This window comes from Oncorhynchus mykiss, chromosome 4 (assembly GCF_057628025.1).
Source record: "Oncorhynchus mykiss isolate SJ-2025 chromosome 4, ASM5762802v1, whole genome shotgun sequence".
Taxonomy (NCBI): Eukaryota; Metazoa; Chordata; class Actinopteri; order Salmoniformes; family Salmonidae; genus Oncorhynchus; species Oncorhynchus mykiss.
In genome coordinates, this window is record NC_143025.1 from 71,981,368 (window position 1) to 72,100,000 (window position 118,633).

At 43.5% G+C, this 118,633-nt stretch overlaps 1 protein-coding gene across 2 annotated transcripts; it reads right to left on the reverse strand.

Annotated features, from left to right (window-relative positions):
* Positions 1–24,442: 24,442 nt before the first annotated feature.
* On the reverse strand, positions 24,443–82,385 carry LOC110522346 (potassium two pore domain channel subfamily K member 2b). Of its 2 annotated transcripts, none has more exons than XM_090232967.1 (7): positions 81,957–82,385; positions 76,751–77,070; positions 61,380–61,497; positions 50,127–50,287; positions 44,660–44,879; positions 44,274–44,413; positions 24,443–28,849 (listed from the first exon to the last, which is right to left on the reverse strand). In XM_090232967.1, coding segments are annotated over exons 1-7 (1,311 nt in total). In that variant the 5' UTR covers positions 81,958–82,385; the 3' UTR covers positions 24,443–28,498. The 2 variants fall into 2 exon arrangements, with proteins under 2 accessions (XP_090089093.1, XP_021456357.3); XM_021600682.3 differs by having other exon boundaries at positions 81,756–82,094.
* Positions 82,386–118,633: the final 36,248 nt, after the last annotated feature.

Consider the following 118,633-nt stretch of genomic DNA (forward strand, 5'->3'; position numbering starts at 1 on the left):
AATGCATGCGTTGCCATGTAATGGACAAATAACAGTTTCTAAAACTACATATCTAATTCTGGTAAGTGGTAGCCATGTTTTCTGCTATCCTCTTTATGTTTTCATTTTGACATATTTAAAATATATGTTTTATTTCAGAGGTCAGACTTTCTCCAGGTAACCCTTATTATAAATAACGTACACTCTGTAAGGTGAAGTGATCCGTAACCTAGAGAGCTCTGGGTTCTGTTTGTCAGGACAGAAGGTAGTTTCAGATATCCTCCTTCACTTCAGACAGACAGTCTGCCTCAGAAGGGCAAGGCTGACAGGGCTGAGGCCCTGACTTCCCAACTGTGGGCCCCTGGAGTAAAGTTTTCTGTGTATAATAATAATAATAACTCATTCAACTTTTATAGTGTTATTCATTACATAAAGAATCTCAAAGTGCTTTTAAGCATCTCAAAAATGTCAAGCAATTTAGAAAACAACACCAATATCATTCATGAGATGGAAGGTCATGTGGAGGGTCCGTAAAGTGTATGGCTCAAGTGGTCATCGGAGGGAGGTGGTTAAAGGGGGAGAGCAAGCAAAGATGGTCAGCTGGAGCAAGTCCAGGGGCAGGCAGCACAGTGTCATCAAGGTGTATCAGAGGCCTGATGAAGTTTGAGCTCAGCACTTGCAGTTCACGGACTCCCCAGTTGGTGTAGCTAGATACAGTAGCTACTGCTTCACTTCTACCAAAATGAAGAACCCACTTGGGCACAGATCAAATTCAAATAAAATGTTATTGGTCACGTGCGCTGAATACAACAGGTGTAGATTAACAGTGAAATGCTTACGTACGAGCCCATTCCCAACAATGCAGAGTTAAAAAATGTAAGACAAATATTTGCTAAGTAAAAAGGAAATAGTAACACAATAAAAGCAATAAGGGGTATACCAGTACCGAGTCAATGTGCAGGGGTACGAGGTAGTTGAGGTATTGAGGTAATACAGTACGTACATGTGGGTATTGGTAAAAGTGACTAGGCAATCAGGATATATAATAAAGAGAGTAGCAGCAGCGTATGTGAAGAGTGTGAAAGTATGTCTGTGTGAGTGTGTGTGGCGTCTATATGCATGTGTGTGCGTTTTTTGTGTGTGAGTGTATGTAGTGTCTGTGTGTGTATGTGTGTGTCACGACTTCCGCCGAAGTCGGCTCCCCTCCTTGTTCGGGCGGCGTTCGGCGGTCGACATCACCGGCCTTCTAGCCATCGCCGCGCCATTTTTCATTGTTCCATTTGTTTTGTCTTGTCTTGGTTTACATTCCCTAATCAACTGCATATATATATATTCCTCTGTTCCCCCCATGTCTTTGTGTGGGATTTTTTTGTTATGTGTTTTGTCTTGACGCGCCTAGCTGGTTTTTCCCCCGGGTACTATGTTTGTTGGACACTGTTGCGTCCGTCGGTTGTTTGCTTCTGCCGAATAAAGTGTGCGCCTGATCACAACTCTCTGCTCTCCTGCACCTGACTTCTACACCAGTAGCGCATACGCTGACAGTGTGTGTGCGTGCTGGAGTGTCAGTGTAGTATCTAGTGAGTGTGCGTAGAGCCAGTGCAAAACAATTAACATAAATACATTCATAAATAATAAAGGAGGCCAATGTAAATAGTCTGAGTGGCCATTTGATTAACTGTCCAGCAGTCTTATGGCTTGGTAGAAGCTGTTCAAGTGTCTTTGGCCCCCTACTTGGTCCCAGTGTAGCCTTGTAACTTAGTCCTCCCTATGATCTTCACACCTCAGCTGTCTTGCTTTCGAGCTTCTCTCCATCCTCAACCTCCAGACACTGGCTGGCATTCGAATCAAAACAATTGCCAGCCAGCTAACATTAGCAAGCTAGCCAAACAAACAACTTGCCAGCTTCAGTCTAAAAACTCTGTGGTAGATTTTGATTATATTAATTAGCTACATTAATTGTTCATTCTTTTTTATAAAAGTTTGTAGGGAAAAATGCCATAACAATTTATGAATTTTTACAAATATTTACAAAATGTACAGGATAGGTACAGTGGGGCAAAAAAAGTATTTAGTCAGCCACCAATTGTGCAAGTTCTCCCACTTAAAAAGATGAGAGCGGCCTGTAATTTTCATCATAGGTACACTTCAACTATGACAGACAAAAGGAGGAAAAAAATCCAGAAAATCACATTGTAGGATTTTTAATGAATTTATTTGCAAATTATGGTGGAAAATAAGTATTTGGTCACCTACAAACAAGCAAGATTTCTGGCTCTCACAGACCTGTAACTTCTTCTTTAAGAGGCTCCTCTGTCCTCCACTCGTTACCTGTATTAATGGCACCTGTTTGAACTTGTTATCAGTATAAAATACACCTGTCCACAACCTCAAACAGTCACACTCCAAACTCCACTATGGCCAAGACCAAAGAGCTGTCAAAGGACACCAGAAACAAAATTGTAGACCTGCACCAGGCTGGGAAGACTGAATCTGCAATAGGTAAGCAGCTTGGTTTGAAGAAATCAACTGTGGGAGCAATTATTAGGAAATGGAAGACATACAAGACCACTGATAATCTCCCTTGATCTGGGGCTCCATGCAAGATCTCACCCCGTGGGGTCAAAATGATCACAAGAAAAAAAATCCCAGACCCACACGGGGGGACCTAGTGAATGACCTGCAGAGAGCTGGGACCAAAGTAACACACTACGCCGCCAGGGACTCAAATCCTGCAGTGCCAGACGTGTCCCCCTGCTTAAGCCAGTACATGTCCAGGCCCGTCTGAAGTTTGCTAGAGAGCATTTGGATGATCCAGAAGAAGATTGGGAGAATGTCATATGGTCAGATGAAACCAAAATATAACTTTTTGGTAAAAACTCAACTTGTTGTGTTTGGAGGACAAAGAATGCTGAGTTGCATCCAAAGAACACCATACCTACTGTGAAGCATGGGAGTGGAAACATCATGCTTTGGGAATGTTTTTCTGCAAAGGGACCAGGACGACTGATCCGTGTAAAGGAAAGAATGAATGGGGCCATGTATCGTGAGATTTTGAGTGAAAACCTCCTTCCATCAGCAAGGGTATTGAAGATGAAACGTGGCTGGGTCTTTCAGCATGACAATGATCCCAAACACACCGCCCGGGCAACGAAGGAGTGGCTTCGTAAGAAGCATTTCAAGGTCCTGGAGTGGCCTAGCCAGTCTCCAGATCTCAACCCCATAGAAAATCTTTGGAGGGAGTTGAAAGTCCGTGTTGCCCAGCAACAGCCCCAAAACATCACTGCTCTAGAGGAGATCTGCATGGAGGAATGGGCCAAAATACCAGCAACAGTGTGTGAAAACCTTGTGAAGATTTACAGAAAACATTTGACCTCTGCCATTGCCAACACAGGGTATATAACAAAGTATTGAGATAAACTTTTGTTGTTGACCAAATACTTATTTTCCACCATAATTTGCAAATAAATTCATTAAAAATCCTACAATGTGATTTTCTGTATTTTTTTCCCCTCATTTTGTCTATCATAGTTGAAGTGTACCTATGATGAAAATTACAGGCCTCTCTCAACTTTTTAAGTAGGAGAACTTGCACAATTGGTGGCTGGCTAAATACTTTTTTGCCCCACTGTATGCTGCTGTTGCCCTCTTTCCATAAAGGCTAAGTCTGATTTACTCAGCTGTGAAGTGAATACTGATTCAGCTCTGTCCTCTGGCAGCTGCTATGCAAATCAGAACCAGAGGAAGGTTCAGTCAAATAAGTAAAAAAAGAAAAAAGGTCTATTTGAGTGTAAATCAGCACATAGAGTTGTCCCTAGCGTATCATTTGAGGTAGGATAATGGTGTGTGGAGACATAGATTTCTTTGGAATTCTGGTTGGAACCCTTAGGGAAGCCGTGTAAACGTTTTGTGAGCACCCACACTCTGTAAGGCAGTGCCATAAAAGCACTCACATAGGTCTACAACCCCCTAGATACATTTGTTTACAGATGAGTATGAAAAATATACCCAGTGGTACTCCCACACAACATCTGTACAACACCTCAGCAAATGCTTTCCGCCAATTGGGGTTCTTTCACAGTTACCAAAACACTCACTATTCACTAAAACAGTTTAACTCCTGAGACAGACACAATTCCATTTCATGGGCCCATAGCCATGGGAAATAGGGGTGCTGGGGTGCTGCATGAAATTATTTGGCCAAAATTAGTCTACAGTATATTATATTACTCCTGTCTGAACGTTAGAGAACATAATGTATAGCATAAAATACTACACCAGAGAGCCTAATTTAGCTACAGAGGATCAATAGCTTCTAAATAAATTGCTGTGGATTATGTTTATCACAAGCACTTACAGTTGGGAAGGCTGCAATTTGGGCAGCACGTGCACCAACTATAGAACAGCTTGTTGTGTTGTGGCCAGAGATATAATCTATTGAATTTTGGAACCTCTAACCCTTGCACTTTGACTGTTAAACTAATGGGTACACTAGCAATGGGTACACTAGTGATGGCTGCCAATCCTGACTTGAATGGGAAATGCCATCTATGGATTGTTTATATTTCTATGGTTGGTTGTGGCTGTTAGTCTGCCTTTCCCAAATTTCAAAATACAATCTTGAGGAAAACCTAGGCCTACTGTTTGGCAAGCAAATGCCTACTGCAGAAAAGAGGAGACTAGTCTGTCTGTAGAAGCTAACAATTTTGAGTGATTCTGAGTGAACAGCACTGATTTTCAAAGTAGCTTATCTTGAGATATTGGCACGAGTGCATCGGCCATCACCTGTGAGTAGCCTATACTTCCTATTCAACATTGGGTGAGTCAGTGTCACTGGAAGGTTTATTTTGTAGCCTACTGTAGCCTAGACTAAACTCAGAAAAAAACAAACGGCCCTTTTTCAGGACCCTGTCTTTCAAAGATAATTTGCAAAAATCCAAATAAAACTTCACAGATCTTAATTGTAAAAGATTTAAACACTGTTTCCCATGCTTGTTCAATGAACCATAAACAAATACTGAACATGCATCTGTGGAACGATCATTAAGACACTAACAGCTTACAGACGGTAGGCAATTAAGGTCACAGTTATGAAAACGTAGGACACTAAAGAGGCCTTTCTACTGAGGCCTTTCTACTGACTAAACACCAAAAGAAAGATCAAATCAAATCAAATGTATTTATATAGCCCTTCGTACATCAGCTGATATCTCAAAGTGATGTACAGAAACCCAGCCTAAAACCCCAAACAGCAAGCAATGCAGGTGTAGAAGCACGGTGGCTAGGAAAAACTACCTAGAAAGGCCAAAACCTAGGAAAAAACCTAGAGAGGAACCAGGCCATGTGGGGTGGCCAGTCCTCTTCTGGCTGTGCCGGGTGGAGATTATAACAGAACATGGCCAAATGTTCATAAATGACCAGCATGGTCAAATAATAATAATCACAGGTAGAACAGTTGAAACTGGAGCAGCAGCATGGCCAGGTGGACTGGGGACAGCAAGGAGTCATCATGCCAGGTAGTCCTGATGCATGGTCCTAGGGCTCAGGTCCTCCGAGAGAGAGAAAGAAAGAGAGAAAGAGAGAATTAGAGAGAGCATAATTAAATTCACACAGGACACCGGATAGGACAGAAGAAGTACTCCAGATATAACAAACTGACCCTAGCCCCCAGGCACATAAACTACTGCAGCATAAATACTGGAGGCTGAGACAGGAGGGGTCAGGAGACACTGTGGCCCCATCCAATGATACCCCCGGGCAGGGCCAAACAGGAAGGATATAACCCCACCCACTTTGCCAAAGCACAGCCCCCACACCACTAGAGGGATATATTCAACCACCAACTTACCATCCTGAGACAAGGCTGAGTATAGCCCACAAAGATCTCCGCCATGGCACAACCCAAGGGGTGGCGCCAACCCAGACAGGAAGATCACATCAGTGACTCAATCCACTCAAGTGACGCACCCCTCCTAGGGACGGCATGAAAGAGCACCAGTAAGCCAGTGACTCAGCCCCTGTAATAGGGTTAGAGGCAGAGAGTCCCAGTGGAAAGTGGGGAACCGGCCAGGCAGAGACAGCAAGGGCGGTTCGTTGCTCCAGAGCCTTTCCGTACTCCTGGGCCAGACTACACTCAATCATATGACCCACTGAAGAGATGAGTCTTCAGTAAAGACTTAAAGGTTGAGACCGAGTTTGCGTCTCTCACATGGGTAGGCAGACCATTCCATAAAAATGGAGCTCTATAGGAGAAAGCCCTGCCTCCAGCTGTTGGCTTAGAAATTCTAGGGACAATTAGGAGGCCTGCGTTTTGTGACCGTAGCGTACTTGTAGGTATGTACGGCAGGACCAAATCAGAGAGATAGGTAGGAGCAAGCCCATGTAATGCTTTGTAGGTTAGCAGTAAAACCTTGAAATCAGCCCTTGCCTTGACAGGAAGCCAGTGTAGGTAGGCTAGCACTGGAGTAATATGATAAAACAATTTGGGTTCTAGTCAGGATTCTAGCAGCTGTATTTAGCACTAACTGAAGTTTATTTAGTGCATTATCCGGGTAGCCGGAAAGTAGAGCATTGCAGTAGTCTAACCTAGAAGTAACAAAAGCATTTTTGGACAGAAAGTTTCTGATTTTTGCAATGTTACGTAGATGGAAAAAAGCTGTCCTTGAAACAATCTTGATATGTTCGTCAAAAGAGAGATCAGGGTCCAGAGTAACGCCGAGGTCCTTCACAGTTTTATTTGAGACGACTGTACAACCATTAAGATGAATTGTCAGATTCAACAGAAGATCTCTTTGTTTCTTGGGACCTAGAACAAGCATCTCTGTTTTGTCTGAGTTTAAAAGTAGATAGTTTGCAGCCATCCACTTCCTTATGTCTGAAACACAGGCTTCTAGTGAGGGTAATTTTGGGGCTTCACCATGTTTCATTGAAATGTACAGCTGTGTGTCATCCGCATAGCATTGAAAGTTAACATTATGTTTTCGAATTACATCCCCAAGAGGTAAAATATATAGTGAAAACAATAGTGGTCCTAAAACGGAACCTTGAGGAACACCGAAATTTACAGTTGATTTGTCAGAGGACAAACCATTCACAGAGACAAACTGATATCTTTCCGACAGATAAGATCTAAACCAGGCCAGAACTTGTCCGTGTAGACCAGTTTGGGTTTCCAATCTCTCCAAAAGAATGTGGTGATCGATGGTTTCAAAAGCAGTACTAAGGTCTAGGAGCACAAGGACAGATGTAGAGCCTTGGTCTGATGCCATTAACCAGTTGAGTCTATGGGGGCGCTATTTCATTATTGGATAAAAAAAGCACAATATTTTGTCACGAAAAGATGCTCGACTATGCATATAATTGACAGCTTTGGAAAGAAAACAGTCTGACGTTTCCAAAACTGCAAAGATATTATCTGTGAGTGCCACAGAACTCATGCTACAGGCGAAACCAAGATGAAACTTCAAACAGGAAATGAGCAGAATTTCTGAAGCTCTGTTTTCCAATGTCTCCTTATATGGCTGTGAATGCACCACGAACAAGCCTGCCCTTTCTGTCGTTTCTTCAAGATGTCTGCAGCATTGTGACGTATTTGTAGGCATATCATTGGAAGATTGGCCATAAGAGACTACATTTTCCAGGGGTCCGCCCGGTGTCCTTTGTCTAAATTGGTGCGTAATCTTCAGGTGCGGGCATTTTCTCCTGGGATTCAGGAGAGAAAGCACACTTCCACGAACGATATATCATCGAAAAGATATGTGAAAAACACCTTGAGGATTGGTTCTAAACAACGTTTGCCATGTTTCAGTCGATATTATGGAGTTAATTTGGAAAAAAGTTTGGCGTTTTGATGACTGGATTTTCGGGTTTTTTTGGTAGCCAAACGTGACGCACCAAACGGAGCGATTTCTCCTAAACAAATAATCTTTCAGGAAAAACTGAACATTTGCTATCTAACAGAGTCTCCTCATTGAAAACATCTGAAGTTCTTCAAAGGTAAATTATTTTATTTGAATGCTTTTCTGGTTTTTGTGAAAATGTTGCCTGCTGAATGCTAACGCTAACGCTAAATGCTGCGCTAGCTAGCTACTGTTACACAAATGATTGTTTTCCTATGGTTGAGAAGCATATTTTGAAAATCTGAGATGACAGTGTTGTTAACAAAAGGCTAAGCTTGAGAGCTAGCATATTTATTTCATTTAATTTGCGATTTTCATGAACAGTTAACGTTGTGTTATGGTAATGAGCTTGAGGCTGTATTCACGATCCCGGATCCGGGATGGCTAAGTGCTAGAGGTTAAACGGACCTTTACCACCTTCACAAGTGCAGTCTCGGTGCTATGATGGGGTCTAAAACCAGACTGAAGCATTTCGTATACATTGTTTGTCTTTAGGAAGGCAGTGAGTTTCTGCACAACAGCTTTTTCAAAAATGTTTGAGAGGAATGGAAGATTCGATATAGCCCGATAGTTTTTTGCCCAGGGTCCCTGCTCATCTGCGTGAACGTGCCTTAGGCAGGCTGCAAGGAGGCATGAGGACGGACTGCAGATGTGGCCAGGGCACTAAATTGCAATGTCCGTACTGTGAGACTCCTAAGACAGCGCTACAGGGAGACAGGACGAACAGATGATCGTCCTCACAGTGGCAGACCACGTGTAATAACACCTGCACAGGATCGGTACATCCGAACATCACGACTGTTGGACAGGTACAGAATGGCAACAACAACTGCCTGAGTTACACCAGGAACGCACAATCACCATCAGTGCTCAGACTGTCTGCAAAAAGCTGAAAGAGGCTGGACTGAGGGCTTGTAGGCCTGTTGTAAGGTAGGTCCTCACCAGACATCACCGGCAACAACGTCGCCTATGGGCACAAACTCACCATCGCTGGACCAGACAGGACTGCCAAAAAGTGTTCTTCACTGGCTAGTCACGGTTTTGTCTCACCAGGGGTGATGGTCGGATTCGTGTTTATCATCGAAGAAATGAGAGTTACACCGAGGCCTGTACTCTGGAGCGGGATCGATTTGGAGGTGGATGGTCCGTCATGGTCTGGGGCGGTGTGTCACAGCATCATTGGATGAGCATGTTGTCATTGCAGGCAATCTCAACGCTGTGCGTTACAGGGAAGACATCCTCCTCCCTCATTTGGTTCCCTTCCTGCAGGTTCATCCCGACATGACCCTCCAGCATGACAATGCCATCAGCCATACTGCTTGTTCTCTGCATGATTTTCTGCAAGTCAGGAATGTCATTGTTCTGCCATGGTCAGCGAAGAGCCCGGATCTCAATCCCATTGAGCATGTCTGGGACCTGTTGGATCGGAGGGTGAGGGCTAGGGCCATTCCCCCCAGAATTGTCCGGGAACTTACCGGTGTCTTAGTGGAGGAGTGGGGTAACATCTCACAGCAAGAACTGGCAAATCTGGTGCAGTCCATGAGGAGGAGATGCACTGTACTTAATGCAGCTGGTGGCCACACCATATACTGACTTTTACTTTTTATTTTGATCCTCCCTTTATTTAGGGACACATTATTCCATTTATGTTAGTCACATGTCTGTGGAACTTGGTGAGGTTATGTCTCAGTTGTTGGATCTTGTTATGTTCATACAAATATTTACACTTGTTAAGTTTGCTGAAAATAAATGCAGTTGACAGTGAGAGGACGTTTCTTTTTTTAATGAGTTTATATATAATATATATCAGGGTTGTGCAGGCACAGGTGGCAGGTAACCTAGCGGTTAAGAGCATTGGGCCAGTAACTGAAAGATCACTGGTTCAAGTCCCTGAGCCAGCAAGGTGGAACAATCTGTCGTTCTGCCCTTGAGTGAGGCAATTAACCCCCAACAACAACTGCTCACCAGGCGATGATGATGTGGATGTCGATTAAGGCAGCCTTCCCGCACCTCTTTGAGGTAGGTTTGGATTAAATGTGAAAACACATTGTGGTTGAAAGCATTCAGTTGTGCACTGGTTAGGTATCCCCTTTTCCGAATGTTTAGGAATCCATTTCATAAATTGTATTATAGGACATTACAGTTGGAACTTAAATTGGCCAAAGAAAATGTCTCAACAGAATGAAACAAAACACTTGAGAACTGTTTTAGACCTTCACAAAAGTTTTGAACAGACTATATTGCAGCCATTACCAAGAAAGGCTAGTGCCTACCATACCCAACCAATGACAGCAATACGCTAATGATAGTTATTTTACAACAGGCCTACTTATAACCAATGTTAATCTAAATATAGAGCACACAATTAAAAAGACAGATTGAACTGAATTTAGTCAACGAAAATGTTTCAAGAGAATGAAACAAAGCAAGTTTTGCATATATATAATAATAATAATGATAAAACAAATTATTATAAATACGAAGAAAAATAAAAAGCCCTCTGAACAGTCTCAATTCGTCAGGGCATGGACTCTACAAGGTGTCTTAGGTGTTCAACAGGGATGCTGGCCCATGTTGAATCCAATGCTTCCCACAGTTGTGTCAAGTTGGCTGGATGTCCTTTGGCTGGTGGACCATTCTTGATACACACGGAAAACGGTTGAACATGAAAAACCCAGCAGCATTGCAGTTCTTAACACAAACCGGTGCGCCTGGGACCTACTACCATACCCAGGTCAAAGGCACTTAAATATTTTGTCTTGCTCATTCACCCTCTGAATGGCACACATACACAATCAATGTCTCAATTGTCTCTTAAAAATCCTTCTTTAACCTGTCTCATCCCCTTCATCTACACTGATTGAAGTGTATTTTTACAAGGGACATCAATAAGGGATCTTAGCTTTCACCTGGATTCACCTGGTCAGTCACCTGCTCAATAGAAAGAGCAACTGTTCTTAATGTTTTTATACTCAGTGTAGATGCATTATTTATTATAAAGGACCCCCCCCCCCTCCTCCAGCACTTCCAACTCAAACATCATCCCGAGGCTATGCATAGGCCTAGTCTGTCTGCCTGTCTGCCTGTCTGCCTGTCTGCCTGTCTGTCTGTCTGTCTGTCTGTCTGTCTGTCTGTCTGTCTGTCTGTCTGTCTGTCTGTCTGTCTGTCAGGGGAATATAGCTTCCCCTCGCACGCCTGGTGCTGCAGATACAAAACATTACCCAAGCTCTCAGCCCTAATGAACTGTTTCTATAGCAACCACCATGCTGTCTCCTGCATCTCTCAGACACAGAGAATTGCTAAAAGGGTCGTTCCACCTCAAAAAAATCCACCATCCTCCCCCCTGAGTATTATTTCTTCATCCTATGTAATGCATACCCAGAGAATTGGTGATTCCCCCCATTCAGATAAATTAGTCACTGAAGTTGTCCCATCCTATATCCTGGCTGCCAGTTCCTGATCTTTGATAACATCATGTGAAGAGTTGCTTGAAGCGTGACAAGAATGATGGATGGAGGAATACAACAGTGCTGAGGCAGAGGGCTCGTAGAGAAGTTGACTGGTTACTATTTTTATCTTAGTGTGGTGAGCTTTCTGGCTCCCAGTTGCTGTGGCTCACCCAAGTGGGTGATTCACAGAGTGGAAGAGGAAAAGTCCAGTGGCTATATGACTCAGGCTGATTCCCAGACTTGCCCTCTACAAGGTCACCAGCAGACTCCATCGCCAACATTTACCATCCTCCGCTCAAGTCATGAACTGACCCTCTCCATCTGCAGAGGATGTAGCTTTCAAAGACTTGGCCTCTATTGGTTGACCTTCTGTCATGATATTCTGCTTGTTTGTTGTTTCGTTGTTGCAAGTTGGATGTTAAATACTATATTTGTTGAATATTATATAAATGCTATAAATTAAAATGGCCAACATGGCTGTGATCAATTAGCTTAATTTCTCAGAGATCTAATTATATTTCAATGAAATGATCTTGCAGGAATGCTAATCGTAACTGTTTTTAACAACAGAAATGATTTCAGAAACAATCTGAGATGGTGTGTGTCATGGCTTGCTGAAATGACATGGAACGACCCAAAAATGAAAAGTCACTTGTGGAAATTTTGGAGGAACAGAGCAGTTAATAAAGATGACATCAAAACACAAACAAGATACTGAATGAACCACATTAATTAACCATGTGGATATGCCCGGAAGACAGAGTTAATTAAACAATGGCTCCAGTATAGTGCTGTAATGTAGGGGCCACAATGCGGTCTAACATCTCATAACATGTATCTGATTCCTAAAATAACACCCTGACACCAGCCCATGTTTTATCTAGCCACCCAGTAGGTGGGCTTGGGCAGAGAGAAGGTCAGAGGACTATTCATCCTCTCAGCATGGGAGGGGACCCCACAGCCCCATGGACACCCTGTCACAGGCAACATAAAGGTCAAACAGTCAAACATACCACTTGTCCCCTGCAGCGGAAGAGTAGCCATGTTCAACGTTACAGTGCCTTCAGAAAGTATTCACACCCCTTGAATGTTTCCACATTTTGTTGGGTTACAGCTTGGATTTAAAATGTTACATTTAGATGTTTTGTCACCGGCCTGCACACAATACCCCATAATGTCAAAGTAAAATTATTTTAAAGTATTTTTAAAATATTTTAAATTAAAAATTCAAAGCTGAAATGTCTTGAGTGATAACTATTCAACCCGTTGGTTATGGCAAGCCTAAATAAGTTCAGAAGTAAACATTTTCTTAACAAGTCACATAATAAGCTGCATGGACTCAATAATAGCGTTGAACATGATTTTTGAATGACTACCTTATTTCGATACCTAACACATACAATTCACTGTAACGGTCCCTCCGTCGAGCAGTCATTTTCAAAAACAGGATCAACCACAAAGACCAGGGAGGTTTTCCAGTGCCTCATAAATATTTAGAAAAGCAGACATTGAATATCCCCTTGACCATGGTGAAGTTATTAAGTACACTTTGGCTGGTGTATCAATACACCAAGTCACTACAAATATACAGGCATCATTCCTAACTCAGTTGCCGGAAACGAAGGAAACCGCTCAGGGAATTCACCATGAAGCCAATGGTGACTTTAAAACAGTTACAGAGTTTAATGGCTGTGATAGGAGAAAACTGAGGATGGATCAACAACATTGTAGTTATGGAAGACTGTACAGAATAAAAATATTGCAAAACATGTATCTTGTTTGCAACAAGGCACTAAAGTAATACTGCAAAAAATGTATCAAGGCAATAACTGTTTTGTCTTGAATATAAAGTGTTATGTTTGGGGCATATCTAATAAAGCACATTACTGAGTACCACTCTTTCAAGCATAGTGGGGGCTGCATTATGTTATGGGTATGCTTGTACTCGTTAAGGACTGGGGAGTTTTTTAGGATATGAAAGAAACGGAATGGAGCTAAGCACAAGCAAAATCCTGGACAAAAACCTGGTTCAGTCTGCCTTCCACGAGACACTACTTTCCATAATTCACCTTTCAGCAGGACAATAACCTAAAACACAAGGCCACATCCACACTGGAATTGCTTACCAAGAAGACAGTGAATGTTCCTGAGTGGCCGAGTTACAGTTTGGACTTCAATCTACTTGAAAATCTATGTCAAGACCTGAAAATGGTTGTCTAGCAGAGATTAACAACCAATTTGACAGAACTTGAAGAATTTTGAAAATAATAATGGACAAATGTTGCACAATCCAGGTGTGGAAAGCTCTTAGAGACTTACCCAGAAAGACTCACAGCTCTAATTGCTGCCAAAGGTGCTTCTGCAAAGAATTGACTCAGGGTTGTGAATACTTACTTAAATTACATATTTCTGTATTTCATTTTCAATACATTTGCAGAAACTTCTGAAAACCTGTTTTCACTTTGTCATTATGGGGTGTTACGGATACAAGTATCCTGTGTGTGTATCCTGTGTGTGTGTTTCTTTTCTCTCCTTCTCCCCTCACTGGTGGGAAAAGGGGGAACCGAGACAAGTCGCCCATGGGCATACACTACCCGTAGGTAAACTTTGTTAAATACCCTAGTTAGAACTGGGAGGACCACCCACTGTATTTTTGGTTAGTTAGTTAGCTGTTGTTGAAATAGGCTAGTCTAGTTTAGGGGTGTTTTTGAATACTTATTGTTTGTTTCCTTGGGTCCAGCTCAGCCCCTTTTCCTGCTCCCCCCATTACCGTGTGTTTATTAATAAACCCTGAGTTTGACGGTAGATTTCAGTTGTCGTGGTTATTTCGTTCACACTTTTACTTTGTCACTATTATAAATTACATGAGTTATGTTACGGGTCTCATTACCATCCCCCCTAGACTGTCGGGCCAAAAGGGATTCGTAACAGGGGCATTATGTGTAGATGGGTGAAAAAAAAGATTGAATCCATTTTGAATTCAGGCTGTCACACAATAAAAGCAGTATGTCAAGCAGTATGAATACTTTCTGAAGGCACTGAGTGTACAAACAATTATGGACACCTTTCTAATATTGAGTTGCACCCCCCCTGTTTTGCCCTCAGAACAGCATCAATTCATTGGGGCATGAAGTCTACAAGGTGTGGAAAGCATTCCACAGGGATGCTGTCCCATGTTGACTCCAATGCTTCCCACAGTTGTGTCAAGTTGGCTGGATGTCCTTTGGGTGTGAAAAACCCAGCAGCGTTGCAGTTCTTGACATAAACCGGTGCACCTGGCACCTACTACCATACCTTGCTCAAAGGCATTTAAATCTTGTCTTGCCCCACCTTGCCCCGTCCTCTGAATGGTACACACACAATCCATGTCTCCGTTGTCGCAAGGCTTGAAAATCCTTCTTTAACCCGTCTCCCCCCATTCATCTACACTGATTGAAGTGGTTTTAACAAGTGACATCAATAACGGATCATAGCTTTCACCTGGATTCACCTGGTCAGTCTACTTCATGGAAAGAGCAGGTGTCCTTAATGTTTTGTACACACATTGTACATGTCTGAGAAAAATGTTGTTAACAAGTCCAAATGTGCCTTTTTGAAGAATGATGTGTTTTGTCCTGTTTCCAGAAAGCTGGTGTCACAGTGGTTGGTTGAATAGGGCTCTTTAAGGACACAGTAAATCGTTTTTTTAACCACACCACAAGTCTAATAACACATTTCCAAACCACTAGTTTTTATTGATCTTTAAAAAAGTGTGATGTACCTTGCTGCATCAGTTTTACTGTTCCTTTATTGCTGTGTTACTGTTGTTCTCAGCAGTTATTTATTAGATTTGCAGTTTCAAACTCTGGTCCGTGAGATAAAAATTAATCAAGCCTTGTTTTTCCCCTCCATTTGAGCTGCTGTGACCATTAACTGAATCTTGAGGCTATTGTCTGTAGAGGATGAAAGCAGGGTGACAGTCAGAGGTTTTCTCAGAATCAAAAATGTCTCTTCCTCTCGTTTCTTAGAACTTGGAATTTGGTGAAGAACCCTATTGTCTGAACCCTATTGTCTGAGCCCTATTGTCTGAGCCCTATTGTCTGAACCCTATTGTCTGAACCCTATTGTCTGAACCCTATTGTCTGAGCCCTATTGTCTGAGCCCTATTGTCTGAGCCCTATTGTCTGAACCCTATTGTCTGAACCCTATTGTCTGAACCCTATTGTCTGAGCATCAATGAAGTCACCCTGAAACAGTTTGAGTGGCCTAAAGCTACCTCACAAAGACCATTGATGAGAACATAAAACCTATACTCTCCATTTCACAAGATGCTCTGTTGCTTGTGCTATACATGCATTTTCCTAACGAGGCACTTTGGCAATAGCAAGTGTCACAGTGCTAGCATTTCTCATACATTGCCTCCTCTGGGTTTGGAAGCAGTGGCTGGGAAATGTTTTAAATTAATGAACAGCATCTAGCTTAGCAGAGGCTTGTCTCATGACTAAAGACTAAATCCAAGTGTACAATAATGAACAGAATAATAATGTTTTAAAAGACTCTCAGTGATGTAGAAATCAAATCAAACCTTCCCCCTCTATGCCCCCCCCCCCCCACACACACACATACACGCACAACCACACACACAGCTCTAGCATCTCTCAATCTAACACCAGCTTGTCTTGACTCGTCCTCAGATGATCCCTGTCTGACTGAGCCCGACACATCCTTTTCAGTCAGTACAAACGCATTAAGAACTCAGTCAATCACTCAACCCTTCAATCAGTCATTCAATCAAGTCTAGACAGGAAATAAAGGCTTGGTTCATGTGTGCGTGCGTGTGTGGATTGTCATGTAGTGAGGTATGTCAAGTATGTAGGTCATTGTAAAATACAGGTAACTGCCAAAAAGAATGGAAACACATGAGTAATTGAGGGTTCTGGCGGCTCTGTTATGGTGTGGGTGTATTTTCCTGGCATGGTTTAGGTCTACTCAACCCCTTAGAGGGCAAGGTAAACGACAGAAATACACAGCCATTCTGACTGATCACCGTATCTTGATAGTGGATGACAATGCCCACATCCACGGTGCACAAGTGGTCACTGAATGGTTTTTATGAGCATGAAAACGATGTAAACCATATGCCACGGCTGTCTCAGTGACCAGATCTCAACCCAGTTGATCACTTATGGGAGATTCTGGAGTGGCGCCTGAGACAGCGTTTTTCACCACCATCAGCAAAATACCAGATGATAGAATTTTTCTTGGAAGAACGTGTTATCCCTCCAAAAGAGTTTGAGAGACTTGTAGAATCTATGCATAGGATCATTGAAGCTGTTCTGGCGGCTTGTTGGTGTTTCTATTATTCTGAATGTTTTTGAAATGAAAGTATCCATTAAAATAACATCAAATTCACCACAAATGTCATGTATTGTCATGTTGTGTCTTGTTTCTGTCCTTTCCCTTCACCCTGTCTCCCTCTGCTGGTCGTTATTAGGTTACCTTTTCTCCCCCTCTTTCCCCCAGCTGTTCCTTGTCTCCTCCTAACTACCTCGTCACCCCTTTTCCCACCTGTTCCCTTTTTCCCTCTGATTAGTCCTCTATATCTCTCTCTGTTTTTGTTCCTGTCTTTGTCGGATTCTTGTTTGTGTTTTTCATGCCTGAACCAGACTATCGTCATGTTTGCTGCAACCTTGTCCTGTCCTGTCGGAATCTGCCGGTCCATCTGAGCCTACCTATGTTTTGTTATTAAAGAAGTTCTGTTTACGTTAATTCGCTTTTGGGTCCTCATTCACGCACCGTGACAGAAGAATCCGACCAAGAATGGACCCAGCGACTTCGGATCCTCTCCACTCAGCCGTCGAGATCCAGGGAGCGATGCTAGGCAGACACGAGCAGGAATTGTCTGCTGCTCGACATGCCGTTGAGACCCTGGCCACCCAAGTCTCCAACCTCACAGAACAGGTTCACCATCTCCGCCTCGATCCACCGGCCACTTCCAGGGCTTTCGAATCTCCGGAGCCCAGAATCAATAACCCGCCGTGTTACTCTGGGGAGCCCACTGAATGCCGCTCGTTCCTCACCCAGTGTGATATTGTGTTTTCTCTCCAGCCCAACACTTACTCCAGGAGCACTGCTCGTGTCGCCTACGTCACATCTCTCCTTACTGGACGGGCTCGTGAGTGGGGCACGGCAATCTGGGAGGCAAGGGCTGAGTGTACTAACCAGTATCAGGACTTTAAGGAGGAGATGATACGGGTTTTTGATCGATCTGTTTTTGGGGAGGAGGCTTCCAGGGTCCTGTCTTCCCTATGTCAAGGTAATCGATCCATAACAGACTACTCTATTGAGTTTCGCACTCTTGCTGCCTCCAGTGGCTGGAACGAGCCGGCTTTGCTCGCTCGTTTTCTGGAGGGTCTCCGCGCAGAGGTAAAGGATGAGATTCTCTCCCGGGAGGTTCCTTCCAGCGTGGATTCCTTGATTGAACTCGCTATTCGCATTGAGCGACGGGTTGATCTTCGTCACCGAGCTCGTGGAAAGGAGCTCGCGTTCTCCGTTGCCCCCCTCTCCGCATCACTACCATCTTCCTCTACCGGCTCGGGTGCTGAGCCTATGCAGCTGGGAGGTATCCGCATCTCGACTAAGGAGAGGGAACGGAGAATCACCAACCGCCTCTGTCTCTATTGCGGTTCTGCTGGTCATTTTGTCACTTCATGTCCAGTAAAAGCCAGAGCTCATCAGTAAGCGGAGGGCTACTGGTGAGCGCTACTACTCCTATCTCTCCTTCAAGATCCTGCACTACCTTGTCGGTCCATCTACGCTGGACCGGTTCGTCAGCTTCCTGCAGTGCCTTAATAGACTCTGGGGCGGAGGGCTGTTTTATGGACGAGACCTGGGCTCGGGAACATAACATTCCTCTCAGACAGTTAAGGGAGCCCACGGCCTTGTTCGCTTTGGATGGTAGTCCTCTCCCCAGGATTCAGCGTGAGACGCTACCTTTAACCCTCACTGTCTCTGGTAATCATAGCGAAACCATTTCTTTTTAAATTTTTCGTTCACCTTTTACACCTGTTGTTTTGGGCCATCCCTGGCTAGTTTGTCATAATCCTTCTATTAATTGGTCTAGTAATTCTATCCTCTCCTGGAACGTCTCTTGTCATGTGAAATGTTTAATGTCTGCTATCCCTCCTGTTTCCTCTGTCTCTTCTTCACAGGAGGAGCCTGGTGATTTGACAGGGGTGCCGGAGGAATATCACGATCTGCGCACGGTGTTCAGTCGGTCCAGGGCCACCTCTCTTCCTCCACACCGGTCGTATGATTGTAGTATTGATCTCCTTCCGGGAACCACTCCCCCCCGGGGTAGACTATACTCTCTGTCGACTCCCGAACGTAAGGCTCTCGAAGATTATTTGTCTGTAGCTCTTGACGCCGGTACCATAGTCCCCTCCTCCTCTCCCGCCGGAGCGGGGTTTTTTTTTGTCAAGAAGAAGGACGGGTCTCTGCGCCCCTGCATAGATTATCGAGGGCTGAATGACATAACAGTGAAGAATCGTTATCCGCTTCCTCTTATGTCTTCAGCCTTCGAGATCCTGCAGGGAGCCAGGTTTTTCACTAAGTTGGACCTTCGTAACACTTACCATCTCGTGCGCATCAGGGAGGGGGACGAGTGGAAGACGGCGTTTAACACTCCGTTAGGGCACTTTGAATACCGGGTTCTTCCTTTCGGCCTCGCTAACGCTCCAGCTGTCTTTCAGGCATTAGTCAATGATGTCCTGAGAGACATGCTGAACATCTTTGTTTTCGTTTACCTTGACGATATCCTGATTTTTTCACCGTCACTCCAGATTCATGTTCAGCACGTTCGACGTGTCCTCCAGCGCCTCTTAGAGAATTGTCTTTTTGTGAAGGCTGAGAAGTGCACTTTTCATGCCTCCTCCGTCACATTTCTCGGTTCTGTTATTTCCGCTGAAGGCATTAAGATGGATCCCGCTAAGGTCCAAGCTGTCATTGATTGGCCCGTCCCTAAGTCACGCGTCGAGCTGCAGCGCTTTCTCGGCTTCGCGAACTTCTATCGTCGTTTCATCCGTAATTTCGGTCAGGTGGCAGCTCCTCTCACAGCCCTTACTTCTGTCAAGACGTGCTTTAAGTGGTCCGTTTCCGCCCAGGGAGCTTTTGATCTCCTCAAGAATCGTTTTACATCCGCTCCTATCCTTGTTACACCTGACGTCTCTAGACAGTTCGTTGTCGAGGTTGACGCGTCAGAGGTGGGCGTGGGAGCCATTCTTTCTCAGCGCTCCCTCTCTGACGACAAGGTCCACCCATGCGCGTATTTTTCTCATCGCCTGTCGCCGTTGGAACATAACTATGATGTGGGAAACCGCGAACTGCTCGCCATCCGCTTAGCCCTAGGCGAATGGCGACAGTGGTTGGAGGGGGCGACCGTTCCTTTTGTCGTTTGGACTGACCATAGGAACCTTGAGTACATCCGTTCTGCCAAACGACTTAATGCGCGTCAGGCGCGTTGGGCGCTGTTTTTCGCTCGTTTCGAGTTCGTGATTTCTTATCGTCCGGGCTCTAAGAACACCAAGCCTGATGCTTTATCTCGTCTCTTCAGTTCTTCAGTAGCCTCCACTGACCCCGAGGGGATTCTCCCTGAGGGGCGTGTTGTCGGGTTGACTGTCTGGGGAATTGAGAGGCAGGTAAAGCAAGCACTCACTCACACTCCGTCGCCGCGCGCTTGTCCTAGGAACCTTCTTTTCGTTCCCGTTCCTACTCGTCTGGCCGTTCTTCAGTGGGCTCACTCTGCCAAGTTAGCCGGCCACCCTGGCGTTCGGGGTACGCTTGCTTCCATTCGCCAGCGTTTTTGGTGGCCCACCCGGGAGCATGACACGCGTCGTTTCGTGGCTGCTTGTTCGGTCTGCGCGCAGACTAAGTCCGGTAACTCCCCTCCTGCAGGCCGTCTCAGGCCGCTTCCCATTCCCTCTCGACCGTGGTCTCACATCGCCTTAGATTTTGTCACCGGACTGCCTTCGTCAGCGGGGAAGACTGTTATTCTTACGGTTGTCGACAGGTTCTCTAAGGCGGCTCATTTTATTCCCCTTGCTAAGCTTCCTTCTGCTAAAGAGACGGCACAAATCATCATCGAGAATGTTTTCAGAATTCATGGCCTTCCGTCAGACGTCGTTTCGGACAGAGGTCCGCAATTCACGTCTCAATTTTGGAGGGAGTTTTGCCGTTTGATTGGGGCTTCCGTCAGTCTCTCTTCCGGCTTTCACCCCCAGTCTAACGGTCAAGCAGAACGGGCCAATCAGACTATTGGTCGCATCTTACGCAGTCTTTCTTTTCGCAACCCTGCGTCTTGGTCAGAACAGCTCCCCTGGGCAGAATACGCCCACAACTCGCTTCCTTCGTCTGCGACCGGGCTATCTCCTTTTCAGAGTAGCCTCGGGTACCAGCCTCCGCTGTTCTCATCTCAGTTCGCCGAGTCCAGCGTCCCCTCCGCTCAGGCTTTTGTCCAACGTTGCGGGCGCACCTGGAAGAGGGTCAGGTCTGCACTTTGCCGTTATAGGGCGCAGACTGTGAGAGCTGCTAATAAGCGTAGAACTAAGAGTCCTAGATATTATCGCGGTCAGAGAGTTTGGCTCTCGACTCAGAACCTTCCCCTTAAGACCGCTTCCCGCAAGTTGACCCCGCGGTTCATTGGTCCGTTCCGTATTTCTCGGATCATTAATCCTGTCGCAGTGCGACTTCTTCTTCCGCGATATCTTCGTCGCGTCCACCCGGTCTTCCATGTCTCCTGTGTCAAGCCCGTTCTTCGCGCCCCCGCTCGTCTTCCCCCCCCCCCCCCATCCTTGTCGAGGGCGCACCCATCTACAGGGTCCGTAGGATTTTGGACATGCGTCCTCGGGGCCGTGGTCATCAGTACCTAGTAGATTGGGAGGGGTACGGTCCTGAGGAGAGGAGTTGGGTTCCCTCTCGGGACGTGCTGGACCGTGCGCTGATCGATGATTTCCTCCGTTGCCGCCAGGTTTCCTCCTCGAGTGCGCCAGGAGGCGCTCTGTGAGTGGGGGGGTACTGTCATGTATTGTCATGTTGTGTCTTGTTTCTGTCCTTTCCCTTCACCCTGTCTCCCTCTGCTGGTCGTTATTAGGTTACCTTTTCTCCCCCTCTTTCCCCCAGCTGTTCCTTGTCTCCTCCTAACTACCTCGTCACCCCTTTTCCCACCTGTTCCCTTTTTCCCTCTGATTAGTCCTCTATATCTCTCTCTGTTTTTGTTCCTGTCTTTGTCGGATTCTTGTTTGTGTTTTTCATGCCTGAACCAGACTATCGTCATGTTTGCTGCAACCTTGTCCTGTCCTGTCGGAATCTGCCGGTCCATCTGAGCCTACCTATGTTTTGTTATTAAAGAAGTTCTGTTTACGTTAATTCGCTTTTGGGTCCTCATTCACGCACCGTGACAACAAATACAATGTAGACATTGTTCATGTTGTAAATGACTATTATTGCTGGAAACGGCTGACTTTTTGAGGAATATCTAGCCTTCATTTCTCAGAACAAGAATAGACTGACGAGTTTCAGAAGAAAGTTCTTTGTTTCTGGCCATTTTGAGCCTGTAATCGAACCCACAAAAGCTGATGTCCAGACACACAACTAGTCTCATGAAGGCCAGTTTTATTGCTTCTTTAATCAGAACAACAGTTTTCAGCTGTGCTAACATAATTGCAAAATAGTTTTCTAACTATCAATTAGCCTTTTAAAATGATAAACTTGGATTAGCTAACACAACGTGCCATTGGAACACAGTGATGGTTGCTGATAATGGGCCTCTGTACGCCTATATAGGTATTCCAGCAGTTTCCATCTACAATAGTAATTTACAACATTAACAATGTCTACTCTATATTTCTGATAAATGTTATGTTATTTTAATGGACCAAAAATGTGCTTTTCTTTAAAAAACAATGACATTTGGACTTTTGAAAGGTAGTGTACATACAGTACATTCGGAAAGTATTCAGACCCCTTGACTTTTTCCACATTTTGTTACGTTACAGCCTTATTCTAAAATAGATTAAATTGTTTTTGTCCCCCACGTCAATCTACACACAATACCCCATGACAAGGCAAAAACAGTTTTCTATAAAACTGAAATATCACATTTACATAAGTGTTCAGACCCTTTACTCAGTACTTTGTTGAACCACCTTTGACAGTGATTACAGCCTTGAGTCTTCTTGGTTATGATGCTACAAGCTTGGCACACTTGTAATTGGGGAGTTTCTCCCATTCTTCTCTACAGATCCTCTTAAGCTCTGTCAGGTTGGATGGGGAGCGTTGCTGCACAGCTATTTTTAGGTCTCTCCAGAGATGTTCGATCGGGTTCAAGCCCAGGCTTTGGCTGAGCCACTCAAGGACATTCAGAAACTTGTCCCGTAGCCACTCCTGCTTTGTCTTGGCTGCTGTGTGCTTAGGGTCGTTGTCCTGTTGGAAAGTGAACCTTCGCCTCCGTTCTGAGATCCTGAGCGCTCTGAAGCAGGTTTTTATCAAGGATCTCTCTGTACTTTGCTCTGTTCATGTTTCCCTCAATCCTGACTAGTCTCCCAGTCCCTGCCACTGAAAAACATCCCCACAGCATGATGCTGCCACCACCATGTTTCCTCCAGACGTGACGCTTGGCATTCAGGCCAAAGAGTTCAATCTTGGTTTCGTCAGACCAGAGAATCTTGTTTCTCGTGGTCTGAGAGTCTTTAGGCAAACTCCAAGCGGGCTGTCATGTGCCTTTTACTGAGGAGCAGGCTTCCGTCTGGCCACTTTACCATAAAGGCCTGATTGGTGGAGTGCTGCAGAGATGGTTGTCCTTCTGGAAGGTTCTCCCATCTACACAGAGGAACTCTGGAGCTCTGTCAGAGACCATTGGGTTCTTGGTCACCTCCCTGACCAAGGCCAGGCAGCCAGCTCTAGGAAGTCTTGTTGTTTCTAAACTTCTTCCATTTAAGAATGATAGAGGCCACTGTGTTCTTTGGGACCTTCAAATGTTTTGGTACCTTTCCTGAGGTATGTGCCTTGACACAACCCTATCTCGGAGCTCTGACATGCGCTGTCAACTGTGGGACCTTATATAGCTTGGGTATGATTTGGAAAGTCACACGCCTATCAATTGAACTTACCACAGGTGAACTCCAATCAAGTTGTAGAAACATCTCAAGGATAATCAAAGGAAACAAGATGCACCTTAGATCGATTTCGAGTCTCATAGCAAATGGTCTGAATAGTTACATTATGTACAGTATATAAGGTATTTCAGTTTTTTTTTTTTATACATTTGTATACTGTACAGTAAGGCAGCTGAGGTTGAGCATCTGTGTCTGATTAGACCTGTCTCTGTGGACAAGGCCAGGGCGAACAAGTTTTCTGCTAATGCAATGTTCTGATGCAGTGATTGGATGATTAAGCTCTGTACACTGTACCTGTGAGGTCACATAGAACATGTTCTCCCACTTCACACACTTGTGATTCAGAAACCCAAACCTTTCATTAGATAATAATTTCATCATCTTACTGAGGATTGCCTTCCCCACTCACAATGATATCTGAGGGAGACTTAAGGCATCTAGCAGTTTGGTCAAAGCTACAGTAGGGTCTATGTTCTTCTGCATTTTGAGGCACAGACATTTTCAGAAAGGATTTATACAGAACAAAGGACAACCAGCTGGGGTTAGAATCACAAGCATGAGTTATTGCATTTGCAACTGACATTACTTAATGCCATCTAGCAATCTGCAATAACAACCTTTTATGTATTGTATGGTATCTGGTCAAGGTCTAGAGACTGAAAGCTAGGTACAGTATACTGTCAGTCTGTACATTTTATGTGGTCATATTGAGTTTTCTTTTCCTGTTAATTGCAATCTTCTGGCTCTGTGTTGCTTTCTGTACAGGAACAAAGCATTGACCTTGAGAGTACTTCATATACAAATACTTTAAGGTTGTTGTGGTCTGAAGAATTCACACACAGACGTTGACACATTTCATGATAAATGGAAAAATTGTCGTCCAAACCTCTTATTGGAAGCAAAGCACAGCTGGAAATATATATGCATTTACAAACACTGGAAGTAGTAAATAAATTAACATGCAACATGGTGTTATATACACATCCGTTTATTAGAAATAAATGAAAGAACTAACTGTTCTTTTCTCTTGATATACGTTGTAATCATCGAGACAACTTGAATGCTTCTGGGCACACACATCACAATGTTAGATCATGAGCATGTTTACATTCATAATGACTCTCAATATCCATTTCTATATAAAAGGCTAAGAAAAATTCAAAATGCTTGAGTCTGGACATTGATGCAAACCACAGACGTGATTATGACGTGTCTTTACCCTTGAAAAATGATGTGACACTACCAAGATCCTTCAGGGGGGGATGGAAAATGATTAGTGATGATCACATATACTACACGTATGCGCGCATGCATGCACGCGTGCACACACACACACACACACACACACACACACACACACACACACACACTCTCTGAGTCCACCTGTGGGCTGTAGATATGCTTATATAACGTGATGCGGTAGTTTTTCTCTGGTGGTGACAGGACTCCTTACAGTGCCTGTCCATCATACAACAGCCCGGGCAGAAGTCGTACGAGTGAACTCCCATGGGCCTCTGCTCTGAGCTGTGTGAGCATTCTCCCTCATTACCACACTGATAATGGACTGTCCCAATACTGATAAATAGCTTTCTACTGTATCCTTGTCTCCTTGTTCGTCATGATCACTTGATTTGATAGGATATGGCAGATTATAGCTATGGGGGAAACCTATGCAGTCATTTGACATCAGGGGTCATAAAGGAAAGCTAAGGAGACAAGGAAAATACACCATTTAAGAGTATTAGGACACTTCTTGACACTTCTTGGAAATAGGACAAACCTGTCATTGGATGTCTTTCTCCCCCAGTAACACACTTTTATACTGTACTGTACACATAAAATAGTGCCGTGATGGCAATGATGCCTGCTCAGATTTGTACTGCAAATAAACATTTGTTTCTCTAACATGCTCTCACAGTTTCACATCAGAATTAGATGTTCATCCATGTTACTCAAACGTCAACATTCAAAGTGTTTAAAGGTTACGTTTAGGCATTAACTCCGGAATCTTAAAGTTCGGCATTAACTCTGAATGGTTAAGGTAAGGGTTAAGGTTTCGGATAGGTTTACAATAAAAATCTACAAAACTACTTTCTATCTCTGGATTCTAATATGCAACCTTTGGCACTGGAAGCAGATGGATGAAAGAGATGTTTGTTTTTTAAGCCTATACCAAATCTCAAAAACAACTTTCTATTGCTGGATTCAAACATGCAACCGTTAGCACTAGAGGCAGCTGCATACACCCATCCGCCATCCCTGTCCACAATACCCTAGCAAAACCAAAAACTATTTGAAGGTTACAGCCCTCACTCTTGCCCCTAATGCTCGGTTTCCATGTCATCTCCCGAAATCTGCAGACATGGGCTCCCGAGTGGTGCAGCACTCTAAGGCGCTGCATCTCAGTGTTAGTAGGCGTCGCTATACACACCCTGGTTTGAATCCAGGCTGTATTACAACTGGCTGTGATTGGGAGTCCCATAGGGCGGTGCACAATTGGCCCAGCGTCATCTGGGTTTGGCTGGTGTAGGCTGTCATTGTAAATAAGAATTTGTTCTTAACTGACTTGCCTAGTTCAATAAAAGTTCAATAAAATAAATGGATGGATTTCAAATACTGATTTGTATTACAGGTGACCTGGCTGCTTTCTCACCATTCAAACATTCATACGTTCAGTTAACAACCATTACCCTGTTCAAAATGGAAAGTTAAATGTAAACCTGTTTCTTGATGAAAGGGGCATTTGTAAGACACTTTGTTCTGTATTGTATGATGCACATGAGAAGTACATGTGTGATGTTTTGGCAAGATATTAAATTAAAAACGTGATTGGAAATAAGAAAGCACAGAATAAAGAATACATTCAAGTAACAATCCAAGTCATTTTTTCATTGCGTCTCCCCTCATTTGAAGTAACAATCCAAGTCATGTTTTCATTGAGTCTCCCCTCAGCCTTATAACACATTGCATAACCAAGCCCATAACCATGCCAATAACCATGCCCATTACCCACACACCCAATCAAAATATACAGTGAATAAAATGCATAAAATGGGCCTGATTTGTATAAGAAAATACAATATATGTATGTCCCAAATATATTTCTATCCAACATGATGAATAGCCTGTCAGAGGAGAGAAGCCGGATTAAACCTTGAGGCTACCAAGCTATTTCCCTAATCTGCCTTCTACATCCACCACCCATTGAGAAGTATTCATCACCTAATCTGCCTTCTACATCCACCACCCATTGAAAAGTATTCATCACCTAATCTGCCTTCTACATCCACCACCCATTGAGAAGTATTCATCACCTAATCTGCCTTCTTCATCCACCACCCATTGAGAAGTATTCATCACTATGGAACTCCATGATATAAGCCCTGTCTTCCTCGAGCATTGCTTAGATAGCATACTGTTATTCACAGGTGGACACAGGAAGAGGTTTTTTTTATGATTAATATTCTGTTTAACCCCAGAAATAGTGTTGTGCAGACCAAGTGAGGGACTTAATGACGAAGCATTAGCCAAAACGTCTGTGTTTAACACCCCCTCTCCCGCCCCCTGCTGCATTAAAAAAACAACCAAAGATGGCAAAAGAAGAATCTTAGAGTCTTTGTACTATGTGTGCAGATCACTTCTGCCTTTGATGGACTTAACATTGAGATAAATACATATCTTACCTTACTATTTACACATGAATGGATGAGTTGTTGGGATACAGAGTTACTGAAGGCAACCATAGAGGTGAATGGTTGATATGCTTCTGTAGGACCATTTCTCTCTATGATAAATAGTGTCTACCTTTGTCTATGAGTGGGAGGAGAGGAGGAGGGATGAAGAGGAGAGGAACAGGAGGAGTAGGAGGAAGAGAGTGACATTCTATCAGTAATGCGCCTGAATGACAAAGTCACCATTGCAGGCAGGGGACAATGGGACAGTAACAGGGACAAAATGGTTGACACACACAGACAGACAGAGGTCAGAAATATCCCAGTCAGTCCAGCTCCAATCGGAAATATGCTTGTACTGTAAGTGTCTTCTGTTAAATCTCCACTTCAAAAGGTCAAAGTTCATATCCTTCCATGCACCTTCTCTTTGTTACTTGATGTGTTGCTGTGTTCTCTAAAAGACGCAGAAATAATGTACAAATATTCTCAAGAATTGCTTAAGTAAGAAGTAAGACTTGATAACGACCCAAATAGATAAGACTCAGTCCAACATGCACCGGCAATCCAAAACACTGTTCAAAGTGTTCTTCCATTATTTAAGGCACTAGGAATATTCCTTAGGTAAAAAGCTGCATGTCCATCTTGAAGGTAAAAAAAATGATCGAAACATTCTGCTTTAAAACTGTAAGCGGTGTCATTACTGAAAGCAAGGCATCAAATAAATGCTGCCCTAGTAGTCTGAATACATGAACCATACAAAAGTGTCAACTGAAACGAAAAAAGACACAATCTTGGAAATACATCAACTGCATGCTCCGTAAGTTTGGTGATGATTGTTGCCTCCTGGTGAGAACCTAACACTTGTTGGGTAAAAGGCCTTAGAGAAAGTTTCATCTTGGATGATACAGTGTTGGACAGTGAAGAACCTCTTCATCTGATGCAGACTTCAGAGCCTCTCTGTGTTTTCAGGTGGAGTGGGAGCATTAACTTGTGTAACTTGTGTCTCTCCACAAGCTCCATCAATTAGTGTGTGTGTGTGTGTGTATTTGTGTGTGATGATCGATCTACTGTAAGTGATGATCGACCAGTGTCTCTCTCCCTCACAGCACTCAATCGATTACTGCACAGCCTAGTGTGTGTATGCATCTCATCACCTTTGAGGAACATGTGTGTGTGCATGGGTGTATGTCTGAAAACTCACCTACAGTATGCCTGAGATCTCAGCTTGAAGTGTCTGTCTCTCCAACCAGCCTCTTAACCAATGAGCACAAGTGTGAGCATGAACACACAAGCGTGTGTGTGTGTGTTAGTCTCACTTAATGATCTCCACTGATGACCATAAATGTGTCTCATCACTAGAGGCTCTCTATGATGGCTACCTCAGCGTAGTCCGGACTGAGTCCGTTCAGGTAGAGTCCACTGCCATTGCGGGCCAGGGCTCCAGGGACAGGAGTGAGGGAGAGAGCCAGGTTGGGGTAGGCCTCCCTCTCATCCCCTGGCCCCAGGTTCACGGACAGCGTCCTCCTGCCCGGGGTCATCTCCTGGGTGATGGGGTTGAGGCCCAGCTCTGAGGACAGTCGACGCTTAATGGAGGCGGCACGCTCAAACTTGTTCGAGATGTCTACGCTCAGGCGACGCCGTGTCTCCTTGAACTCAGCCGACACGTTTGCCGTCCACTCTGCTGCATGGATCCGGAACTCCCCTACCTACAGAAAGAAAAAGAGAAAGAGATAGAGAGGGAGGAGACTTTCCCCCAGATTCATCAAGAATTCCTGATGTATTTGACCTATTCAAATACTCTTTATATACACAGTACCAGTCAAAAGTTTGGAAATACCTACTCATTCAAAGGTTTTTCTTAATTTTTACTATTTTCTAGAATGTAGAATAGTGAAAACATCAAAATTATGAAATGAAACATATGGAATCAGGTAGTAACCAAAAAAGTGTTAAACAAATCAAAATACATTTTACATTATTCAAAGTAGCCACCCCTTTCCTTGATGACAGCTTTGCACACTCTTGGCACTCTTTCTTTCACTCTGTGGTCCAACTCATCCCAAACTATCTCAATTGGGTTGAGGTCGGGTAATTGTGGAGGCCAGGTCATCTGATGCAGCACCCCATCACTCTCCTTCTTGGTCAAATAGCCCTTACACAGTGTGTTGGGTCATTATCCTGTTGAAAAACAAATGATAGTCCCACTAAACACAAACCAGATGGGATGGCGTATCACTGCAGAATGCTGTGGTAGCCATGCTGGTTAAGTGTACCTTGAATTCTAAATAAATCACCGACAGTGTCACCAGCAAAGCACCCACACACCATCACAACTCCTCCTTCATGCTTCACAGTGGGAACCACACATGTGGTCACAAAGACACAGAGTTTGGAACCAAAAATCTCAAATTTGGACTCATCAGATCAAAGGACAGATTTCCACCCGTCTAATGTCCTTTGTTCATGTTTCTTGGCCCAAGCAAGTCGCTTCTTATTATTGATGTCCTTTAGTAGTGGTTTCTTTGCAGGAATTCGACCATAAAGGCCTGATTCACTCAGTCTCCTTTGAACAATTAATGTTGAGATCTGTCTGTTACTTCAACTCTGTGAAGCATTTATTTGGGCTGCAATTTCTGAAGCTGGTAACTCTAAAGAACGTGTCTTCCTTTCCTGTGGCAGTCATCATGAGAGCCAGTTTAATCATAGCACTTGACGGTTGTTGTGACTGCACTTGAAGAAACTTTAAAAGTTCTTGACATTTTCTGGATATATTGACCTTCATGTCTTAAAGTAACGACGGACTGTCGTTTCTCTGCTTATTTGAGCTGTTCTTGCCGTAATATGTACTGGATCTTTTACCAAATAGGGCTATATTCTGTATACCACCCCTACCTTGTCACAACACAACTGATGGGCTCAAACGCATTAAGGAAAGAAATTCCACAAATTAGCAAGGCACACCTGTTAATTGAAATGCATTCCAGATGACTACCCCATAAAGCTGTTAGAGAGAATGCCAAGAGTGTGCAAAGCTGTTATCAAGGCAAAGAGTGGCTACTTTGAAGAATCGCAAATATAAAATATATTTTGATGGGATTAACACTTCTTTGGTCCTACATGATCCCTTATGTGTTATTTCATAATGTTGATGTCTTCACTATTAATCAACAATGTAGAAAATAGTAAAAATAAAGAAAAATCCTGGAATGAGTAGGTGTGTCCAAACTTTTGACTGGTACTGTATATATATATATATATATCACAGGAGGTTGGTGGCACCTTTTGTGGAGGACAGGCTTGAGGTAATGGCTGGAGCGGAATTAGTCAAATCAAATCAAATGTAATTATTTCACATGCGCCTAATACAACTGGTCGACCTTACAGTGAAATGCTTACTTACGAGCCCCTAACCAACAATGTAGTTTCAAAAAATACAGATAAGAATAAGAGATAAAAGTAACAAGTAATTAAAGAGCAGCAGTGAAATAACAACAGCGAGACTACATACAGGGGGGGTACCGATACACAGAGAATGTGCGGGGGCACCGGTTATGTGAGGTAGTATGTACATGTAGGTTGAGTTATTAAAGTGACTATGCAGAGATGACAACAGAGAGTAGCAGTGGTGTAAAGAGGGGGTGAGGGGGGGATGGGTAGCCATTTGACTAGATGTTCAGGAGTCTTGGCTTGGGGGTAGAAGCTGTTTAGAAGCATCTTGGACCTAGACATGACGCTCCGCTACCACTTGCTGTGCGGTAGCAGAGAGAACAGTCTATGACTAGGGTGGCTGGAGTCTTTGACTATTTGTAGGGCCTTCCTCTGACACCACCTGGTATAGAGGTCCTGGATGGCAGGAAACTTGGCTCCAGTGATGTACTGGGCTGTTCGCACTACCCTCTTGTCATGACGTTGGCCTGGGGGTAGGTTTATGACAGTCATAAATACCTCTTCCCCCCTTTTTCCTCTCTCTACCCTACTGATGTGACATTTGAGAACCCCTTGGTTAACATAGAGATTCTGGGAACATCAGAAGGTGAGGGGAAATTAACTATATTCTGGTAATCCGACCAATTGAACATATCCCTTCCTACAGTGCCTTGCGAATGTATTCGGCCCCCTTGAACTTTGCGACCTTTTGCCACATTTCAGGCTTCAAACATAAAGATATAAAACTATATTATTTTATGAAGAATCAACAACAAGTGGGACACAATCATGAAGTGGAACGACATTTATTGGATATTTCAAACTTTTTTAACAATTCAAAAACTGAAAAATTGGGCGTGCAAAATTATTCAGCCCCTTTACTTTCAGTGCAGCAAACTCTCTCCAGAAGTTCAGTGAGGATCTCTGAATGATCCAATGCTGACCTAAATGACTAATGATGATAAATACAATCCACCTGTGTGTAATCAAGTCTCCGTATAAATGCACCTGCACTGTGATAGTCTCAGAGGTCTGTTAAAAGCTCAGAGAGCATCATGAAGAACAAGGAACACACCAGGCAGGTCCAAGATACTGTTGTGAAGAAGTTTAAAGCCGGATTTGGATACAAAAAGATTTCCCAAGCTTTAAACATCCCAAGGAGCACTGTGCAAGCGATAATATTGAAATGGAAGGAGTATCAGACCACTGCAAATCTACCAAGACCTGGCCGTCCCTCTAAACTTTCAGCTCATACAAGGAGAAGACTGATCAGAGATGCAGCCAAGAGGCCCATGATCACTCTGGATGAACTGCAGAGATCTACAGCTGAGGTGGGAGACTCTGTCCATAGGACAACAATCAGTCGTATATTGCACAAATCTGGCCTTTATGGAAGAGTGGCAAGAAGAAAGCCATTTCTTAAAGATATCCATAAAAAGTGTTGTTTAAAGTTTGCCACAAGCCACCTGGGAGACACACCAAACATGTGGAAGAAGGTGCTCTGGTCAGATGAAACTAAAATTGAACTTTTTGGCAACAATGCAAAACGTTATGTTTGGCGTAAAAGCAACACAGCTGAACACACCATCCCCACTGTCAAACATGGTGGTGGCAGCATCATGGTTTGGGCCTGCTTTTCTTCAGCAGGGACAGGGAAGATGGTTAAAATTGATGGGAAGATGGATGGAGCCAAATACAGGACCATTCTGGAAGAAAACCTGATGGAGTCTGCAAAAGACCTGAGACTGGGACTGAGATTTGTCTTCCAACAAGACAATGATCCAAAACATAAAGCAAAATCTACAATGGAATGGTTCAAAAATAAACATATCCAGGTGTTAGAATGGCCAAGTCAAAGTCCAGACCTGAATCCAATCGAGAATCTGTGGAAAGAACTGAAAACTGCTGTTCACAAATGCTCTCCATCCAACCTCACTGAGCTCGAGCTGTTTTGCAAGGAGGAATGGGAAAAAATTTCAGTCTCTCGATGTGCAAAACTGATAGAGACATACCCCAAGCGACTTACAGCTGTAATCGCAGCAAAAGGTGGCGCTACAAAGTATTAACTTAAGGGGGCTGAATAATTTTGCACGCCCAATTTTTCAGTTTTTGATTTGTTAAAAAAGTTTGAAATATTCAATAAATTTCGTTCCACTTCATGATTGTGTCCCACTTATTGTTGATTCTTCACAAAAAAATACAGTTTTATATCTTTATGTTTGAAGCCTGAAATGTGGCAAAAGGTCGCAAAGTTCAAGGGGGCCGAATACTTTCGCCAGGCACTGTATATAAAGCCTTGACGACAATATAACCTCCTGTTCCAAGTACGTGAGGTCTGCAGCCTCTGCGTTAAAAGGACTAACATGTCAACTACAGAACTAAGCCAACCTCAGCGTGAGCTTTGGTTGCGAATGGTATGAACTTTGAACTCTTATTCACTACAGAAGTGATACCTCCTAGTCGTTGAGTTAGCAACAGCAGCTGCAAACGCGAGCTAGGAAAGAACAGACAGAGTATCCCGTCTACCACACAACAACATTACTACAACGTATCCAATTGACCACCAGAGACATTCTTCAAAGGACAAGGACTCGGTTTGGCAACACGGCCTTCCATCTACCACCAACCTACCGAAGCGCAACTCAGAGTAAATATTTATTGCATTTCCCTTTTCCAAATGGGCGGTAATTTAGAATGCATAAAATACTGTATTTATGAAAGCACAGCTTCTTCCTTTGGTCCTCAGTCTTCCCGCTCTTTCACTCAAACCCAGACCTTTTCTTTTGTGTAACCAGCTGTCATATCTGTTCCGCCCGCTAGGGACGTTTTCCCTTTATGACGTAATTTTTAATCAAGGTATGATTCATTATTTGTATATGTAATTCTGTGTGATTAGTTAGGTATTTAGTAAATAAATAATTAAACCCAATTTTGTATTGCTGATTCAAGTTGTTAGGCAGGGTTCGTGAAGAATGTACAACTTTCAGATGAGACTGAATTACGGTGACGATTAATATTGACTGCTATTGCCCGCAGCACATGTCGTGGTAATCCGTCTGGCCCTGCGGCCTTGTGAATGTTGACCTGTTTAATGGTCTTACTCACATTGACTGCGGAGAACGTGATAACACAGTCTTCCAGAACAGCTGGTGCTCTCATGCATGTGTTTAGCTCGTCTGGTATGCTCATGTCACTGGGGAGCTCTCGGCTGTGCTTCTCCTTGTAGTCTATAATGGGTTGCAAGCCCTGCCACATCCGACGAACGTCAGAGCCGGTGTAGTACGATTCGATCTTAGTCCTGTATTGACGCTTTGCCTGTTTGATGGTTCGTTGGAGGGCATAGTGGGATTTCTTCTGGGTTATCGATGCACTTATTGATGAAGCCAATGACTGATGTGGTGTACTCCTCAATGCCATCGGAGGAATCCCGGAACATATTCCAGTCTGTGCTAGCAAAACTGTCCTGTAGCTTAGCATCTGTTTCATCTGACCACATTTTTATTGATCTAGTCACTGGTGCTTCCTGCTTAAAAAAAAACAAAGGAATCAGGAGGACAGAGTTATGGTCAGATTTGCCAAATGGAGGGCGAGGGAGAGCGTATGCGTCTCTGTGTGTGGCGTGTAGGTGGTCCATTTTTCTTCTGGTTGCACATTTAACATGCTGATAGAAATGTAGTAAAACGGATTTAAGTTTCCCTGCATTAAAGTCCCCAGCTACTAGTATCGCCGCCTCTGGGCGAGCGGTTTCTTGTTTGCTTATGGCGAAATACAGCTCATTCAATGCTGTCTTAGCAATAGCTCAAGACTTCCTTTCGTGCACCGGCTGTTGTTTACAAAAATAGATAGACCGAAGCCCATTGTCTTACCAGACACCGCTGTTCTATCCTGCCGGTACATCGTATAACCAGCCAGTTGTATGTTGATCTTGTCGTCATTCAGCCACGACTCCATGAAGCATAAGATGTTACAGTTTTGAAAGTCTCGTTGGTAGTTTCATCTTCCCCGTAAACTCAGCGATTTTATTGTCCAAAGATTGCATGTTTGCTAGCAGAATAGAGGGAAGTGGGGGTTTATTTGATCGCCTGCGAATTCTCAGAAGACAGCCGGACCTTCGGCCACTCTTTCTCCGCCTCCTCTTCACACAGATCCCGGGGATCGGGGCCTGTTCCCGAGGAAGCAGCGTATTCTTCAAGTCGTGCTCGTCTGAGTCGTGAAAGGCAGAAGAGGATTCTGCTAGTCCGTGGTCAATAATCGCAGTCCTGAAGTTTTTTTCGCTCATAAGAGATGGTTGCGTCAACATTATGTACAAAAATAAGTTTAAAAAATAAGTTATAAACAACGCAAATATGCAAGTAAGTAAAACGTCTTAATCCTGAGCCATATTTGATACCGTTAGTGTAACTGTCATGTATTGTCATGTTGTGTCTTTCTGTCCTTTCCTTTCACCCTGTCTCCCTCTGCTGGTCGTATTAGGTTACCTTTTCTCCCCCGCTTTCCCCCAGCTGTTCCTTGTCTCCTCTTGACTACCTCGTCACCCCTTCTCCCACCTGTTCCCCTTTTCCCTCTGATTAGTCCCCTATATCTCTCTCTGTTTTTGTTCCTGTCCTTGTCGGATTCTTGTTTGTTGTGTTTCATGCCTGAGCCAGACTATCGTCATGTTTGCTGTAACCTTGTCCTGTCCTGTCGGAATCTGCCGGTCTATCTGAGCCTACCTATGTTTGGTTATTAAAGAAGCTCTGTTTAAGTTAGTTCGCTTTTGGGTCCTCATTCACTCACCGTAACAGAAGAATCCGACCAAGAATGGACCCAGCGACTTCGGATCCTCTCCACTCAGCCGTCGAGATCCAGGGAGCGATGCTAGGCAGACACGAGCAGGAATTGTCTGCTGCTCGACATGCCGTTGAGACCCTGGCCACCCAAGTCTCCAACCTCACAGAACAGGTTCACCATCTCCGCCTCGATCCACCGGCCACTTCCAGGGCTTTCGAATCTCCGGAGCCCAGAATCAATAACCCGCCGTGTTACTCTGGGGAGCCCACTGAATGCCGCTCGTTCCTCACCCAGTGTGATATTGTGTTTTCTCTCCAGCCCAACACTTACTCCAGGAGCACTGCTCGTGTCGCCTACGTCATATCTCTCCTTATTGGACGGGCTCGTGAGTGGGGCACGGCAATCTGGGAGGCAAGGGCTGAGTGTACTAACCAGTATCAGGACTTTAAGGAGGAGATGATACAGGTTTTTGATCGATCTGTTTTTGGGGAGGAGGCTTCCAGGGCCCTGTCTTCCCTATGTCAAGGTAATCGATCCATAACAGACTACTCTATTGAGTTTCGCACTCTTGCTGCCTCCAGTGGCTGGAACAAGCCGGCTTTGCTCGCTCGTTTTCTGGAGGGTCTCCGCGCAGAGGTAAAGGATGAGATTCTCTCCCGGGAGGTCCCTTCCAGCGTGGATTCCCTGATTGAACTCGCTATTCGCATTGAGCGACGGGTTGATCTTCGTCACCGAGCTCGTGGAAAGGAGCTCGCGTTCTCCGTTGCCCCCCTCTCCGCATCACTACCATCTTCCTCTGCCGGCTCGGGAGCTGAGCCTATGCAGCTGGGAGGTATCCGCATCTCGACTAAGGAGAGGGAACGGAGAATCACCAACCGCCTCTGTCTCTATTGCGGTTCTGCTGGTCATTTTGTCACTTCATGTCCAGTAAAAGCCAGAGCTCATCAGTAAGCGGAGGGCTACTGGTGAGCGCTACTACTCCTGTCTCTCCTTCAAGATCCTGCACTACCTTGTCGGTCCATCTATGCTGGACCGGTTCGTCAGCTTCCTGCAGTGCCTTAATAGACTCTGGGGCGGAGGGCTGTTTTATGGACGAGACCTGGGCTCGGGAACATGACATTCCTCTCAGACAGTTAAGGGAGTCCACGGCCTTGTTCTCCCTGGATGGTAGTCCTCTCCCCAGGATTCAGCGTGAGACGCTACCTTTAACCCTCACTGTTTCTGGTAATCATAGCGAAACCATTTCTTTTTTGATTTTTCGTTCACCTTTTACACCTGTTGTTTTGGGCCATCCCTGGCTAGTTTGTCATAATCCTTCCATTAATTGGTCTAGTAATTCTATCCTCTCCTGGAACGTCTCTTGTCATGTGAAATGTTTAATGTCTGCTATCCCTCCTGTTTCCTCTGTCTCTTCTTCACAGGAGGAGCCTGGTGATTTGACAGGGGTGCCGGAGGAATATCACGATCTGCGCACGGTGTTCAGTCGGTCCAGGGCCACCTCTCTTCCTCCACACCGGTCGTATGATTGTAGTATTGATCTCCTTCCGGGAACCACTCCCCCCCGGGGTAGGCTATACTCTCTGTCGGCTCCCGAACGTAAGGCTCTCGAGGATTATTTGTCTGTAGCTCTTGACGCCGGTACCATAGTCCCCTCCTCCTCTCCCGCCGGAGCGGGGTTTTTTTTTGTCAAGAAGAAGGATGGGTCTCTGCGCCCCTGCATAGATTATCGAGGGCTGAATGACATAACAGTTAAGAATCGTTATCCGCTTCCTCTTATGTCTTCAGCCTTCGAGATCCTACAGGGAGCCAGGTTTTTCACTAAGTTGGACCTTCGTAACGCTTACCATCTCGTGCGCATCAGGGAGGGGGACGAGTGGAAGACGGCGTTTAACACTCCGTTAGGGCACTTTGAATACCGGGTTCTTCCTTTCGGCCTCGCTAACGCTCCAGCTGTCTTTCAGGCATTAGTCAATGATGTCCTGAGAGACATGCTGAACATCTTTGTTTTCGTTTACCTTGACGATATCCTGATTTTTTCACCGTCACTCCAGATTCATCTTCAGCACGTTCGACGTGTCCTCCAGCGCCTTTTAGAGAATTGTCTTTTTGTGAAGGCTGAGAAGTGCACTTTTCATGCCTCCTCCGTCACATTTCTCGGTTCTGTTATTTCCGCTGAAGGCATTAAGATGGATCCCGCTAAGGTCCAAGCTGTCATTGATTGGCCCGCCCCTAAGTCACGCGTCGAGCTGCAGCGCTTTCTCGGCTTCGCGAACTTCTATCGTCGTTTCATCCGTAATTTCGGTCAGGTGGCAGCTCCTCTCACAGCCCTTACTTCTGTCAAGACGTGCTTTAAGTGGTCCGTTTCCGCCCAGGGAGCTTTTGATCTCCTCAAGAATCGTTTTACATCCGCTCCTATCCTTGTTACACCTGACGTCTCTAGACAGTTCGTTGTCGAGGTTGACGCGTCAGAGGTGGGCGTGGGAGCCATTCTTTCTCAGCGCTCCCTCTCTGACGACAAGGTCCACCCATGCGCGTATTTTTCTCATCGCCTGTCGCCGTCGGAACGTAACTATGATGTGGGAAACCGCGAACTGCTCGCCATCCGGTTAGCCCTAGGCGAATGGCGACAGTGGTTGGAGGGGGCGACCGTTCCTTTTGTCGTTTGGACTGACCATAGGAACCTTGAGTACATCCGTTCTGCCAAACGACTTAATGCGCGTCAGGCGCGTTGGGCGCTGTTTTTCGCTCGTTTCGAGTTCGTGATTTCTTATCGTCCGGGCTCTAAGAACACCAAGCCTGATGCTTTATCTCGTCTCTTCAGTTCTTCAGTAGCCTCCACTGACCCCGAGGGGATTCTCCCTGAGGGGCGTGTTGTCGGGTTGACTGTCTGGGGAATTGAGAGGCAGGTAAAGCAAGCGCTCACTCACACTCCGTCGCCGCGCGCTTGTCCTAGGAACCTTCTTTTCGTTCCCGTTCCTACTCGTCTGGCCGTTCTTCAGTGGGCTCACTCTGCCAAGTTAGCCGGCCACCCTGGCGTTCGGGGTACGCTTGCTTCCATTCGCCAGCGTGTTTGGTGGCCCACCCGGGAGCATGACACGCGTCGTTTCGTGGCTGCTTGTTCGGTCTGCGCGCAGACTAAGTCCGGTAACTCCCCTCCTGCCGGCCGTCTCAGGCCGCTTCCCATTCCCTCTCGACCGTGGTCTCACATCGCCTTAGATTTTGTCACCGGACTGCCTTCGTCAGCGGGGAAGACTGTTATTCTTACGGTTGTCGACAGGTTCTCTAAGGCGGCTCATTTTATTCCCCTTGCTAAGCTTCCTTCTGCTAAAGAGACGGCACAAATCATCATCGAGAATGTTTTCAGAATTCATGGCCTTCCGTCAGACGTCGTTTCGGACAGAGGTCCGCAATTCACGTCTCAATTTTGGAGGGAGTTTTGCCGTTTGATTGGGGCTTCCGTCAGTCTCTCTTCCGGCTTTCACCCCCAGTCTAACGGTCAAGCAGAACGGGCCAATCAGACTATTGGTCGCATCTTACGCAGTCTTTCTTTTCGCAACCCTGCGTCTTGGTCAGAACAGCTCCCCTGGGCAGAATACGCCCACAACTCGCTTCCTTCGTCTGCGACCGGGCTATCTCCTTTTCAGAGTAGCCTCGGGTACCAGCCTCCGCTGTTCTCATCTCAGTTCGCTGAGTCCAGCGTCCCCTCCGCTCAGGCTTTTGTCCAACGTTGCGAGCGCACCTGGAAGAGGGTCAGGTCTGCACTTTGCCGTTATAGGACGCAGACTGTGAGGGCTGCTAATAAGCGTAGAACTAAGAGTCCTAGATATTGTCGCGGTCAGAGAGTTTGGCTCTCCACTCAGAACCTTCCCCTTAAGACGGCTTCTCGCAAGTTGACCCCGCGGTTCATTGGTCCGTTCCGTATTTCTCGGGTCATTAATCCTGTCGCAGTTCGACTTCTTCTTCCGCGATACCTTCGTCGCGTCCACCCGGTCTTCCATGTCTCCTGTATTAAGCCCGTTCTTCGCGCCCCCGCTCGTCTCCCCCCCCCCCCCCCCCCCCCCATCCTTGTCGAGGGCGCACCCATCTACAGGGTCCGCAGGATTTTGGACATGCGTCCTCGGGGCCGTGGTCACCAGTACCTCGTTGATTGGGAGGGGTACGGTCCTGAGGAGAGGAGTTGGGTTCCCTCTCGGGACGTGCTGGACCGTGCGCTGATCGAGGATTTCCTCCGTTGCCGCCAGGTTTCCTCCTCGAGTGCGCCAGGAGGCGCTCGGTGAGTGGGGGGGTACTGTCATGTATTGTCATGTTGTGTCTTTCTGTCCTTTCCTTTCACCCTGTCTCCCTCTGCTGGTCGTATTAGGTTACCTTTTCTCCCCCGCTTTCCCCCAGCTGTTCCTTGTCTCCTCTTGACTACCTCGTCACCCCTTCTCCCACCTGTTCCCCTTTTCCCTCTGATTAGTCCCCTATATCTCTCTCTGTTTTTGTTCCTGTCCTTGTCGGATTCTTGTTTGTTGTGTTTCATGCCTGAGCCAGACTATCGTCATGTTTGCTGTAACCTTGTCCTGTCCTGTCGGAATCTGCCGGTCTATCTGAGCCTACCTATGTTTGGTTATTAAAGAAGCTCTGTTTAAGTTAGTTCGCTTTTGGGTCCTCATTCACTCACCGTAACAGTAACGGTATCAAATACATCAAACACATGGTTTGATGCCATTCCATTTGCTCTTGTTATGAGCCGTTCTCACCTCAGCAGCCTCCACTGATACATCCTTTTGACAAAAGGAACCGATGGCCTTTTCCCCTTTGAATGAAGTTTCTACCCAGAACTATCCATTCACTACACGAGAACGTTCTTTATAAGATGCAATGGGATGCAGGGCATTTTCATGGTTACAGAGAGGAAGAGAAAAGGAGAGTGGGGAAAAATGGAAGAAGGGGGGATGAAGTTATTGATTCTTTTCATAAAATATAGCATGCATACCTCTAGGGTATTTTCTTACACAATAAACTGAGATAAGCTGTCTTGGGCTACTAGATCGAAGACCCCCAAGCTAAGATTTGTGAGTCTGCATGTGTGCTCTTCTGCTTCCCTCCCCCTCTTCATCTTTTGTCCACATTTCCATTCCTCCCTCTCTTCCCACTCTTACCCTCTCATTTTCACTTCTCCGCCACACACTCTCTTGTTCTCTCACTGTCTCCCTCACTCTCAGTAATAGGTTTCTATGTAAAACTCAGGTCTGCATCATAGGGCTCACACTCACACTCCTAATGATGCACAATCCTAAGTATTCACACGGGAGTCACACGTATCTCTCCCTTTGTAATGGGATTAACTTTTAAATCAGATAATGAATGGAGATTAATATGGAGGAGGTTTGTGCCTGTCAGCGTTCATTTGTCTGTCTGTCTGTCTGTCTGTCTGTCTGTCTGTCTGTCTGTCTGTCTGTCTGTCTGTCTGTCTGTGTGTGTGTGTGTGTGAGAGAGCGGTAAGATGTCCCATGATTAATTTGCGATTGGAATTTAACTGTAAAAATCATCCTTTAAAAATACATGTTACAACTGAATTAATCAGGGAATTCCATCCACGTATAAATTGTAAACTAGGGGGTTGATGTAGAATTAAGCACACTGCTAGGGAGGAGGGTAGGTGGTTTCGGTATCCTTTATGCACTGAGTGTATTTCCATGGCATACAGGTGAATGCTATGATCCCTTATTGATGTCACCTGTTAAATCCACTTCAATTAGTGTAGATGAAGTAGAGGAGACAGGGTAAATAATTATTTTTAAGCAATTTAGACATGGATTGTGTGTGTGCCATACAGAGGTTGAACGGGCAAGACAAAAGACTGAAGTGACTTTGAACGGTGTATGGTTGTAGATGCCAGGTGCACTGGTTTGAGTGTGTCAAGAACTGCAATACTGCTGGGTTTTTCACACTCAACAGTTACCTGTGTGTATCAAGAATTGTCCACCACCCAAAGGACATCCAGCCAACTAGACACAACTGTGGGAAGGATTGGAGTCAATATGGGCCAGCATCCCTGTGGAATGCTTTCAACACCTTGTCGTCCAGGGGTAGGCAGCCCCATTTCATGTTTTTGTCCTGGAACACCAGGTGTGTTGAATTTAGGTAATCACTGATAAATGAACTCAGTTGGTCAGGTGTGGTCCCTAGTTGGACCAAAATCCTGCAGTATCTACGGCACTCAAGGAACAGGGTTACCTGCCACTGTGCCACTGTATAGTCCATGCCCTGATGAATTGAGGCTGTTTTGAGGGCATAAGGAGACGCAACACAATATTAGCAAGGCGTTCCTAATGTTTTGTACACTCAGTGTAAAATGGTTAAGAAGATATACTGTACATCTGATCGAAAAGGTTGGTTTATTTTGAAGTGATCCGTTTTAGGTCGTGGTCGAATACTCTAGCAAACACTTTGCCTCACCCTGTTTGGGATTTGATATATGGTCACAACATGTTGTGCTGTGATTGGGTGAATTCACAGCTCCATTCCAGCTAACCATTCTAGGGAGAGAAAACGTTTTTGTAATGTTCCCCTATTGTTTGAGAGTCCAATTTTCCGTTAGTATGGGGAACATTGTATGTTAGCAAAAACCTTTGGATGTTTTGGTGTTAAAGTTAGCAGAACATTGCCTTAATGTCAAGCAGAACTTCTCTATAACGTGGTTACAATGTTCTCAGAATATACAACATGAATGTTCTAGATGCGTTTTATGGGACGTTGCAAGAACATTCGTGTCCAGTTTTCTGAGGGTTAGGAGAATATTCCATCAATGTCCCACCAAACATACACAGAACATGGTTGCTATGTTATCAGAATGTAAGATAGTAATGTTTTATAAATGTTTCAATAACATTTTTATGTATCATTTATCATTTTATGTATCACCTGCCTGATGGTCCCAAAGAAATGTTCTCCACAAAACATTTTTCATCAGACCTTGTTGCTGTTACCCATGAAGGCCCTGATTGGTGAACCACTGATCCATTCACAACTATTTTTGTCTGTTGGCAAGGGATACTCATACTGCTTTTAACATAGTGTTTTCAACTTACATATTTGACGCACAGTGACCGTACGTACGTACATACCCCAACCAGAAGCCATGGATTACAGGCAACATCCACACTGAGCTAAAGGGTAGAGCTGCCGCATTCAAGGAGCGGGACTCTAACCCGGAAGCTTGTAAAAAATCTCACTATGCCCTCTGACAAACCAACAAACAGGCAAAGCGTCAATACAGGACTAAGATTGAATCGTACTACAATGGCTCCATTGCTCGTCGGATGTGGCAGGGCTTGCAAACTATTACAGATAACAACTATTACGGAGCTGCCCAGTGACACGTGCCCACCAGACGAGCTAAACTACTTCTATGCTTGCTTCGAGGCAAGTCTCACTGAATTATGCATGAGAGCATCAGCTGTTCCAGACGACTGTGTGATCACGCTATCCGTAGCTTATGTGAGTAAGACCTTTAAACAGGTCAACATTCACAAGGCCGCAGTGTCAGACGGATTACCAGGACGTGTACTCCGAGCATGCGCTGACCAACTGGCAAGTGTCTTGTACTCCATGTTCACTTATGACTGCATGGCCAGGCATGACTCCAACACCATCATCAAGTTTGCTGATGACACAACAGTGGCCTGATCACCAACAACGATGAGACGGCCTATAGGGAGGAGATCAGAGACCTGGCTGCGTGGTGCCAGGACAACAACCTCTCCCTCAACGTGATCAAGACAAAGGAGATAATTGTGGACTACAGGAAAAGGAGGACCGAGCACTCCCCCTTTCTCATCGACGGGGCTGCAGTGGAGCAGGTTGAGAGCTTCAAGTTCCTTGGTGTCCACATCAACAACAAACTATCATGGTCCAAACACACTAAGACAGTTGTGAAGAGGGCACGACAAAGCCTATTCCCCCTCATGAGACTAAAAATATTTGGCATGGGTCCCCAGATCCTCAAAAGTTCTACAGCTGCACCATCGAGAGCACTGGTTGCATCACTGCCTGATATGGCAACTGCTCTGCTTCCGACCGCAAGGCACTACAGAGGGTAGTGTGTACGACCCGGTACATCACTGAGGCCAAGCTTCCTGCCATCCAGGATCTCTACACCAGGCGGTGTCAGAGGAAGGCCCTAAAAATGATCTCCAGCCACCCTAGTCGTAGAGCGGTAACAGAGCGCCAAGTCTAGGTCCAAGATGCTTCTTAACAGCTTCTACTCCCAAGCCATAAGACTCCTGAACAGCTAATCAAAGGGCTACCCAGACCTCTCTTTTTTGCTGCTGCTACTCTACCTACATGTACATATTACCTCAATTACCTTGACTAACTGGTGCCCCTGCACATTGACTCTGTACCGGTTCCCCCTGTATACAGCCTCGCTATTGTTATTTTTACTGCTGCTCTTTAATTATTTGTTATTTTTATTTTCTATTTTTTACTTATCTATTTTTTTTACTTATCACTTTTTTTTCTTAACCAACAATGCTTTAAGAAGTTTTTAAGGGCTTGTAGGTAAGCATTTCACAGTAAGGTCTACACCTGTTGTATTCGGCGCATGTGACAAATACAATTTGATTTGATTAATATCTTGTGTTCTGAGAACATTTGACATAAAAAAAATGGTCTCTGGAAACATTCCTTGCACATCATGGAAACATGTCTGTGAAATGACCTAATGAGACTTAAGGAAATGTTCTCTAAAGTTCTGGGAACGTTTGTTCTTAGCTGTGATCTTCCCATCTTGGTTCCCTTCCACATTTCAACATGCAGTGATTACCAGTGTACCACAGACACTTATGGTATAGGATACCTACAGTATAGCTTCTGAAAATATCTATAGGAAGTATCTGTGACTGTGTATTGTGGTTTGGTGCAGTGATTTCCACACACATCACGTACCTCCTCCTTGGTTTTCTTGGAGATGACTCTGAACCAGTCTCCTATCATACTGAGCACGGCAGCAAAGTAGGCTAGACCAATCAGGATCCAGAACCACACCACAGGCTTGTAGTAGTCCAGATACTCTATCTCAGAACCACCTATTGGGAGGAGACAGACACATATTTAATAAAGACTACACAAGCCAGAGAGCAGAAAGAGAGCGAAGGAGAGAGAGGCTATGTCACACAGAGTATTGATTATTGTGAAGAAGGGTACAGCAATCCCATTTTGTCTCAGCAGATTAAGCACACGTGTGATTTCAAACAAACTCTTTCTAAGACACAGAAGGCGGGATAGCAGAGGAAGAACATACAACATAGTCAGAAAAGAGAGCTCTTAAATACCTTTTTCAAGACCTTTTTCACCGGCCACAAAGTCACCGAAGCCGATGGTGGTGAGGGTGATGACCACAAAGTAGATGGACTCCAGCGTGCTCCAGCCCTCTATGTGTTTAAAGATGACCGCCGGCAACGCCACGAAGAGGACACAGCCAAACAGGATGAAGATCACGGTGGAGATCACCCTGATCTTGGTCTGGCTCACTTTCCACTTTTGAGGGAGAGACTGGGAGGCAGGGTAGAACAAATGAATAAAGAGATGGATAAAGATATTAATAAAAACAATCCTCAAATGAATGATGCATTACATAATTAGGTAAGGAATTTAACATTTGAAAATCATTATAAAAACATCCAGGGCCTTTTTTAACAAACCAAATACAGTTCTTTAAATAGCCTGCCCCATATTTGCTAAATATGTTGAACATATTTTCAGTCCACATTGTTCTTATTGCATTGCTTCCGTATGGAAATACATTGTTAAACATGGGCTATAGCCTTCACGCTGATATAGGGGCTAGGCCTACTGTAATTATCAGTCTGGACATAGACATGCCAAATGTAGTCAACAGGCATGATTCAATTCACTAGGCTATTGATGAAAAAAGACAATGTATAATTCTTATCAAATTCTAAAAAAATGAAACAACTTGTTTTAAATAAGCTGTGTCTAAATACAGTAACAGGCAGTAACAGGCAGAAACAGGCAGTAACAGGCAGTAACAGGCAGTAACAGGCAGAAACAGGCAGTAACAGACAGAAACAGGCAGTAACAGGCAGTAACAGGCAGAAACAGGCAGTAACAGGCAGTAACAGGCAGTAACAGGCAGAAACAGGCAGTAACAGGCAGTAACAGGCAGTGACAGGCAGAAACAGGCAGTAACAGGCACCATAATTGCTTCCCATGGGCATATAATACAGACAAGGCAACTTAGACTATGGAGGGTTTTATGCACATCCCAACTTTTCAAAGGAGCTGCATGGACAAAAATAATGTCCAATATAAAGAAAGAGCGGGAATGTCTGTTCACTCGTGATATTTTAATAAAATATTGGTTATAGGCTATTGATTAGGCAAAATCAATGCCATAACCAATTGCGTTACCGCAAAGACCAGCTTTTGGTGAGTCTTAATATCACCAGTAGCACTGCTTGAAATTGGCACATGTATCTAAGGACACAGCTCACATTTTCCGCCCTTCCCACCTCAGCTCAAACGAGCTGATATAAGACGGTAAATTACCATCCCTGGTGCCAGGGTTGGAAAATAGCAAAGCTCTGGCTTTTACATGTCGAAATTTCCAAGGAGCGTGTATTTGACACTAGCACCGCCTTAACGCCAGCCGAAAATAGAGCCCTCAGTCTTTAACAAGGCCTTTCTCCAGTCACTTCACAATGACATGAGTCATTTCCTTGTGTTGGCCTTTTTCCTGGAATATATGTCCAGTGTTTTTTGAATGTCACACACTCAGTGGGTCGGCCTATGAGATTTACTCATGTTCTTACAGATCAAGTCATGCTATGCTCCATTGTATGCCATCAGGCTATACATTTTTATTTTATTTTTTAACCTTTATTTAAGTAGGCAAGTCAGCTAAGAACAAATTCTTATTTACAATGACGGCCTACCCCGGCCAAACCCGGACGATGCTGGGCCAATAGTGCGCCACCCTATGAGACTCCCAATCACGGCCAGATGTGATACAGCCTGGAATCGAACCAGGGACAGTAATGACACCTCTTGAACTGAGATGCAGTGGAACACTGTGGGCTTACATCAGTAGGCTACATCGCAACACAAACAGCACAATCGCCGGACAAAGTTTAATTCAAACCCATAGAAAGACAGGTGTAACAGGGGTATGACAGTCTGTAGCACTAGCAAAACTTCTTAATACACTGAAGTGTACACTCCACGATAGAGTCCTTGGCCTTGTCCTTCCCTAGACAGTGGGTTACACAAGAATGAGAACAGGGACACTGGGACTGAAACTTAAAGAAGGGTCATCCTCAGATCAGCTCATCAGTGATGTGTTCCGCTGTGTTTTTCAGCGCACAGCAGCTAGAGCCCAGAGAGAGAGAGAGGTCAGAGTCAGGACTGAATCCAGCCTCGGACCCTGACAATAAATATTGATACGGAGGGATTAATGATGATGAATAGACCAAATCCGTTTGCCAAGCATAATATATATTTCACAGCTCAGCCATTTTTAAAACCCCTCAAGAGTCGATTGACGTGCCCACGCGTCACATGTAATTCTAAAACATTGAATAGCTCCTGTGTTTTTATGAGACTTACTGTTTCTCAGGGGCAGCTGGTAGTTTAGCGGTTAAGAGTGTTGGGCCAGTAACTGGAAGATCGCTGGTTTGAATCCTAAGCCAACTAGGTGAAAAATCTGTTGATGTGCCCTTGAGCAGGGCACTTAACCCTAGTCGCTCTGGATAAGATCGTATGTCAAGTGTAAAAAATGACTTGCAGTGGCTGTAGCTCAATCCCCTCTTTCTGCCTATTCCATAACATTGGCTTGTGAAACAGGATCTGGACAAAGGAATTGTCTGTAAAACTTAAACCGTTTAAGCTAGCAACTCATACTACCCCATCTTCGAAGAGGAGACTCTCACAAACTCCCACACACTTTGGTACGTGGTACGCGTCCACATACTAATTTCAAAGATCTCTTCTCACAAAACTGACTGTCCAGTCACCAACATCGACAGGAAAGACTTCAAAAAACATTAGAACTCACTTGTTTGCCATTCGACACACACAAGCATTAGGGGAGTTGTTAGAAGGTGACCCAGTACCACACTGTAAAAACGTCACAAAAGTGAATAGGGTGTAAAAAGTGCCAAATCGTAAAACTTAAATTAATAGCCTGGGTGTTAATTTGCTTGAATCACTGAACAACACAGGCGCATATTAGAGACAGGCATCTATTTCCTTAATGCAAGCAGCTTTTGCTGATTTGCATTGTTAATTGTTTAATTATCTTCCAGCATTTTAATAAATGTCTTAATTTCCTGCACTAATATGTTATAATTTACACACTGTGTCATGCTTCTTTTGTCTTAGTATGCCTCTATTTTGGAGAAGAAAAAAAACGTTATTATTATAATTTTTCTCCACTTTGACTGTGCAATTTCGGTAGTTTTTACCTTTACCAGTAGAGGGCGATCAGACAATATCTGGAGGTCTGTACTCCCGAAGTTGTGGACTATTTTTGTGCTTATCAGCTAGCTGTAAGCAGCCAATGGCGAGCAGATTTTTGACTGAATTATGTAATGTAACAAATCAAACATTAAACTTCGTAAACAATTCATGGTAACCTCGTTAACAATTCATTTCGACTCAGCGTTTATGTGATGAAAGTCGTGCCATTGCCCTAGTCTCTATTTGAGACTGTTCAATTGAAGTTTCACGCTAACCAAAGTGACTTAATATTGGTCTACATGTTTTCTTATATCTCCTAGATATAGGACAGACACTTCAAAACCTTATTCCTTGTGATTTAGTTTTTGACTGTCTGTTTTTCCATTTATGAATGTGTTATTCAATGGGTTTCTATGGACCATAGCAGCAAAAGGCCATATTCAATAATTTATCAAATAATAAATAAATACATGTTTTTATACCTACAGGGGTCCTAGAATTCAAATAGCTAAATGACCCATGGTTAGCTTAGTAGTTATCGCGAACGAAGGGCTTAGACTCACAGTGGCTCTCCTGCTGGATGATGTAGTACCGTACAACTCTGTTGCTCCCTATGGGCAACACTAGCAGAGAAACACATCAATCAAAACTCATCTTACAGAGCCTTCAATTAAATAATTAAAGAGAGCGGTCTATTAGATGGCTACTGTAACTAATAAACAAAGAAGCTATAGGCCCAGCCCGGGGAAAATATAGACAAACACTACTGGTCAGTCAAAGTAATAGTTCCAACAAGGACAGAGAAATCATCAAACAGTCACTGTGGCTGTCTCAGTGAGTTCTGTGTTGGCTGGTGCCTCACTACGGTGTGTTTGATAGCCCAGGTTTACATGCCGCTCCTTGTGGCTGGTTTTGGATTGGTGCGGCTCACTGTACCTCGTTGTGAGTCGTTGTAGGTGGGCAGGGAGGGGAAGATGAATGACTCACTATAACACTGTGCTCTTGTTCCGTTTATAGAGTGTGTGTCTTCCTGGCTGAGAAATGGTCCTCTCTAATCACACGGTGTGTGTGTGTGTGTGCAGTGAACAGTAAGAGCAGAGTACCTTGGTGATAGGTCTCCTCCAGTGAGGGAAAGACTCTTCTTCCTGGCATTAATAATGGCTGTACATGTTTGCTACAGCAACACAGCCAAGCTCTTCTTTTGACTCTTGTAGTATTGCTGTTAATATTCAGTCCAGAGGAAGAGATACTACATGTATGGGGGGAAAAAATCCATATCCTCATGTGAGCTTGGTAACCACTCAAATAGTCTGTATTGTAAGCGTGGTCTCCAGAAGCCATTGTCATGGCAACCTAAATAATGCATTTTTCTTTTATCAGCTCAAGAACACGCAGCTCAGTGATGGACAGCAATGGTCAAACTACTTCTGCATTGAAAATCTCCTTATGTGTTGGAAATGAACTGAGGGGGTGTAGGAGCTGGTTAGGTAAAAACAAATACTCAACCACTAGTGTGTGTGTGTAGACAAAGAACTCTTATTTTCATGTCATCCAACAAATGTATATGCCTGGAATTTGCTAAAATGGCATTGGCACTTGGATTGGATCCAGTGCTATGGTCAGATGACATGTTAATATAACTCTTTGGCCACGCACACCAGTGGTGAGTTTGGCGTCGAAATAAGGATGCATAAGAAGAAAAGAACCCTATACCTACTGTAAAATAGGATGGTGGATCTTTGATGTTAAGGGGCTATTTTGCTTCCACTGGTCCTAAGGCCCTTGTTAAGGTCAACAGCGTCATAAACTTTATCCAATACCAGGATTTTTTTTACTAAAGCCTGGTTTCCTCTGCCAATAACATTTTGCAATGACCATCTCAGTCTCTGGACTGGAACCCCATTGAAAACCTGTGGTATGAATTGAAGAGTGCAGTCCATAAGAGCAGAAAAGGGATATCAAGGATCTGAAAAGATTCTGTATGGAGGAATGGTCAAGATCCCTTCCAATGTGTTCTCCAATCTCATAAAACATTTTAGAAAAAGGCTCAGTGCTGTTATTTGCGCAAGGTGAGGTATTGAAAGGTATTGAAAACAGGGTGCCAATCATTTTTACATATGCATCTTTTTGAGAGAAAAAATACTACAAAATCTCTTTCTCTGAGCAATTGCATTAGTATAAAATAATGTAATTTTCTAAAAATATTAAGCATACAATATAGCTCAGAATCTGTATTACTTGTTTTACACAATATTTTTTGCTCATCTATATTAAGGATGCCAATAATTTTGGACCTGACTGTATGAAACGTTTAAAACTCACCCCAACTATCTTCTCCACTCTGTTGATGCCTTTCCCAAAGATGGTCCCAAGCTGGTCTCCAACACCAGCCAACAGGAAGCCAAAGAGGGGGATTCCCAGGAGGGCATAGATGATACAGAAGATACGTCCCCCCTCCGTGTGGGGAGCGATGTTCCCAAAGCCTAGAGAGAGGAGCGATCATAAACCCACACCCACACACAAACACACAGGAAGAGGTTAACTAGACCAGGGGTTCCCAAACTCGGTCTCCCAATCTCTGTTTTTCTACAAAGGGACCAGGACGACTCATCCGTGTAAAGGAAAGAATGAATGGGGCCATGTATCGTGAGAATTTGAGTGAAAACCTCCTTCCATCAGCAAGGGCATTGAAGATGAAACGTGGCTGGGTCTTTCAGCATGACAATGATCCCAAACACACCGCCCGGGCAACGAAGGAGTGGCTTCGAATGAAGCATTTCAAGGTCCTGGAGTGGCCTAGCCAGTCTCCAGATCTCAACACCATAAAAAATCTTTGGAGGGAGTTGAAAGTCCGTGTTGCCCAGCAACAGCCCCAAAACATCACTGCTCTAGAGGAGATCTGCATGGAGGAATGGGCCAAAATACCAGCAACAGTGTGTGAAAACCTTGTGAAGATTTACAGAAAACGTTTGACCTCTGCCATTGCCAAAAAAAAAGGGTATATAACAAAGTATTGAGATAAACTTTTGTTATTGACCAAATACTTATTTTCCACCACAATTTGCAAATAAATTCATTAAAAATCCTACAATGTGATTTTCTGGATTTTTTTCTTCTCATTTTGTCTGTCATAGTTGAAGTGTACCTATGATGAAAATTACAGGCCTATCTCATCTTTTTAAGTGGGAGAACTTGCACAATTGGTGGCTGACTAAATACTCCCCCCCCCCCCCCCCCACTGTATATGAAGTATTCCAAGAAACAATTTAAATGAACTATTCAGATCTTGCCGTGTGACCTACTGAGGATTGAATTGAGTTTATTTCAGTTAATTGGTTTCCCTTAACCAAGAGGAGCTACTAATTAATATATTCTATATTTGCTGCTCAGCTGGGGTGAAATTCAGCATACACAGTGATTCTATAGGATAGACCTGAAGAAAAACGGATTAAAATACACACAGTGTACAAAATGCTCTGTGATCAGGTGAAGACTGATCAAGTGAATCCAGCTGAAAGCTATGATCTCTTATTGATGTCACTTGTTAAATCCCCTTCAATCAGTGTAGATATAAGGGAGACCAGTTAAATAATTATTTTAGAGACAATTGAGACGGATTGTGTTTGTGTGCCATTCAGAGGGTGAATGTGCCAGGCATTGGTTGGAGTGTTTCAAGAACTGCAACAATGCTGGGTTTTTCACACTCAACAGTTTCCTGTGTGTATCAAGAATGGTCCACAACCCAAAGGACAACCAGCCTACTTGACACAACTGTGGGAAGCATTGGAGTCAACATGGGCCTGCTTTCCTGCGGAACGCATCGGAACCTTGTGGAGTCCATGCCCTGACGAATTGAGGCTGTTCTGAGGGCAAAGGTGGGTGCAACTCAATAATAGGAAGGTGTTCCTAATGTTTTGTACACTCAGTGTAAATCTGTCAATTAAGATTCCATTAAAATACCCCTTTTAGGGGGACATCAGGTGATGACTAAACGACCGTCAGGAAAATATCTTGAAAGAATCATGAATAGCTAATAATCCACGCATGATTTTTGAGTGCCTTGACTTAAAAACATCCATGTTTTGACAATAACTCATTCAAGCAATTGCAACAGGAACTGTGTGATTTAGGATGTGAAGACAAAGCAGATCATGATCATGTCAACTGAAAGCTGCAGCATTAACCAGTCTGAGAGAATGAATGAGTAGAGGGAGTTCTACACTAACTGGCTTAGAGGGGTAGAAAGAGCCTAATCACAAGGATCAGCAAGCCAGTGCCACATCTATAATTCACACACACCCTCCACTCACCTCCAGGAGCTCACACTGCAGACCTGTGCATTACACACACACACACACACACACCTTTTTTCTCCCCAATTCAATGGTATCTAATTGTCTCACCGCTGCAACTCCTCAGCAGAGTCCGTACGGTCAAGAGCCATGCATCCTATGAAACACAACCCAACCAAGCTGCACTGCTTCATGACACAATGCCCACTTAACACGGAAGCCGGAAGCCACACCACTGTGTCAGAGGAAACACCATACACCTGGCGTGTCAGCGTGCACTGAGCCCAGCCCACCACAGAAGTCGCTGGTGCACAGTGGGACAAGGACATCCCTGCCGGCCAAACCCTCCCCTAACCCGGACAACACTGGGCCAATTGTGCACCACCCCATGGGTCTCCCGGGCGCGGCCGGATGCAACAAATCCTGGACTCGAACCCAGGATCTCAGGTGGCACAGGTAGCACTGTGATGCAGTGTCTTATACCGCTGCGCCACTCGGAAGGCTCTACAGGCACACACTTAACCAATTAGGCTGCACTACTGTATTCAGTGTGGTGAATGATCCCCATTGAAAATCCACCATCTAATTGCAGCAAGAAATGCATATATCAGGCAAAGGCCATTATGATTCCCATTCAAAAAACCCTTAGCACTAAACAAATTGAACACTCATTCACAAATCCCTTCATGTACTACAACAGCGCCATTCAAAATCCCTTTGGTCTGAAACAGCTTATAGTAATTACAAAAATCTGAACGACACATTAACACTATCCTTCAAAGCACAGAATCACTCTCCTCCTTAAATACTGTAAGTAGAGTCAGTGGATGTAACCAAATCTAAATCCAATTGCCATTGGAATTTCAATATATATTAAAGAAACTACTGTATATTTAGACAATATATATATATATATATATATATATATATTTTATTACACCACTTTACATTAAAAGGAGTAGATTTCCCAAACGCCAAACCCCCTTTAGGCTACATGCAACTGAGCCAATTCCATCAGCCAATTCCACCTGTTTAGACTGTAGACTCCTGAGCCAGGACAGGACAGGAAGGGCCTGCAGGGTGGAGTCAAATGGCTCTGTGGCTTCACTTCCTGACAGACAGTCACATGCCACACATACACCAATCACGCCTCATTAATTGCTGCACTCAAACAATCAGAACTCAACAGGACACAACATTAGTCATTACACCCCATGCATGTGGTGAGGAGGATAGATATTGCTCTCGCTTTTTAACTTCATGTCTTATTATTTATTTATTTGAGACAGATGCCAATCAGATGCCAATCAGCACTGTCTGGCATGTTGAATGAAATAACCAATAGACGTGTTGTATCATTGCACTTGCTGACACTTCCTGTTCTCAGCATCAGCAAAATCTCTGGTTAAGATTTCCTCTGTCTGAATGAATCTAACGTGAGATACACAGAGAGAGAGAGAGAAAGACACAGAGAGAGAGAGAGAGACAGAGAGAGAGCGAGAGAGAGAGAGAGAGAGAGAGAGAAGCCCATTTCCAGGGTCAGTAGCTATTGTCATTACTCAGGAGGGAGGGCTCCTTTCATGGGATGAAAGAGAGGACTACATGGGCAGAGAGTGGAGGAAAGTGGAGGAGAGGAGGAAATCAGGAGAGTTTCTGAAGGAGAAAACCCTTTTAGCACCGGAGATGGAGAGGAAATATGTGAAACATTACTATAGGCTGTCAGTCACTGACTTCTGTACAACTGAAGAGTAACCCTCTGCTCTCTGTATCAAATACATTTGATGGGATAGTAGTGTAGAGTGTAAAGCTATAATCCTTACCCACTGGGCACACACTGGTTGAATCAATGTTGTTTCCATGTCATTTCAATTCAATGATGTTTAACCAACGTGGAATAGACGTTGAATTGACATCTGTGCCCAGTGGATAGTTGCTACACCTTTGTTTTATTATTAAATAATTAAATATACCCATTGGTTCTTAAATAATATAACATATAAATGCCTCATGAACTTATTTAGCTTTTAATCAGTTGATGATATGGGCGAGAGAAAGAAAGGGGGAAAGAGAGAGAGAGAGAAAATGAGAGGGGTAGAAAGCAATAGACATGTCTGACAAGCTAAAGCTGGTAGATTAGAGCATAGTTTACTGTGGGTTTTTTAATGAGGCTTCAGATTTTTAACACTGAATACAGTACATCACAAATTAAAATGTGTTCAGGCCTTAAAGAGGCAGTGTGTGAACTGTGTGTGAGAACTGTGATGACACCTGACAAGACCTCCACCGCCATTATCCACACATACTCCACATCAAGTACAGTGTGTCATCACACATACAGATGTAGGATCTTAATTTGAGCCAGTTTGCTACAGCTGGAAAATAATCCTGCAGCAACAGGAATTGTGAATTATTATGTGGATTATAATAACATTTTTACAGGGGTTGATACATTTTTCATAAGGAAAAATCAAGTCTGAAATGTCAAAGTGGGAATTAAAAACTTCAGAAGCTTTTTTAAACCTCAATTACACTACACATTTTAAATGTCCAGCATTGCAGGAGAGTTCTCCTTCAACAGGTTGATAAAATGAAGATCCTACATCTGTACTGTAATAGGTTATCATTCATCAAGTCACGCAATAGCAACGTGCTAATTAACAAGACAATACAGTGTATGCCATAACACACATAGCAACCTGTCGTAGCCCCTCTCAGTGGGACCAGTGGGACTGCAGATGGACAATAAAAGCTGAATGCTCTGGAAATGAATGTACTTTAAGATGCAGGATCTAAAACGTAATTAAGGTGAGCCGCTTCATTAGCCTTTACAGTGGGAACAGGCTCGTTAGGCTTTATTGAGACACATTTGAACCCCTATGGATGGCGTGACAACAGATATACCATGGCCTAGTTACTGTAACTGTATACTGAGTTCAGCAAACTTGGTTCAAGATTCATGATGTTTGTCGGCACCATTTGGATACCAAAAGTTCCATTATTTATGTATCCATTATTTATCTTAAAGTGGATAATTCACCCTCTCGTCTCTCGTGTACAGTACTTGGGGGTACAAGATCTGGGGGAGAAGCAGCGTTAGATACAACACCAGAACAGAACACTGTAATGAACTATTAACCCTTCAATGTCAACTACCTGTCTCATTTACCAGCTCTGTGCCTTAAGTGTGGGATAAATCCTCTGAGAGCTGTTTGATTTTCACACCATGAAGATGCAGCCTTCACAGGAGAGACAGGCTATAGGAGGAGGACTAAATGAGGGTTCCCAGGAGAAAAGCCCATTGTGATGAATTTAATTGTTTGCCTCTGCCTCACTGTCAGATATAGATGGCAAAGACAGAGAAAGAGAGAGAAAACAATTACAATCCAGAGTTGTTTCAATTCACTTCCTGGATAGATTGAAATCCAGGCGAAGCCAGAGAACGCCTGATAACCAATTAGACCTCTTCTACCCCCACATCTCCCAAACTAATCATTATAAGGTAAATTAATCAGAGAGGATACTGTTCAACCATCTCTAATTGATTCAAAGAAGCTACTGCAGCAGAGAGAAAGAGATAGAAGAAGGCTAGTTATAAACACGATTTAACCAAAAGGCTTTAATTATTATCGTGGAGATGAACTGTGAGCCATTTCGTTGTTGGAGAAAGTCTGCCAGTCTGTCTAGTCTTTTGTTTCTGGGCAGTGGGATGAAAAAGATAATGGGAGAAAATTAATCACCCGATTGTGTGTTATATTCTTTCTACTGTACCTCTCCTCTATTCAATGAGCTAAGCAATGGCTGCATATCTGCAAAAGCAGCAGTTAGCAGGGAAGATTGTCTAAATGGCTAGACAAAGTGTGGCCATTTAATACAAACGAATTGTTAAAGCATTAAAGTGGTGTTATGTCTGTCAAGTTCACAGGAAGCTCCCCTAGTTAAAGGATATGTAACATTACCTGTGGACAACCCCTTGAAAACAAAGGCAGTCAAAACAACATCAAAGCAGTTCACAAACATTTGTAAAGAAAAACAGAGAAAAAAGCCTTTCATGATGTTGTTTAGTCAGACAGAGATCCAAAATCAAACAGCTTGAAAGGACAAAACTGTCCTGAAGATAAAAAAAGCATTCAAACTAGATTAGTTTTAGTTGGAAATCTAGAAGTCTTATGTCAGTGAACACCATTGCCTGGTTCCAACAAAAAGCAATCTCAAACATGCCTACACAAGACTTGTGCTGCAGTGAAGGGAGAAATAGAACTCCGTTCTCACATCCCAGATGCCTATCATCAAATGTCAGAAAAGCACTGATGGAGGGAACTATAGATCTGACTCTCTCCCACCATTCCTCTTAGTGGGTACACAAACAGCACATTGAAGGTTCATGTTTATGTTGATATAAAGACGCAAAGACAAGTGCCTAGGAAAAGGTTTGGAACCGAGCCCAGCAGACACACGTTCCAGACAAGCTATCAGACTAGCGGCGGCCCCGTGTGTCTGTTTGTGTGTGTGTGTCACACTTTTCTCCTTTCTGCAGCTAAGCTCTTACAGCTGGAGCTGACAAGTAAAGTGACGGGAAGAGGGATGCCAAAGCTGTGAAGAGATATAAAAATTCAGACTCATACCCACCTTTAGGGATTTATGACAATCCCTTAGTATGTATGGTGTTGATTAGAAATTACACTCAGTTAGTACTAAGCACTTCAGTGAACCCCCATTATTCATGAATCCACACTAGAATACTTGCGCATCAAAAATTATTGACCATTCCTACTCTCCCTTCCGGGATGGCTACAAGGCCCTCCACCGCCCTCCCTTCGGCAAATCAGATCACGCCTCTATTCTACCTTTCACTTCCTATAGGCCTGTTCAACACTGGTCTGACCAATCGGAATCCATGCTTCAAGATTGTTTTAATCATGCGGACTGGGATATGTTCCGGGTTGCCTCTGAAGATAACATATACACTGACAAGGTGACTGAAGTGTATAGAGAATGTTGTTCCCACCACGTCGATTAAAACCTATCTGAACCACAAACCATGGATAGATGGCAGCATAAGCGCAAAACTGAGACTGTGACTGAGAATATGGTTCAGTACAAACAGTCCAGTTACGCCTTCCATAAGGCAATCAAACAGGCAAAACGGCCAAACAGAGACAAAGTGGAGTTGCAAATCTATGGCTCACACACAAGACGTATGTGGCAGGGACTCCAGACAATCACGTGTTATAAAGGGAAAATCAGCCACGTCGCGGACACTGACGTCTTTCTACCAGACAAGCTAAACACCTTCTTCATCCACTTCGAGAGAAACACAGTGCCGCCGACGTGGGCGACTGCCACTTCCAAGGACTGTGAGCTCTCATTCTCCATGGCCGAAGTCAGTAAGACATTTAAGCATGTTAACCTTTGCAAGGCTGCCGGCCCAGATGGCATCCCTAGCCACGTGATCTGAGCATGCGCAGACCAGCTGGCTGGAGTCTTTACAGACATATTCAATCTCTCCCTATCTCAGTCTGCTGTCCCCACTTGCTTCAACATGTCCACAATTGTTCCTGTACCCAAGAAAGTGAAGGTAACTAAACTAAATGACTTTAGCCCGTAGCACTCACTTCTGTCATGAAGTGCTTTGAGAGGCTAGTTAAGAATCATATCCACTGCAATTTGCATACCGCCCCAATAGATCCACGGATGACGCAATCGCCATCGCACTGCACACTGCCCTATCCCATCTGGAAAAGAGGAATACCTATGTAAGAATGCTGTTCATTGTCTACAGCTCAGCCTTCAACACCATAATACCCTCCAAGCTCATCATTAAGCTTAGGGCCCTGGGTCTGAACCCTGCCCTGTGTAACTGGGTCCTGGACTTCTTGACGGGCCTCCCCAAGGTGGTGAAGGTACAGTGCCTTGCGAAAGTATTCGGCCCCATTGAACTTTGCGACCTTTTGCCACATTTCAGGCTTCAAACATAAAGATATAAAACTGTATTTTTTTGTGAAGAATCAACAACAAGTGGGACACAATCATGAAGTGGAACGACATTTATTGGATATTTCAAACTTTTTTAACAAATCAAAAACTGAAAAATTGGGCGTGCAAAATTATTCAGCCTCCTTAAGTTAATACTTTGTAGCGCCACCTTTTGCTGCGATTACAGCTGTAAGTCGCTTGGGGTATGTCTCTATCAGTTTTGCACATCGAGAGACTGAAATGTTTTCCCATTCCTCCTTGCAAAACAGCTCGAGCTCAGTGAGGTTGGATGGAGAGCATTTGTGAACAGCAGTTTTCAGTTCTTTCCACAGATTCTCGATTGGATTCAGGTCTGGACTTTGACTTGGCCATTCTAACACCTGGATATGTTTATTTTTGAACCATTCCATTGTAGATTTTGCTTTATGTTTTGGATCATTGTCTTGTTGGAAGACAAATCTCCGTCCCAGTGTCAGGTCAATTTGCAGACACCATCAGGTTTTCTTCCAGAATGGTCCTGTATTTGGCTCCATCCATCTTCCCATCAATTTTAACCATCTTCCCTGTCCCTGCTGAAGAAAAGCAGGCCCAAACCATGATGCTGCCACCACCATGTTTGACAGTGGGGATGGTGTGTTCAGGGTGATGGGCTGTGTTGCTTTTACGCCAAACATAACGTTTTGCATTGTTGCCAAAAAGTTCAATTTTGGTTTCATCTGACCAGAGCACCTTCTTCCACATGTTTGGTGTGTCTCCCAGGTGGCTTGTGGCAAAGTTTAAACTACACTTTTTATGGATATCTTTAAGAAATGGCTTTCTTCTTGCCACTCTTCCATAAAGGCCAGATTTGTGCAATATACGACTGATTGTTGTCCTATGGACAGAGTCTCCCACCTCAGCTGTAGATCTCTGCAGTTCATCCAGAGTGATCATGGGCCTCTTGGCTGCATCTCTGATCAGTCTTCTCCTTGTATGAGCTGAAAGTTTAGAGGGACGGCCAGGTCTTGGTAGATTTGCAGTGGTCTGATACTCCTTCCATTTCAATATTATCACTTGCACAGTGCTCCTTGGGATGTTTAAAGCTTGGGAAATATTTTTGTATCCAAATCCGGCTTTAAACTTATTCACAACAGTATCTCGGACCTGCCTGGTGTGTTCCTTGTTAATCATGATGCTCTCTGCGCTTTTAACGGACCTCTGAGACTATCACAGTGCAGGTGCATTTATACAGAGACTTGATTACACACAGGTGGATTGTATTTATCATCATTAGTCATTTAGGTCAACATTGGATCATTCAGAGATCCTCACTGAACTTCTGGAGAGAATTTGCTGCACTGAAAGTAAAGGGGCTGAATAATTTTGCACGCTCAATTTTTCAGTTTTTGATTTGTTAAAAAAGTTTGAAATATCCAATAAATGTCTTTCCACTTCATGATTGTGTCCCACTTGTTGTTGATTCTTCACAAAAAAATACAGTTTTATATCTCTATGTTTGAAGCCTGAAATGTGGCAAAAGGTCGCAAAGTTCAAGAGGGCCGAATACTTTCACAAGGCACTGTAGGCAACAACACCTCCACTACCCTGATCCTCAACACAGGGGCCCCACAAAGATGCATGCTTAGCCCCCTCCTGTGCTCCCTGTGCACCCATGACTGCATGGCACGCATGTCCCCAACTCAATCATCAAGTTTCCAGATGACACATATATGGCATACTGCAGTGGAGAAGGCAAAAAGCTTCAAGTTCCTCAGCTTACACATCTCTAACAATCTGAAATGGTCCAACCGCACAGACAGTGTGGTGAAGAAGGTGCAACAGCACCTCTTCAACCCCAGGAGACTGAAGATATTTGACTTTTACAGATGCACCATTGTGGGCATCCTGAAGGGCTGTATCACCCCCCTCAACCGCAGGGCTCTCCAGAGGGTGGTGAGGTCTGCCCAACGCATCACCGGGGGCACACTGCCTGCCCTGCTTGACATTTACAGCACTCGGTGTCACAGGAAGGCCAAAACGTTCAAAGGACCTCAGCCACCCGAGCCACAGCCTGTTCACCCCACTACCATCCAGAAGGCGAGGTCAGTACAAGTGCATCAAAGCTTCCATTCAGCCACAAGAGCATTTGTGAGGTCGGGCACTGATGTTGGGCGATTAGGCCTGGTCGCAGTCAGCGTTCCAATTCATCCAAGCGGTGTTCGATGAGGTTGAGGTCAGGGCTCTGTGGAGACCAGTCAAGTTCTTCAACACCAATCTCGACAAACCATTTCTCTATGGACATTGCTTTGTGCACAGGGGCATTGTCATGCTGAAACAGGAAAGGGCCTTTCCCAAACTGTTACCACAAAATTTGACGCACAGAAATGTCTAGAATGTCATTATATGCTGTAACGTTGAGATTTCCCTTCACTGGAACTAAGGGGCCTAGCCCGAACCATGAAAAACAGCCCCAGACCATTATTCCTCCTCATAGTGCCAAACTTTAAAGTTGGCACTATGCATTCGGGCAGGTAGCGTTCTCCTGGCATTCGCCAAACCTAGATTAGTCCGTTGGACTGCCAGATGGTGAAATGTGATTCATCACTCCAAAGAAAGCGTTTCCATTGCTCAAGAGTCAAGTGGCGGCAAGCTTTCCACTACAGCCCACGTTTGGCATTGCGCATGTTAATCTTAGGCTTGTGTGCAGCTGCTTGGCCATTTCCACCATAATTTGCAAATAAATTCATAGAAAATCCTAAAAATATGATTTTCTGGATTTTTTTTCTCATTTTGTCTGTCATAGTTGAAGTGTACCTATGATGAAAATTACAGGCCTCTCTCATCTTTTTAAGTGGGAGAACTTGCACAATTGGTGGCTGACTAAATACTTTTTTGCCCCACTGTGTGTGTGTATATTTATATATATATATATATATATATATATATATATATATATATATATATATATATATATATACACAAATCTAAAAAGTAAAATAATGGAATTAAGAAATATAGAAATATTAGGACGAGCAACGTCGGAGTCCGGAGTATACATATATACAGTGTATAACTGCACTGTTAGAGCTAGGAACACAAACATTTCGTTACACCCGCAATAACATCTGCTAAATATGTGTATGCAACCAATACAATTTTATTTTATATGGATATTCTGATCGATTTATTATGAAAGTACCACTACTTTAACAGCCTGGCTGAAAGTTACCAGTTAAAAAATGTATATAGCGTTGACACAGCATTGATAACATAAAAGTCTGGCTGATGGTTGATTATGGATCAGAGAGTACTGATTATTGACCAAACTCACCAATAGTGGTGATGACAGTGCCAGCGAAGAAAAAGGAGGAGCTTAGGTCCCACAAACTTGTCTGATTGGATGAGTTCGCTGATGGGTTGACGCCCGCTCTGATGGCAGAGATCACTTGCTGAGGAGACAGAGAACTGCAGTTTAGGGTTAACGGTCACACACATACTTACACAAACACAAACATGAACACACTCCACTCAAGTAGGATAGTACCTCTTAATGTGTGTGTGTGTGTGTGTGTGTGTGTGTGTGTGGGTGTGTGTGTGTGTCTGCGTGCATTCGTGCGTTTGTGTATGTGTACAGTAGAGCACATGTGTGTGCAGGATCTGGTGTGCACGTGTGTGCATGAGTCTGCTCTTATGGTAGATGCACCACATGCTGGGAAACAAGCCTTTTCACTCTGCATTCAATCACTACCAGAGCCACCTCTTCCTGCACTCAGACTACGCGCTGCGCGTATGGCCCCGCGGCCGCTAGTGTGTGTATGTATGTGTGTGTGTGTGTGTGCGCGTGTGTCCCAGTGTATGTGTGTGTGTGTGTGTGTGTGTGCGCGTGTGTCCCAGCCTGTTGCATAAGGAATAGAGCAGCAGAGTGTAAACTCACTCAGAACACTAGTCTTATCTCAGGAGACAGAGAGGGAAGTCATCTGATGGAGACAGAACACACACACACACACACACACACACACACACACACACAGGAAGAAACTTAGGGGATCTAAGGAAGATGTGCTGTCGGGCGAGAAATTGTGGTCATGCATAGGTTCAGCTAAACTCAAAGCTTTCTCCTTCAGGCATCCATAGAGTTTCAGCCAGTGCCAGTGGAGTCAGAGCATGCTTCATCCCCTATAAACCCCCTAAAACAGCTCGAAATGTTAGATGGCGACAACACTCTGTAATCCTAACATATCTCATTAGTGGGTTCAGCACTGCTCTAACAAACATGTGCTTCTACACCTGCATTGCTTGCTGTTTGGGGTTTTAGGCTGGGTTTCTGTACAGCACTTTGAGATATCAGCTGATGTACGAAGGGCTATATAAATAAATTTGATTTGATTTGATTTGGACATCCTTGTGTGTGTCCATGAGGGAAATAACACTGTAACAAACACAGAAGAAACCACAGGTATCAACGAACGCCCAGTCACTGATAATCCATGGGCATCCATGTGTCCCAGAGCAAACATAGAAAGACAAGTGGAGTCTAAACACAGCTCTACTGCTTACATATCAGTCCCTTTAACCAATCAATAACTTAAATAAACATCAATCTGAGTCTCTTGAGAGTTGGAGCCATTTTTTTATACTTAGTTTTTATTGTAGGAACACAAAGAAAGTACAAATAAAGTCAAATAAAATAAAAAATAAAAAAAGAGCTGGCAGTTACAGTGCACTTCATACCTTCATCATCATATCATCATATTAGTTACATTGACATCTTTGAATTAGACCTTTTCCAAGTACGAAACCCATTTTTCCCAGTATTCTTGACCTCTCTCCTGTTGAGTTCTTAAAGCAAAGGTCATATTTCTTGGTGTATTTCTTTTACAATATCTATCCATTGTGTCACTGTGGGAGGGTCTTTTTGTAGCCATTTCCTAGTGAAAGCCTTTTTACTGGCTGCCAGTAGGACCTTCAAGAGGTACTTTTCTCTATTGTGTAAGTTATCAGGTATTTCACCCATGTACAAAAAAAAGAAAATTTGTTCTATGTCAAATCCCATTATTTTTCCAATGTTAGATCTTATTTCTCCCCAGTATGTTTCGATTGCGGGGCAAGTCCAAAAGATATGAGAGTGGTCCGCCCTCAATAGACCGCATTCTCTCCAACAAGGGTGTAGGGAGCCAGTCTGTTTTGATTTCAGTTTAGGTGTTATGAAGAAACCTATAACATTCTTCCAACAGAATGCTCTCCATGACCTGGAGTTGGTGGAGCTATGTTGAGTCTCTAATATGTTCAACCATGTTTCATCAGTTATTTCAATGTTAAGTTCCTCCTCCCATTTCTTTTTAATATAGTTTGTAGAATATTTCTTTGAGGATTGAATACCCAAGTAAGATTTGAAATAGTTTTTTTTGTTACTCCCCAAGTTGTATGCGTTAGTGAATACTTGGATTAATTTTGTAGGTGCTCGAGGGTCAGTCACTTTTATCTCCCTTAAGAAATAGTGTCAAACTTGTAGGTATCTGTAAAAATCTTGTTTATCCAAGCCATGTTTTTTACTTTGGTCCTGGAAGTTATCTAGGTTCCCATTCTTTATAATTTTACTGAATGATGTGATGCCTTTCTGCGTCCATTGTTTAAACCTGCTGTCCTGAGTTGCAGGGATGAAGCTGGGGTCGTATGCGGGCCAAATGAGCAGTTTGATCTCTCTGTCTAAATTGTTTTTGCTTAACTACCCTAAACCATGTCTTCAGAGAGAAATTAATCCACTGATTTTGTCAATTGTATATTTCTTTTATCTTATTTCCCAAAACTGACTGTATGGGTATCTCTGTCAAAGTAGTCTCGATGTCTTTCCAATTGGATTCGTATTCTGAATTGCACCAACACACCAGAAGTCTCAATTGGGCTGACACATAATAATATTTTAGGTTTGGTAAGGCCATACCCCCACAGTTTTTTGGTAATTGTAGTGTTGTATATCTAGTTCTTGGTATCTTACTGTTCCAGATAAACCTTGATATCCGTTTATCCCATTCCCTAAACTGTTTAGGTGGGATTTCTATGGGCAGTGATTGGAACAAATACAGTAACCTTGGCAGGATGTTCATTTTGCTTGTTTCAATTCTACTACTAAGATCTAAGGGAAGTGAATTCCACCTGTCTAGGTCATCATATATTTTCTTGTTAATGTGATCGTAATTCATGCAATAAAGTTTGAGTGTATCTTTTGGTAAATTTACTCCCAGATATTTAATGGATGAGGAGGTCCAGGTGAAGTTATACCTATTCTTCAGTTCTTCCTGTGGGGTATAATTTCTATACTAGGGCTTGGGTCTTGTGTACGTTAAGCACATACCCTGAAAATGTTCCAAATGTTTGTAAAACATCCATCAATCTAGGTACACTTGAGCCTGGGTCTTTAAGGAATAACAGAACGTCATCAGCATACATGCATATCTTGTGTTCACTGCCTCTTATTGTTATTCCCTCTAAGGTTGGGTCTTGTCTTATTGCCTGTGCTAATGGCTCGAGGTACAAGGAGAAGAGCGTGGGTGAAAGATTACAGCCTTGTCTTGCTCCTCGCTCTAATTTTATCGTTTGTGTCAAATGTCCATTTATCTTTGTTCTAGCGGTTCGGACATGAATACAGTGTTTTGATGCACTGTATCACTTCTTTGTTGAAACCAAATATTTCCATAACTTGGAATAGGTAATCCCATCCCACTGAATCAAATGCCTTTTCTGCATCTAGGCTGATTAATATTGCACTTATTCTGAGTAATGTGGTCCATGACATGTAGTGTTCTCCTTATATTGTCCCGTGTCTGCCTATTTTGTATGAAACCAGTTTGATCTCCGTCAATCAATTCTGGGATTATGTTCTCCATTCTTTTGGCTATTATTGATGCATATAGTTTATAATCTGTGTTAAGAATTGCGATAGGTCTATATGAACTGCATTCTTTCTCATCTTTACCCTCTTTTGGGATTACAGATATGATGGCCTCTCTCCATGACGGTGGGAGACCCCCCTCCCTCAGAATCCAGTTAAAACAGGCCTTAAGTAGAGGTGTTAGTTGTTCTCTGAATGTCTTGAACCATTCTGAAGGGAAGCCATCAATGCCTGGAGACTTGTTGACTTTTTGTTGAGATATTGCTTTATTAATTTCTTCGGTGGATATTTCTAAAGTTAGTCTATCATTTTGATCTGTCCCAACTGAAGGGAGATCAAGTGAGTTCAAAAAGTGCTCTATTGTCTGCCTTCTGCCTTCTCTGGTTGCTTGTACAGATTTGTGTAATATGATTAAAATGCATTCTGTATTTCATCTAATTTGCATGTGATCTTTTTTGTTTTGGGGTCTTTTATTTTGAAAATGGTATTCTGTGCTTGTTGTTTCCTGAGTCTCCATGCTAGTAATTTGGTTGCCTTTGAGTATGCTTCATAATATCGTTGTTTCAGGAACCTAAGCTTTTTCTCTACTTCTTCTCTATAAATCTGGTCAATTTCCTGTTTTACCTTTTGAATCTCTCGTAATATAAGAGGGTCTTTGGAGGATTATATAAGAGGATCTTTCGACGATTATATCTTCTGCTGTCTTGTTACGGGCTGTTATTGTAGCTCCGCGACCGTTTCCTATTTTCCCCTTTTCCATTTTGCGTAAGTTATTATAATGCTCAGAGTAAATACTTGAATTTAGTGGGGGAAATACCCAACCGATGTGCAGTACGAAAAACTAGGCAGCCATTTCCTAAATTGCGTCACCGGAAGCCCGAGTTGAAGCCTTAAATGCTGCTTTTGTCGGAATAAATGGATTTTGTCACTATGTGTTCTAGAGCGGGTATTCTCAAACTGGGGTACACACAATGCCGTTGGCGGTACACCAAATAAAAATGTGATTCACATTTAAAAAAGTCCATTTATATTTTCCAACGGGGCTATACATTTGGGTGAGGTTTTCTTCTCCCCTGAGTAGCCTCGTTTCACTGCAAAAAATAAAATAAACCATCTAGTGTTCAGAGTAATAACAACACAATGTCAAATACAGGTAGCCTAGTCATACAATTAAAATCCAATCACATTAACCATTACTCTCTCGTAGGAATTCCACTAATGGTCCGTAGGTAGCCAAACGTAGCTGCTGCTCATGTTGGTATCTGTACTGATGGCGCAAAAGCCATGACAGGGAGACATGGTGGAGTGGTAACGCACGTGTAGGCAGTTGCTCCAGACACCACTTGGGGACACTGCAGCATCCACCGAGAGGCTCTTGCTGCCAAAGGAATGCCTGACATCTTGAAAGATGTTTTGGACACTACAGTGACAATTGTTAACTTAAAGCAATGATATGGGCAGTGACCATATAATGCTTTTACAACATACAGAACATACAGCTGATTATCAAGGGACAAAGTATTGACACGTATTTTTGAATTGAGAGACGAGCTTAAAGTTTTTTCTAATGGCCATAATTTTCACTTGTTTGATCACTTGCATGATGACGAGTTTCTCACACGACTGGCCTATCTGGGTGATGTTTTTTTCTCGTCTGAATGATCTGAATCTAGGATTACAGAGACTCTCCGCAACTATATTCAATTTTGAGGCTATGATTAAGAAGTTGGAGCTCCTCTCTGTCTGCATTAACAAGGACAACACAAAGCTTTCCATCATTGTATGATTTTTTTGTGTGCAATTTAACTCAAGATTACGGACAATGTCAAATGTGATATAGCGAAGCACCTTGAGTTGGATGCGCAATTACGCAGGTACTTTCCTGAAACGGATGACACAAACAACAGTTCACTTACCGATATCTGAACAAGAGAGCCTCATCAAAATGGCAACAAGCGGTTCTGTGAATATGTAATTGAATCAGAAGCCACTGCCAGATTTCTGTATTGGGCTGCGCTCAGAGTATCCTGCCTTGGCAAATCTCACTGTTAAGACTGTTACGGTGAGTGAATGAGGACCCAAAAGCGAATTAACTTAAACAGAGCTTCTTTAATTACCAAACATAGGTAGGCTCAGACGGACCGGCAGATTCCGACAGGACAAGACAAGGTTACAGCAAACATGACGACAGTCTGGTTCAGGCATGAAACACAACAAACAAGAATCCGACAAGGACAGGAACAAAAACAGAGAGAGATATAGGGACCTAATCAGAGGGAAAAAGGGAACAGGTGGGAAACGGGGTGACGAGGTGGTTAGGAGGAGACAAGGCACAGCTGGGGGAAAGAGGGGGAGAAAAGGTAACCTAACAACGACCAGCAGAGGGAGACAGGGTGAAGGGAAAGGACAGAGACAAGACACAACATGACAGTACATGACAGTACCCCCCCACTCACCGAGCGCCTCCTGGCGCACTCGAGGAGGAAACCTGGCGGCAACGGAGGAAATCCTCGATCAGCGCACGGTCCAGCACGTCCCGAGAGGGAACCCAACTCCTCTCCTCAGGACCGTACCCCTCCCAATCTACGAGGTACTGGTGACCACGGCCCCGAGGACGCATGTCCAAAATCCTACGGACCCTGTAGATGGGTGCGCCCTCGACAAGGATGGGGGGGGGGGGGGGAAGACGAGCGGGGGCGCGAAGGACGGGCTTGATGCAGGAGACATGGAAGACCGGGTGGACGCGACGAAGGTATCGCGGAAGAAGAAGTCGAACTGCGACAGGATTAATGACCCGAGAAATACGGAACGGACCAATGAACCGCGGGGTCAACTTGCGAGAAGCCGTCTTAAGGGGAAGGTTCTGAGTGGAGAGCCAAACTCTCTGACCGCGACAATATCTAGGACTCTTAGTTCTACGCTTATTAGCAGCCCTCACAGTCTGCGTCCTATAACGGCAAAGTGCAGACCTGACCCTCTTCCAGGTGCGCTCGCAACGTTGGACAAAAGCCTGAGCGGAGGGGACGCTGGACTCGGCGAACTGAGATGAGAACAGCGGAGGCTGGTACCCGAGGCTACTCTGAAAAGGAGATAGCCCGGTCGCAGACGAAGGAAGCGAGTTGTGGGCGTATTCTGCCCAGGGGAGCTGTTCTGACCAAGACGCAGGGTTGCGAAAAGAAAGACTGCGTAAGATGCGACCAATAGTCTGATTGGCCCGTTCTGCTTGACCGTTAGACTGGGGGTGAAAGCCGGAAGAGAGACTGACGGAAGCCCCAATCAAACGGCAAAACTCCCTCCAAAATTGAGACGTGAATTGCGGACCTCTGTCCGAAACGACGTCTGACGGAAGGCCATGAATTCTGAAAACATTCTCGATGATGATTTGTGCCGTCTCTTTAGCAGAAGGAAGCTTAGCAAGGGGAATGAAATGAGCCGCCTTAGAGAACCTATCGACAACCGTAAGAATAACAGTCTTCCCCGCTGACGAAGGCAGTCCGGTGACAAAATCTAAGGCGATGTGAGACCACGGTCGAGAGGGAATAGGAAGCGGCCTGAGACGGCCGGCAGGAGGAGAGTTACCGGACTTAGTCTGCGCGCAGACCGAACAAGCAGCCACGAAACAACGCGTGTCATGCTCCCGGGTGGGCCACCAAAAACGCTGGCGAATGGAAGCAAGCGTACCCCGAACGCCAGGGTGGCCGGCTAACTTGGCAGAGTGAGCCCACTGAAGAACGGCCAGACGAGTAGGAACGGGAACGAAAAGAAGGTTCCTAGGACAAGCGCGCGGCGACGGAGTGTGAGTGAGCGCTTGTTTTACCTGCCTCTCAATTCCCCAGACAGTCAACCCGACAACACGCCCCTCAGGGAGAATCCCCTCGGGGTCAGTGGAGGCTACTGAAGAACTGAAGAGACGAGACAAAGCATCAGGCTTGGTGTTCTTAGAGCCCGGACGATAAGAAATCACGAACTCGAAACGAGCGAAAAACAGCGCCCAACGCGCCTGACGCGCATTAAGTCGTTTGGCAGAACGGATGTACTCAAGGTTCCTATGGTCAGTCCAAACGACAAAAGGAACGGTCGCCCCCTCCAACCACTGTCGCCATTCGCCTAGGGCTAACCGGATGGCGAGCAGTTCGCGGTTACCCACATCATAGTTACGTTCCGACGGCGACAGGCGATGAGAAAAATACGCGCATGGGTGGACCTTGTCGTCAGAGAGGGAGCGCTGAGAAAGAATGGCTCCCACGCCCACCTCTGACGCGTCAACCTCGACAACGAACTGTCTAGAGACGTCAGGTGTAACAAGGATAGGAGGGGATGTAAAACGATTCTTGAGGAGATCAAAAGCTCCCTGGGCGGAAACGGACCACTTAAAGCACGTCTTGACAGAAGTAAGGGCTGTGAGAGGAGCTGCCACCTGACCGAAATTACGGATGAAACGACGATAGAAGTTCGCGAAGCCGAGAAAGCGCTGCAGCTCGACGCGTGACTTAGGGACGGGCCAATCAATGACAGCTTGGACTTTAGCGGGATCCATCTTAATGCCTTCAGCGGAAATAACAGAACCGAGAAATGTGACGGAGGAGGCATGAAAAGTGCACTTCTCAGCCTTCACAAAAAGACAATTCTCTAAAAGGCGCTGGAGGACACGTCGAACGTGCTGAACATGAATCTGGAGTGACGGTGAAAAAATCAGGATATCGTCAAGGTAAACGAAAACAAAGATGTTCAGCATGTCTCTCAGGACATCATTGACTAATGCCTGAAAGACAGCTGGAGCGTTAGCGAGGCCGAAAGGAAGAACCCGGTATTCAAAGTGCCCTAACGGAGTGTTAAACGCCGTCTTCCACTCGTCCCCCTCCCTGATGCGCACGAGATGGTAAGCGTTACGAAGGTCCAACTTAGTGAAAAACCTGGCTCCCTGCAGGATCTCGAAGGCTGAAGACATAAGAGGAAGCGGATAACGATTCTTCACTGTTATGTCATTCAGCCCTCGATAATCTATGCAGGGACGCAGAGACCCGTCCTTCTTCTTGACAAAAAAAAACCCCGCTCCGGCGGGAGAGGAGGAGGGGACTATGGTACCGGCGTCAAGAGCTACAGACAAATAATCTTCGAGAGCCTTACGTTCGGGAGCCGACAGAGAGTATAGTCTACCCCGGGGGGGGGGGTGGTTCCCGGAAGGAGATCAATACTACAATCATACGACCGGTGTGGAGGAAGAGAGGTGGCCCTGGACCGACTGAACACCGTGCGCAGATCGTGATATTCCTCCGGCACCCCTGTCAAATCACCAGGCTCCTCCTGTGAAGAAGAGACAGAGGAAACAGGAGGGATAGCAGACATTAAACATTTCACATGACAAGAGACGTTCCAGGAGAGGATAGAATTACTAGACCAATTAATGGAAGGATTATGACAAACTAGCCAGGGATGGCCCAAAACAACAGGTGTAAAAGGTGAACGAAAAATTAAAAAAGAAATGGTTTCACTATGATTACCAGAAACAGTGAGGGTTAAAGGTAGCGTCTCACGCTGAATCCTGGGGAGAGGACTACCATCCAGGGCGAACAAGGCCGTGGGCTCCTTTAACTGTCTGAGAGGAATGTCATGTTCCCGAGCCCAGGTCTCGTCCATAAAACAGCCCTCCGCCCCAGAGTCTATTAAGGCACTGCAGGAAGCTGACGAACCGGTCCAGCGTAGATGGACCGACAAGGTAGTGCAGGATCTTGAAGGAGAGACAGGAGTAGTAGCGCTCACCAGTAGCCCTCCGCTTACTGACGAGCTCTGGCCTTTTACTGGACATGAAGTGACAAAATGACCAGCGGAACCGCAATAGAGACAGAGGCGGTTGGTGATTCTCCGTTCCCTCTCCTTAGTCGAGATGCGGATACCTCCCAGCTGCATGGGCTCAGCACCCGAGCCGGCAGAGGAAGATGGTAGTGATGCGGAGAGGGGGGCGACGGAGAGCGCAAGCTCCTTTCCACGAGCTCGGTGACGAAGATCAACCCGTCGCTCAATGCGAATAGCGAGTTCAATCAAGGAATCCACGCTGGAAGGAACCTCCCGGGAGAGAATCTCATCCTTTACCTCTGCGCGGAGACCCTCCAGAAGACGAGCGAGCAAGGCCGGCTCGTTCCAGCCACTGGAGACAGCAAGAGTGCGAAACTCAATAGAGTAGTCTGTTATGGATCGATTGCCTTGACATAGGGAAGACAGGGCCCTGGAAGCCTCCTCCCCAAAAACAGATCGATCAAAAACCCGTATCATCTCCTCCTTAAAGTCCTGATACTGGTTAGTACACTCAGCCCTTGCCTCCCAGATTGCCGTGCCCCACTCACGAGCCCGTCCAATAAGGAGAGATATGACGTAGGCGACACGAGCAGTGCTCCTGGAGTAAGTGTTGGGCTGGAGAGAAAACACAATATCACACTGGGTGAGGAACGAGCGGCATTCAGTGGGCTCCCCAGAGTAACACGGCGGGTTATTGATTCTGGGCTCCGGAGATTCGAAAGCCCTGGAAGTGGCCGGTGGATCGAGGCGGAGATGGTGAACCTGTTCTGTGAGGTTGGAGACTTGGGTGGCCAGGGTCTCAACGGCATGTCGAGCAGCAGACACTTCCTGCTCGTGTCTGCCTAGCATCGCTCCCTGGATCCCGACGGCTGAGTGGAGAGGATCCGAAGTCGCTGGGTCCATTCTTGGTCGGATTCTTCTGTTACGGTGAGTGAATGAGGACCCAAAAGCGAATTAACTTAAACAGAGCTTCTTTAATTACCAAACATAGGTAGGCTCAGACGGACCGGCAGATTCCGACAGGACAAGACAAGGTTACAGCAAACATGACGACAGTCTGGTTCAGGCATGAAACACAACAAACAAGAATCCGACAAGGACAGGAACAAAAACAGAGAGAGATATAGGGACCTAATCAGAGGGAAAAAGGGAACAGGTGGGAAACGGGGTGACGAGGTGGTTAGGAGGAGACAAGGCACAGCTGGGGGAAAGAGGGGGAGAAAAGGTAACCTAACAACGACCAGCAGAGGGAGACAGGGTGAAGGGAAAGGACAGAGACAAGACACAACATGACAGTACATGACAAAGACACTGATGCCCTTTGCAACCATGTACCTATGAGAGAGTGGATTCTCGTCACTCACTAGCATGAAAACTAAATACAGGCACAGACTGTGTGTGGAAAATGATTTTAGACAGACTCTCCAATACAACCCAACATTGCAGTTACGTGCATCCATTCAAGCACACCCTTCTCATTAACCTGTGGTGAATTACTCACCATTTTTGATGAACAAATAAAGTTTTATATGTAAGATGGTTAAAAAAAGAGCAAAATTATTGATTATTATTATATTATTATTTGTGCCCTGGTCCTATGAGAGTTTTTTGTCACACTCATTCTTATTTTTAATAAATGCATTGTATAGAGTGTGTGGCAGGCTTACAATGATGGCAAAAAACAACATTTGAGAGTGCTAGAGGGGGTACGCAGCTGGAGGTTTGAATGTTTGAAGCGGTACGGGACTATAAAAAGTTTGGGAACCACTGTCCTAGAGTAATGGGACAAGGGCATGATCTTAATAGATTGAGATCCAGCCTCAGTCCCTGAGGGCCCATAAACTCCACCTAAGAAGCTCTTAGTCCAGGAAGACATAGTATACAGTACATATCTAGAGTACAGTATAGCCTTATGATAATATAATATAAAAAATAGCTGAAAGAGTGTCAGAGATAAAAAATAAAAATAAACTTGAAATATGCTATCTGCCTAAAAAACCCTTGCAGATATTACAAGGCTATGAAGGTTTCCGATAACATTGTGGAGAGCAGATGTGGGCTGCGGTCTGCGTGCTGCTGGTTGGGAGTAAAACAGAACTAAGGCACTGTCCTGCAGGAAGTCATAGCAGAAAGACAAAAGAAAGAAAAAGGAGAGAATTTGGTGAGCTGGTGGAAATCATTAGGACTTCAGATGAAATGTTTGATCTGATTTAAGTCCTTCACAGGCACATTGGGAGGTTTTTTTCATCTCCCACATTCTATGATTGCCTGCTTGCAATCATATCACATTAATCTCAAACCTGATCTTATCTGAGATGTGCACTTGAATAAATAAACTAGGTGACATAACTGCAAAGCAGGCAGGAAGCATGCAGCTAGACCATGGACTCTGTGTTCCATTGCTATTATTATGTACTGTAGCATTAAAGCCAGGCCACACACCCCAGCATGGGAAACAGCACAGAGCACTGTCCATGGTCCTGATCCTTCACAATCAGCACCTACACAGGCTAGGCTGCATGCTAGGCTACACACTACACTTCAAACACTTTGTAACAGGAGTTTAACCCAATGAGTCTCGCTGACTTCTAACCCATTTTAAACATTGTGTGTTTGAGCGACAGACTTATGGGTTGTACCATTGGATTTGTATATTTCTTCTGCATCCATATATATCAGATATTAGTCTGTGTAAGTAATGGGGCTGAGCTACAGTGGTGTTTGTGAGACAAGGGCAGATCCGGAAAGGGCTCACAAGCTACACAAGAGGTGTTAGAAGCTAAGGGGTTATTCTACATAGAAGATCATAGGAAATCCCAGGACATAGTATCTATAATACTGTAATAAACTCACATAGTCCTGGTGAGCAAACAATTTCTGCACAGTATTCACATAAATGAATAAATACATTTTACAATAAATCTCATGAATGCTATTCATGTCAAATAGTTTTGTGTTCTACTTGTAGTCCTGGTTGTCCTGAAAATAAAATGGTAAAACACTTCATTGTGAGTCTAAATATAAGGACTGGACATGCAGATAAATTAAAATCTGATATTTGCTGGGGTCTCAGGTGTCGGGACTGAGGTCGTTCCACGAAATGTGTGCCTTTTGCATTCCTTTGATATTTTAAAGTGGAATTGAAAGCATTTTAGCAACATGAAATCTGTTCATATGGCGCGGCAGGGTAGCCTAGTGGTTAGAGTGTTGGACTAGTAACTGAAAGGTTGCAAGTTCAAATCCCCGAGCTGACAAGGTTCTGTTGTTCTGCCTCTGAACAGGCAGTTAAACCACTGTCATTGTAGGCTGTCATTGAAAATAAGAATTTGTTCTTAACTGACTTGCCTAGCTAAGTAAATGTAAAAAATATACATCCCCAGGAAGAATATGACACTTGTTACATTTTCTGACTAGATGTGGTGATTTTCATGTTTTCATAAATTCTAAGAATGTTTGGTGAATTACGTATACTAAGGCATTTGTGAAAATTCTACAGCAATATATAGTGGGAAATCGGACGTGAGTTTGGACAATTAATAGACACTGCAGTAAATAAAACCGAATAAAAACATCTGTCTTGTCAAGGACCGGAGTCCACGCAGACCGGTGCGCCATAGCCAATCAGAGCTACAATAGGCCATTTGTCATCACTCACTTTGAACTGGACTGTGTGTTTACAGGCAGTAGCAACAGAGTGACTTTAGACCATTAGAACGCATTCGCCAAAAGTCACAAAATACACCTGGATGGAATTCTGCAAATATGTAAATACCACAGGAGTCCTCTTACATTCGGCAACTTTACAGTCCTATTGATCAAACAACCATGAAATGATCTCTTATGCACATCAACAACAACAAGACCAACAACTAATGCTAGCCAGAGCAAGATGAGCTAAAATCTAATGAAGGAGCACTAGATAAGCCCTCTCAAACTTCTTCAGCTTGGTGGCAGTCAAAATTGCACTGGAAAACGATGGGGAATTGTAGCCTACTCATCCTTCTGCAGCTTGCAGCCAATGCATGCTTGTCCCAACCAAGCACCCAAGCTAACTGGCTAAAGTGGACAAGCTTGATTATTATAGTATTTTTTTTTATTAACCTTTTGATATGGGGAAAAAAAATGTTTTAGTTCAACATGTGCTATTTATGACAGAATGTTAAAATGAGGTGAAATCAGAAGTTTTTTTTCACCAAGTTACGCATCTCTAAAGGCACCGAACTGGTGGAACAACTCAGCTACTACTACCCCAGTGACTTTCAGTAGAGCAGCAACTGCGTTGGTGCAAAGTCAAGGCGCTGTTCACTTCAATTCATCACTGTGAATGAAGGGGAGACAAAACTGTCTATTAAATTCTGGCTAACCCAACCTGTTACTGTTGAATGTGATTAGAACGGTGTTATAGTGTGCTGTTAAAAGAGCTGAGATGGCATATTAATGCAGGGAGGGAGGGCGGGGTTGTGGCATGGTTGATGGAGTGGAGGAGCGGGCGCATGTGACAGGTGAGAGATAAGGGAGGATGGTGCTGTGACTACGGTGAGTAAGACGTTATCTACACTCTTAGAAAAAAAGGTTATTTGGTTGTCCCCATAGGAGAACCCTTTTTGGTTCAAGTAAGAACCTTTTTTGTTCCAGGTAGAACTCTTCTGGGTTCCATTTAGCATAGCATCCACTCTGATATGCCTGCTGGCTCCATCTCTCTGGATGTCTGTCTCCTCTCTGTCTCCCAGCAAAGGCATGCAGAGATATTAATGCACATATTAAGGCAGTGTTTTAGCATTCACTTCCAGTTGTTCTCACTCTAACCCTGTGGAATCATACAATGGGGATAAGAAGAGGCCCACAATGGAATGCTTTTCTGTTGGCATTAACAAATGTGTCTTCCTCCTCGTCGCCGCTACGCTGGAATCCCCCCTCGGCCGGGCTTTCAATAACACACACGCTTTTAATTACTCCCTTCGAGGGAATGTCTCTATTCATTCATCTAGCGAGGTGGAGAGCCAGGGGCTCTGGAATACTGTGAGCTTGGTAAAAGGTGTGAGAGAGAGAGAGAGAGAGAGAGAGAGAGAGAGAGAGAGAGAGAGAGAGAGAGAGAGAACGTGAGAGTGAGAGAGTCACGATGTGTGTATGTAAGCAGTGCATATTAAAGAGAGGTGTGTGAAAGTGGAGGGACTATGTGTGTGTGATAGAAAAGAGTGTTTGTATATTAATAAATCATCCGAGTAGCCAGGTAGTGCCTGGCACTAACCCCACTGAAGGCCTTACTGGAGTGGTGCAACAGCTGACTAATGGCTACTAATGGAAGGAGTCACCAACCACTGCGGAGTTTCCCACTTAGAGAGGCTTAGCGAGAGCGAAGTCATGTTCCTTACCTCCTACTCCCCTCATAAAACTATCCTGATCTTGCAAGCTTACATTCTGTTTAGTGAAACAGAATGAAAGCTTGCAAGATCAGGATGGTTCATACGAGGCCAACTCCCCACCCCCATTCAAGCCTCAAACAGTTTGTCTTCAATAAAGTTCAGTTGAAAGTTATTTTGGTGTCACAAGCCCCCAGCTGTTGTATTCAGTGTGCTTTTATGCTCCGTCTACAAAACAAAATGTATTAGGAAACGTAGAGCAGGCTCAAATATTAATGGCATTATTACTCTACTCAAACATTAGCAGGTATTCACATCAGCAAAGTGTCTATTACCCAAGATTGATAAGCCATGGTAGCCAGCCAGGTGGGTGCCACAGCATTGGCAGTAGTGGGAGATTTTGACAGTGATCTCTATTATGGATAGACACTAGCAAGTGATCACTTCGGCTAGGGTGTTCCTCTAAAAGAGTAAGGCTTTTCCCTCAATCACACTCCAGCAAAAAGGAACATAAATTGAAACCATTATCGTTCATTACTGTATGTAAACACTAGCACATCAGCTAGGGGCATTTTTGCCAGGAAATAATCCAGTGTTTTTCGTACTATAACTTTAGTCTACACAGTAGCTCTGTGGACAGGATGTAGAGTCTGGACCCACCTTGACGAGGTCCTCCAGTTCGGAGGAGTTGACACAGGCGTGCAGCGACAGGAAGTCCAGTTTCTCGGCCAAGATGGCCAGCTTCTGTTGGCTCTCGTGGGGCTGCTCCAGCGCCCGGAACACCAGGGCTCCCACAATGAGGTAGAGCACCACCAGGAAGAAGATGACTGATACCGTCTTCCACCTCATGACGGTGAAGCGTGTGGTGTCGTATTCGTCCTCGGGGGAGTTCAGGACCACCGGCTTGGCAGCCGAGAAGGAGAGGCGGGGCTTGGAGTTGTGAGCGGCAGACTTTGGGTCAAGGAGATCAGGTGGGGCCACTGTAAGAGCGGAATCATTACCATTGGCTGTTAACTGGGATGTCAATAATCATTGGTCATTGATCACTTTGTTGTGGCCTCTCTTGTAAACCCATCTCTCTAATGAAAAGGTTTACTTCATTTAACTGATAAACTGGTAAATTAAAGTTCTGTCACACCCTGATCTGTTTCACCTGTCCTTGTGCTTGTCGCCACTCCCTCCAGGTGTCGCCCATCTTCCCCACTGTGGATTTATACCTGTGTTTTCTGTCTGTCTGCATCAGTTTGTCTTGTTTGTCAAGCTTACCAGCGTTTGTCCTGTCAGCTCCTGTCTTTTCCCAGCCTCTCTTTTTTTCATCCTCCTGGTTTTTGACCCTTGCCTGTCGTGACCATGTACCTGCCCGCCTGACCACTCTGCCTGTCCCTGATCCTGAGCCTGCCTGCCGTCCTGTACCTTTGCTCCTACTCTGGATTATTAACCGCTGTCTGCCTTGAGCTGTCGTTTGCCTGACCCTGATGTTACAATAAACATTGTTACTTCACACAGTCTGCACTTGGGTCTTACCTTGATACCTGATAAGTTCAATATTTTGTGTTAAGCCTTAGCTAAAGATGCAACAACAGCATTATTAAATTATGGTGATGGAACTAATCATAAGATAAAAATGATTATGTGGGCCACTTAAACCATATTTGCAATTGCAAATTGCAATCATCTATGGCCTTAGCAGTACTCAGACATGAATGCAGATGCAGGAGGACATATCACAAGGCAGGTGACGTGAATTCCGGTTGAGGGACGACCGCTTGTTGTTCGATGTTCACGACCTTGGTTAAAAAAGGATTTGACGCACTCCGTTTTCATTTTCTCTCAGCCGTTTTAACAATCCTAGTAACAAAGTCCGGTTACACGCTAGTTTTATTATTGCACTATCTTACATCGGTTTTTAGAACGTGTAGCTTTTTAGGCTAGGTTACACTCTTTCCTGCATCCTGATCTACTAGACTACCTGTGAGTTGCACCTTAGAACATCTGACCTGTCAACGAAGATAATCCCATTTGTGTTATCGATATCCAGCTAGTACATCAATTGGTATAGCTGCTTTGAGTGTTTACACACCAGCGTTGCTGGAAATTAGCTTGCAAAAAAAGTAATAGTCCGCCGGAAACCAGAAGTTAAATAAAATTCAGTTTAAACTTGCTCTGTCGATTGTCTGTAGGTTTGGTCCTTATGCAGGGGGGAATTTGAGAAAAAAAAACATCTAATGGAATGTATAATTAAACAAAATGTACAAACTTGTCTGTTGTAGGCCCATGCTGTTCCTCAGTGAAGCCAGTTCCTCTCTGCTTACCTCGTATCAAAATAAAAGTCCCACACAAGTTCTTGCTTCTTTGTGCAGGTATGGTACACATGCAGGAATTGTATTTTGACATTAGCTAAGCAGAGAGGAAGTGGGTCTACAACAGACCCACGTTTGGAAAGTCTGTTTTAATAGAGCTCGTCAGCTTGTAATTCTCAAACCCCAAAATGAGTTACCTCTGGATGGTTCAGCCAGGGGAAAGAATATGGTTTTGGGATAAACGCCGGAAATAAGGTCTGAAAATAACACAGGCTTATTAGATAATATCAGTCAGTTAACATGACCTTTATAAATAATGAAGCCTATGTGCTATGTGTGTTTTTTAACGTGTTTTTCAACTTTTACCCCTTTTCTCCCCAATGTTGTGATATCCAATTGGTAATTACAGTATTGCTGCAACTCCCCTACAGACTTGGGAGAAGCAAAGGTCGAGAGCCATTCGTCCTCCGAAACACAACCCTGTCAAGCCGCACTGATTTTTGACACACAGCCGCACCAACGTGTCAGAGGAAACACCATCCAGCTGGCGACTGAAGTCAGCTTGCAGGTGCCCTGCCCGCCACAAGGAGTCGCTAGAGCACGATAGGACAAGGAAATCCCGGCCGGCCAAACCCTCCCCCCCTGTCACTGCCGGCAGTGACACAGCCTGGGACCGAATCTGGGTCTGTAGTGATGCCTCAAACACTGCAAGTGCATTAGACTGCTGTGCTACTCGGGAGGCCTGTGTACTTTTTTTATTACATAAATACGAACAGAATTCACAAAAAGTGATGCTAGCTGATGAAGACTATCTCATAGAACAAAACATAAGCCTATGTTTACCACAGGCCTTATTTTCAGCATTTATCCAAAAACTCCATTCATTTTTCCATAGGCTTTGTCCAACCAACTATGGCGGAGTTAATACCAACAAAGAAAATGCCATTAGTATTGCTCTCTATTTATGTTTCATTAGATGTTTTTTCTCAATTTCCCGACTTCATAAGGACCAACCCTACAGACAATCAGACAATTAGCAGAGTAAGAAACACGACCCTGCCAAGCCGCACTGCTTCTTGACACACAGCCGCACCAACGTGTCAGAAGAAACACCATAGATGCAGAAAGTACACAACATAGTGGGTAAATTTCTGCAGCAATTAAGAGCATTGAAGCGCGAGGCTCAACTTCTCCAACGTTTTGGTACCCTGGCTACCACACTGTGAACAGCGTGAAGCAAACCTGTGCCCATGCGCAGATACTGTGTGTGACTGTGTGAGACTGAAGTCTTGCATCTCATGGTGCTACTCATGGCAACGTCATTTCACTGAGTCTACCTTTAACTTCTAGCTGACTATTTTGTTTTTTTGCAAGCTAATTCCTAGCAATGCTAGTATGTAAATATAAGTGTTGCTAAAAGCAGCTACAACTGGTAAGGATTGTTGGTTCTTAAAACTTCTTCAGGATTGGTGGTTCCCCTGTGAGACAGTTGAGCTAACGTAGGCTAATGCGATTAGAATGAGGTTGTAAGTAACAAGAACGTTTCCCAGGACATAGACATATCTGATATCGTCAGAAAGCTTAAATTCTTGGTAATCTAACTGCACTGTCCAATTTACAGTAGCTATTACAGTGAAATAATACCATGCTATTTTTTGAGAAGAGTGCACAGTTTTGAACATGAAAAGTTATTAATAAACAAATTAGGCACATTTGGGCAGTCTTGATACAAAAGTTTGAACAGAAATACAATGGTTCATTGGATCACACTAAAACTTTGCACATACACTGCTGCCATCTAGTGACCAATATCTAAGTTGCACCTGGGCTGGAATAATACATTATGGCCTTTCTCTTGCAATTCAAAGATGATGGTACAAAAAAAAACGTTTTTTTTCTTTTTATTTTACTAAATCTAATGTTCTCCTACATTACTTTCACGTTTCCACAAACTTCAGTGTTTCCTTTCAAATGATACCAAGAAAATGCCTATCCTTGCTTCATGGCTTGAGCTACAGGCAGTTAGATTTGGGTATGTCCTATTAGGCAAAAATTGAAAAAACGGGGCCGATCCTTAATGACAAGAGAAATCAATGTTCTAATGGCATTGCTTTGCTAGGAGTACATTTTACTTTAAATGTTTTGTCATTTAGCAGACACTTTTATCCAGAGGGATTTACAATTAGTATAATTGCTAGGTTATTTACATCTATGCCATTCCCCATCCCTGAAAGTGTCAACCCTTAATTGAAACGTTAACATTCACACCCCGGCACAGTTTCAGTAAAAAACTGAGGGATGGGGCTGGAGAAATGCAACCACTCTCAAATCTATAGACTATGCTATGGATGCAAGGATTGACCACCCATTATATCAAAATGATAGTTGTAACTACGTTTTTAGGCCATACACTGGTTGTTTGGATTTAGATTGTTTACAAACATTTGAGTAAAACAAGTTTAGGCCTATATTTTGGGTTCTGACAGGGTATGACAGTTGGACTAGGCTCATGAGGCATGTATACCTTATATTCTTCAAGACTCAATGAGTGTATAATTGATTTATAAGTCCAGAAATGGTTGTAGCAACTAAAGATTGCCCCATTCAATTTAAATGGAACAATTTACATAAACAAATGCATTTACCATATTATAAAATGTATCAGAAGGACAATACCAAAGATACATTTGCTCTATTTCTGAAGAAGAAGGATTATCTCTCTGTAATTCGTGACAGAAAAGGACCTAGGCCCACTGTAATGTCAAAAAATGTTACATTACAAGAAAAAAAATGAAAAGCAAAGATTGAAACATCTGTATTGTGCATCAAATGTGGTTTCGCCATTATTAACAAATACGCCCATGCATTTTTAATCTCTTGTTAAATTAAACATCCTCAATTTCACACAAGGCAGACAAACCGATAACAAGCGTTACGAGTCTGTATTAATACATAATGACAAGGATTTTTAAAGGAACAAGGAAAACGTCTCTTGGCGATTGTAGCCGATACTGTAGGCTATTATCTCGTGAATAAAATGAATTATCTACTTGTCATAATTGTTTCCCACTCATGCATATCGTAGCTTGATGCGTTTAAGATTTTAGAAAAGCACCCAATGACGTCCGTTGTGCACAACTAACTATCCACTTGATGTTTTGAGTTTGAGCCGTTTTTAATCGGATAACTGTTTCTATTGCACATGGTTCAAATCGAATAGGTCCATTGAATAGAATAATAGGCTACGCATCGAATAACCCAGATTTTCTCATTGTCAAATAATTGTCTGCCAAAACAAAACTAAACAATAGAACAACACCAAACACTGGACACGCGAAAGGACACCACCAATTGTTTCACTGTACCTGGGCATGGTCTTTTCCTCCAAAGCAACGGTTTTCTGAATAATATTAAACGATCTGAGAAAGGCACGGTAGACTGACCAGCTGGTGGGAGTGAGTCACGCAACATGCGATTTGAATATCAACCCACGGTAGGCTACAGTAGTCTAGCCTAGGCTACTTATCATGCGTCTGAATTTCAAAATGAGTGGGTATCGCACTTACTTCTTCTCTACCAAATGCCCTTTTCTTGCTGTTCCTCATCGGCAGAGATGTCCAAATGTAGGCCTAAATATCTTACTGTTTTAAATGCTCCTCTCTCCGTGATGAGAGCTCGGTGCATCAAGGGTCGCAATTCTCCACATGGTTTTGGGGAGGCGTACTTCCCACATAAAAGTCTTCTTACTCTCTGCTCTCGTTTTGGTCCAGTTTATAATCTCCCAATTAAATATTTGTCAGTACGCCGCGTTACCATTTAATGGTGCGCGAAGATGGAGCGTGAAACCATAGCGGGAGATCGGAGAGGAACACATGGTTCCAAGAAATCCGTCCAGTTCTTTCCAGACATAGTGCCCGGGGAAGAACGCATAAATCCCTTTCAGATTATGTGCTTCCGCTGGCGAGCGGCTGCGTGGCAAATGCACTGGATGTGCCAAACTGACCTAACTCATATGGGGTTATAATGAAGACGGGCGCTCACAATTCTAGCGTACTTGGAGTTCGAACCCACGTGAGAACTCAAAGACGGGTTTTTTATCTGAAAAATGTACAGTATGACCGTTTTTTGTATTCTTCATCCCTTTGAAGAGCTGAATTGCATCCTAGTACTGGTCTTTCTGCTTTGCCTGTATTGTTTTGGCAGACAATATCATAATGCTGGGTAAAAGGTCACATTACTTATTCAACATAATTATCTATCTATTCATTGCATGTTCTATGTTATGCAGGGCTAATGTAGGCCAAAGTGCATGACTTAATCAGAGGTTATCGCCCTAACACTTAATTTTTACATTCTGTCATATATGTATTTTCTGTTTATGTCTATGGCCAGCTGGTCTTAATGGTTAGTGATGGAGTAAGACAGGTTCACATCTGGGAGGATGTGTGTGTGTTTCTTAATCATTCTGCACATAACTCAGCTTCACTCACTTCACACCCTTTATCTCTCACAGGTCTCTAAGAGCCTGCACAGGCATACCTGTCAAAATGTATTGTTTTTGCATTGTGCTTAAGAAAGAGGCCCAGTTATGGTGTTGTCCCCCAAGATATGGTTATTGGCTCTCTTTCTGGTCTATTTGAACAACCCTGATTTAGCAAGTATTATCTTGTAGTCTACGTCAGGTGCATAGGCCGGATCTTGTATCATCTGTTTGGGAAAAGTTCACAGATATTGTCTCTGGTTCAATTCAAAAGGACTTATTGAAAATCCCATTTGTGCTTAAACTGACAAAATATATAATTGCCCGCTGTCCCCTTCTCCTCAAGAGAAATCCAATAATCAATGCTCTGTGTGACTTGAGCCCTCCTCTCACTCCTCTCCCTTCCCCCTCTATCTTTCTCTCACTCCACATCCTCAAAGCTGACTCTTTTTATTTTTCACCGTACACAAGTCTTCAAATCGGTCATTTCCCCCACGTATATTCATTAGTCTACAGGTGTGAATGTGTATGCATTAGTGCTTATATTTAATGAAACCACATGACTATTTTTCAACACATAATTACCATATTTCCATACTATGATTTTGGACCGTAGGTAGTTGATGTGACCCACGTTCAGGTGTACCTCTGCTGGCTACACTCACTGGTCATGTCGGGAGTCTGTGGCCCACTCTAATATGTTCAGATGCACCCGTGTTGCACTACATTTGAAGTATGGATAGCACTCACTCATGAATCAATACTTCTTCTTAACTAAAGGTACTTGGGTTTTAAGTGATCATTGACGATCTCTATCTGAGCTTGGTTTGTGTCTCAATGGATTTTAAAAGCTACAGTATATCTCTCCTTGTGTGCTCTCCCACGTCATCACAAATACCAATTAACATTATGTGTGATATCACTATGGTTTAAAACCCCTCTAGCCTTCTTAACTCTAGGTGGCCATGAAAGTAAAGGATACAAGGTAAGGAGCATTGGAACCAAGCCTGAGTGTTTGTGGTAATCATCTTACCTTGTATTCATTATCTTTGATTCCTTGATGTCCTTCCAGACTCCCTCAGCCTACCCAAGGACGTCAGAGGACAAAAATCAGTTAACCACCTAACTGAGGAACTCAATTTAACCTTGCGCAATACCCTAGATGCAGTTGCACCCCTAAAAATAAAAAATATTTGTCATAAGCAACTAGCTCCCTGGTATACAGAAAATACCCGAGCTCTGAAGCAGGCTTCCAGAAAATTGGAACGGAAATGGCGCCACACCAAACTGGAAGTCTTCCGACTAGCTTGGAAAGATAGTACCGTGCAGTATCTAAGAGCCCTCACTGCTGCTCGATCATCCTATTTTTCCAACTTAAATGAGGAAAATAAGAACAATCCAAAATGTATTTTTGATACTGTCGCAAAGCTAACTAAAAGGCAGCATTCCCCATGAGAGGATGGCTTTCACTTCAGCAGTGATAAATTCATGAACTTCTTTGAGGAAAAGATCATGATCATTAGAAAGCAAATTACGGACTCCTCTTTAAATCTGCGTATTCCTCCAAAGCTCAGTTGTTCTGAGTCTGCACAACTCTGCCAGGACCTAGGATCAAGGGAGACACTCAAGTGTTTTAGTAATATATCTCTTGACACAATGATGAAAATAATCATGGCCTCTAAACCTTCAAGCTGCATACTGGACCCTATTCCAACTAAACTACTGAAAGAGCTGCTTCCTGTGCTTGGCCCTCCTATGTTGAACATAATAAACGGCTCTCTATCCACCGGATGTGTACCAAACTCACTAAAAGTGGCAGTTATAAAGCCTCTTTTGAAAAAGCCAAACCTTGACCCAGAAAATATAAAAACTATCGGCTTATATCGAATCTTCCATTCCTCTCTAAAAATTTTGAGAAAGCTGTTAGACCCCATCATAGCACTGAGACTGCACTTGTGAAGGTGGTAAATTACCTTTTGATGGCGTCAGACCGAGGCTCTGCATCTGTCCTCGTGCTCCTAGACCTTAGTGTTGCTTTTGATACCATCGGTCACCACATTCTTTTGGAGAGATTGGGAACCCAAATTGGTCTACACGGACAAGTTCTGGCCTGGTTTAGATCTTATGTGTCCGAAAGATATCAATTTGTCTCTGTGAATGGTTTGTCCTCTGACAAATCAAATCAAATCAAAATCAAATTTATTTATATAGCCCTCCGTACATCAGCTGATATCTCAAAGTGCTGTACAGAAACCCAGCCTAAAACCCCAAACAGCAAGCAATGCAGGTGTAGAAGCACGGTGGCTAGGAAAAACACCCTAGAAAGGCCAAAACCTAGGAAGAAACCTAGAGAGGAACCAGGCTATGTGGGGTGGCCAGCCCTCTTCTGGCTGTGCCGGTTGGAGATTATAACAGAACATGGCCAAGATGTTCAAATGTTCATAAATGACCAGCATTGTCCAATAATAATAAGGCAGAACAGTTGAAACTGGAGCAGCAGCACGGCCAGGTGGACTGGGGACAGCAAGGAGTCATCATGTCAGGTAGTCCTGAGGCATGGTCCTAGGGCTCAGGTCCTCCGAGAGAGAGAAAGAAAGAGAGAAAGAGATAATTAGAGAGAGAGCACACTTAAATTCACACAGGACCCCGAATAGGACAGGAGAAGTGCTCCAAATAAAAAACTGACCCTAGCCCCCCGACACAAACTACTGCAGCATAAATACTGGAGGCTGAGACAGGAGGGGTCAGGAGACACTGTGGCCCCAAATCAACTGTAAATTCCGGTGTTCCTCACGGTTCCGTTTTATGACCACTATTGTTTTCACTATATATTTTACCTCTTGGGGATGTCATTCGAAAACATAATGTTAACTTTCACTGCTATGCGGATGACACACAGCTGTACATTTAATTGAAACATGGTGAAGCCCAAAACTTGCCCTCACTAGAAGCCTGTGTTTCAGACATAAGGAAGTGGATAGCTGCAAACGTTCTACTTTTAATGGCTTACGGACAACAAAGTCAATGTATTGGAGTGGCCATCACAAAGCCCTGACCTCAATCCTATAGAACATTTGTGGGCAGAACTGAAAAAGTGTGTGCGAGCAAGGAGGCCTACAAACCTGACTCAGTTACACCAGCTCTGTCAGGAAGAATGGGCCATAATTCACCCAATTTATTGTGGGAAGCTTGCGGAAGGCTACCGGAAATGTTTGACCCAAGTTAAACAATTTAAAGGCAATGCTACCACATACTAGTTGAGTGTACGTAAACCTCTGACCCATTGGGAATGTGATGAACGAAATAAAAGCTGAAATAAATAATTCTCTCTCCTATTATTCTGACATTTCACATTCTTAAAATAAAGTGGTGATCCTAACTGACCTAAGACAAGGAATTTTTACTAGGATTAAATGTCAGGAATTGTGAAAAACGGCTAAGGTGTATGTAAACTTCCGACTTCAACTGTAGTTAGACACTCAGACTGTCACAGTCTGCTACAGTACAGTCTGCTGTTTGTCTTTTGTGAGCCACACAGTTCTGAGCTTGGCTTGGAGAGCTGTGTGACTCAGGCTGCTATCTGTACTGTGTTGTCTTATGTGTTGATACTTGTTTGGCTTTGCTTTGGGTCTGTGTTGTAACTGCTCTCTCTCAATACTGCTTTGATGAGCTATCACTAACATTTGTGATTTGACAATGACATTGGCTATTAATTGTACACATTTAGGCCTTGATTGGGTATTGATGCTCACTTATTCCTGACTGGCTGTATTGTGATGTGTCAGACTTAGGCCCTGATTCGCTGGGCTATGGCTAATTTGACCCTTATTATGGCCTGTTTTATAGCTGGATTGATGGCCTTTATGGGTTGATGGAAGATTATGGTATCCTGATGGCATCAGCTGGATGAGTTCTAAGGGTCCTTTTCAAGGCCTCTCTCTATCCATCAAATAGGCCATTATGGTCCAGGTCAACTAGATTTATAAAATAGCCACATCTCTGGATAATTGCCTTCAAGCTATTCACAGATGAGTGATTTGATATGAGGAGGATCATGGTATGGTTGTATGTTGAAGAGACATAGAATAAAACAACCTGGTGTCTTGAGTCAGGACAAAGCTTGAATCTAAATGGGTACCCGTTATTACTATGGTAATCTATTGTAATATTGCGGGGAAAAAACGGATGGAAAGCAGAAGCGCAATGGGCCTTGTGGAGGGGAATTATCTGGGTCGAGATGACATGACGTGGTTACCACGAGGCAACCTCGTGACCCTCTGAATTCAGTTTGTATGGTGATGTAGGATTTTCACCAACAACAAATTCAACAGGAAAAGTTCCGCCTCAATTAATTTTCAACAAGTGTACGAGGCGACATGTGCGAGTGATTGTGGAAAGGTGAGTGGGGAGTGCCCTGGTTGTGGAAAGGTGAGCGGGAAGTACCCTGGTTGTGGAAAGGTGAGCGGGGAGTACCCTGGTTGTGGAAAGGTGAGCGGGGAATACCCTGGTTGTGGAAAGGTGAGCGGGGAGTACCCTGGTTGTGGAAAGGTGAGCGGGAAGTGCCCTGGTTGTGGAAAGGTGAGCGGGGAGTACCCTGGTTGTGGAAAGGTGAGCGGGAAGTACACTGGTTGTGGAAAGGTGAGCGGGGAGTACCCTGGTTGTGGAAAGGTGAGTGGAGAGTACCCTGGTTGTGGAAAGGTGAGCGGGGAGTACCCTGGTTGTGGAAAGGTGAGCGGGGAGTACCCTGGTTGTGGAAAGGTGAGCGGGGAGTACCCTGGTTGTGGAAAGGTGAGCGGGAAGTGCCCTGGTTGTGGGAAGGTGAGCGGGGGGTACCCTGGTTGTGGAAAGGTGAGCGGGGAGTACCCTGGTTGTGGAAAGGTGAGCGGGGAATAGCCTGGTAGTGGAAAGGTGAGCGGGGAGTACCCTGGTTGTGGAAAGGTGAGCGGGAAGTGCCCTGGTTGTGGAATGGCAGAATGTTTGCTCTGCTTTATGCAAATTTAAATCGAAGCACCGCCTTTGGTTAAAACCCACTGTGAGGGAAATAATGCACACACAGGCAATCAGTGATGCCAATTTAGCAATTTCGTTGCTAGATTTAGCAACTTTTCAGACTACCCTGGAAACATTTTTTTCAAACAGAACCTAGCAACAAATTTAGCTACTTTTAAAACTGTATTTTGAACTTTTAGCAACTTTTGAAAAGTGACTCAAATGCTAAAATGCACACATTTTCCCTCTAAATGACACAAAAAGATTTTCTCTGTCACACACTCAGTCACAACACACCTGCCTGGCTGCAAAAGTGCATTGTGAATGACGTCAGCAGCAGGAGCTCAGCTCGTGCACAGGCAGCAGCAGGCCAGCAGCAATTTCAGCAAATTTCAAATCATTGTTGGTTGACTGCAGCAGCAGTAGTGTGCATTCGACGAGACAACCCCAATGACTATAGTTGGTCACAAATGTTTTATCTTGTACAGAACGTACAACATCAATCACCATGTCTCAATCAAAATTATACAGTCAGAAGTACAGAAAAGAGTGGGAGTCTGTACCTGAATTTAAACGGTGGCTGAAGCCAGTAATTGGGGATGATTGTCAGGCATTGTCACGTTCTGACCTTAGTTCTTTTGTTATGTCTTTGTTTAGTATGGTCAAGGCGTGAGTTGGGTGGGTTGTCTATGTTCCTTTTTCTATGATTTGTGATTTCTGTGTTTGGCCTGGTATGGTTCTCAATCAGAGGCAGCTATCAATCGTTGCCCCTGATTGAGAATCATACTTAGGGAGCCTGGTTTCACTTAGTGTTAGTGTTTGTGCCACACGGGACTGTTTTGTTTGTTTCGGTATTTCACGTTGTTATTTTGTAGTTTACATAAGCATATTGATTCTGACAGCATTATAGATCATTTTTTAATGTAGTCATATTTCCATTTAAGTAATTTAGCAGATGCTCTTATCCCAAGTGATTTACAGTACTGAGTCCATATATATCTTATTTCCATACTGGTCCCTCATGGGAATGCTCTACCAACTGAGCCACATCTATCTGAGTTACAACAAATATAAATCAAGCCAACATACTTAGATGCTAGAGTAGGTTAGCCAATCACAATAAAGAAGCCTGACAACTTTTCAACATCATCATGTTCTTGGAAAGAAGAGCTTTGAAGGAAGAAGTAACTTGGCAGGCTTCTGGTGAAAGGATGGAGAAGAAAATAAGAAGGAGAGAGAGACTACAGTGCTGGTGTCAGTTTACCATAAGGTATGCAAAGTCTAGACTACTTAATGCAAAAACAGAGATGGTACAGGTTTATTGGAGTTTGCACACATGAAAGCCTGCATACACTTGTGAAGATTACATCACAGCTTCAAATGTCGCCAAACGTAATTGAACTATTTTGCTGAGCTTGCAGTTTCCCTATAAGCTATCCCATGAAGACATATTATATATATATTTTTAAATCAATAATGTCTACCTGCATATCCTCTACTGAGTATAAAACTCTGGCAGTAGTAATATCTAACAGTGCAGTAATATCTAACAACATCCCTAACAATTTCACAACATATACCCAATACACACAAATCTAAGTAAGGAATGGAATTAAGAATATATACATATATGGATGTGCGATGTTAGAGCGGCACGGACTAACATACAGTAGAATAATATTGAATACAGCATATAAATATGAGACGAGTAATGCAAGATGTGTAAACTTAAAGTGACTAAGATACAATAGAATAGTATAGAATACAGTAAATACTGTACATATGAGATGAGTAATGCAAGATATGTAAACATTATCAAAGTGACTAGTGTTCCATTATGTAAAGTGGCTAGTGATTTCAAGTCTATGTCTATAGGCAGCAGCCTCTAATGTGCTGGTGGTGGCTGTTTAACAGTCTGATGGCCTTGAGATAGACGCTGTTTATCAGTCTCTCGGTCCCAGCTTTGATGCACCTGTACTGACCTCGCTTTGTGGATGATAGCGGGGTGAACAGGCAGTGGCTTGGGTGGTTGATATTGTTGATGATCTTTTTGGCCTTCCTTTGACATCGGGTGCTGTAGGTCTCTTGGAGAGCGAGTAGTTTGCCCCTGGTAATGCGGTTGCGGGCAATGCAGTTGCCATACCAGGCGGTGATACAGCCCAACAGGATGCTTTCAATTGTGTATCTGTACAATTTTGTGAGGGTTTTTGGTGCTAAGACACATTTCTTCAGCCTCCTGAGGTTGAAGAGGCTCTCTGTGGTGGTCCATTTCAGTTTGTAAGTGATGTGTATGCCAAGGAACTTGAAGCTTTCCACCTTCTCAACTGTGGTCCCGTCGATTTGGTTAGGGGGGTGCACCCTCTGCTGTTTCCTGAAGTCCACGATCATCTCCTTTGTTTTGTGGACTTTGAGTGAGAGGTTATTTTCCTGGCACCACACTCCCAGAGCCCTCACCTCCTCCCTGTAGGCGGTAATCAAGCTACTACTGTTGTGTCGTCTGCAAACTTGATGATTGAGTTGGAGGCGTGCTTGGCCACACAGTTATGGGTGAACAGGGTGTACAGGAGTGGGTTGAGCATGCACCCTTGTGGGGCCCCAGTGTTGAGGATCAGCAAAGTGAAGGTGTTGTTTCCTAACTTCACCACCTGGGGGCGACCCGTCAGGAAGTCCGGGACCCAGTTGCACAGGGCGGGTTTCAGACCTAGGTCACTGCTACATGATGAGCTTGGAGGGTACTATGGTGTTGAATACTGAGCTATAGTCAATGAACAGCATTCTTACATAGGTATTCCTCTTGACCAGGGATAGGACAGTGTGCAGAGTGATGGTGATTGCATCGTCTGTGGATCTATTGGGACGGTAAGCAAATTGAAGTGGGTCTAGGGTGGCAGGTAAGGTAGAGGTGATATGATCCTTGACTAGTCTCTCAAAGCACTTCATGATGACAGAGGTGAGTGATACGTGGCGATAGTCATGTAGTTCAGTTACCTGTGCGTTCTTGGGGAAATGAAAAATGGGGGCCATCTTGAAGCATGTGGGGACAGCAGACTGGGATAGAGAGAGATTGAATATGCCCGTAAACACACCAGCCAGCTGGTTTGCGCATGCTCTGAGGATGCGGCTAGGGATGCCTTCTTGGTCGGCAGGCTTGCGAGGGTTAACACGTTTACATGTTTTACTCACGTCAGCCACAGAGAAGAAGAGCCCACAGCCGCGTTGGTGGCACTGTGTTATCCTCAAAGTGGGCGAAGAAGGAGTTTAACTTGTCTGGAAGCAAGACGTCGGTGTCGGCGATGTGGTTGGTTTTCCTTTTGTAGTCTGTGATTGTCTGTAGACCCTGCTACTCCACCTTGTCTCTATACTGATGTTTTGCCTGTTTGATTGCCTTGCGGAGTGAATAACTACACTGTTTGTATTCTGCCATATTCCCAGTCACCTTGCCACCTTACCATGGTTAAAGGCTAGGGGGCAGTATCCTGAATTTCCGGATGACTAACAATACCAAAGTAAACTGCCTGTTACTCAGGCCCAGAAGCTAGGATATGCATATAATAGAAAACACTCTGAAGTTTCTAAAACTGTTAAAACAATGTCTGTGGGTATAACATAACTGATATGGCAGGCGAAAACACAAGGAAAATCCATGCAGAACATTTTATTTTTTGAGGTCACAGGCCTTTTCAATGCTAGCCTATGGGATATACAAAAAAAATAGAACCCAGATTGCAGTTCCTATGGCTTCCACTAGATGTCAACAGTCTTTAGAAAGGGTTTCAGGCTTGTTTCTTGAAAAACGATCAAGTACTTGTAGTTTATCCAAGGTGTTCTCATCAGGACAGGTAGACTTCTGGCGTGCGTGAACGAGGGAGCGCTCTTCGTTATTTTCATTTCTATTGAACGCCGTTCTTTCCGTCTGAAATATTATAGTTTATTTACATATTAGGGCACCTGAGGATTGTTTAGAAACATTGTTTGACTTATTTGGACGAAGTTTACCGGTAGCTTTTTGAATCCTTTGAATGCATGTTGAAGGAGTGGATTACTGGAATCAATGGCACCAACTAAACAGACGTTTTGGATAAAAAGAAGGACTTTATCGAACAAAATTAATATTAATTGTGTAGCTGGGACCCTTGGGATTGCAAACAGAGGAAGATTTTCAAAGGTAAGTGATTTATTTTATCGCTATTTGTAATTTTTGTGAAGCCGGTGCTGGTTGGAAAAGTATTTTGATGTGGGGCGCTGTCCTCAGATAATCGCATGGTATGCTTTCGCCGTAATGCCTTTTTAAAATCTGACAACGCGGTTGGATTAATAAATCCTCTTACAGCTAGCCCCCTACTTTTTTCAATTTCCGCCTAAAGACATACCCAAATCTAACTGCCTGTAGATCAGGCCCAGGACCAAGGATATGCATATTATTGGTTCATTTGAAATAAAACACACTGAAGTTTGTGTAAATGTGAATTGAATGTAGGAGAATATAACACAATAGATCTGGTTTCCATAATACAATGAAAAAACCATACGTTTTTTTCATTTTTATTGTTGTATCATCATCTTTAAAATGAACAGGACAAAACAAACATTCAGATAGGATGATGGGGACAATTTCAGTGAAAAACATAAGAGGGCATCAGTACTTGTGCAAAGTTTCAGAATGATAACTTCCAAAATGAGTGTGCTACATGACATGTATCATGAAGTCAACCAGGTGTCCCACACAAGTAGCCCAAATGCACCCAAGTGGCCAAATTGGTGAAGTTATACATTTTGAATGGAATATCTATATACAAAATACCAAAATGGTATTCTAACACACACCCCCCCCCCCCCCCAAAAAAAAATGAAGAATTAACATGAAAAAAATATACATACATTTACTAAATAACACTTTCAATATTTGGAAGACCCTCAGTCCTCTACACAATATTGTGCTGCTGATGCCAGGTGCCATAGCAGTTTCTTTCTGCTGTAAAGCAGAGGGTCACCAAGCATGTGGTGCAGGTGATGGGGGACTTCATTTTGCAAAGAACACACCGACGCCTCCATGCTGTGCCCTTTTGGCCCTGAGGCACATCCATGCCTGCAGAAATACATTTGGGCAGATGAACACCACTTGTGGCAGGAGCTGGATGAACCAGCTTCAGTGGGGAATGGACACCTTGGAACTGGGGGCTCCCATTCGGAGTCAGTGTCACTGTGAAAGAAAGTGTTCAGTTAGAATAGTTTCACATATGAGCCCTGTATCAACAGGTATAATAAACAGATATATATAGAGTACAGGGAACATAAGGTTGAATATATTATTATAGACCTGCTAGATCTACTGTCTCATTTATATTATGACAGACCAGCTAGATCTACTGTCTATTTTATATTATGACATTTCAGCTAGATCTACTGTCTCTATTATATTATGACAGACCAGCTAGATCTACTGTCTTTATTATATTACAACAAACCAGCTGTATCTACTGTCTCCATTTCACTTTGGCCATTGTTGTGGGCCTGCCCTCCCCTCAACAGCCTCAAATAGGCTATTTCTTTTCACAAATAATATTTTATATTATTAATTTTAAATAAACGGCATTAGCATGAGAAGAACTTACCAGTCCAAAACGATGTCCTCTCAGTTCAAAAAATATTCCTCCATTTGGGAATCTCTAAATGAATCGTCCTCCAACAATCTCTGTCTCCCTTTCCCAATCAATTTCTTCTAAAATTGTGTGTACATCTGTATATCTAGACTTAGATTTAGCTTTCCCTGACTTAGTTGCCATACTGATTGGTATACAGCTGAAGATGCGCTTTACCAAAACAATGCTGTGCGTAACATGTGTGGCTCCTTCCGGTATGAATCTTCAATGGTGAATGAACCTCTTTACGCCGGAGTTTACTACATGGGTTGGTCTTCCAACACATAAACATTACACATTGCTGTTTACCTCAGCTCATTGGCTATCTACCCAGCTAGATTTCAAGACGATCAGTGGTCATTGGATTAAAATACAGTCAATCAACGAAACAGCGGTCATATCATTGGTGCACAATGATGTCATTACTTGTTGTCTTCAAATCGGTTTCTTTCAGTCAATACGTCCCACGAAATGACCCATCGAGTTTGGTTGTGTTACAAACAACCAGTTGATTGCAATGAAACCTAACATGACTGGAAAAGTCACGTTTAGTGTGTGTATTTACATCGAATGTGTCGTCGAAAATGGAATGAGACGGAATTCACAACACAAGCGGTTCACAAAATTTTTCGTGTTAGGTTATAAAAATCGTTTTTACCAAACAAAAGACCATTCATTGTATAACAATGAGCATTGGGATTTCAAAGATTGTCAAAGGTAAGCGATGTATTTTATTGCAGTTTGTGATTTTGTTCAGCCTGTGCTGGTTGAAATAGTTTTATGGGGCTCTATCCTCAGATAATCACATCGTATTCTTTTGCAGTAAATCCTTTTTAAAATCTGACAATGCAGTTAGATTAGCAAGATTCTAGGCTTTCAAAACATGTGTGGAACTTGTATTTTCATGAATGTTTAATATGACTATTTATGTAGTGATCACCCTATGTTGTCGAATTTCATCCCGCTAACGGGTTCGGTACGCAGAGAGGTTAACAAGAAGTTAAGCTTTTAAATGATGTAAGACATTTGTATGTTCATGAATGTTTCATATTACAATTTTGTCATTTGAATTTGGCGTGCTCCAGCTTCATCGGATGATGTCGACTTTGATCCCTAAGCGGTTTTAATGCTTTCAGTTTCACGCGAATGCTGCCATGTATCCACGTTTCTGGTTAGGGTAGGTTTTAATAGTCACAGTGGGTACGACATCTCCTATACACTTCCTGATAAACTCAGACACCGTTCAGTGTATTCATCTAAATTGTGGATTCCGATTGTATTCATCTAAATTGTGGATTCCGATTGGTCAGATGAGCTTGAATAGTCCTTTGCACGGGTACTTCCTCTTTGAGTTTCTGCCTATATTAAAAAAATAAAAAATAAATATGGATTCGTGGTCAGATTTGCTGAATGGAGGGTGGGGGAGGACCTTGTAACCATCCCGGAGGTTTGAATAGCAGTGGTCGAGTGTATTTCCCCCGTGAGTAAAACAGTCAATATGTTGATAGAACTTCGGCAGCCTCGTCCTCAAATTTGCTTTGGTAAAATCCCCAGCTACAATAAATACAGCCTCAGGATATGTGGTTTCCAGATTGTATAAAGTCCAGTGGAGTTCTTTGAGAGCTGTCGTGGTATGGACTTGAGGGGGGATATATATGACCGTGGCTATGACAGAGGAGAATTCTCTTGGGAGATAATAAGGACAGCATTTGATTGTGAGGTATTCTAGGCCGGGTGAACAAAAGGACTTGAGTTCCTGTATGTTACTACATTTCCACCATGAGTCATTAATTATGAATCACACATATCCACATTTCTGCTTCCCGGAGAGATATTTATTCCTGTCTGCGAGATGAACTGAGAATCCCTCTGGCTGAATATCCCGAGAGTGCCATGTTTCCATGAAACAAAGTATGTTACAGGCCCTAATGTCTCTTTGGAAAGAAATCCTTAACCTGATCTCGACAACAAGGTTATCCAAAGACTGAACATTAGCGAGTAATAATCTCAGAAACTGTGGGTGGTGTTTGCACCTCCTAACATTGGTGCATGAGATGCAAACATTTGAATTTTGGTGGAAATAAATATGAAGCGTTGTCTTCTCCCCAACTACACATGTGTGGTTTGACAAATGCGGTCAATTAATATGGGATAATGATGACAGAACTACCTGAGTTTGTATTTTGAAATTCATGGTTGCACATTCAGATCCGTGGTTGCAAGTACGATTCGCAAAGGTGTAATATAATTTTACAAGCTTGTATCATGATGTGTGAAAGATTTAACAATGGTCGCAAATGTTTAACTTGGCATTTGAAAACATTCAATAAGATTTGCAAAAATAATGTATTTTTAGAATTATTGCAAGTCCATTAATGACTATTAATATTCTGCTGTATTCTGCTGTGAATCAAAAATACACTTGCAGATTTTGAATCTGCATGTGCTCGGAGTTCTGTTATTGTTGTCATGTTGTAGAAAGTTTTGTAAATTTGTAGAAAGAGATTTGTAAAATCTTGATTTGCACCCTCTGGGGGAAGGACCTTTTACTCCTGACCAATCAGTTCCCTCTGCTAAAACCCCTGCCGCCTAACCATTGGCTGGATTGTTCCATCAATAAAATATTAGGAAGTAACTAGCCACATGAGCAAGAGAGGATGAGGTAAAGAAAACCATAACAATCAAAGGTTAAGTATGTAACCACGGTGATGTGAGCTGATAGATCACTCCAATATGGTATCATTCTGCACGGCAGGATACATTCCAAGTAAGAATTTCAGATTAGTCCTGTGTACTGGGTAGTGCTGCAGCTGACCCCCTTAAATAGCTGCCGCCACACTACTTCCACCTCGTGTCCTTTTCGAGGCGGCGTAGATCACCGACAAAGAGGATTGGAGTGATCCAATAGCTCACATAACCGTGATTACATACATATTGGAGTGATCCAATGTAGTTCTTCGTTATGTAGAACTACATTGGATCACTCCAATATGGTATCACAATCCCAGATTCATTGGTGAACTAGCTAAGGGCCAGACAGGGGGCAAAGCCCCATAGGACTGAGCTCAGGGCAGTCATAGTTGGGGGTAACAATGATTTGATAGTACCTAGAAAAAGGTGCTAGATAATGCCCAACTGGCCGAGGCGTAAATGTAATTGAAGGGAACTCTTCGGAGCAGTGCCCATGATGTAGCTACTCCATCATGTAGACTTTCCACTACAGCAGACGCAGAGGTTGGCTGGCCAGACGATATGCTGTAGTAATAGTGTTGTTGTATCGATAGGCTCAGCCCAGAACTCTCTCACCATAGCAAATGAATAGCCAATCAGACTGTCATGTTATCTGTGTCTGTGCAATGTAACTGTCCAAGGCCCGGACCCAGGCAGAGCACATTTGGGGGGAAAACACAGTTTAGCCTTTTGTTAATCCACCTGTCGTCTCAGATTTTGAAATTATGCTTTACAGCGAAAGCAATCCAAGCGTGTAAGTTTATCGATAGCCTAGCATAGCATTACAGAACCAATGTCTGTTCACTTGGACGGGGCCTCTGAGTGAGCAGAGTGGTGTTCTTCTGACAAACCGTTCTCTAAAAATGTAATTTCATCTTTTCTTGCACAGTTTAGTCCCCTGGGACATAAATCACCCATGTCTGTATTATTGAATCAGCTTCCCAGGTTAAATGCTTAGCTACAATTCTGCATGATAAAAATAGATCCACACATGCTATTCTCTATCTAACCTTGTGAATAAACTCCAAGAACAAGATGATTTTCCTGGTGGATGGGTGGTTCCCAAGTTCTTTGCATCTTTCTCGGGGTTAGCAATGTGCTTCAACCTGAGGAAAAGAGCAAAGAGTGGGAAGAAATTAACCTCACTGCTCAAATTTCCGGGCTGAGAATGACAACTACCTTAAATGTGCCATCATTCTGTACAGTTTTACATACGGTACATTTGGAAAGTATTCAGACCCCTTCCCCCTTTCCACATTTTGTTACATTGCAGCCTTATTCTAAAATGGATTAAATAAATACAAATCCTCATCAATCTATTCACAATACCCATAATGAGAACGCGAAAAAACAGGTTTTTAGAAATACATTATTTTCATAAGTATTCAGACTCTTTTCTAGGAGACTCGGAATTGAGCTCAGGTGCATCCTGTTTTCATGGATAATCTTTGAGATGTTTCTACAACTTGATTGGAGTCCACCTGTGGTAATTGCGATTTGACATGATTTAGAAAGCCACACACCTGTCTATATAAGGTCCCATAGTTGACAGTGCATGTCAGAGCAAAAACCAATCCATGAGGTCGAAGGAATTGTCCATGGAGCTCCAAGATAGGATTAAGTCGAGGCAGAGTTCTGGGGAAGGGTACCAAAACATTTCTGCAGCATTGAAAGTCCCCAAGAACACAGTGGCCTCCATCAATCTTAAATTGAAGACATTTGTAGCCACCAAGACTCTTCCTAGATCTGGCCGCCAGGCCAAACTGAGCAATTGGGGTAACAGGGCCTTAGTCAGGGAGCTGACCCTATGGTCACTTTGACAGAGCTCCAGAGTTTCTTTGTGGAGATGGGAGAACCTTCCAGAAGCACAACCATCTCTGCAGCACTCCACCAATCAGGACTTTGTGGAGGACTTTGTGGAGGAGTGGCCAGACAGAAGCCACTCCTAAGTAAAAGGCACATGCCAGCCCGCTTGGAGTTTGCCAAAGGGCACCTAAAGGACACAGACTATGAGAAACAAGATTCTCTGGTCTGATGAAACCAATGAAACCAAACTCTTTTAGCCTGAATGCCAAGCGTGACATCTGGAGGAAACCTGGCACCATCCCTACGGTGAAGCATGGTGGTGGAAGCATCATGCTGTGGGGATGTTTGTCAGAGGCAGGGCCTGGGAGACTAGTCAGGATTGAGGCAAAGATGAACGGAGCAAAGTACAGAGAGATCTTTGATGAAAACCTGCTCCAGAGTGCTCGGGACCTCAGACTGGGGCAAAGGTTCACCTTCCAGCAGGACAATGACCCTAAGTATACAGCCAAGACAATGCAGGAGGGGTTTGGGACAAGTCTCTTATTTTCCACCATAATTTGCAAATAAATTCATTAAAAATCCTACAATGTGATTTTCTGGATTTTTTTCCTCATTTTGTCAGTTGAAGTGTACCTATGATGAAAATTACAGGCCTCTCTCATCTTTTTAAGTGGGAGAACTTGCACAATTGGTGGCTGACTAAATACTTTTTTGCCCCACTGTATCATTCTATTATAATGTATGTAACAACTGCAGATTGCCCCTTTAATGTATGTGTTTCAGTACCGCTACTGTGTGTGAGTGTTTGATGTCCTGAGTGTTCCAGTCACTAGGTTTGAAAGAGAACTTAGTTCAAAAAGAATAATTTCAGCTTCACAGTTGACGGTCTTTTATCTCCCGCTCAGTGCACTGAACACTTGAAAATCTATCTCATCATGAACAACCCACTGAAATAAATGCACACTAGATTGAATGTGTGTACGTATATACTCAATGAACATACACACACATACACACACACACACACACACAGTGCTGATAGTGTATACAATTCACATTTTCACACAAGTGACATCAAATCCCTTTCACATTTTCAAACACATGCCTGTATAGGGTAGATACATCAATACTCGCAGTGCTTTGGAATTTAAAAAGCTAATTTATCAGCTGGTGTAAATGGATGTTGAAGTTCATTGTGTTGTTGTTGTGTTCTGCCTCTTAAACCTCAGCTCTCTTTTTTTTGGAACAGTGTTGTACTTCTACTATATTCTTAAAGCTGTTAAAGTGAGATTTGGTTAGCTAACATTGTTAAATTAATGAATTAAGTATTTTATAATTAATGAAGGAAAATATATATTTTCATTAAAGTATGTTGGAAGATTTGATAAAAAGAAAAGAAAAGGTGTAATAAGGTCATTATAGAGAGGGAAGAGAATCAATAAACAGACCCTAGATTTTAAAATTAAGCCATTGTTGGAAGGTTGGTTGGGATTCATCCTTCCACGGCATGAGAATATATATATATTGTTGCTGCTTTTGCAGCAAGGACTATAAATTGTTGTTTATGCGATTCAGTTTCATCTGAGAGGATCGATATGTCTGGTTCAACAGTTTTGAAGACTGTTCCCAAAAAGTTATATTTATTTTAGACCAGTAATGTCAATAAGAAATATGCTAACATGATTGCCCACTAGCTCGGTTAAGATAGCAAGAATCATCTTAATAAGATAGTTAAGAAGTTCGTAAGAAGATATTTGAGGTAAGTGAATCATAAATTCTTAAGAAAGGTTTGAGGAATTGCACTTACGAACTTATGCACTTATGAACTTGTGAACTTTTCTTAACGGAGCTTCTAAAGTCTTTGTGTAAGAAGTGTTTTTTGAATCTGGACGGACGCGTAAGTGAGCTACGAATCACAGCTCAATTTAAACTGTGCCAGATTTCATGGAGCAGGGGTGGGGAATTTACACTTGATTGTTGGTAATGTAATATTCTCAGTTCTCTCTGACTGTTTGTGTGTGTGCTACTAGCATCAGGGTATATTAGTATTTTTTAGAGTTGTATCACCCTATTGTGTTGGCATATGGGTGAGACACGCACCCTGAAATTCTAATACAAATTATCAACCGCCTGCCATCAACACTGCTCCAGACTTCTGTCCCTATCATAACCCTGTTAGGAGTGGCCAAAGCTGGGACATAACAAGGCCTGACCCTGGCCAACCCAGGATAATACCTAAAGATTATTAGTGTAATGGAAGGTATGCACTGTATTAAATGAACCAACAGTAGTGTAATGTACATAAGTAGTACTTTAAAGTATTTTTACTTAAGTAGTTTTTAGATCTGTACTTTACTATGTATATTTCTGACTATTTATTGTTTTGACTTTTTCTTCAATACAGTCCTAAAGAAAACAATGTACTTTTTACTTCATGCATTTTCCCTGACACCCAAAAGTACTCGTTACATTTTGAATGCTAAGCAGGTGTAAGGGATCTCGTCCTCCTCTTCTGAGGAGGAGTAGCGAGAAGGATCGGAGGACCAATGCGCAGCGTAGTAAGTGTCCATAATGTTTAATCAAACACAACAGAACACTGGAACAAAACAATAAACGTGAATAAACGAAACAGTCCCGTGTGGTAACAAACACTGACACAGAAGACAAACACCCACCACTCAAAAGTGAAACCAGGCTACCTAAGTATGATTCTCAATCAGGGACAATGATAGACAGCTGCCTCTGATTGAGAACCATACTAGGCCGAACACAGAAATCCCAAATGATAGAAAAACGAACATAGACAACCCACCCAACTCACGCTCTGACCATACTAAAACAAGGACATAACAAAGGAACTAAGGTCAGAACGTGACAGCAGGACAGGAAAAGGGTCCAATTCACACACTTATCAAAAGAACATCCCTGGTCATCCCTATTGCCTCTGATCTGGAGGACTCACTAAATACAAATGCTTTTTTTGTAAATTATGTCTGAGTGTTGGAGTGTGCCCTGTAAATTTTAAAATAAAAATTGTGACGTCTGGTTTGTTTAATATAAGGAATTTAAAATGATTTATACTTTTACTTTTGATACTTAAGTATATTTTAGCAATTGCATTTAATTTTTGATACTTAGGTACATTCAAAACCAAATACTTGTAGACTTTTCCTGAAGTAGTATTTTACTGGGTGACTTTCACTTCTGTCATTTTCTACAAAGGTAACTTTACTTTTACTCAAGTATGAAAATTGGGTACTTTTTCCAACACTGTAAACCAACTTACCGATTGAATTCCAACCCAACAGACATATGAATAATATGGTTATTCATGTATCACTTAGAACCTTGAAAGTGTTGAAAGATATTGTGTTATTTTCCAGATGCAGCTGTGTATTGATGGCAGAAGGTTATGTCATGTATCATTCCATTTGCTCGGTTTGTTTTTATGCTCGTGACGCTGCACCTTCCGTCTTTTCCTGTTGCTGTCTCTGGGATCGTTTTGGAGGCACTGACACATCCTGTTCCTCGGAATATGAGGAAGCTTTCCCAGGGGGGATGTATGTCTGAGGGAGAAGATAACCATGAGACCACCCCTCCTCTTATCCCTCCAGGAAGGGTGAAGGGAGATATCTGGAATAATGATATTCCCTGTGGTGGGCCTTACACATCATCCATTCATCAAACCTGCCAAATGTCAATCCCAAGTCAAATGGATGAAACTTTTGCCCTTTTGGTCCATATCTTTAAAGTAAATTAAATTCAATATGGTTTTATTAATCCCTTAAGAGGCAATTTAGAAGGCAATGTCGAAGCTCAAGAGCACATACACTTCATTGGAAAGTATTGAGACCCCTTGACTTTTCTACATTTTGTTACTTTTGTCTGTAGAGCTCCGAGACAGGATTAAGTCGAGGCACAGATCTGGGTAAGGGTACCAAAAAATGCTTGCAACATTGAAGGTCCCCAAGAACACAGTGGCCTCCATCATTTTTAAAAAGAGAAGGGAGAAGTTTGGAACTACCTAGAGCTGAGCAATAGGGGTAGAAGGGCCTTGGTCAGGAAGGTGACCAAGAACACGATAGTCACTTTGACAGAGCTCCAGAGTTTCTCTGTGGAGATGGGAGAACCTTCCAGAAGGACAACCATCTCTGCAGCACTCTACCAATCAGGCTTTTATGGTAGAGTGGCCAGACAGAAGCCACTCCTTAGTAAAAGGCACATGACAACCGGCTTGGAGTTTGTCAAAAGGCACCTAAAGGACACAGACCATGAGAAACAAGATTCTCTGGTCTGATGAAACCAAGATTGAACTCTTTTAGCCTGAATGCCAAGCGTCACGTCTGTAGGAAAACTGCCACCATCCCTACGGTTAAGCATGGTGGTGGCAGCATCATGCTGTGGGGATGTTTATCAGAGGCAAGGACTGTGAAACTAGTCAGGATTGAGGGAAAGATGAACAGAGTAAAGTACAGAGAGATCCTAAACACACAGCTAATACAATGCAGGAGTGGCTTCGGGACAAGTCTCTGAATGTCCTTGAGTGGCCCAGCAAGAGCCCGTACTTGAACCCGATCGAACATCTGTGAAGAGACCTGCAAATAGCTGTGCAGTGAGGCTCCCCATCAAACCTGACATAACTTGAGAGGATCTGCAGAGAAGAATTGGAGAAACTCCAAAAATACAGGTGTGCCAAGCTTGTAGTGTCATTCCCAAGAAAACTCAACACTGTAATCGCTACCTAAGGTGCTTCAACAAAGTACTGAGTAAAAGGTTTGAATAATTATGTAAATGTGATATTTCAAATTTGCAGCAATTTCTAAAAACCTGTTTTTGCTTTGTCATTATGGTGTATTGTCTGTAATTGATGAGAGAATAATCTATTTTAGAATAAGGCTGTAATGGAACAAAATGTGAAAAAAGTCAAGGGGTCTGATTACTTTACAAATGCACTGTATTTTCGAGATACATATGATACATAACTCTGAGTAACCAAAAATGTATAATTCATCAAATCCCACTCTGATACACACGTTTTAGTGAGGAAAGGGTTAAGTCTGCTAGCTCACTCTCTCTGCCTTGGCTATGCAGTAAGGACACTAAGTAGCAGATGTTCACCTGGCGAAGGAAGATTATTTTGCGCACACACACACACACACACACACACACACACACACACACACACACACACACACACACACACACACACACACACACACACACACACAAACCTGATCGTCTGTCTTTGAGAGATCCATCTACTCCAGGTTTTTGAATTAGAAGTTGGACTGTGTCTTTTGTTAACCTTCCAATCTCCCTCCAGATTAGTGCTTCACAAACAGCTGTCAGGAGTTGTGACAGGTTAATCAATACGGGGCTGAAATGAGAGGAGCACATGAGGGGCTTGGCCTCTCAGATCTATGTCCCCACGAAACCCCACTTTTCACACTAGACCTAAGAATGCTACACACTAACAACAACATAAAATAGCTAACACTGTCTCTTTTAACTCTTTATATCAAACAGATACTGGAATTTCTATGGGCTAGAGCCTTATGGGCCACAACCTTGTGAAAACCAAAAGACATGAGGTATAGTTTTTATTTTGGAATTCTACATAGCCTGTAGCAAATTAACCTGATAATCTTCATACCATTTGCTTTATAAGTAGGCTTTAAAAAAATAACACAACTCAATACTCACATACCCACAATCCCCTTGGTCAGCTATTTCCCCTTGGAGCCTTGCAGCCCATGGCAACCTACAATACTCACTCCAAACATTCATGATTTATTGGCTGACACAGTCCTCATGGAGTTGGTGATGCCATACCCCACAGTCTCACCTGAATACACCTGAGCTGTGAGTAGCAGTGTACCTGATGTCCTGTTTGAATTCAAGTCAGTACAATACCTCAGTTGCTGTATTTTTTTCTGTGCTGTCCTTTCAACATTGAGTATTTGTGTTTGAGTCAGGGCTAGACACATCTCATTGTGGATCATTTCCTTCTCCCTTGATTGGAGCAGATGGAGATGATAGTCCAACACAGAGGTCAGTGGGAAACCGTCACTCCGTCTTTCTAAAAACGGTGCCATTAGACTGACTGACAATTCAGTCAAGTGCTTCTGGCTCAGCTAATAATATCTTGTAATTAGAGTGAATATTCAGCACCATCAGTGAATGTACGGCATCTACTTGTAGCATGCACTGCACTATAGGTAGATGACAGATGAAGGCAACACAAGCCTAATCACATTCACATACAATACATGAAATGACTCTAGTGTCACAAGTGCATGACCATATACTGCATTAACATTGTTCTGATCCCATGTAGTGATGTGAAATCTCTCTGCTGTGAAATGTTGCTTTGGAAGGACACTCATGTCCTTGACACCCAGTTTGACAATCTGTGCACCACTGAAATGCCTACGCTGTTATGCATTCCAGCTTGTGATCTGAAACATGTTACAGTGCCGTACCATACCGTGAATTCTGCATAGCTTGAAACGCGATGTAATAATTGTAGCACTTCAAATTGTGTTGTTTTTTTCATGTACACAAACAGGTCATCTATCTATTTGTCCTTTTATATCATCATTCACTTCAAACATTCATTGTTTCACACATCTGTTAGATGAATCAACTGGTGTAGGTGTGTTAGATCTAACAGTTCCTCATCACTCGCGTCACTATAGCTTGCACGCACAAGCACGGCTGCACGCCAAGCACACACACACACAGTAGGAATCAGAGATCCAAATGTGCAGGGAATCTGTTTTATAGGAGTCACACACACACTTCATGTTCTCATGTTCACATAATAGCTCATTTACCTTGCCCTATTACTTGTGCAGTGTTCTACACTGTATGATTTCATTCTTGGCTCTCTACTCTTTGGTTAACATCTAATCGAGACCAAAATATTAATAATCCTGTGTAGGATTTGCTTCAGCAATGCGGAGATATAAAATACCTGTGTTAATCCAACACATTCTGTTTACGTATCGAACTGCTTTTCACAATAATCATACAATTATCTGTCAGTGCCACTGTTACCAAGGTTATGTTGTTTATTCCAGTGCCAATGGAGACCATTTCCAGTGGCTGCACCTAATCCAGTCTAATGCCAAAGTATCACAGAGGTCTGTTAGGGTGAATGGCAAGCAATGACAATGACTACAGACATATATCTGTTTGTTTTCGTGTGTGTGTGTGTGTGTGTGTGTGTGTGTGTGTGTGTGTGTGTGTGTGTGTGTGTGCGTGTGAATGCGTATGTGTGCATGTGCATTGGGGTTATTGAGTGTGTGGGTGGGTGGATATGTGTGTTGTTGTCCGTGTGTGGGGCTATGGTTGCCAAGAGAGACGGTGGGCAGGTTTGTGTGGGTTTATAGCTAGTGTTCGTAGATCTAATCATTATGCATAACATTAGCATTATAATACTGTATACATTACATTACTGCTGTTAAACAATGTTTCAGCATGATCATTAGTTAGTGAATCTCTAAGTAATGGTTTAAGCCACAATACATTGTAGGTTGCCATTTATTGTTATGAATCTTGCCCTGGAGGCAGAACTGAGTGATTTGCACTAGATGGGCCTGCTTCCAAGTCAAAATTTGCTATATCGTAAACATTCATGAAATCGAAAATGTGCTTTTTGGTATTAATTTAAGGTTAGGCATTAGGGTTAGCAGTTTGGTTAAGATCAGGGTTAAGGTTAGGTCTAAAATCAGATTGAATGACTTTGTGACTATGCTAGCTAGTGGCTTCCAGGTCAAGATTCATGACAATAAATGCCAACCTGCCCATACATTACCTAAGTCTGCTCACTCATGTCCCTCTGAGGCCACCGTACACAAGTTATGATCTGGTTCACATCCTATGCAAATATCGTTCTTATATCTTTATATAAACTATCCTCATACCAGTTCCTACAAGACAAAATGGAGCTGGAAGAAATGGCAGCAGTTTTACGGGCACCCAACCAATTGTGCTATTATGTGTTTTTTTCACCGTATTTTACGGCGAAAAAGAGCTTCTGGATATCAGGACAGCGATCACTCACCTCGGATTAGACAAAGATTTTTTTTTCCACAAGCAAGATGCACAGGATATTCTCCAAACACCCGACAGGGCCAACATCCCCGTTACTTGCAAGAGGAAGCGACGCAGGTACAGAGGACAAAGAGCCGGATGCCTGGTGAGGACCCAGAAAAGACGAGTGGGGAAGCTGCCGTTACCGTCAATACTACTCGCCAACATGCAATCATTGGACAATAAACTAGATGAAGTACGATCACGAATATCCTACCAACGGGACATCAAAAACTGTAATATCCTATGTTCCACGGAATCGTGGCTGAATGACGACATGGATATTCAGCTAGCGGGATATACTCTGCACAAGGAAGATAGAACAGTGCACTCCGGTAAGACGAGGGGGGCGGACTGTGAATAATTGTAAACAACAGCTGGTGCACGAAATCTAAGGAAGTTTCTAGATTTTGCTCGACTGAAGTAGAGTATATTGTGATAAATTGCAGGTCACACTACTTGCCTAGAGAGTTTTCAGCTATACTTTTTCTGGCTATTTACCACCACAGGCAGATGCTGGCACTAAGACCGCACTCAGTCAGCTGTATAAGGAAATAAGCAAACAGGAAACCACTCACCCAGAGGTGGCGCTCCTATTGGCCGGAGACTTTAATGCAGGGAAACATAAATCAGTTCTACCAAATTTCTATCGACATGTTAAATGTGCAACCAGAGGGGAAAAAAATTCAAGTTCACCAGTACTACACACACAGAGACGCGTACAAAGCTCTCCCTCGCCCTCCATTTGGTAAATCCATCCACAACTCCATCTTCCTGATTCCTGCTTACAAGCAAAACATTTAAGCAGGAAGCACCAGTGACTCGGTCTATAAAAAAGTGATCAGATGAAGCAGATGCTAAACTACAGGACTGTTTTGCTATCATAGACTGGAACATGTTCCAGGATTCTTCCGATGGCATTGAGGAGTACACCACATCAGGCACTGGCTTTATCAATAAGTGCATCGAGGACGTCGTCCCCACAGTGACTGTACGTAAATACCCCAACTAGAAGCCATGGAATACAGGCAACATTTGCACTGAGCTGAAGGGTAGAGCTGCCACTTTCAAGGTGCGGGACTCTAACCCGGAAGCTTACAAGAAATCCTGCTATGCCCTGCGACGAACCATCAAACAGGCAAAGCATACTACACAGGCTCCCGATGCTCATCTTATGTGGCAGGGCCTGCAAACTATTACATACTACAAAGGGAAGCACAGCCGCGAGCTGCCCAGTGACACAAGCCTACCAGACGAGCTAAATCACTTCTATGCTCGCTTCGAGGCAAGCAACACTGAGGCATGCATGAGAGCATCAGCTGTTCCGGACGACTGTGTGATCACGCTCTCCGTAGCCGACGTGAGTAAGACCTTTAAACAGGTCAACATACACAAGGCTGCGGGGCCAGACAGATTTCCAGGACGTGTGCTCCAGACATGTGCTGACCAACTGCCAGGTGTCTTCACTGACATTTTCAACATGTCCCTGGTTGAGTCTGTAATACCAACATGTTTCAAGCAGACAAGTATAGTCCCTATGCCCAAGAACACAAAGGCAACCTGCCTAAATTACTACAGACCCGTAGCACTCATGTCCGTAGCCATGAAGTGCTTTGAAAGGTTGGTAATGGCTCACATCAACATCATTATCCCAGAAACCCTAGACTCACTCCAATTTCTATACCGCCAAAACAGATCCACAGATGATGCAATCTCTATTGCACTCCACACTGCCCTTTCCCACCTGGACAAAAGGAACACTTATGTGAGAATGCTATTCATTGACTACAGCTCAGCGTTCAACACCATAGTGCCCTCAAAGCTCATCACTAAGCTAAGGATCCTGGGACTAAACACCTCCCTCTGAAACTGGATCCTGGACATCCTGACGGGCCGTCCCCAGGTGGGGAGGGTATGTAGCAACACATCTGCCACGCTGATCCTCAACACGGGAGCGCCCCAGGGGTGCATGCTCAGTCCCCTCATGTACTCCCTGTTCACCCACGACTGCACAGCCAGGCACGACTCCAACACCATCATCAAGTTTGCAGACGACACATCAGTGGTAGGCTATATCACGACAACGACGAGACAGCCTATAAGGAGGAGGTCAGAGACCTGGCCGGGTGGTGCCAGAATAAGAACCTATCCCTCAACGTAAGCAAGACAAAGGAGATGATTGTGGACTACAGGAAAAGGAGGACCGAGCACGCCCCCATTCTCATCGACGGGGCTGTAGTGGAGCAGGTTGAGAGCTTCAAGTTCTTTGGTGTCCACATCAACAACAAACTAGAATGGTCCAAACACACCAAGACAGTCGTGAAGAGGGCACAACAAAGCCTATTCCCCCTCAGGAAACTAAAAAGATTTGGTATGGGTCCTGAGATCCTCAAAAGGTTCTACAGCTGCAACATCGAGAGCATCCTGACTGGTTGCATCACTGCCTGGTACGGCAATTGCTCGGACTCGAACCACAAGGCACTACAGAGGGTAGTGCGTACGGCCCAGTACATCACTGGGGCTAAGCTGCCTGCCATCTAGGACCTCTACAGAGGAAGGCCCTAAAAATCGTCAAAGATCCCAGTCACCCCAGTCATAGACTGTTCTCTCTACTACCGCATGGCAAGCGTTACCGGAGTGCCAAGTCTAGGACAAAAAGGCTTCTCAACAGTTTTTACCCCCAAGCCATAAGACTCCTGAACAGGTAATCAAATGGCTACCCAGACTATTTGCATTGTGTGCCCCCCCAACCACTCTTTTTACGCTGCTTCTACTCTCTGTCTATCATATGTGCATAGTCACTTTAACTATACATTCATGTACATACTACCTCAATTTGCCCGACCAACCAGTGCTCCCGCACATTGGCTAACCGGGCTATCTGCATTGTGTCCTGCAACCCACCACCCGCAACCCCTCTTTTACGCTACTGCTACTCTCTGTTCATCATATATGCATAGTCACTTTAACCATATCTACATGTACATACTACCTCAATCAGCCTGACTAACCGCTGTCTGTATGTAGCCTCGCTACTTTTATATACTCGCTACTCTATATAGCCTGTCTTTTTACTGTTGTTTTATTTATTTACTTACCTATTGTTCACCTAATACCTTTTTTGCACTATTTGTTTGAGCCTGTAAGTATGCATTTCACTGTAAGGTCTACTACACCTGTTATATTCAGCCAACATGACAAATAAACTTTGATTTGATTTGTCTACACTTCCTTTCAACTTTTTCTCCAACTTGTCCAAATTGCTCCCTATTTAAAAGGCATTTTGAATTTCATTATTGTGCAAATGCCAGCATCCATTTGATATCCCTTTAAATGTGAACAATGGAAAGAAGTGATTTATCCGCAGATCAAAACTGCATTTAGCAGACAATCAGGCAGAGCCGCAGCTAGTTGGCTCCCTGCTGTGTCCCTCTGATCTGTTCTTCACAAAAAAGTTGAGGTTTAAATATCAGCCCTTTATTGACACGTTGGCCCAACATCTCCATAAATAATCACTGGGCTGTTCTCCACACTACTGTGCTAATGATGGAGATGTTGATAATTCCTTAACGTTATGGATGAGTTCTGGCCAGCTGAATAGGAGAAAGTTGAAGCATGGTGGCAAATGCATGAACAACAAAAAATGTCCTGACTGATTCACTTGTAGGAAAGATCACTTCGTTCTGTTCATTTTAATTGATTGACATTTGGAGGGGAAGCGGTGTTGATCAATGGGGGAGAGGGTTGGCGGAGAGGGTTTGGCTCAGGTGAATTGAAAACGTTTCCTTCCTGATTGTTCCTAGATGGGTTCCTCTTTAAATTGAAACTCAATACTTAATTATCCAATAAATCATTGATTATATGCAATTGGATGGGTTTCATTACTATCACTTTGAAAGATGTGGCCATTGAGATTTTGGTGTAACCTACTAGAATATAGTAGCTTGATCATCAATCATCAAGCTTTTTCATTGAAGCTATTAAGAGACTATCACCATAAAAAAATGTTAGTTGGGAAGTAACCAGATTATGTCAAGAGCAATGGGGTTAGACAGAACCTCCTCTAGTCATCAGTACACCACATCAGGGTTCAACTTTGGTTTTAGAAGTGGGGGTCGGATAAACACACCAAACAGCCTACCCGACCGCTTGGAGAATTCCGAATGGTCCGAAAGCACCCCGTTGCCTCATTTTGTATCACATTCCAATGATAAAACTGGTCAAAACTGGACAAAAATGCAATTTCAGAATGTGGGGTGGTGGTCCGTCCCTAGTGAATGTTGCGCCCCTGTATCACATGACCATGTTATTGTGCTTTCAAAACAACTGGGAATTTGGAAAAGAACGAGGTCAAATCATGACGTCAGTGATCTTCAGGTCAGAAAATGAGTGCTCTAGAAAGATGTCAGAGTTTCCAACTTGGAATTCTGAGTTGGAAGCTAATTTCCCAGTTCTCTTGAATGCACTGAAGTTGGAGATTTCTGAGTTCCCAGTTCCCAGGCATCATAAACATGGCATTAGCTTCTGTAATGACCCCGTAGGTGGAAGTTAGTGTCACATGTGTGGTAGTGCAAAACCAAGACTAATTTCCAGTTTGCAAATGGGGATATATTAACACATAAGGCTTAAGAGTTAGTTTGGGGAATCTTCATGTCCCAAAATAAAGTTCACTCAAACATGGCAAATACTCCCAAATCAAACACTGGCCCTTTAACACAATACCTAAAGTAAACGTAAGTACTGGGGAATATATTATTCAACCAGGGCAGACAGAGCTTCAAACCATCATATTGGGGTTCTGTTCTGGCTGGTCCAACGACCGCAACAGAGCTTTGGCTCCTTCAAGATCGCTCTCTCTCACCCATTTGAATACAACTCCATAGCCTTTGTGCTGCTGCTGCTGCCCTAATTGCAGCTCTTGGGGCATTGGCCACTACAACCCACAGGTTGAAGCTGAGGTGGGAAGTGTGTGAGCACCTGAGGTGTGTGCAACTGCAGTCAATTAAGTCACTGTGGAGAGCTGCCACACCTAGCCACCAGATGGGGACAAAAGCAGGGCTTTCCCATCCCTACACGCCTCGTGTCCTCGCACACCTCCGACCGAAGCTTCAACCTGTGGGTTGTAGCGCCCAATGCCTCTAGAGCATTCTCTCTTGAGGGCAATCTGATCCAAAGCCATTGAGGTACACCCCTGGACTTAAAGGGTCATACACCAAAGGCTGGTATTCAGCCTCACCCTGGTTCACCCTCTTCATGGGTCAGGGTTACTGCCATTTTCTGTGAGACACAAATGATAACTAGTTATTGAGAGGGAGGAGCTTCTCACCTCCATGCTCTTTTCCTTAACAGATTATTTTGCTTTATCACCTCCTTCAACCTACTTCTCAGAGTAGAGCAGGTGTCTTCAACCTTTTCTTGCCCAGGGATCGCCTCCCAGGCAGCGACCCATGAATCCCCCATCATATGTAAGCAAAGAAAACATTTTAATGTCTTGTCTTACATTCCCTTGTTGACGGGCAACAATTGCTCCTTCCATTTTGCTCTATCCTGTGGCACCCGGCAAGGCTGTTCACTCTCTCCTCTGTTATTTGCCTTATCATTGGAGCCTGTTGCCTAGACAGTCCGCCAATCCACTATTCACAAACCAATCATTAAACAGGACACCAAGGATTACATCTACATATATGCTGACAATATACTGCTAATCCCCCAAAACACCCAGCATTCTCTCCCTCATATTTTTGACATCTTTAATTAATTAAGCCAAATTTCAGGCAATGAAATCAATTGGGTCAAGTCTGCCCTTTTAACTATAATTGACATGGGAGATTATCCAATGGTAACACTTGGTACCCCTGTAGTAAAACAGTTTAGATACCTGGGAAATGATATCCACTCACAATCCAATCCATAGTTGACCCTGCAAAGGCAAAAAAGCGGCCAAGGCCTTCCAAATTTGTGGTATTATTTCTGGTAATTTGTTCTCCGCCCTCTCTCCAAAAGGTTTGGTGAAGATGCTCAGGTTGCTGGGCGTCCCATAGAGGAGTGCCTAGTATATTTGCACAGGATCTGGTCAACTCCAACGTCTCCTTGAGATACTCCCCAAAACAATTTGGCGCCTTAATAACACAGGCCTCTCTATGTAAGGGACTACCGAAAAGTTATCCAAACCAATTGGCACAATCACGTATTATATATACTCACATAAGTCACTGTATTTAGATGACTCTCTAAGTTTGTGTAATTTAGAAAAAACAGCAGAGGTGGGACCAACTCATTGTTTTACAAGTCACAAGTAAGTCTCAAGTCAAGACAGGCATGTCCGAGTCAAGTCTCAAGTCAAGACCGTCAAGTGTCAAGTCCTAAACTTTGAGTTTTCAGTCCTAAACAAGTCATAATGTGCTCTTCATCAAATGTAATACAATTTCATATTTTTAAAAGGGAGTAATAGTTAGTATATAACATTTACTCAAATCATGAACACTTTTAAAAATAACTACCGTGGGGAGAACAAGTATTTGATACACTGCTGATTTTGCAGGTTTTCCTACTTACAAAGCATGTTGAGGTCTGTCATTTTTTTTATCATAGGTACACTTCAACTATGGGAGACGGAATCTAAAACAAAAATCCAGAAAATCACATTGTATGATTTTTAAGTAATTAATTTGCATTTTTTTGCATGACATAAGTATTTGATCATCTACCAACCAGTAAGAATTCCGCCATGACGGCGTAGTGTGTTACCTATGATAACAAATTACAGACCTCTACATGCTTTGTAAGAAGGAAAACCTGCAAAATCGGCAGTGTATCAAATACTTGTTCTCCCCACTGTATATATTTATTACTTTCCATATAAATATTATATATCCATGGAAATACATGGGTAGCCATGAGAAAGACTAGTGAGAAAGCCCGTAGTGATGGACTATCGAGGATCGCTATGGGGCGCAATCGGGCAATGTAGGCTTGTACACAATCACCCAACCTTAACACATACACACACTCTCTGTGTGGTTGCAGTATTACAGTAGGCTAACATATGTTAATGATTTTAGGAACAGCAGTAACATCAGGCAGGATTTAGGCTACCAACTGCCTAGCTAGTTGTAGCTCAATCTTTGGTGCAATGATCACGTTCCCACACTGACTGACTGTGTGGAGGCTCATTGATTTAATGTTAGGTTAGCCAACATGCTATGCTAGTAAACTTATAAATGATATAGCTGTTGGCTATATTAGCCACGACTTACCATTCTTTGTGCAGCTTCAAATGTCGAACAAAGTTGGAAATTGTTGCGCCTACATCTGTAATTTTCTTCCCGCATGTTTTGCAAGTTGCAATCCGTTGTTTGTTGATACAGCATCCTCTTTATATCCGAAAATAATAATTTGGGCTATCATCTTTCCAAGGGCTCCATCTGAATTCACCTGCCGACATTCCTCTGCACTGCCACGCACAACTTTTTCTCAGCTGGCACAATTTGATTGGCTGCTGTCCAATTCAAACTGTAATCCGTTAAATGAAGAGTTGATGCGATGCACACTTTTTTAATAGCATAATTTCATATTTGAGCTTTGGGAGGGTATCAAGTCAGGTCGGTGTCAAAAGGCTCAAGTCCAAGTTAAGTCACGAGTCATTGGTGTTAAAGTCAAAGTCGAGTTGCAAGTCATCATATGTGACTCGAGTCCACACCTCTGCAAAACAGTCACATTACCCAACGAGGTGCAACCCATGTCTAGGGCACAAATAAATATTGGATCCAGCTATGGTGGTACTAGCTAACTCATGTCTGACTACAACAGTATACTAACTAGCAACAACAAATTCAAACCAACCAAGAGCCATAGCAAAACATGCCAAAGTTGGTTGCTTAGTGTAACGGCATCACTGGCCTGAATCTAATCCAATCTGGAGCCAGTCAGTCAACATCTGTAAAACATAGAATTAACTTCCAAAAGAGATTACGTTAAATCTCAAGCTATGCTTATAATTGAGGGATGGGAACAATCGTTGACCCTGTTTTTCTGTTAGACAAAGTACACAGTATGGTGCCAGACTGATCTCCTGGTCATGAATGGGTGCCGGGACGTGCGAGAAGGAGTAAAGGTGTGTCCAGCAATGTGATTGCAATGGTTTAGTGACCTCCAAAATGATTTTCACAGCTTGTCAGGCAAGAATAAAAGTGTGTCATGTGACACAAGCACCGTTGTGACATGTCCTCTGTTGTTGCCAGTCTCCTTCAACTCCTATGAAAAGAACACGCCATCATGAGGCCTCTGATAGTGAACCGAGTTACTGCCCTGATGACGCAGACAGCTTCATCAACAACGACAAGTAATGTGTTGTATGTGAAAAGTAAAAAGTTGTATTAAAAATATCAGTCTTGGTAAACTAGTAGGTTAATTCCCAAGCCAAGCAAATACAACTCGTCATGGCAAAATGTGTAGAATAGCATGAGATCAGCTATAAAACAGCCTTTTTTTCACTAGAATTGCAGAAAACTATCTCTCAGCTGCATGACAAAATGTGTAGAATAACATTATTATAAAACTGCTTTTAGCTGTTTCCCCGCCCCCAAAAAATGAAATATTAGGGGGTTCAGGGGCCCCCTGGAGATAGATGCCCTCCTGTCCCAAATGCAGTAGTCCGATGGTTCCAGATGGTTCCAAATGAAAATACATCCAACCCCGAAATGCTCTCTATGCCCTAAGGGTGCTCCCGGGACCTTTATTCATATGGTCTGGGAGTGCCCTGAGGTATCCCAATTCTGGAGACTCATCTCCAATGCTCTCCACAACTCTCTACACATATTCCATACTCAATGACACTCCAAATTGGATCTGTCTTTGCAGGAAAATCAATTATGTCTGGCTGGCCTCATGGCAGCCAAGAAAATGGTTACCTGTCGATGGAAACCTCCCCATTCACTGTCTAAACATGGTATTTTATTGACATACAGTATCTTCATTAGAGTTTTCGGTAGCTCAAATTCATGGCGCAAAAAGCCATACCATTCACTATTGGAGTTCCGCAGTGGTTAAGATAAAATCATACCTTTAATTACCTTGAGTACCTGTAGCGGTCCTGTGGGTGGTTGAGCCTGATACCTCCCCACATTATAATTGGAAGTTGATGTGTATACTTTAACATAGCCTATTAGCTAGAAAGGTAACTCCAAACACTTTTTTCGCTAAGAGCAGCTGATTAGTTGGTTCAACAAAGGTTAGCAATGTGTTGGCAAAAATGTATACCCATGTCAAGAAAGCTTACCAGCAGCCAGAGGCACTTGCTGCACTGGTTGCCTATTCACAGATGCTTCTTCAAAGCCTTTTTCAGATACTCCAGTACTTGTAATTGGCTCCAATGAGTGTAAGTTGGATAGTAAATTAGTTAATAGATCAATAAGAAAGAGAGTTCCAAACCAATAACAGATAGTTTTCAGTTTCCTCTCCCCACTCAGACCACGGCCAGACAGTCCTAGCTAAATCCTTGCTTGAGAAATTGCTCTTTGCTAAGAAGCTGCTTTTTGTTTCTTTTTGACCATTGAAGCAATCACAGTACGGTACTTAATTGTTAGTCAGAAATTATTTGACATTTAGATTTTTTTTAGATGGCTGCATTGGAACTTTCAGTTTACTTCAGTTGTTGCCTTAAAGGGCCAGTGTCTGATTTGGAGTGTTTGTCATGTTAGAGTGAGTACTTTCTTTTGGGAACTGTTAAGCCTTATTAAAGGGTAATTGCACCCGCTGGCCTCATTTTTTTTGGTCTTGCTCCTCAAGAAATGCTGCCAATCATGACAGAAGCCAAACGTGAGTTGGCTTGGGGATGTGGTCTGATGTGCGTGTTTCTTGTGTGTGTCCTTGCCACCACCAAGACACACACATCTGTCAGAACCTTGCCCGCAGCTGCTTCCCCCCACTCAATCACAACAAACAAACCTCCTGCATGTTGAATTCAATAACTACATGCCTGGTGAGATGCCGGAGGAAGCTTTGAATAGATCAGAGTGATATGCAGTTTTTAATTTGAGCCGGATCTTGACGGAACAGCACCTCTCAGATTTTACTTTGTTTGTTCCGGCACCTATTTGTCTGGATCCGGTACCTGTCGCTGCATGATTATTAATTGTTTAACTGTTCGCATTGTAGACTTTCTAATAAAAGCGATCAGCGTTAAATCAAGTTGAACCCTGTTATTACTCCCGACCCCCAGAAAGAAAATCATGTAAAAGCATGGTGATACTTCTGTGTAATCTTCTTATCCTGCCACAATGATTCCAGACCTGCTTTCTTATTAGTACATAGAGGTTTTGGGGAGGGCCGTTGGGGAAAGTAACTGATCTTGACACAGGTCTTGGTAGGGGGATTCAGCTGGTGAAGAGGTCCCTACGTAATCACGTCACGTAACCTAGGCTAGTTCTCTTTATCTCTACTGAATTTGAATCGTAGGAATGTCAAACAAAACATTTATAAGAAAAAGCAACAGATTTTGATGACATTTTTCCAGTCCAAAAATCCAGAGGATGATGATGAATCGAACCCAGAACGAGCCAAAGAACTGTGCCGGAGGAGAGGAGTGAGGCAAACTGTTCCTGATGACGATGCTAAACCCGCCAGTTCAGCATCACCACTGGCACCCCCACTAGCTAGTAAGCCTACTAGCGAGGAGTCAGACTCGGGAGACGGGGAGCTGGGGGGCAGGGCATCCCCCGACGAAGTGCTCGGAGCAGGTGCAATTTGCAGTACAAGAACAAGCAAACGTATAACCCTTGGCTTGTAATGCAGAATTCAAAGTTGGGCTTGAGTCTAGAAATGACTGGAGGGATTAAACTAGCAAAAGAGTGGGTGGAATGTACAGTAATTTACCATCCTATGCCTCAAAATAACAACAAAGAGCCCTCAGAAAAAAATGGGTTTTGAACATGCCCAAACCAAGGTGCATTTGGTGGCAGCAAGTAGACGAGGCTAGAGAGGACACCAGGTTATAGTTACCACTCAAAATGAAAAAAATAGACGCGACAGCTAGAGTCTTGAGAACAGCCTTAGGAGAAGGCTAAACATCACAGGCACATGCCCGCTCATGGCTTTGAGCAATAAATCGACTCTCATGAGTTAAATGGACTTGACATGGGGAGAGTCATTGTGGGAGGTTTTAAAAACTAAGACAGGATTTTTTTTTCTTTACAAACTTGTTCTGTACTGTGAAGGTAATTTGAATACGTGCTTCATATGATCACATAGGCAGGAGGCCTATATATTCTCATGTGTGTTCTGCTGTGATTTATTTTATTTTAAGTTATATTCCGATATTGTGATATTTGTTCTACTGCTACATTGATGTCTTGAAAATTATATGAAATTTGGGCCTTGTAAGCTCCACAGCTGAGTATTGTGCATATGCATGTTGCGGGTGTTCTTCAGTGTCGTCAAAAAGTGTTCCTGTACATTGATGTCTGTAAAATGATGCTATAAGAAGTGTGGACTTGTGTAAGCCCCGCAGCTATACTAAAATATGTGGTCATACTGCAATAACGTCTAAAATGCTTTGAATGAATCAGCACCTTTGGAGAGTGCTGTCTGTGTCACAGCCATAGATAGTAGGCTACTTGGCTGTTCACTCTGTCTGCTGCACTGCTACGTTTTTCACAATGTGTTCTCGTACCTCAGGGCCCCCCGATACCCCCCCCACCTCTCACGCTCACTATGTGTTCCGGGACCTCCTGATTTACAAATTAAGCACTGGTGATATGTGACCAGTTTCAGGAAGCTAGGCTTTTGTCGCACGTCACTACTTCACAGGAGAGGCATTTGAACGAAAACATGGCAAAAATGCATTTTGAACGTAAACATAGCAGAAATGCATTCTGGAACATGTGAACTTTCACGTAGCTTAATAACAAACTTGCATGCCATCTGTAAATACGAATGCAATTTTGAATTATTCCTTTCCTCCTTTCCTTTGTTTGCTGAACCTCGAAGGCCCACCTGAACAAATAAAAGCTGTGTCTAGTAAAATTGTAATTCCAAGTGCCAGGTCTCTCTTCATTTAGAGACATCAAAGATGTCTGTCAGTCTGGACTCCATCACATCATCTTGCAAGTATCCAAGTGCTGGCTCCATAGGCACATCTATGAACACATACACTGTCACTGTTCTATTAGCAGTTAGGATAGGTGATATCTGACAAACAAACATATACTATGTTGAAGTTTGAAAAGGTCAGATTAAACCTACCTAATCCTGGTCTCCCCATCTATGACCTTTGGTGAGCAGGCAAGTGCTGAGGCTGGAGGTAAGGTCTTTGCCTGCATCCCATTGATTGGCATGGCAGCGTAGATCAGCTCCTGGCCCCTCATCAAAGATACTAGTTGGTCAAACACAACCACAAAAATTAATTTAGACAATACAGAATACACTTATATGAGCTACGAACTAAATTGCAAATCTGAGTTGTAGGCTAACGTTAGCTAGCTAATGTTAGCTAGCCTGCCTCGCT

Excerpts from the sequence above, each read along its gene's own strand:
- LOC110522346 (XM_021600682.3), bottom strand. The coding sequence starts at position 81,861 with ATGTTGCGTGACTCACTCCCACCAGCTGGTCAGTCTACCGTGCCTTTC. Across the intron at positions 77,071-81,755 it reads GAGGAAAAGACCATGCCCAG|TGGCCCCACCTGATCTCCTT; the intron begins GTACAGTGAAAC and ends CCGCTCTTACAG. Across the intron at positions 44,880-50,126 it reads GAGTGGAGAAGATAGTTGGG|TCTCTCCCTCAAAAGTGGAA; the intron begins GTGAGTTTTAAA and ends CCTGCCTCCCAG.